The sequence below is a fragment of the Schistocerca cancellata genome, chromosome 1 (assembly GCF_023864275.1).
Source record: "Schistocerca cancellata isolate TAMUIC-IGC-003103 chromosome 1, iqSchCanc2.1, whole genome shotgun sequence".
NCBI classification, from domain to species: Eukaryota; Metazoa; Arthropoda; class Insecta; order Orthoptera; family Acrididae; genus Schistocerca; species Schistocerca cancellata.
The window spans coordinates 312406189-312528084 of NC_064626.1; the positions used below are offsets into that span (position 1 = coordinate 312406189).

The following is a 121896-nucleotide window of genomic DNA, read 5'->3' on the forward strand; positions in this document are numbered from 1 at the left end:
ATGTCTCGCTTAGGTAGTGTCCTGGGTACTGGAGCAAAGTTAAGTCCTCTCGACAGCACTGATATTGTGGTCTCGTCCAGTTATTTGCCTGCCAGATTGATGACAGTCTTGGCATTGGTTGTGTGGTCGGCATGTTGCCGGGCTCCAGACAGTCTGGTGAACTTGCCACATTGTTTTTCCGTGGCTTTTCTCTTGTGGATCTCACTGCTTGCATATGTGTTTCCGTCGATCCACTCCCATGTGTGTGGTGGGAGATAGGAGGCCAATCGAAGGTGTTGAGTAAGCAGCATCCTTGCGTTCTTATCTAACTCCTGCCTGGTGACCCGTATGTGTTCGCGCACCAGGGCCGCACCGGCCCCTTGTAGTATGCGTCTGGATCTTGTCGTGCTAACAGGGTGCCGCAAGTTGGCAAATTTCGGCAACACTTCTTTATCTCGACACCGTTGTAAGAAGGCCAGTCTGCTAAGCAGCTTGCCCGCCTTGAGTCGTAGTTTCTGTAGCATCTGGTAGCTGCGATGGATATCCTCCCTGTAGAGGTATGTTAAATGTGATTTGAGACTTTCTCGGCGTATTCCATTCGTGAAATCTTCTCGGGTGATCAGCCGAGTAAAGGCGTCGTCTTCTCGCAACGTTTCGAAGGGTTTCGTACCCATCATCTTCAAGCGAAGTGTCGAGATGCTGTGTTGCGCGGTCCTATAAAGGCTCCTGGACCAGTGACTGATTCCGGGCGCCAACCAATCAGGTACCTGCGGAATCGACCGCCGCGCCAGTGGTGGGGGGTTCGCGGCGCGGACCGGGCGTCGAGTCCCTGCCGGTTCCTATTACGTCTATGACCGCTACCGTCTTCGTGCCGGAGCGTTCTCTTCTAATTTTAGTTATTGCGGGATTCCAAGCTGTACTAAGTTGGAAACCAGTGTCTCGATTGATCAGGTTGCTGTTCAACCGAATTTCTACAGCCTCTTTGAAAACCGAATCCCAAAATCCTTTAGCGTCACATAGCTTCTTCGTACCCTCAAAGAGGAAGGTGTGTCCTTCCAAGACTGTCATCAATCTGGCAGGCAAAGAACTGGACGAGACCACAATATCAGTGCTGTCGAGAGGACTTAACTTTGCTCCAGTACCCAGGACACTACCTAAGCGAGACATTATCAGCAGCATCGAGCAAGCCGTGCGCGGCCTCCCTACGGAGGCAGCTGAGGAAGTTAGGAGAGAAACGTGCAGGGTCCTGGAGAAGGCAAAAATGCCTAAGAACAACATAACATCTGCTGAAAGGAAGGCTCTTAAGGCCCTACGTGAGGATGAGGACACTGTCGTTCTAGCTGCTGACAAAGGCAATGCCACGGTGATACTGAGGAAAGAAGATTATTGGCAGAAGATAAACTCACTGCTACAAGATACTGCCTACAAGCAACTGGACAAGGACACGACAGCTTCCGTGACTCGCAAGACCATCGCCTTGCTCAATGACTCTGGACTGGAAAAGGACGTCATCAGGAAGCTGTACCCCAGAGCACCGGCACCACCACGGCTATATGGGCTCCCTAAGATCCACAAAGACGGAGTTCCATTGCGACCCATAGAGAGCACCATCAACTCACCGACATATGGTTTAGCGAAGTACCTAGCACAACTGCTCAAACCGATCGTGGGTCACTGTGAGCACCATGTCAAGAACTCGGCGGAGTTTGTGAAGGTACTACAAGGCTTTCGCCTGGATAAAGAAGATCTTCTTGTCAGCTTTGACGTCACCTCACTCTTCACACGAGTACCGCTGGAAGACTCCCTAGCGCTGTTCGAAACACGCTTTAGTGAGGACACAATAAAGCTGTTCCGGCATGTGTTAACAAACACCCACTTCAAGTGTGGAGGCAAATTTTATGAACAAGTGGATGGTGTAGCCATGGGGTCCCCCTTAGCTCCAGGCATCGCCAATCTTTACATGGAGCATTTTGAAGACATAGCCCTGGACACCGCCCCATTGAAACCTAAAGCCTTCCACAGATATGTGGATGACACTTTTGTCGTGTGGCCACATGGCAGAGAGAACCTGCAAGACTTCCTGCGACATCTGAACAGCATACACAGCAACATACAATTCACCATGGAGGTGGAAGAAAACGGAAGCTTGCCCTTCCTTGACATTCTAATCAAGAAGCACCCTGATGGCACCTTGGGTCACGCTGTGTATAGGAAGAAGACACATACGGATTTATACCTTCATGCACAGAGTTGCCACCACCCGGCACAACGCAACTCAGTGCTTAACACACTTGTGCACAGGGCCAAGTCTATCTGTGATGATGACAGCCTACCTGCAGAGTTACAACACCTAAGGAAGACCTTCCGCAACAATGGTTATAATGAGACGCAAATCTCGCGCGCCCTACACAAGAGCAGGAAGGTAGACACACCGGAAGAAGAAGATGAGACCAGATGCCTGGCATTTCTACCATACGCGGGACCGCCAACAGCCAAGATTGCCCGCATTCTGGAGAAACACAACATCAAGACAATATTTCATGCCCCAAGTAAAATTAAGGACATACTTGGCTCAGTCAAAGACCACCTGGGACTGCAGACTCCGGGCGTATACAGTATTGAATGTGAATGTGGTACGAAATACATCGGACAAACGCAGCGCTGCATCACGCAGAGGCGCTCGGAGCACATCAGACATGTACGCCTTGGTCAGACAGAAAAATCGGCGGTAGCGGAACATAGCCTTAACGAAGGACACACCTTCCTCTTTGAGGGTACGAAGAAGCTATGTGACGCTAAAGGATTTTGGGATTCGGTTTTCAAAGAGGCTGTAGAAATTCGGTTGAACAGCAACCTGATCAATCGAGACACTGGTTTCCAACTTAGTACAGCTTGGAATCCCGCAATAACTAAAATTAGAAGAGAACGCTCCGGCACGAAGACGGTAGCGGTCATAGACGTAGTAGGAACCGGCAGGGACTCGACGCCCGGTCCGCGCCGCGAACCCCCCACCACTGGCGCGGCGGCCGATTCCGCAGGTACCTGATTGGTCGGCGCCCGGAATCAGTCACTGGTCCAGGAGCCTTTATAGGACCGCGCAACACAGCATCTCGACACTTCGCTTGAAGATGATGGGTACGAAACCCTTCGAAACGTTGCGAGAAGACGACGCCTTTACTCGGCTGATCACCCGAGAAGATTTCACGGACCGTTGTCACTATTTCACTGGGTTTGAACGAAGTCATGCACTAGGGCTAAAGGAAGCTAGATGTGCCTTCTGCTATACTGCAGGAAGGTAGCCAGCCGGCCGGAGTGGCCGTGCGGTTCTAGGCGCTACAGTCTAGAGCCGAGCGACCGCTCCTGTTGCAGGTTCGAATCCTGCCTCAGGCATGGATATGTGTGATGTCCTTAGGTTAGTTAGGTTTAATTAGTTCAAAGTTCAAGGCTACTGATGATCTCAGAAGTTAATTCGCATAGTGGAGCCATTTTGAACCATTTTTGAAGGTAGCCACTGTACATGACTGCTGGCAGCGCTGGTCACGGAATGTGCGGTCGCAAGAAGACTCGGTTCCGGACACCACGTGGCACAACCAAGAGCGAAAACCATTGTGTTCGGTGTATGGCTCTGACACATCGTACGGCATCTACAGCAACAGTTTGAGCAACAATTGGCACCACAGGGACACAACGAAATATTACGAATCGGTTACTTCAAGGAGATCTCCGAGCCAGACTCCCTGTCGTGTGGATTCACTGAGACCACACAAACACCAATTTCGACATCAGTGGTGCCAAAAGAGAGCTCATGGGAGGGCATAATCCAGGGCTTTTGTCTTTTCTGATGACAGATGGTCCTGCCTCGGTGTCAGTGATGGCCGTGTATTGGTTAGGAGGAAGCCAGTTGAGGGCCTGAAACAAACCTGTGGACCGACGTTTGGAACTATGGTTTGGGGGCGCGATTTCGTACGACAGTGGGAGCACTCAGTCTGGCGATTCGACCCATTGTGCTGCCATTCACGAACAGCATTCCATTAGGTATTTTCCAACAAGATGATTTTCGCTTACATACCACTGTTTTAACACAACATGCTCTAGAGAGTGTCGACATTTTGCTTCGTTCTGATCGATCACCAAATCTGTCTCTAATCTAGTACATATGGGACTTCATTGGACAACTCCAGAGTCATCCACAAACAGCAGTAACCGTCACAATATTGACCGACCACGTGTAACAGGCGTGGAACTCCATCCCACATACTGACAATGTGCACCTGTACAGCCAATGTATGCACATTAACATGCTTGCATTCAACCTTCTAGCAGTTACAGTGGTTATTAATGTACAAGAATTTCACATTTGCAATGTCTTACCTCACCCTTATGATACTGCAGTTGTAACCGATAACATACGTTACCTAGACAAACTTATTCCAGAATTTTCATTGCTATAATTAATTATTTTTTGGTGTTGCGTTTTTTTTTCGTCAGTGTATTTCGGATTATTAGATCTACCAATACGAAAATTTCATTCCTAGCAGTGAAAATGTGAGACTGAATGCACAAAGCTCAAGATGGCTGCACAATAAGCCTCAGAACCACACGTGTCGAGCAAAGTTGTGAGGGATGGGAAGGAGCCGCCACGATTCGACAGCCGTGTTAGAAAGCTACATCCTACATCTACATTTATACTCCGCAAGCCACTCAACAGTGTGTGGCGGAGGGCACTTTACGCCATTACCTCCCTTTCCAGTTCCAGTCGCGTATGGTTCGCGGGAAGAACGACTGCCGGAAAGCCTCCATGCGCTCTCGAATCTCTCTAATTTTACATTCGTGATCTCCTCGGGAGGAAGCAATATATTCCATACCTCATCAAGAAACGCACCCTCTCGAAACCTGGACAGCAAGCTACACCGCGATGCAGAGCGCCTTTCTTGCAGAGTCTGCCACTTGAGTTTGCTAAACATTTCCGTAACGCTATCACGCTTACCAAATAACCCTGTGACGAAACGCTCCGCTCTTCCTTGGAACTTCTCTATCTCCTCTGTCAACCCAACCTGGTACGGATCCCACACTGACGAGCAATACTCAAGTATAGGTCGAACGAGTGTTTTGTAAGCCACGACCTTTGTTGATATACTACACTTTCTAAGGACTCTCCCAATGAATCTCAACCTGGCGCCCACCTTAACACCAATTAATTTTAAATTTAAAAGCTGCTACGAAAGCAAAGATCGCTGCAAATTAAGACATAGTAAAAAGTCCGCAGAAGAACATAAAACTGAACGGAAATATAACTAACGAAAGTAGGGTACTACGTGAGGCATTCAACGACCGAAAGTAAAATTCTGCCTATCGAATTTCATGAAAATACTTGGGGGCTTTGGTCGTATTAAACCAGTAAACAGATTTTAGCCTTTTCTATAGACATTCTATTAACATAATGGCACCGAAACGGAGGATGACAGAGAAACAGCCAAAATACTGAACGTCTTTTTCCAAAACAATTTCACTGAGAAAAATCGTACTGTCGTTCTAATCGGCACACGAGCGTCACATTGACAGATATCTAAATAACTGATTACAGGATACAAATACAACTAAAATCCCGCAACAGAGAAAAGTCGCTGGACGCGGTGGAATGTTGTCGTTGTGATTCATTCCAAAGGCTGATTTGATGTAGCTCTCTTCATCTCTGCATAACTACAACAAACTTCATCTACTTGAACCTGCTTATCGTGTTAAAACCTTGGTCTTCCCCTACAATCCCATCCACCCTTCCACTTCCTGCCATTAACAAATTGACAGTTCCTTGATGCAACAGGATGTGCCCTATCAACCGAGCACCTCTTTTAGATGAGTTGTACCGTATAGTTCTGTTTCCCCCGTTTCAATTCAGTACTTCATTTGTTATTCGATCTACCTACCTGATCTTCAGAATTCTTCTATAGCACGACATTTTAAAAGATCTGCTCCCTTCCTGTCTGACCCGCATATCATCCACGTTTCACTGCCATACAGTGCATCCACGTTCCATTACCCTTGTTGTACTTTTGGTAACATTTATCTGCTATCTCTTTTTAAGACACTGTACGTTCCATTAAGCTGATCTTCCAAGTCTTTTACCGCATCTGATAGAATTACATTATCACTGAAAAACCTTGAGGTTTTTGTTTCTTCTCTCTCAGCTTTAATTTCTTTTCCAAAGTTCTCTTTGATTTCCTTGACAGCTTGTTCAATGTACATACATAATTACATCGGGAACGGACGACAACCCTGTCTCACTCCATTCTAAACTGGTCTCTTACAACTACAGTTTAGTTTCTGTGGCAGCTGAAATTATCTTTCGTTCCCTGTATTTTATTCGTGATAATTCCAAAATTACAAAGTGTGTAGTCCAGTAAATATTGTAAAAAGGATTTCTCTAATTCAGCAGATTTTGTAAACGTATGTTTACCTTTCTTAAACTTATCTTCTAGGGTAAGTCGTAGTGTCAGTATTGCCTCACGTGTTCCTTCGTTTCAGCGGAACCCAAGCTGATTTTCCCGGAGGTTGGCTTCTACAAGTTTCTCCATTGCTTTGTAAATCATTCATGACAACGTTTTGCAGCCATGGCTTATTAGAATTGGTTCGGAAGTATTCACATCTGTCAGCAACTGCCATATTTGAAATTCGAATCATTACATTGTTCCTCAAATCCTAGGATATTTCGCATGTCTCATGGATGTTGTACACCAGATGAAATAATTTTGTCTGTCTGGTTTTTCCAAAGACATCAATAATTCTGATGTATTGTCGTCTATTCCAAGGACCTTATATCGTCTAGTAGTAACGTGTAGTAGTATTATATCTCTCAACTGCACCTATTTTCCCTTCTGTTTATGTAATATTGCTCTCTCTTTATTTTTTCTGTCTCTGTAATATTGCTCTCTCTGTATTTCTTCCTGCAGTCAGCTTTCTCTTTTTTACTTAGTACTGGCTTGCCATCTGAACTCATGAATACATTCTTTTCTCCAATATTCTCTTTGATTGTCCTGGATGTGGTAGCTATCTCTCCCCAAGTTATGTGCATTTCTACAATCTTACATTTGACGTCTAGACATCCTTGCGCAGCTATTTTTCACTTTCTGTCAATTTCAGTTTTTTGTGTTTTCATGCTCTTTCATCTACTTCATTTGCAGCATTTTTATATTTTCTTATTTCTCAGTTAAGTTCAGTATCTCCTGTGATATCCAACGACTACTACTAGGTCTTGTCTTTTTATCTGTATGATTTTCTGCCGCCTTCCTTATTTCATTTTCCAAAGCTACCCATTTGTCTTGTGTTGCATTCCTCTCACATTTTTCAGTCAAATTTGTCGTACAGTTGCCTCTGACACTCTCAAAAACGTCTGGTTCCTTCAATTTATTCAGGTCTTACCTCCTTAATTTCCTATCCTTCCGCAGATCTCTCAATGTTAATTTGCAGTTCATAAACCATCGAAATGTCCTACAGTTTAAAATATGGTTTAGAAATCACTTACTATTGAGCAGATCTTCCAGTGTTTTTATGTCTCTTTCATGTGTAGAAACTTTTGTCATGACTATTAAAGCAGATTTCACCGATGATTATATAACGCTCTATTCAGAATTCTAATAGGCTGTTTCCTCTTTCACTTTACTCCCCTGTTCGCATTTTCCTACGATTTTTCATTTTCTTCCTTTTGTTACTAGCGAATTCCAGTCACCAATCACAGTTAAATATCCGTACTCGAAATACCTGAATAATTACTTTCTTCTCATCATGCATTCTTTCCATTTCTTCATTATCTGCGTGACTAACTGAAAAATAACTTCTAGGAATGTGGACGTTTTGGCTTCGTGTGTGTCTTGGCTACTATAATTCGTTCACTATGCTGTTCATAATAGCTTACCCTCTTACCCGTCCATAAATCCTTAAGAGTACGAGGGGGTGGAGATCTCTTCTGAACAACATGTTGCAAGGTATCCCAGATATGCTCAATAACGTTCATGTCTGGGGAATTTGGTGGCCAGCGGAAGTATTTAAACACAGAAGATTGTTTCTGGAGACATTCTGTAGCAATTCTGGACGTGTGGGATGTCGCATTGTCCTGCTGGAATTGCTCAAGTCGTTCGGAATGCACAATGGACATGAATGGATGCAGGTGATCAGTCAGCATGTTTACGTACGTGCCATCTGCCATAGTCGTATCTGGAGTCCCATATCACTGCAACTGCACACGCCCCACACCATTCACAGCCTCCACCAGCTTCAACAGTCCCCTGCTGACATGCAGGATCTATGGATTCATGAAGTCATCTCCATACTCGTACACATACACCCGCTCGATACAATTTGAAACGAAACTCGTCCGTCCAGTGAATATGTTTACAGTCATCAACAGTCCAGTGTTGGTGTTGACCGGCTCAGTCGTGGCGTAAAGCTCTGTGTCGTGAAGTCATCAAGGCTACACGAGTTGGCCTTCGGGTCCGAAAGACCATATCGATGGCATTTCGTTGAATGGTTCGCACGCTGACACTTGTTGATGGCCCAACACTGAAATCTGTAGCAATTTGCGGAAGTATTGCACTTCTGTCAGGTTGATCGATTCTCTTCAGTGTCGTTGGTCCCGCCCTTGCAGGATCTTTTTCCGACCGTAGCGATGTTGGAGATTTGATGTTTTACCAGATTCCTGATATTCATGGTACACTCGTGAAATGACCATACGGATAAATCACCACTTCATCGCTACCTGGGAGATGCTGTGTCCCATCGCTCCTGCGGCGACTGTAACACCACGTTCAAACTCACTTAAAGTTTGATAAACTGCCATTGTAGCAGCAGTAATCGATCTAACAACTGCGTCAGACACTTGTGGTCTCACGTAGGCGTTGCCGACCGCAGCACCGCATTCTGCCTGTTTACGTGTACCTGTATTTGAATACGCCTACCTATACCAGTTTCTTTGGCACTTCAGTGTATAATGGTACAAACTTCAAAGTCGGTGATTAAATACAATTAATAAACGGAATAGTGTAATCAACTATGGTAGTAATTCTTATGATAAATAAATAAATTTCGTGTGACCAGGGCCTCCCGTCGGGTAGACCATTCGCCGGGGGCAAGTCTTTCGATTTGACGCCACTTCGGTGACTTGCGCGTCGCTGGGGATGAAATGATGATGATTAGGACAACACAACAGACAGTCGGCCGGCCGAGGTGGTCTCGCGGTTCTAGGCGCTTCAGTCTGGAACCGCGCAACTGCTACGGTCGCAGGTTCGAATCCAGCCTTGGGCATGGATGTGTGTGATGTCCTTAGGTTAGTTAGGTTTAAGTAGTTCTAAGTTCTAGGGGACTGATGACCGCAGATGTTAAGTCCCATAGTGCTCAGAGCCATTTTTGAACAGCCAGTCCTAGAGCGAAGATAATCTCCGACCTAACCGGGAATCGAACCCTGGCCTTTCGGATTGACATGCTGTCTCGCTGACCACTCAGCTACCGGGGCGGTCCTTCTTATGATTATAATAATAATAGCATTGTATAATAATAGTAATAATTTAGCATTGTAAGTGGTGAATTTTAAAGAATGTTCAAAAGGCTCTGAGCACTATGGGACATTTGAGGTTATCAGTCCCCTAGAACTTAGAACTACTTAAACCTAACTAACCTAAGGACATCACACACATCCATGCCCGAGGCAGGATTCGAACCTGCTACTGTAGCGGTCGCGCAGTTCCAGACTGAAGCGCCTAGAACCGCACGGCCACCGCGGCCGGCTTTAGAGAATGTATTGTAATTTATGCTAATTGCGCATTTTCATTTATTGTATATAGTAACCTTCAAGCAGAAGTAAAAATAAGGTTTATTTTTCAAGGTTTTCAATACGCGGGATGAACAACAACATCGACCGAACAATCGACCATTATTGGCAGACATCGTGCGTAGGTATAGTTTCATTATAATTTCTTTGCGTTTCGACATCAATGGACACTTAAAAAGACCCGCAATCATAATTAGTATAGAAAAGAAAGTGTATCAATTAATTTATTTCATATTAAAGTAAAAACTATAAACTTTCAGTTCAGTATAGCACTGGCCGCTCGTGGGCAAAACAAAAATTATTTCGTTTAAAAAGGAAAAACTTTCTTTAATTCAAAGGTTTCTTTTAATTAATTTCGCTACGGTGAAGATATCCGGCAGCAATATTCCAATATCCCTGAGATTACTTCTACGTTTTTGTTTCTATGGACGCTTCAAGAAGACATCGATTTTGCAACAGATTCTAAAAGCGCCTCACGCAATCCTGTATTAACAGGGCGGTGAGTCACGTGCTGTTAAATAAACAGAGTTCAGAGAACTATTTTACGAAACAATAGATTCCTGTCCCTCATATTATCAACATTCTTTCTTGTTCAAATGGCTCTGAGCACTATGGGACTTAACTTCTGAGGTCATCAGACCCCTAGAACTTAGAAGTACTTACACCTAACTAAACTAAGGACATCACACACATCCATGCCCGAGTCAGGATTCGAACCTGGGACCGTAGCGGTCGCGCGGTTCCAGACTGAAGCGCCTAGAACCGCTCGGCCACTCTGGCCGGCATTCTTTCTTGTGTCCCCTCCGCCACATACGTGCTTATTCACGCTCTTGTTGGGCGTAAATATCAGTATAGTTAGGCCTTAAGATTTTCTTACACTCTTTTCGTCACATTCGTTGAGGACACCTTAAGTATACTTGAGACCTGGGCGGCAGCGGCTCAACGCCACCTTACCCTACTGCAGAGTTAAACCTAAGGTTACACATATGACGAAGATTTTCGACTCCATGTTGCACGGTAGTTTGAGCAGAAACCGTTGTACTTTGCAGCCTGTAGTCAGTTGCATCATGCGACATATATCTCACTTGTGTTCAACCACTGGTTCTAATCTGACCCCTAACAGGGCTCTCAATTACCATAAGAGTAGCATCTCCGAAAGGATGTGGTGGAGATAATGATTTAACCATAGCGCAAGAGGACATAAGAAAATGTGAATCGTCGTACACAGCGTATCAAATGATTTGAACAATTGTGACTGAATGAATAGGAAGGAATTGACTGTCATATAAATATGTAGATCAACGCTGAAGGGAACTGAAAACTACATTCGTGTCGCAGGTACTCTTCTTTATACTGAGATATCCCCGTAAGGGCTTCAGCAGTTCTGACGATTACATTAAATGCTGGAGATGACACAGCTTTATAGTTGTCGTTTAATGACTTCTAACCCACTCTTTTTTCCTATTCTGACCTCATTTTTCAGGTGCATAACCAGATTATACTAATTTCAGAGATTGGACATCGTTAGATAACGTGTTATGTTCATTTTAAGAATTCAGGTTTGTTTCTTTTGCAACAGGCTACAACAGGCCTCCATCAGGCAGTCTGCAGGTCACCAGACGGCCTTGGTGTGTCAGGAATGTCGTACCTGCGTCCAAGTGGGAATTAGGACTGAAGAACGATGTAGCTGTTTGGATGCTGGTTCTCTAGAGATCGAGCGGCCTTGCCGAAACACTGAAACGGTTCACAAAAGTTCCCTGTTGGTGACGAGCATCTACTGCTTTGTTAGCTCTTTCGCGGAACAAATCACTTCTGCCGAGGCGAAGATACTATCTCGGCACGGGTAGACGGCAACTGACAACTGTAAATAGATGTCATTAAAGACGACTAGATTTACTGCTGCAGTGGATTGCTACACATTTTCAATTACACGTGAAAGAGATAAATACAGTCCTCAACATCGAACTTAATCCTTTTCTGTAGCTGTAACAAATTGTAGTTCATCCAAATGAGGGCACACTTCTGCTGTGGCCTTCTCCACCAGACGTCACGGCACCTAGAGTATCAGCAACCAAACTGACAACCTGCAGCCGCTGGTTGCCCGCTTCGCAGGCAAACCGAAGTACTACTCAACCGACAGGCAATACTGATGAACGGCCACACCAACAACAACAGCAACACAGCAAAGACACCAGCGGCCACCAGGGGCCACTATCGGCCCACATAAACATAAGGAAGAGGTCGCTGCAGATCACAGAACTACGAGGGCTGTCCAGAAAGTAAGTTACGATCAATCGCGAAATGAAAATCACATTGAAAATCAGAAATGTTTCATTTGTAACGGTTAGCTACACCTTTCAGCTACTTCTCTACGTAGTCGTCGTAGCGTTGTACCAACTTTCCAATACCCTCATCATAGAAGGCAGCCGCCAGTGCTTTCCGCCAATTCTCTACGCTGGCCTAAAGCTCGTTGTCTGTGCCAAAATGTTGTCTTCATAGCCAGCGGTTCGTTTGAGCAGATATGAAACTTAGTGGGAGACAATAACGGGCTGTATTGTGGGTAAGCAAACATTTCCAATTGAAACGATGCAGAAACATCTTCATTGCCCCTGCAGAATGAGGCTGAGAATTGTCTTGAAGAAGAAACCGCACGACAGTTATGTAATGTTGGTTGCATAGCTTCAGGGGAAAATTCTCACCAGGCCCTCGTACTTGGCGGGAGACGCGATTTTCTATAACATCTTTACGCGCTCACTAAGAGCTCAGGAATGAAAAGAGCGACATAATTCTACCTAGAATCATACTAGAGACACTGCCCAACACATCTTTGCAAAGCTTTATCGGATTTTCATAGTCGTTTCCATTTCGCGACCGATCGTAACTTACTTTCTGGACAGCCCTCGTATATTCACACGTCAAACCACGTGATGGAAAATAGTTCCGAGGTACTCATCCGCCGAAGCGCTATAAAGGCCGGCGCTCGGTTGCACATCGGCAGTGCATCGAACGCCAGCAGACGTGGATAGCTGCCGCCCCAGCAGCGCGGCTTGGATCTTCTCACTGATCTCTGGAGTAAGCTTGGTATATTGGAGAAGTCTCTGGCGGTGACTAGTAGGAAATTATTTCAGTTGTTTTCTATATTATTCTTGTATGTAGTTGTGATTCGAAGACAGATCACTGTTTTGTGTTGGTGTTATACTTGGAGAATTTGTTTTGGTTAATTGAACAGTCCAATAAATTGTTTTCGGACTTTGATCGTTAGTTTCTTCTGCTTCGGCAGACATATTAACTTTATTTACGGAAATAGTGGATATGTTACTATGCGTTACGTGCCTTTAACGTATATGCAGTAGTCTAAATTATAACTGATTGAAGCAGAGTGTCAATTCTCCATTGTCATGGAACGATGCAGAATATTTTAAATATAAATGTAAATCAAGGTGCATGGACTAAATTATCGTTTTTAATAACCGTTCTGTTGTTTTTAATTTCATCTCTCATGAATTTATCGAGAATAAATACAAATATGCTGTGAAACACACACACACACACACACACACACACACACACACACACACACACACACGAAAACACTTGCGTGCACCGCAGTTCATGCGGTTGTATTTGGACAGGGAGTACGACCAGCAGTGATGGTTTCGGCGCCATCGGAGTGAGAAGTCAGCCGTCAGACGTCTTCAGGCGGCGGTTCGTTTCCCGCAATTATTCGGTAGAAACTGTACACCACGAGCAGGAAGTAAATGTCCAGACCTGAAAACGTAGCAAAGTGCAAGGATGAAAAATCAGTTTGTTAATATTATAGTACTTTAAATTGCAATGTTGTTGGGTGCGTTGCTTCTGTCGACTGCGTGAGATCTGTTAAGAACAAGATCTGACCCAGTCTTTCCATGTCGCACACACATCCACTTACAAGGGGAGGCCGCCAATTGTGAAATTCAAATTCGATTCATACTGCGCGTAATAAAAGCTCATGGCCAGAGGTGTAATGTGGCAAAGCACCAAGATGCACTTCTCAGCGGTTGTCGAGAAAATCGACAGTTAAAAGAAACCGTTGCGGTGAAATACTCTCTACGATTAATAGTTTTCTACAGCGTCGTGGCGCTGTGTGTGCGCGCGCGCGCGCGCTTGTGTGTGTGTGTGTGTGTGTGTGTGTGTGTATTTGAAATACAAAAAACAAATAATAAAAAAAAGTTGCATGGCGCGAGATATGTGTGTCTGTGTGTGTACATTTGAATTACAAAAAACAAATAGTAAAAAAAGTTGCATGGCGCGAGATTCGAGCCGGCGACCTTCAGATTACTAACCCGAGCGCTTACCGCTGTGCCACGACGCTGTAGAAAACCATTCATCGTAGATAGTATTTCACCGCAACGGTTTCTTTTAACTGTCGATTTTCTCGACAACGGCTGAGGAGTGCATCTTGGTGCTTTGCCACATTACACCTCTGGCCATGAGCTTTTATTATGCGCAGTATGAATCGAATCTGAATTTCACAATTGGCGGCCTCCCCTTGTTAATTAAATCCAGGTTGCAAAAGAATCCATCCATTGTATTCACTGAACAAAAGCTGTAAACAGTTCACAACATAAAGTTCTAACCACATGACATATATCTGCATCAGATACACCTTTTTAGCAAAAAGAAAAATATTCAGAATTTCGATAATTCAGAAGTACACTTCCGTCCACTTGTTAGCATCTATAATTCAGTAGACTGCTGATCAGAGTTGTCTTTACTGATAGAGCTGCACGAAATCCGCGAAAAAGTTTCAGATGCCAAAACTGTGATGTTGTGGATCAGCTGACGAAACTTGGTATGGGAGTTTAGAGAGTTAAAAAATTAATTTGTTTAGCAAGCACATAACAATAGCATACAGTACGTAACAACAAACATGGCAATTCACCATACCAACGACTTGTGAGATTTTGGGCAGGGTAAGGCGCATCAAAAACTGGCAAGATTAATTCAGACATGAGGGCAGTGCAAGGTAGCGGCACCTCGGCTGGCTTAGACAAAGAATAAGCAAAGAAACAAAATTGGAAGTCCATAACATACGTCAGTGAATTGGCCGATCACTTGAAATGTGCAGCGCTTAGTAAAGGCTTATGTATATGGCACACAGCTAGAGAAAAAAAAAATTAAAATGTGCGTGCCAAGTTCTTCTCTCCAATGCCAGAGCTGTGCGGAGCCTGTCACTAATCATGTAAATTGGTGGTAGAGGGGGGAGAAAGGAAAGGAGAGGGAAGAACATATCGATATCAGTTGCATTGGGACTTTACGCAGAATCAGAAATGTGAGGCAGAGCGAGATTCGAACGCGCTATCTCTCACTTACTAGGCAGTTGCGTTACGCACTGCATCAAGAGGACAAAGTGATCATTGCTCTGCAAAGAATGTCTCTGGACGCCTCTCGGCCGACCCACACTCCCACCTAGCGCCACAAACAGGCAATCCCAATCCATGTGACTCCCGCAGGAGGTCGAACGTTATTGTGCATCCGCAGTGAAGGTGGGAATTCATTGCCCATCGAGGCGGATCAGTTATATGAATACGCGGTGTCTGATCTTAGAACATCAGAAATTAATATAACTGACTCACAAAGTCATTTCTTTAGTCACTCTGTACGGAGAATCTACATGTAGATGGAGAGAATGTTCGAGAGTCTCCTAGTATGGAAACAAGTTTAATTACTTGTGGATCTGCTTTACGTTGTACACTTCATCAATGAATATGAAATTATGGCAATATCTGGAACGAATACATAAACTGGTTTACTATTTACAGAATAAGCATGTACCGATTTTTCTCAAGTCTTCTGTCTTCTGACTAATTTAAAGCACGCTGTCACGATTTTCTGTCCTGTGCTAACATTTTCATGTCGGGCTAGCACTTGGATCACACAACCTCAATTATTTGATGGGTGTATGCAGATCTCTGCCTTCCCTATATGTTTCACCCTCTACTACTACCTCTAGTACCGTACAGGTTATTCACCGATGTCTTAACACATGTCCTATTAACCTGTCACTCCTTCTTGTCAGTGATTTCCACATGTTCCTTTCTTCACTAATTCTGCAGGAAACTTCCTCATTCAGCATCTTATCAGTCCATGCCGTCTTCAACATTCTTCTGTATCACCACAGCTCAAAAGCTTCAATTCAGTTATGTTACCGTTTTCCCATTGTCCATCATTCACTATATTATATTGCTGTGTTACAAATTGACATTCTGATAAATTTCTTCCTCATGTTAAACCTGTAATTGATGCTAGTACACCTGGATAGTGGAGGAGGTGGATAGTAGTGTTTAACGTCCCGTCGACAACGAGGTCATTAGAGACGGAGCGCAAGCTCGGGTGAGGGAAGGATGGGGAAGGAAATCGGCCGTGCCCTTTCAAAGGAACCATCCCCGCATTTGCCTGAAGCGATCTAGGGAAATCACGGAAAACCTAAATCAGGATGGCTGGAGCCGGGATTGAACCGTCGTCCTCCCGAATGCGAGTCCAGTGTGCTAACCACTGCGCCACCTCGCTCGGTACTAGTACACCTCTTTTGAACAGGAATGCCCTCTTTAAACGTGCTGTCTGCTTTTTTATGATCTGCTTGCACCGTCCATAGAGGGTTTTTTGCTATCTAGGTAGCAGAATTCCGTAACTTTGTCCGCTTTATGATCCTCAATCCTCACTGTTCTCATTTCTTCGATTTACTCTCAATCCATATTCTACGCTCATTAGACTCTTTATTCCATTGAACAGACCTTGTAATTCTTCTTTACTTTTACTGAGGATACCAATGTCACCACCGAATCTTATCATTGATAACCTTTCGCCCTGCATTTTAATCTTGCGCTTGAAAGTTTCTTTCATTTCCGTTATTGCTGTCTTCGATGTATAGACAGAACAATAGTGACGAAAGCCTGTGTGTCTGTCTAACGCCTTTTATAATCCTAGCACTTCGTTCTTCGTCTCGCACTCTCATTATTCTTTTGTGATGGCATAATAAGCGTACATGCTGCGTATCACCCGCGTTTCCCTATTATTTATTCCTATTTTTCTCAAAATTTCAAACATCTTGAAGTCTTTTAAATAATCGAACGTTTTTTCTAGGCCGACATATCCTATGAACGCGTCCTGACTTTTCTATAGCCTTGCTTCCATTATCACGCGCAACATCAGCTCTGCCTCTGTGGTTTCTTTACCTTTCCTTAAGGCAAACTGATTGACGTCTAACGTTTCTCTTACGTTCTTCTGTTTATTATTCTTGTCAGCAGTTTGGCTATAGGAGCTGCTAAGTTGATTATGCGATAGTTCTCGCAGTTATCTGCTCTTGCTATCTTCAGAACTGGCTTTCTCGAAAGCCTGACGGTACACCGCTAATCATAGATTATACATAGCAGCCTGAATAGTCGTTTAGTTACCACTTCCCTCAATGATTTTAGCAAATCTGATACAACGGAAAAATTTGGAAATTTGGGGTTAGGTCTTATGGGACCAAACTGCTGAGGTCATCGATCCCTAAGCCTACTCATTACTTAATCTATCTTAAACTAACTTACGCTATGGACAACACACACACCCATGCCCGAGGGAGGAATCGAGCCTCCGACGGGAAGAGCGACACGGACCGTGAAAAGGTGCGTCAGACCGCGTGCCTACCCATTGCGGCGATACAATGTTATCTATCCCTTCTGTCGTATTTCAGCTCAAGGCTTCCGCAGCTGTTATAAATTAAACTCTAATACTAGATCCGTTGTGTCTTCCATATCAACTCCAATTTCTTTTTTTTTATCAGTTAGACAAGCCCCCCCCCCTTCAAAGAGGCCTTCGATTTACTCTTTCCACCTAACCGTACTCTTCTCTTTCCTTAACAGTGAATTCTCTTAATGTTACCACTCTTACTTATAGCTTCACCGAAGGTTGTTTCGATTTTTCTATATGCTGAATCTGTTATTTATTTTTAGATTTTATCAGACTTTTTCTGCAGCCATTTCACATTGGCTGCCCTGAGCTTTCTATTTATATCGTTTCTAAGTGATTTAGATTCCTGCATTCTTGACTTTCCCTAAACCTTTTTGTATTTACTTCCTTCGCCGATTAACTGAAGCATTTCTTTTGTTACCCAAGGTGTCTTCGCAGTTACATTCGTTGTACTTATGTTTGAAGGTCGCAAAACTGTGATCACCCTTTCCGGAGAAATCCACTTCACTTCAGCCGAACTGCCCACTCTGATATTCCTTATGGCAATATTCACAACTTTAGAGAATTTCGTACGTATCTTGTCACCTGGGAAGCCCTTAAATCCAACATCTGATTTCAGAATCTCTGTCTGCCCATGATGTAATCCAGCTGGAACCTTCCAGTGTCTCCTGGTATTTTCGAAGTACACCTCCTCCTCTTGTGATTCCTTAACAAAATATTCACCGTTACCATCTGAAATTTATTGCAGAACTGAATTAGCCTTTCTCTTCTCTCATTCTTACTGACAACCCCCTATTGTTCCGTAAACTTTCCTATTTTCCTTCCCATGCAACCACGTTCGAGTCCCACTCGACTGCCACATGTTCATCACCCTTTACATAGTAAATTATCCGTTGCATATCTTCGTATATTTTATCTATCTCTTCATCTTCTGATAGTGACACTGGAAAGTATACATGAAATATGCTTGCCAGAGTTGGTTTGTTGTCGAATCTGATGAGAACAATTCTATTACTGAACTGTTTGCAATAGCTCATCCTCTGCTCTACTTTCCTTTTCATAACGAATATTACACCCGTTATACCGTTTTCTGCTACTGTTGACGTCATCCTGTATTCGTCTGACCAGAAATCTTTACTTTCTTTCCATTTCGCTTCACTGACCTCCACTATTCTATACTGACTATTTTCATTCCCATTTCCAGTTTTTCTACCTTTCCTGCCTCGCTCACACTTCTGACATTCCATGCTCGGACGCGTAAAAGGTTATCTGTTCCTTGGCTATTGTATATTTTTCTCATGTTCACCTCCCCCTTGGCACTCAATCCACACCCGCAGATCCATTTTGGCCAATGGTGAGATCATCATGACATTTTTTCAGTTACAAGCCACGTGTACCGTGGATACAGATCATGTGTCTTTAATGCATTGGTTTCAATTGCCTTCTGCATCTTAATGTCGTTGATCAGTTTTGATTCTTCCGCCTTTTAGGAGCAGTTTCCGATCTCAACTGAAAGGGGCTGCTCTCAACCACTGTCCCTCTCTGAAAAGTCTACGGTGGCCATTAATGATGATTTTGTACTAAAAAATTTATGCACTGGCTGGATTCGAAACCGGAACGTAGAAGGTTTTTATTACTTGTAAGAGACGTCACCCCTAGACCACGGCCAGCCTGAGTGGCCGTGCGGTTCTAGGCGCTACAGTCTGGAGCCGAGCGACCGCTACGGTCGCAGGTTCGAATCCTGCCTCGGGCATGGATGTGTGTGATGTCCTTAGGTTAGCTAGGTTTAATTAGTTCTAAGTTCTAGGCGACTGATGACCTCAGAAGTTAAGTCGCATAGTGCTCAGAGCCATTTGAACCTAGACCACGGTTACCAAGGTAGGTATCGAATATGTAGAATATAAGTAAGTATATATATTTACTTTTACTTGGTGAAGAAGTCTTTTCCCCTCTCTCATCAATATTGCTGCGTCATTATTCCCCAGTAACGTCGCCTTCTATTCTGCCACCAACTACAGCATTCCAGTTCAAGCTGAGAAGATGTCGAAGTGGCCAGGAGACACACGAACTTAACAGTAGAATTAAGTCACGGTAAGAGAAAAATTACGATGTTAGATATGGATTTCATCATGTGAAGACGTACCCAAGGGAACATATAAATTCATTTGATAATTTTGTAATTTAATGGGTTTTCAGAACCGTTAGAAAGAAATACGTAATAGCACACCCATAGTTGAAATATGTCACTATCGAACCCCTAGACAAGAAAGTCACCCCTTACATAAGAAAGGTGCGGGAATCATTTACATTATTGTCGTCCAGTTTCCTTAATGACGTATTTTTCCAAAATATTGGAGGAAGTAATGTACTCAAGAGTAGTAACACTCTTTTTCTGCGAGTCACCACTGTTTGATGGGTGCGCAATGAGTTTATCTCTTGTGCCAATCTTTTCGTCTCAAAGAAGCACTTGCAACCTACTGTAAGTCGTCATCTGACGCAATTATGTAGAAAAAACACTTAGGGTACCACAATTTAGATGACTGACTGAAAATACGTTGATACATTTATTCATGACCTATTACATGTCTTAAATAACGAAATATCGTCCACTGGTATCTTTTATGATTAATCAAGGGTGCGTGCTTAAACGAACGTCACATTCTTACAAAGCATTTAATTATCGTATGGAACTGATGGGTTTCCAAAAGCACCGCTTTGAATTATATTAAAGAAAAACAATGCAAGAAGTGTTGAATAACTCAGACAATGAAACTTCCAATAAGGTTAAAACTGTGTGCTGAATCGAGTTCGAGCTCGGGACCTTTGCTTGGCATAACTGATGCTGTGAAGACGGGTCCTCAGTCGTGCTTGCATACCTCAGTCGGTATAGCACTTGCCCGAAAAAGGCAAAGGTCATGAGCTTGAGTATCGATCCGGCACTGTTTTAACCTGCGAGGAAGTTTCACATCAGTGCACACCCCGCTGCAGTATGAAAATTTCATTTTGGAAACTCAGACAAGGATGGAAGAAGAGAAAAGTTTGATGACTTGGCGAAAATTATGAAGATGGTTTCACAGGTTTCAGTTTGGATCCACTTCTATTCATGATGTCTATCTTTTACTTAAGATAGCCTATTTTTAACAAGCATAGTTTGTAGCCTTCTTTTCACAAATGCTACGAGCGTTATAATAAATCAAAACAGAGAGAAAGTAAGTAAAGAAATTGTTAACAATATTTTTCATTCAATTTGTAACTGCTACTCTACAGTGTATGGTTCCTGAAGATGACGGCAGCCTTTCCAGTAATTGCTGGGGTACTATTAATCAATACAGAGGAATATATAAAGAAATTGTTAACATTATTTTTCGAACAATTACACTCCTGGAAATTGAAATAAGAACACCGTGAATTCATTGTCCCAGGAAGGGGAAACTTTATTGACACATTCCTGGGGTCAGATACATCACATGATCACACTGACAGAACCACAGGCAGACCGCGTGAGACGACGCTTCATCCAGTCCCAAACATGCTCAATGGGGGACAGATCCGGAGATCTTGCTGGTCAGGGTAGTTGACTTACACCTTCTAGAGCACGTTGGGTAGCACGGGATACATGCGGACGTGCATTGTCCTGTTGGAACAGCAAGTTCCCTTGCCGGTCTAGGAATGGTAGAACGATGGGTTCGATGACGGTTTGGATGTACCGTGCACTATTCAGTGTCCCCTCGACGATCACCAGTGGTGTACGGCCAGTGTAGGAGATCGCTCCCCACACCATGATGCCGGGTGTTGGCCTTGTGTGCCTCGGTCGTATGCAGTCCTGATTATGGCGCTCACCTGCACGGCGCCAAACACGCATACGACCATCATTGGCACCAAGGCAGAAGCGACTCTCATCGCTGAAGACGACACGTCTCCATTCGTCCCTCCATTCACGCCTGTCGCGACACCACTGGAGGCGGGCTGCACGATGTTGGGGCGTGAGCGGAAGACGGCCTAACGGTGTGCGGGACCGTATCCCAGCTTCATGGAGACGGTTGCGAATGGTCCTCGCCGATACCCCAGGAGCAACAGTGTCCCTAATTTGCTGAGAAGTGGCGGTGTGGTCCCCTACGGCACTGCGTAGGATCCTACGGTCTTGGCGTGCATCCGTGCGTCGCTGCGGTCCGGTCCCAGGTCGACGGGCACGTGCACCTTCCGCCGACCACTGGCGACAACATCGATGTACTGTGGAGACCTCACGCCCCACGTGTTGAGCAATTCGGCGGTACGTCCACCCGGCCTCCCGCATGCCCACTATACGCCCTCGCTCAAAGTCCGTCAACTGCACATACGGTTCACGTCCACGCTGTCGCGGCATGCTACCAGTGTTAAAGACTGCGATGGAGCTCCGTATGCCACGGCAAACTGGCTGACACTGACGGCGGCGGTGCACAAATGCTGCGCAGCTAGCGCCATTCGACGGCCAACACCGCGGTTCCTGGTGTGTCCGCTGTGCCGTGCGTGTGATCATTGCTTGTACAGCCCTCTCGCAGTGTCCGGAGCAAGTATGGTGGGTCTGACACACCGGTGTCAATGTGTTCTTTTTTCCATTTCCAGGAGTGTAGTAAGAGCTACTCTAAAATGCGTGGCTCCTGAAGATGGCAGCAGCCTTTCCAGTAGTTGCAGGAGCAACAGTCGGACCTTGTAACATCAATTAAAACAGTCTAGCTGTGCTGGTACTGTGAACGGGCTGAAAGCTAGGGGAAACTGTAGCCGTAATTTTTCCTGAGGGTATGCAGCTCTACTGTATGTCTCAATGGTGTTGGAATCCTCTTGAGTAAAATATTCCGGAGGTAAAATAAAATTCGGATTTTTGGACAGGACTACTCAGAAGTACGTCGACACCAGGAGAAACAAACCTCACATTCTACGGATCGGAGAGTGGAATGTTATATCCCCTAATTGCGCAGTTAGGCTGGAAAGTCTAAAAATGAAAATGGATAAGCTGAAGTTAAATATAATGTGAATTAGTGAGGTTCAGTGGTAACAGAACAGAACGTTTGGTCAGATGAAAACAGGGCTATAAGTAAGAAATCACATAGGGGCATTGTAGGAGTAGGTTTAATAATTAATAATAAAATAGAAATGCGGTTAAGCTACTATTAAAAGCACAGTGAATGCATTATTATAACCAAGACACACCCAAAGCGAACACCCACCACAGTAGCACAAGTTTATATCCCAACTAACTCCACTTATCATGAAGAAACTGCAGAAATGTATGATGAGATAAAAGAAGTTATTCAGATAGTTAAGGGAGAAGAAACTTTAATTGTGAGAGGGGACTAGAATTGGACAGTAGGAAAAGCAAGAGAAGGAAAAATTTTAGATGAGTATGGGCTGGAGAAAGGAAAGGGAGAGGAAGCCACCTGGTAGAATTTAGCACAGCATAAATTAATCATCGCTAGCACTTGGTTCAAGAATGATGAAAGAAGACTGGATACGTGGAGGAGACCTGGAGACACCAGAAGGTTTCAGACATATATAGTGAGAAAGAGATTTTGGAATCTGATTTTAAATTGTAACAAATTTCCAATGGCCGATGCAGACTCTGACCACAATTTCTTGGTTATGAGTCGCAGATTGAAAAAAAAAGGTAGGAACTTAAGGATATGGGACCTTGATAATTTGAAAGAACCATAGTGTTGTTGAGAGTATCAGAGGGAGCATTAGGCAACGATTAACTAGAACAGGGAAACGGAGTGCAGTAGAAGACGAATAGGTAGCTTTGAGACACGAAATAGTGAAGGCAGCAGAGGATCAACTAGTTAAAAGACAATCTGTCGCAGAAATCCTTGAATAAGACAGCAGATGTTGAATTTAATTGATGAAAGGAAAAAATGTAAAAATGCAGCAAATGAAGGAGGCGTAAGAGAATACAAACGTCTCCTTTATTGTATGAATCCGTTATTGTATGATTATATGACAGCGGAACAAACACTGGAAGCAGTTACTTCTGTAAAATATCTGGGAGTATGCGTGCGGAACGATTTGAAGTGGAATAATCATATAAAATTAATTGTTGGTAAGGCGGGTACCAGGTTGAGATTCATTGGGAGAGTCCTTAGGAAATGTAATCCATCAACAAAGGAGGTGGCTTACAAAACAATCGTTCGACCTATACTTGAGTATTGCTCATCAGTGTGGGATCCGTACCAGTTCGGGTTGACGGAGGAGATAGAGAAGATCCAAAGAAGAGCGGAGCGTTTCGTCACAGGGTTATTTGGTAAGAGTGAAAGCGTTACAGAGATGTTTAGCAAACTCAAGTGGCAGACTCTGCAAGAAAGGCGCTCTGCGTCGAGGTGTAGCTTGCTCGCCAGGTTTCGAGGGTGCGTTTCTGGGTGAGGTATCGAATATATTGCTTCCACCTACTTATACCTCCCGAGGAGATCACGAATGTAAAATTAGAGATTCGTGCGCATACGGAGGCTTTCAGACAGTCGTTCTTCCCGCGAACCATACGCGACTGGAACAGAAAAGGGAGGTAATGACAGTGGCACGTAAAGTGCCCTCCACCACACACCGTTGGGTGGCTTGCGGAGTATAAATGTAGATGTAGATGTAGATGTCTCAAAAATGAGATTGACAGAAAGTGCAAAGTGGCTAAGCAGGACTGACTAGAGGGCAAATATAGGGATTTAGAAGAGTATTTCACTACGGGAGAGATAGATACCGCGTACAGGACAATTAATGAAGCCTTTGGAGAAAAGAGAAGCAGCTGTATTATTATCAAGAGCTCAGATGAAAAACCAGCGCTAAGCAGAGAAGGGATAGCTGAAATGTGGGAGAATTATATGGAGGGTCTATACAAGAGACATGAACATGGAGCTAGAGAAATGGAAGAGGAGGTCGATGAAGAGGCGTTGGGAGGCATGATACTGCGAGAAGAATTTGACACAGCACTGAAAGAACTAAGTCGAAACAAGACGGGGGAGTAGCTGACATTCTATCATCCATGACACAACTCTTCCATTTGGTGTGCAAGACGTATGAGACAGGCGAAATGCCCTCAGACTTCAAGAAGAATGTAATAATTCTAATGTCAAAGAAAGCAGGTGTGATTATTACCGAACTATCAGTTTAATAAGCCATGGTTGCAAAATTCTAACAGAGATTATTTAAAGAAGAATGGAAGAACTGGTACAAACCAATCTTTGGGAATATTAGTTTGGATTCTGGAGAAACGTAGGGACACGAAAGGCAATACTGACCCTAAGAGTTTTCTTACAAGATAAGTTATAGCATTTGTAGGCGTAGAGAAAGCTATTGACGATGTCGACTGGAATAGTCCCTTTGAAACTCTGATAGTAGCAGGTGTAAAATACAGGGAGCGAAAACCTATTCACAGCTTGTACACAAACCAGGCCGCAGTTATAAGAGACAATAAGTATGAAGGGGAAGCAGTGGTTAAGAATGTAGTAAGAGACAGTTGTAGCCTATCGCCAATTTTATTCAACCTGCCCATTGAGCTGTAAAGGAAATAAAAAAAATTGGAGTAGGACTTTAATTTCAGAGAGAAGAAATGAAGGGTTTGAAGTTTTCCGATGAGATTGTAATTCAATCAAGACAGCAAAGGACTTGGAAGTGCAGTTGAATGGAATGGACAGTGTCTTGAAAGGAATGTATAGGATGAAGGAAGAAGGCTAATGGAATGTAGCCGAATTAAATCAGGCGATGCTGAGGGAATTAGAGTAAGGTACGAGATGCATACAGAAGTAAATGAGTTTTCTTACTTGCACAGTAAAATAGCTGATGATGGACGAAGATGGTAGGATATAAATCGTAGACTAGCAATGGCAAGAAGACCGTTTCTGAAGAAGAGGAATTTATGAAAATCGAATATAGATGTAAGTGCCAAGAAGTCTTTCCTGAAAGTATTTGTATGGAATGTCACCATGCATGGATGTGAAAGACGGATAGCAAACAGCTTAGACAAGAAGAGAATAGAAGCTTTAGAAATGTTGTGTGCTGCTGAAGAAAGCTAGAGATCAGGTGGGTATAACTAATGAGGAGGTGCTGAACAGAACTGGGGAGAGAGGAAATCTGTGGCATAACCTGACTAGCAGAAGGAGTCGGTTGATATGACACACTGTGAGACATCAAGGGATTACTAATTTAGTATTGGAGGCAAGACTGGGGGCTAAAAATGGTATAAGGGGACCGAAAGGTGAAGACAGGAAGCAGATTCAGGAGGAGATGTGTTTTGTGGTCGATATTTCTAGATGCAGAGGGTTGCACAGGATAAAGCAACATGACGAGCTACATCAAACCGTTCTTCAGACTGAAGAACACAACAACAACAACAACAACAACAACAACAAGGACCACAACAATTACAACAAGAATTCTAAAAATGAAATATATCTTAACTTTAGTTTTATACAACGAACATAACGGTACCAAGAAATATAGGTAATAAAAAGGAGTCAGAATATCGTGAAGAATTTTTCAAGTTTATAGGTGAACATACTGATGAAATGTTAAAGTGTAACAAATACATTACTAAGCTGTTGACCAAGTTAAACAACTTTTTTTCTAGTTTTGGAAACACACAAATGAACATTTTGACATAATTTTGACGTATTTGCAGGGGAGCGTCCTACTTTCGTTGCAAACTGTACTCCCACTGCAGACACATGATTGATTATCTTCCTCTCATCCACCACAAAAGAATGATTTGTTACCACCTTTCTCCTCCCCTTCTTCTCTCCCCCTTACATCACCACCACCCCACTCCCACTCCCAAGGTCACATTTAAGATCACCCCAGGACTAACAGAACATTTCTCCCACTCCTACTGCCAGTTCTGTGATATCTCAATCCAAGGCAGCAGACTTGCTTTAAGTAGTTTTATGCATTTCTTTTAAGTTAAAAATGGCGGGGATATCCGATGTAGTTTGCTTTAAATGGCGATAAATTAAAAATATTAGTTGATATACTGGTGTAATCATTCAAACTGTTGAGGAATCGAAAAATGGTTCAAATGGCTCTGAGCACTATGGGACTTAACAGCTGTGGTCATCTGTCCCCTAGAACTTAGAACTACTTAAACCTAACTAACCTAAGGACATCACACACATCCATGCCCGAGGCAGGATTCGAACCTGCGACTGTAGCAGTCGCACTGTGGAATCGAAGATAGCTTGCTTGTTCTAAGAGGCGAAATTCAACACTCAGAATAGCCCACTCATGTGTGTGGTGCAATGTTTCATTACCACCATAACCGTCAGAATTGTGCAATGTTTTGAACAGAAAGCACGATTTATTTTCATTCATTTTAACTTTCGGTTTACATCGAAACATAGCCAGCAGCCGGTGTAGGGTGAGGAGTTACGCCAGACGTGTGTTAACATTATCGGAGTTTAGTATGCCTAGTTTAACGTGTAAACAATTACATGTGCGGTTTTGGAAGACATCGTCTGCCGCGTCTCTGGTTCGGGCATTGTGGTCGCCCTCCTAATGAGGCCCTGCATCAGCGCTCGCCCTGAGGGAAGACAACGCCCTCTCACCCCTCTCCTCGCCCTGAAGGGACGCTTGCACCAATCCTGTTCCACCCCCTGCTCGATGACGCACTGACCCGAGGCCTACGTGGAGGGGAGAGCTGGGACCACCTTTCGTGACGTCACGACCTGAGTGCTATGCACAGCACAGATGCGATGGCGCTACAGTTCGCCAAGCGAATTCTAGTATGGAATTTTGGTGGAAATGTCTAATCCATCATATATCGTACATATAAATCTCTATTTATTCAGAAAATTTAAAGAATTTATGTTCACTGCTTTTTACACTGTGGTCCTTATTTTATATTATTATTTTTGAAAATATTTCACAAGATGTGATTTGCATTTGAAGTGATATTTTTCACATACTTGCCTCTAGTCATGTCTCTCGAAAACGAGAGAACCGTCACTCTTCCCTATCATTTAGGGTCATCAGACAGGTATTTCAAACAGTTTCTGTCCTCCAACAACAGCCTGAAATATGAAAGGGATGGTGCTTCTAAGGTGCCTCTGTACCGGTTCGGAAAAAAATAAAAATGAAATGATCTTATTGCACTCTTGGCCGGGAGGCCCCGTCCTCGGAAGTTCGGGCGCCGAGTGCAAGTCTTATTTCAGTCGACGCCACATTGGGAAGCTTGCTCGCCAGTGATGAGAAATGATGATGAGGACAACACAACACTCAGTCCACGAGTGGAGAAAACCTCCAACCCGGCCAGGAATCGAACCCGGGCCCGCTGCATAGGAGGGAAGCATACCACCCAGCTAAGCAGGCGGATTACAGATTCGGTAATTATTATTAAAGTCACTGCTCATCCTGTTTACAGTGAGCTCTTCACCACTGCCCTGCGTTTATCAAATCCACTCACTAATATTACTAAACGTACCCGCCAATAATTTATTCCGAAAATTTACTCTGCCAAGTGGTTCTAGGCGCTTCAGTCTGGAACCGTGTGACTGATACGGTGGCAGGTTCGAATCCTGCCTCGGGAATGGATGTGTGTGCTGTCCTTAGGTTAGTTAGGTTTAAGTAGTTCTAAGTTCTACGGGACTGATGACCTCAGATGTTACGTCCCATAGTGCCCAGAACCATTTTGAAAATATCCTATTTTATTTGTATGTTCGTAAATAAAAATATTATTTACTTGTTCACCATGTGTTTCTGCAGAACTCAGTGTCAGTCATTTTGACATAGAAATCCCAAATTGTGCAGATCTCGTAAGTACATTCATTATTTTCAGTTTCTTTCAGAAGTACGAAATCTGAGAAACTGACACTTGGTAACATACACCACGTATTTGTCTGGAACCACTGTAGCTGCTCTCTAGAGGATTAGTGTGAAATTTATCCACAAAAAAAAAAAAAAAAACAAAATAAAAAAGAAAAAAAGTGGCATACAAGAGTGTGGAAAATGAATTCAGTTAAGTGAGTGACCGATTTTTTTGATGTTCTGTCTAAGGACTTATATCCAATATGCTACGTATAACCAGAGGCACGCAGTGAAAAACCTCCATCCATCCCCTATACGACTTGGGATTTTTATTTGCTTTATGTTAAATAACAGGAATGACTGCTTTTTACTTTCTGCATACTCACAATTTCAGCTTTTAAGTAAAGTGTGAAAACAGAAGCTTTTTTTAAAAAAATACGTTGTCAAGACATGCTGTGTAATTGTAGCTCACTGTACTTTGCGTTATAGCTATTTTGCTTTCACAGTTAGTCATCTCCAGCTATACAGAACACAATATAGAAAGCATATTTATATTGAAAATTTACAACTGGCAATGTTATAGTGGTATGATCCAACTTATTTTATTTTGTGTAGAAGACTGTGTGTGTGTTGCATACACAATATGTTTACACTTACTTTTACACGTTTATGCATTGTCTTGACTGTGAAAATACACTTTAAACTGGATTTTTTCATCACTTGCAATGTACAGATACATCCTATATGCCGAATACTTGACTGTGTCCATCGTGGGTGAATTGAATTTTTTAAAAGGACTTTGTGAGGTGTATCTCTCTTTGTGTGTGTGTGTGTGTGGGTGTGTGTGAATGTTTATAGGTTAGGACCATCTGATAATTCTTTGAGGGCAAAGAATAGAATTCCATTGCAGAGAGCTGCATAATCGTTTATTATTTCTTTTCCTTTTACTATGATTTGTCAATTTGGCAGTTTTCTTCCATTATTAGTTTCTGTGGCGGGCGTGGCTACATCTGGGAACTTTTAGGTCAGTGTTTATGTCGTTGGTCTTTGGTCGATAGCCGTAACTTGTACTGCGAATGACACTGCACAACACAAACAGAAGGTCACCTTCTTGGAAACACCGTAATTGTCACCCATTGCGACGCAAAGTTTGGAATTTGGCTCAAAGGCGCTTACCCTTTTCCTGAGTAGTGGTGCAAAAGCGTGGCGCCCTGAGATGTCATTCTCGCTCTCGGCGATGCTTCAGTCAGAAACGTGGGCCAGAACTGAGAAGGTCACATAAGGTGCAAGGTGAGTTAATGATGTCACATTGGAACCAAATTAGACCAAAAACCTGCCAAACAGCACTGTGGGCTTGTCACGCGGTGGGAAAGTCGTCACATATCCCCTTAGCCATATTTCACCCCTTATATTGTAGCCTCTGCGATTGAGTTCAGAACCGACGTGCCCAGAGTTGAATTCACGCGATTTTCCTACGGGTGGCCGAGAAAAACATTTCGGAAACATCGGCTCTCAGAATAGGCACGCAAAGGCCACAGGAGTGGGGTGCTTAAGGGCGTCAGTGAAACCATCCTTACCTGTGGGGCGTTGATTTCCACGCTTTTCACGGTCGAAAAAGACCGTACACGGTGCGATGAGCAATAGGACGTCATTTGTGACAAGCTGTGGCACTGGTGACAACACCCACACAATTCAACCATTCTCTAAGGATATCGTGAGTCTGCAACCCCACTGAATGTGATTGCACTCGTTTGAAGTGTAATACAACCTCAATTTTTCCGCTGGTGCACAGGACATTTAAAACCATTCGACGATATCTGGACGTGATCCTAAGCAGCAAAACGTGTTTGTGCTTTTTCAGGGTCTTGTTTCGCGCCCTCCTGTGGCGTGAACATGGGGGAAGTTACATGCGTGAATAAAACGGCAGTGGGTCGTTCTTAGACCCCCCAATTCGGCAACACCTTCGGTGACATCAGTGCATCTCCACTGAGCACTTCAGAAATGTACTCTACAGAGATGACCTGGCCGGCCGCTGTGGCCGAGCAGTTCTAGGCGCTTCAGTCCGGAACCGCGCTGCTGCTATGGTCGCAGGTTTTTAATCCTGCCTCGGGCATTGATGTGTGTGATGTCCTTCGGTTAGTTAGGTTTAAGTAGTTCTAAGTCTATCGGACCAATGACCTCAGATGTTAAGTCCCATAGTGCTTAGAGCTATTTGAACCATTTTAGAGATGACCTGTGATGGATTCCTAGGCTCCTGCAGTCAGGTAACCCCTCTGGCGTCTCATAGATACCACATATCCACATGCAGGCGTTAGAGCAGCACTTTAGCGCCACTCACCTGAGGGATGTTAAGGGGTTGCCTGCTAGCAGGCACCTATAAATCTGTCTCTATTTGCTCGACAGAGGACAGTAATTTTCTGCAATTGCATTGCTGAACTGGAGGGTCTTGGAGGGATCTCTTGCCATTTTATTCAACATCTGTCAATCTCCAAGCCCCCAACCATCCCCCATGATGACGCCATAGTAGAACGCAAAACAGTAGGTCTTAAAGAGCATAAACACCCTTTGCTTCTTTCGATCAAGTTCAGATTTCACCGAATGGTTTTGAACAATCCCTTGTGGTTCCAACCTGTACACCAGGGCAAATATTACTGTCCCCCTACAGTTCTAAGCGGTGTATTCATGTTCAATGGTGTTGCAGGCCCAAGATGTCCTTAGAGGGCTAAATTGTCTGTTGAGTACCATCAGTATCAAAGGTTGTCTGAACATCGTCCTGTTACTCACAGCACTGCGAACTATCTATTGCGAAATGTGTGGGATCCAAGGGATCAAGGAAAAGGTTGGTTTCACTGACGCCCTTTATGTCAACCCATGACGTCTTTTCGTGCCTATTCTGAGAGGCTGCGGTTCTAAAATTTTTTCCTCTGTCACCCATAAGAAACCTACGTGATTTCAGCACTCGGGGCCGCAGTTGTGATCTACATTGCAGAGACTAAAAAAGAAGAGGTGAAATGTGGGTAACAGCAGGTGTGACGAAGTTTCCATCGTGTGGTAGCGTTGGATAGAATTGTAATGGAATTTGGTACCAATATGACATCATTAACTCATATTAACCATCACATAAATTTCTGAGCTCTGCCTTTTTTTCACATTGGTTGACAAATTTCTGTCTAAGACGCCACTCAGTTGAAGAATGTCAAGAGGTTGCCTGCCTGCACTTGCCTAGGAACCTCTCACGGGCTGTCTATGTAAAGCTACAGGGCGCCACGATTTTGCACCGTTACAGAGGAAGATTATAGCCACCTTTGAGCAATATTTCAAACTTTTTCGTCGTAGAGGGAGATAATTACTGAGTAGCAAAAAAGGGACACTTCCTTTGTGTTGTGCAGTGTACAATGACAGTTATTACTTTTCACTGCTTCTCCATGTTTCATGTACCTAATATTGAAACTTTTACTTGTCTGTCCAACATAAATTGAATTGCAGTCTTGACATGTCAGTGAATAAATACAAGACGTGTGATGTTTGTCTGTGTTTGTAACGTTCTTTTTTTTTTTTTAACTATGGGACTTAACATCTGAAGTCGTCAGTCCCCTAGACTTAGAACTACTTAAATCTAACTAACCTAAGGACATCACACACACCCCTGCCCAAGGCAGGATTCGAATCTGCGACCGTAGCGGCCGCGCGGTTCCAGATTGAAGTGCCCAGAACCACTCGGCCACCCCGGCCGGCTTGTAATGATCGTCTTTAATTTTTTCTGTGTTTAGTCATCAATATTATAACTATTCTTGTTTTTTTTATTCAGTATACTACCTACTCTGTAAGCTGCTTTATTCTTTGTTTCAATTCTTTTTTTTGGTTGAGTGTAATAATATTTGTATCATATCTGTTTTCTACGGTTCTGTCTGATTATCCGTAGTCTGTTTTGTAGTAGTTTTCCACAAAAAATTTCTTTGAAAGCAAATACGTGTACAAGTGTGAGCTTAGCCTCAAGATGGCCAATAACGAGAAGAGGAAGTAGTATGTGGTGTTCAGCCATATTCATTTTGCAGACACCTTTTCAATCAGCTAGGGAATTTAAATGCTCCTTCACAATATGTGATGCTCCATTACAATTTGAGGATAGTTAAGTCAAGCACAGCGGTTAACAACTGCACAGGGGAATTTAATGAAGACTGGGGAGGCAGTGAGAATTTGGATCGAGGAGGGAGGCAAGCCAGGGTAATCCGCGCAGTTGTGTGAACCGCTGTGCCCAGATGGCTTAGCGGCTGACGCACCTGACTAATAAGTAGGAGACCTGGGTTCGATTCTCAGCCTTTGAGAGAATATCCACTTGCCTCTTCGGTATATACATAAAATTTAGGAGTGCATAGACGTGTTATATATTCGATTATTAAAGTTAATACAATACAACTAATGATAAAATTGGAAGTAACTGATTATTAAGCTACATGAGTGCAATATTGTATGAGATAAAAAGTAAATGAGAATTTTTTCCTTTCCTTTCAGAAGTTATGAGGCTGTCCTTTTCCTGTTAATCGAAACAACTAATTTTTTCGTGTAATGGAACCAAACTAGCGATTAGCACAAAGAAAAGCTTAACCTTGAAAAATGAGAACCATCCTAATGAGGATGAATTAACACGTCTCTACCTGTCACCCCAGAACGGCAGATTATAAGATACATCTTTCCCCGTCACCACACAAAAATAATTCTGAGTATGAACGTGCCACTGTATTCAATTAATACTCCATTACCTTCCTTCAATATCTCTGAGAATGCTGGAAATTTGCTTGCAAGGTGTATTACAAAACAACGCTGATCAGTATTTTACATATGAACCGTACCGGATTAGATGGTTTTTCATATTACACTGTTCGGTATTAAAATTGCAACACCATTAAAACGGTATCCTACACACACGGTATTGGCAAGGAGTGTAGAACTACATGGATGTATAAGCAACGCAGCCGTAAGAAGCTGGTAGGAGTAATGTCATCTATATCCTGTACACAGGGTGAATCACCCAACACTTGCACTGGAAATATTTCGGACATGGAAGGCGCTATCGATATGCGGGTTTCACAGATTGGAGTGGTAGGCAGGGCCCGCGTTTGTAGTTCATACGCAAAATGCCATCCGTTTCGAAGGTGTATTTATTTACAGAAGTGGCAATACCTATTGACAGTATCACAATCAAAGTAGAGTAAATTAGAATGTGAATAGTGCTTGCAGCAGGAAACTGGTGCAAGTAGTTTACGAGATATCATAGTTTGAACATTTTAAACAACGATAGTCGTTTGTTCCCTGTTGTAGCACAAACAAATGTGAATTAGACATGGGTGCGTATGTGCCACTCTACACTGATGTCAGTACGATGCCGGAGGTGTCGTGTCGTTAAATGGAACATTGCCTAGGACAAATGAAAGACAAACAAAGGTGAATAAAATTCTTCTGTGGCGCCTGGTACCTAAATAGCCAATGTACTCTCAAAGGCTGTGCGCAAATTGGCCACCGCCAGGATCATTATGTGCTTGCAGTCTGCCATTCTGCCATGCGAGAACTGCTGCACACGTCTCAGCATTGCAGGGGAAACTGCAGGGCAGGCAACAGTAGTACGCCGTTTCGTATCATCTGGTGTAATTTTATGTCCTTGTAGATAGTATCTTTCAGCTTCCCCCACAGAAAAAAATCCAATAATCTGGGGAAAAGGCAGGCTGAGGAACAGGTCCTCTTAGTCTAGTCCATCGATTTGGAAACAATCTCTGAACACACGCAGTCGTAATTCGTGCACTGTGGCCCAACAGGCATCTTGGTGATACCACAGCTTCCTCCAACTTTCAGGGGGATCGTCTTCTAACATCTGTGGAAGATCGTCGTTTAGGAGGTTGAGATACTTCTGCTAATTCAGTGTTCCCTCTACGAGTAACAGGCCTATGAGGTCATAGGTCACCAGACATTTAAACTATATGGTAGCTGACTTCCACCTGACGAAGCTAACGGGGACTGTCAACGGATCAGTAGTACATGTTTCTTCGTTTTATTTGACCATGATTAGTAAATGTTTCTTCATCTGTAAACAAGATATATGACACGTCCAGAGTATCTCGTCTTAAAACCCATACACAAAAGTTCAGACGACTTCCATAATCATTTCCAAGCAGCAATTGACCGAGAGAGATGCGATAGACATGGAACTTACGACGATGGAGAATGCGTAGTACACTTGCCTGATTCATGCCGCTCCATCGTGCGATTGTACGGAAACTAACTTGCGGATTTACTGCTACAGCAGCAAGAACATTAATTTGAGCCTCCTTTCCAGTCACACGATTCCTTCTCTTACACATTTTAGGCTTTATTCCATGTAATTGTTTGAAGAGGTTCGCAAATAACTGTCGCGATGGTTGGCGTGTATTAGGATATCATTCAGCGTACACGGTACACGAACGAACGGCCATATACCATGGGCATGTCCGCTTTTTCCGCATAGGGAAATATGAACTTCCAATGCACGTTCTACTGTGTGCTCTATTACACAATAACTGACAGGACCGTCGTAATGCAATCGCGGCGTACACACAACGCAGTGTAGACAAACATAACGTAAACTGCCTATTGGCTTCTGTCTCGGGTTCTTCGGCCGACGTTCATCTAATGATTTTACTGACGTTTCGCCAGCACGAGTGGCTGGCATTGCCAAAACTTCACCTTCCATTGCTGTCAAAACGTCAGTAAAATCATTAGATGAACGTCGGCCGAAGAAATGGGCTCTGAGCACTATGGGACTTAACATCTGTGGTCATCAGTCCTCTAGAACTTAGAACTACTTAAACCTAACTAACCTAAGTACATCACACACATCCATGCCCGAGGCAGGATTCGAACCTGTGACCGTAGCGGTCACGCGGTTCCAGACTGAAGCGCCTAGAACCGCACGGGCACACCGGCCGGCTCGCCCGAAGAACCCGAGACAGAAGCCAATAGGAAGTTTGTCAACAAGTGTCCACGAAAGCCTTAACAATTTTGTAAACATAACTTAGTCACCTAGCGCCTAAGCAAAAGGAAGGATCAAACAGCTGTCAGTGTTCGCAGTACGACAACTTATAAACTACTTGCACTATATTTCTGCAGTAAACACCGCCGACATTCTCATTTACACCACTTTTAGGATTTTACTGTCATTAGGCATTTCCACATTTAAAAGTTTGTAACAACTGTAATAATTCCGTAAAAATCTATAAATCTGAGGGTTGGCTGCAAATACGCGCTTTGACTAAAATTCACTTCTGTGGATACCGAGTGTCGACAGCGTCTTCCATGATCGAAATATTTGCGGAGCAAGTGGAAGATGATTCGCCCTGTGCAGCAGCTCATGAGCCAGGTGTGCTGGATACTTGCGGGCCATGCGCGCACTGGGGCTTGACGTCTCTCGGCTTTGCTCTGTCCTTCTCGGAAGAGCAAAATTTTATTTGGTACTGTCGTGTAGCATTTTCCAGTCGGTACAACTCTCTTCAGTTTTGCAGACTGGAGATGTCAGCGTTGTTTTCCCTTTGCTATTTGTTCGTGTTATGAAGGATGCTCGTAGGTCCAGTGGCTGTTTGCAGAAAAAGAGGCAGTCTAGCGATCTATCGTCACACACCTTTAAGACTGAATGGGAACGACAGAAGAGAAGGATAACAATTGTGAGTATATGTTATGCAGTCAAGTACTGCAGATTTGCTGTGAAACGACATTACAATACCCTGCAGAAAGAGTTAAAATATTTAGCTGACAGTGAACGAGCAAAACATTACAACATCGCTAGAAGGGATTCATTGTTCAGTTCATCAGGAAGTACTTTCCGCTAAATTTGCAGGCATGGAGCACGTAAAGAAATACACTAAGTGATCAAGTATCTGGACACCTGGCCGAAAATGACTTACAAGTTCGTGGCACCCTCCATCGATAATGGTGGAAGCCAATATGGTGTTGTCCCACCCTTAGCCTTGATGACAGCTTCCACTCTCTCAGGCATACGTTCAATCAGTGCTGGAAGGTTTCTTGGGGAATGGCAGCCCATTATTCACGGAGTGCTGCACTAAGGAGAGGTATCGATGTCAGTCGGTGAGGCCTGGCACGAAGTCGGCGGTCCAAAACATCCCAAAGGTGTTCTATAGGATTCAGATCACGACTCTGTGCAGGCCAATCCATTACAGGTATGTAATTATCGTGTAACCACGCTGCCACAGGCCGTGAATTACGAACAGGTGCGCGTTCGTGTTGAAAGATGCAACCGCCATCCCAGAGTTGCTCTTCAACAGTGGGAAGCAAGAAGGTGCTTGAAACATCAATGTCGGCCTGTGCTGTGATAGTGCTACGCAAAACAACAAGGGGTGCAAGCCCATTCCATGAAAAACATGACCATACCATAACAACACCGCCTCCGAATTTTACTGTTGGCTCTACACACGCTGGCAGATGACGTTCACAGGGCATTCGCCATACCCACACACTGCCATCGGATCCCCACATTGTGCACAGTCATTCGTTTCTCTACGCAACATTTTTTCACTGTTCAATCGTCCAATGATTACGCTTCTTACACCAAGCGAGGCAGCGTTTGGCATTTACGAGCGTGATGGATGGTTTATGAGCAGCTGCTCGACCATGAAATCCAGGTATTCCCACCTCCTGCCCAACTGTCATAGTACTTGCAGTGGATCCTGATGCCGTTGGAATTCCTGTGTGATGGTTTGTATAGATGACTGCCTATTACACATTACTACCCTCTTCAACAGTCGGCGCTCTCTGTCAGTCAACAGACGAGGTCGGCCTGTACGCTTTTGTGCTGTACATGTCCCTTCACGTCTCCACTTCACTGTAACATCAGAAACAGTGGACCTAGGGATGTTTAGGAGCGTGCAAATCTCGCGTACAGACGTATGACGCAAGTGTCACCCAATAACCTGACCACGTTCGAAATCCTTGAGTTACCTGGAGGGCCCCATTCTGCTGTCTCACGATCTCTAATGACTACTGAGGTCGCTGATATGGAGTACCTGGCATCAGGCGGCAGCACAGTGCACCTAATATGAAAAACGTATGTTTTTGTGGTGTCCGTACACTTTTGATCACATAGTATATGTGTCGCGAAAAGCAAAATTTGTGAAGCTCTACTCATTATTTCACTGTCAGTTACAACAGTTTCAAATTGCACTGAACGAAGAGTGTAGATACCTTATATATATTTCTGCAAAATAAGTTGGTTAAGGCAGATGGCTAGTCTGAGACATTTTTCGATTTAAAACCCGCTATAGTTGAATTTATGAAGGAAAGAGGAGTGCAGGAAGGAAATTTAGGACATCCGGAATGGACTGCAGACTTCGTTTTTTAAGTGGACTTAACTGCCCACTGCCCAAAGTAATACAACAACTGCTTTCTGTTTTCATGGTTTGTATTTAAAAAAAGATCGCATTGTAGATGGGATAAATGTCTGACAAAGTCCGGTTCCTTCAAGATTTGAAGAATTAATTGTGTCCCTGACAGAATTACAATGACAGTTTTCTAAACGTTTCGAGGGCTTTGTCAGTCTTATGTCTGTTTTCGATATCGTTTACCGCTTCAATTGAAAGTACCCCTGCGCATGTGGAGATGTATTTGATTAACCTGCAAAGTAACTCCAGTTTTAGTGACAAATATTTTTACGTAAAAACTGTGCAGGGCTTCTACATTGGTTGCCTCAGGTCTCCATTATGAGCATACAAAAATGCTGCATTATTTCAATCTACATATGTGTATGAAAGACCTCTTTTTGGGTTATCGAAGTCAGGATTACGTGGCAACCTGTGTGTGAAAATTTGTGAAATTGCTTGCGTCTGTCCGTATGCCGACAATTCGTACCAAATAACAATAATATATGTCTTCAGTGCGCCAAAAATAATTGAAGTATACTAAAAATTTGTTTTGTTTGTGATCTACGTTGTTGAGAAATGTTAACTACAGAACAAAGTCGAATGCAGTGCGACTGCATTGACATTTACAGGGTGTTTCAAAAATGACCGGTATATTTGAAACGGCAATAAAAACTAAACGAGCAGCGATAGAAATACACCGTTTGTTGCAATATCCTTGGGATAACAGTACATTTTCAGGCAGGCAAACTTTCGAAATTACAGTAGTTACAATTTTCAACAACAGATGGCGCTGCGGTATGGGAAACTCTATAGTACGATATTTTCCACATATCCACCATGCGTAGCAATAATATGGCGTAGTCTCTGAATGAAATTACCCGAAACCTTTGACAACGTGTCTGGCGGAATGGCTTCACATGCAGATGAGATGTACTGCTTCAGCTGTTCAATTGTTTCTGGATTCTGGCGGTACACCTGGTCTTTCAAGTGTCCCCACAGAAAGAAGTCACAGGGGTTCATGTCTGGCGAATAGGGAGGCCAATCCACGCCGCCTCCTGTATGTTTCGGATAGCCCAAAGCAATCACACGATCATCGAAATATTCATGCAGGAAATTAAAGACGTCGGCCGTGCGATGTGGCCGGGCACCATCTTGCATAAACCACGAGGTGTTCGCAGTGTCGTCTAAGGCAGTTTGTACCGCCACAAATTCACGAAGAATGTCCAGATAGCGTGATGCAGTAATCGTTTCGGATCTGAAAAATGGGCCAATGATTCCTTTGGAAGAAATGGCGGCCCAGACCAGTACTTTTTGAGGATGCAGGGACGATGGGACTGCAACATGGGGCTTTTCGGTTCCCCATATGTGCCAGTTCTGTTTATTGACGAAGCCATCCAGGTAAAAATGAGCTTCGTCAGTAAACCAAATGCTGCCCACATGCATATCGCCATCATCAATCCTGTGCACTATATCGTTAGCGAATGTCTCTCGTGCAGCAATGGTAGCGGCGCTGAGGGGTTGCCGCGTTTGAATTTTGTATGGATAGAGGTGTAAACTCTGGCGCATGAGACGATACGTGGACGTTGGCGTCATTTGGACCGCAGCTGCAACACGGCGAACGGAAACCCGAGGCCGCTGTTGGATCACCTGCTGCACTAGCTGCGCGTTGCCCTCTGTGGTTGCCGTATGCGGTCGCCCTACCTTTCCAGCACGTTCATCCGTCACGTTCCCAGTCCGTTGAAATTTTTCAAACAGATCCTTTATTGTATCGCTTTTCGGTCCTTTGGTTACATTAAACCTCCGTTGAAAACTTCGTCTTGTTGCAACAACACTGTGTTCTAGGCGGTGGAATTCCTACACCAGAAAAATCCTCTATTCTAAGGAATAAACCATGTTGTCTACAGCACACTTGCACGTTGTGAACAGCACACGCTTACAGCAGAAAGACGACGTACAGAATGGCGCACCCACAGACTGCGTTGTCTTCTATATCTTTCACATCACTTGCAGCGCCATCTGTTGTTGAAAATTGTAACTACTGTAATTTCGAAAGTTTGCCCGCCTGAAAATGTACTGTTGTCCCAAGCATATTGCAACAAACGGTGTATTTCTGTCGCTGCTCGTTTAGTTTTTATTGCCGTTTCAAATATACCGGTCATTTTTGAAACACCCTGTAAATGTGGTGCATTCGCAGTTCCCTCCTCCTCCCACTCACGCCGAGACAGCGCGCTGAGGCGATGGGAGAAGTGTGCAGCTATGCTAAGCGCCACGGCACTCGTGCTAGGGCACGGCTCGTAAATCGAATTCTTGGTCACCTCTGCTTTATAAGAAAAGGAAGGTAGGAGGAAATTCTACCAGCACTTGATAGAATTCCACAGCGGTAGGTCTGTGGCTTAAGGAAATCGCGATGTTGTTGGTTACGTTGGTCTGGTTCCCACGATTGCAATGCGCATTAGGAATCGATGGGTTAATGCCTGAACTCAAGGGCCCCACGCTGCAAGCGCCGGAACCGAGAGACGTATCTTAAGATCTTGCTGCCAAGTCACGTATCCTGAGCCAGGAAATAGACAAGTTTCCAGAAATGCAAGTATCCACACAGTTAGTGCACGACGTCTGGAGCTGAAAGGGCTGTCAGTACGATGACCTTTGTTGCGGACGTCCTTGGTGTAGCACCGGCGAGGGGGAGCCGAAAGTGGTGCGCTCAGAATCACTGGACAGAAGAGTGGCAACACGCCGTTTTCTCAGAGTCCCGGGTCGGCATACAGCATCACGACGGACGTCTCTCTCTGTGTGGACGTTTCAGAGGAGAACGGATGATGCGAGATTACATTTGATATCTGCACCTACACCTACGTCATACTCCGTGGTCAACCAAACGGTGTGTGGTGGAGGGTACTTCTGGTACTACTAACTAATCTCGCCTTCTCTGCTCCACTCGTAAATGGCGCATGGGAAGAATAATTGTCGGTAAACCTCTGTGTTAGCTCCAGTTTTACGAAGTTTCTCGTCTTAGTCATTTCGCGAGATGTTTGTGGAGGGAAGTAATATCCTCTTCAGCCGCGTCGTTCGTATGCGATACTTCCAGGTTTTACTTCCTTCTCCAGCATGGACGTAGCTTGAGCTGTTCTGGCCTGTGGCGTGATGCACGAGACGTATCGCTATGGCCACAGCTTAGTTGTTCATACTTCTGCCGAGCACCACTTGATGGCAGCACTCATTGCAAACTTTCGATTCTACAACTGCAGAAATAAAGGTAAGAACATATCTTTTTATAAGTACAAGTGTTTTCACATGCTTGAATAACTTTTTAACGCTACACGGAAGTTCCTTAATTACTAGCTAATTATAAATTAATTTTATAAAGGATTTATAACCTTAAAACTTTTTGATATGATATATGATACTTCAGGACTCAGTACTAACTTTGTTTACGTCAGTGGAAGTGGTATGAACATCTTTTAGTTTGATTACCAGGATTATCTTCCATGTTGAGGTCAAAATCCGAGGCAGGAGGCTGCAGAGATGTTGCCTTTGCACAGTGTGAGCAGTGCAAAGTGTTCCTCTGCTTCACTGCTAGTAAAAATTGCTATACACATTCCACAATTTTTTTTCTTTAGAATAAAGCACCATCAAGGTGCACGGTTGTGTTTCGTCCTGTTTAAGACCTGCGCTATCATGTATGAAACCATATATAAGAAATTCACTATGGTTTCAAAAATGTTTTTGGAGGCATTTATTGTTAATTAGCATTAACACAAGGCCGTTAACAGTAGCCCACTCGTACTTTTCATGTTTGCTCGGGACTGAAAAGGATATTCCGTCCGACTCTTTCTGGAAAATGCTCACTCGAAATTTAGATAATAAACCTCTCTGTGAGTCACAGCACCTCTCTCGTAGCGTCTGACACTGGAGTTTGTTGATCATATCTGTAACAATCGCACGGGCTAAATGATCTTGTGGTGATTCGTGCCGCTCTTCGCTGGATCTTCTTTGTCTCTTTCATTACTCCTATCTGGTAACGATCCCAGATCTATGAACAATACTTAAGACTCGGACGAAGAAGCGCCTAGTAAGCCACTTTCTACGTGGATGAGTTGCGTTTCTTTAAGGTTCTTCATATGAATCTCATTCTCGCACCTGCTTTTCCTACAATTTGTTTCATACGGCCATTCTACTTAATTTCGCTCTGGATAGTTACTCCTTATATTTTATGGCATACACTTTTTCCAGCATTTTATTATCAACAGTACAGTTGTGCAGTAGCGGATTTCTTTTCCTATGTATGTGCAACGCATTCCATTTAGTTACGTTGAGAGTCGACTGCCATAGCCTGCACCATTCATCAGTCCTCTGGAGCTCATTCTGCAAATCTATACTCTGTTGTAGCACTGCTGCTTTCTTATAGATAACCGCATCTTCTTCGAACAGTCTTAAACAGCTTTCGACGCTTTCTACTAGATCATTTATATATACTGCAAACAGTAAGGGTCCTAGCATACTGGGACGATGACCAAGCAGTTTGGTCCCTTCACATCCCCTTTAAACCAAGCAACCTATCCTAGCACACTTCCTTGGGATACCCCGGAAATTACCTTTACATCTGTCGATTTTGTTCCATTAAGAGCGACGTGCTGCGTTCTGTCTGTAAGCTAATCTTGTATCCAGTCGCGGATGTGGTCCGATAGTCGGTGAATTCGTATTTACTTTTACTGCACGGCAATGAGTGGCGTCAAGAATCACAGCATTAACGTCTGCGCCTTTGTTTGTATCGATATCGATGCCTTGGAGCAACTGAGCGAGCTGAGTTTTGCTTGTGGAACCCATATTTTGTTTGTAGAGGAGATTTTCGTTGTCCAAAAACGACTCAATATGTAAGCCCAAAACATGTTCCATAGTTCTACAACAGATTGCTGCCAACCATATAGGCCTACGATTACGTGAATCTAGTGAAGGCAGCAGAGGATCAAGTAGGTAAAAAGACGGGGGCTAGTAGAAATCCTTGGGTAACAGAAGAAATATTGAATTTAAATGATGAAAGGAGGAAACATAAAAACGCAGTAAATGAATCAGACAAAGAGGAATACAAACGTCTCAAAAATGAGATCGACAGGAAGTGCAAAATGGCTAAGTAGGGATGGATAGAGGACAAATGTAAGGATGTAGAGGCTTATCTCACTGGGGGTAAGATAGATACTGCCTACAGGAAAATTAAAGAGACCTTTGGAGAAAAGAGAACCACTTGTATGAATATCAAGAGCTCAGATGGAAACCCAATCCTAACCACAGAAGGGAAAGCAGAAAGGTGGAAGGAGTATATAGAGGGTCTGTACAAGGGCGATGTACTTGAGGACAATATTATAGAAATGGAAGAGAATGTAGATGAAGATGAAATGGGAGATACGATACTGCGTGAAGAGTTTGACAGACCACTGAAAGACCTGAGCCGAAACAAGGCCCCGGGAGTAGACAACATTCCATTAGAACTACCGACGGCCTTGGGAGAGCCAGTTCTGACAAAACTCTACCATCTGGTAAGCAAGATATATGAGACAGGCGAAGTACCCTCAGACTTCAAGAAGAATATAATAATTCCTATCCCAAAGAAAGCAGGTGTTGACAGATGTGAAAATTACCGAACTATCAGTTTAATAAGTCACAGCTGGAAAACACTACCGCGAATTCTTTACAGACGAATGGAAAAACTGGTAGAAGCCGACCTCGGGGAAGATCAGTTTGGATTCCGTAGAGATATTGGAACAATACTGACCTTACGACTTACCTGAGAAGGAAGATTAAGGAAAGGCAAACCTATGTTTCTAGCATTTGTAGACTTAGAGAAAGCCTTTGACAATGTTGACTGGAATATTCTCTTTCAAATTCTAAAGGTGGCAGGGGTAAAATACAGGGAGCGAAAGACTATTTACAATTTGTACAGAAACCAGATGGCAGTTATAAGAGTCAAGGGGCATGAAAGGGAAGCAGTGGTTGGGAAGGGAGTGAGACAGGGTTGTAGCCTCTCCCCAATGTTATTCAATCTGTATATTGAGCAAGCAGTAAAGGAAACAAATAGCCTCTCCCCAATGTTATTCAATCTGTATATTGAGCAAGCAGTAAAGGAAACAAAAGAAAAATTCGGAGTAGGTATTAAAATCCATGGAGAAGAAATAAAAACTTTGCGGTTCGCCGATGTCATTGTAATTCTGTCAGAGACTGCAAAGGACTTGGAAGAGCAGTTGAACGGAATGTACAGTGTCTTCAAAGGAGGATATAAGATGAACATCAACAAAAGCAAAACGAGGATAATGGAATGTAGTCGAATTAAGTCGGGTGATGCTGAGGGAATTAGATTAGGAAATGAGACACTTAAAGTAGTAAAGGCGTTTTGCTATTTGGGGAGCAAAATAACTGATGGTAGTCGAAGTAGAGTAGATATAAAATGTAGACTGGCAATGGCAAGGAAAGCGTTTCTGAAGAAGAGAAATTTGTTAACATGAGTATAGATTTAAGTGTCAGGAAGCCGTTTCTGAAAGTATTTGTATGGAGAGTAACCATGTTGGAAGTGAAACATGGACAATAAATATTTTGGACAAGAAGAGAATAGAAGCTTTTGAAATGTGGTGCTACAGAAGAATTCTGAAGATTAGATGGGTAGATGACATAACTAATGAGTAGGTATTGAAGAGAATTTGGGGAGAAGAGGAGTTTGTGGCACAACTTGACGAGAAGAAGGGAGCGGTTGGTAGGACATGTTCTGAGGCATCAAGGGATCACAAATTTAGCATCGGAGGGCAGCGTGGAGGGTAAAAATCGTAGAGGGAGACCAAGAGATGAATACACTAAGCAGATTCAGAAGGATGTAGGTCGCAGTAGGTACTGGGAGATGAAGAAACTTGCACAGGATAGGGTAGCATGGAGAGCTGCACCAAACCAGTCTCAGGACTGAAGACCACAACAACAACAACATGCTACTAACATTCTCGAAAACGAGAATGACCTGCGCTATTTTCCATGCGCTAGGTACCTTCGTTGCTCTATTAATCTGCGACAAATTGTTGCTGCCAGAAGAGTAACTTCTTTTGCATAATCTTTGCAGAATCTTACAGTTATCTCATATGGACCTGATACCTTTCCACCACTAAGAGACTGTAGTTGCTTTCCTATTCGCATTTGGTTACCTCAGTATCTGCCATTTCGTAATTCGGATAATGACTGAAAGGAGAGATCGTGCTACGATCTTTCGCGGTGAAACGGTTTCGGAATACCGAATTCACTATTACGGCCCTCTCTCTTTTATCTTCAGTTTTGGTGCCAGTATGGTCACTGAGTGAATGGAGGATTTCGAACCACTTACTGATGTTACGTACAGCCAAAACCTGTTGCGGTTTTAGTCAGATCGGTTGACAAAATTTTTCTTTCAAAGTTAATGAACGCTTCTCTCACTGCCCTCCTTACGCTCATTTTCGCTTAGTTCAGCTTTCGTTTGTCAGATTTTGACTTCTCAAAACTCTGAGAGGAATCTCTCTTTGTTTACGTAGCTGTTTTCTAACACGGTGGGTATACTCCCCAGGAAGAGTTAACAGTTGTACAGCTAACAATGGCATGTTTCTTTCATTATTGTTTTGTATATATATAATACTATTTTTTAAGTGCGCCGGAGATGGCTCTCACTTTGACTTTAGTGTTATTTCCTGCTGCATGTTAGGACGGCAGCTTGGTGGGTCCTTCTTATCTCTTAAGACCTTGGTCTGAAGATACTTGTCTAAGGCATAATGAAGATGTTTTTGAATTCTTTCGATTTATGCTCACATCTTCACCCTCAGCTCTGAATGTTTGATGCTGACTTTTCATGTACTCTGCCATTTCTGTCCTGTCACTCTTGCTGGGCTAAAATATTTTCCGGCCTTTCTTAACATTCCTTGAAAAGTCCATGGTCCTAGTTGCTATAGGCATGAAAGTGCTGCACCTGGCATGATGCTATGGAATGGTGTTGAGTACCCAATACCATTACGTCTTACGAATGAAATTTTCACTTTGCAGCGGAATGTGCGCTGATATGAAACTTCCTGGCAGATTAAAACTGTGTGCTGGACCGAGACAAAACTGTGTGCCAGACCGAGACTCGAACTCGGGACTTTTGCCCCTCGCGGACAAGTGCTCTACCAAACTTTTATTTATTTTTTTATTTTTTTAAAGAAAGGTAGGAGAAATAGAAACCTTTATTATTCACAGAACCATAGTATGTCCTTATAACTTTATAACTGTCCTGGAAGGAACGTCGTTGCCGCCCTGCCACCAGCAGGAAATGACACTAAAGTCAAAGTGATTCCACCTCCGGCAAATCACTTTACTTGGTCGGTTCCACAAACGACAGCAACGCCGCTCATCTTTGCGCACCCGGCACACCCCAACTATCAGGAGGGTCCTCATAAACCGTTCCTAGGAACTTTGGATATCAGTCCTTGTACTTTCGCAGCCGTAACAGTTTTGTGTGTCGGTCTTGCAGGTATTGCCAGTAATCCAGTACGTTCATATGTGTATCTTTATATATGTAAGGGACCGTCATACTTGTGATCTACGACAATGCGTTCGTCTTATGACGCGGAAAATATGTTTGCTCTGGAAAAAAAATTATATAGGAAGATATTGCTGTATGCATAGTTAGCCACATGAACGCTATGATCTTCCTTGCCAGAGTCCGGACAGCCAACGTTTCGCCGCAGACCAGCTTGTGGTCGTCTGTATCCAGCATGGCGCATTGCTGACACATAGTCGAATCCACCAAATGTATTGCGTAGTTTTTGTCATTAGTTTGGGTATTTCCGGTTCAGTACAACGTACCATATTGACCTGGCAGTTGTAGGTAGGTGGAGATGGTGTACCGTGATCTACACCAACTGTCAATTAACGGCAGTATGATTCTGTTCCACCTTGTTCCGGGCGATCTGTCGAAGAAGCAGATGGTACATGTCCTTCGATATCGGCTGTCGGAACGTCGGTGAATGCGCTCGAACGTTAGTGTGTTCATAGATGAACGTGCGCACATACGTTAAGAGAGGCAACATACGGCCGACACTAACCGGGGGAAGATGCAATGTTGGTACTAATTCTTCAAATAAATGGCTCTGAGCACTATGGGACTTAACAGCTATGGTCATCAGTCCCCTAGAACTTAGAACTACTTAAACCTAACTAACCTAAGGACATCACACAACAACCAGTCATCATGAGGCAGAGAAAATCCCTAACCCGCCGAGAATCGAACCCGCGAACCCGGGCGCGGGAAGCGAGAACCCTACCACACGACCACGAGCTGCGGACACTAATTCTTCGATGATGTACCCCGTAAGGGAGTGATTCCTGTTGCGCCACCGTTTTAGCATGGTACTAGTATACATGGCACGCGCCTTCTCGTATACGTTGACTAAACCAACGTCCCCTTCTAGTGTTGGGAAGGTAAGCGTGTGGTACTGTACCTTAAAGAGCTGTCCTAAGCTTACATAGTACTCAAAAGTCGCCTGACTCCTCTTAGCCATCATGCTCGTCAAGGGAAGAACGTGTGTCAGGTGGCACGTCATGGGTGCGAGATAAAGGCTGACGAGTGATACTCGCTGCAGCATATCCGTCGAGCAGAGGGCGTTTAGTCGTACTAACGCGCGAACTCTGAGGAATAGCCTTCGGTAGCTGTCCGCAGCCGCACCTGCCTTACGAAAGGTGGGACCTCAACATCGGAGGGCTTGCACCACAGATAAGGTCCTTCCGTTCCTAGTTGTAGTCCACATCCCACTTGGATGAATTGTAATTTTCGGAAGTTGACCTCACTGCCTGCTGCCATCCCATGCGTCTGTAGCCAGTCGAGTGCTGATTGAGTCTCTGCTCATTCCGGATGAAGAACACAATGTCATCTGTGTATCCCCTACATTTGAATGATAGAAGCCATAGGGAGATCCCGGTAAGTCGGCGGCGAAGGTCTACGAGGCACGGTTTTAAGGCGATCGCGTATGGGAAGATCGACAAGGGGCCACACTGTCTGATAGATCTTAAGATCTTAAAATAATCTGTTCTCCCTCCGTTGATCACCGTCTCTGGTCTGGAGCCGTGTAAAAGACGCATCACTGCTGTAGTCAGTACTGGCGAGACACCCATCCTGCTCACCATCGCAGCGAGATGCACATTTTTCACCCGACCAAAGTCACGATCGAAATCTACAGCAACTAATGCCCCCCAGAGGCGGCATTCAGCCGCGAGGGCGACGACGTCACGATAGTCTCCCAAGGCTAAGTGGATGTTACTGATGCCGTCATGGAAGTCTGATCGGCGTGTATTTGATCCGTCAGCGACGTTTTGCTGCGATATGACTGCCCACTATGCGCATAAAGATCTTGTAGTCACTATTAAGGAGGGTCAAGGGATGATAACACAAGGTCATTAGCCACCACGTGGCTTAGGTATCGGGATCATGAGCCCTTTCGTGACTTCAACGGGAAGAGGGATTTTTTGCCGCAAAAGCTCAAGTCAAGTGTGTGAAATCTTACGGGACTTAACTGCTAAGGTCATCAGTCCCTAAGCTTACACACTACTTAACCTAAATTATTCTAAGGACAAACACACACACCCATTCCCGAGGGAGGACTCGAACCTCCGCCGGGACCAGCCGCACGGTCCATGACTGCAGCGCCTTAGAACGCTCGGCTAATCCCACGCTGCGCAAAAGCTCATTAGAAGGTAAAATTCCAACGGGAATCCATCAGGGCCTGGGGCTTTGTTGGAGGCATCTCATGTAATCGCTTCCTCCAGCTCCTCCTAACACATCCACTTCCCCCTTTCTGGGGTCTCGTCCAGGAGCTCCCTGTGGCCCATCCCGTTGCTCGCATAGAATCTGCTAAAATGATCCGTGAACGCCTGTGCTGTGTCCATTTGTGTTGGAAAACGACGGCCATCGCCGAGATCTAGCTCATGAATTAACGTCCTTCGTCTCCTTCTTCTTTCCTTTATCACATAAAGCATCGAGGGAACTTCATTGGGAAGGCAGTCCTGCGACCTCGCGCGTATCATCGTACCCGCCATCCTTAGCGTCGCAAGTTATATCAGCTTCGCCTTGACTCGGTGAACGGCTGTTTGGCGTTCTAGTGAAGGTGATTGAGCGAACAGTTACCAGAGGTCCGTAAAGTAAAAGTCAGAGGTCGTGTGCTGCCGTCGAGATACCTCCTTCCCATAACCTATTAACGTCCTCCGTAAAGCTGGCTTCGTGCACTCGATCCACCACTGTAGGACAAAATCATAAGAATTTCGTCGACAGAGGCAGCCATGCCACGTGTCCTCCACCATGACTCGGCGTTCTGCATCACACAGGTGGGAGACGTTCATCTTCCAATTACCCTCCGCCTCCGTATCTGCTGTCTAGCAAGGGTAACCGTACAACTATATACCTCAACGTTTATTAACGCGGTCGACCAGATTTCTGCGTCCACCGTCGGCACCGCCAACTCCCTTGAAACATAGATACGATCCAAACGGCTCGCGGAGTGGCTAGAAAAAAATTTATATCCCAGTTATTATGTGTAATTAATCCTTAATTTCTAGGAAACCCATATAATTTTATACCTGCCAATCCAGTACCAATGTACCGACTAATTCCATCCCTTTGACCAGCTCCGGAAGTTCCCGGCTAGGAGTACAGTTAGGATGTTTGTCCTTCCTCTCAAACGCACAATTAAAATGTCCGCCGAGTATGCAGGCATCATATTGTCCACCAAACAACGGTGTCACCTCATGCGGGTAAAATCTGCTTCTTCCCTTCTCTTATCAGAACCTAAGGGTGCATATATTGATCAAACGTATTCTACATATGGTAACGGCCATACCACGGGCCGAAGGCAAATACTCCACTTCGTTTGCACGTATCCCTTCCTTCAACAGTATTGCAGTGTCAATGCCTCTCTCGTCACACGGGAAACAGTAAACATACTAACCGTAAAAGTCCGAGAGGCGAGGGTAGGGGGGTGGGGGGAGGAAGCACCTGAACTGCCTATAACAGCGCTATGTCCAAGTCTGCAGCCATTATCATGTCACTGAACATCTTGGTCTTTACAGGAGTCCCAATGGTACTGATGTTAACAGACGCTATCCGATAAGCTTGTTGCATAGCTGTCAGCAGAGATAGGGCACCTTACAGAGTGCTTTCTTTCTACCGTCCCCTGCTGTCCCCTCACGTGGTCTGCCGTTATTCCGGGCTCACTTCGGGTCCTAAATCTCCAGCATCATCTGTTACCCACGGGGGTGGGTCTTGTGATCAGTTCGCCAGCGTTCCATCGTTGTCGTGCATTTTAGGCACTGTAGCCTTCCCAGTATCCTGTTGCCGTCGATCGGACTCCTCTGCTGTTTCTGGAGCATCGTCACGGGAAGGTGGTGTCGCCGTCCCGGTGGCCATGCCTACATCCACCCTAGGCAGTTCTTCTGTATCCGTGGTCGTCTGCTCTCTAACCGAAAACACCTCAGCATTGTTTAGTGGACCTGGTTGGTCGTTCTCCACCGTAAGGCGGCAATTTTTCCCGCGTTTTGGTGATCGCTGTTTCCGTTGCTGAGCCTCGGAATCAGAGGTCAGCATGCCCGATAGCGGTACTGAAGAGAGGGCGTCCTGTGACTGTTGCAGGTGGACCAGCGCAACGTCTTCCTTCCAGGGTTCGCCAAGATGTGCCTCTATGTACGTTACAGTCCTTTTCTGTAGCGCGGCCTACGTCATCGCGTACTGCCGCGACATAGGTCACAGGGACCATAGTCGGATGTGGTGTGAGTGGTGGATCATCTCGTGGCACCTGTAACAACATTCTTTGGATACACTGAGAACGTATGTGTGTCCCCTTCCCACACCCAGAGCATGTTCTTGGTTGTCCATCATAGATGACAATCGCCCCGCAACCAGCGATGTACAGGTATGACGAAACATGTTTTCGTAGTCCTATCCATATTTGTCTGCTGCCATTGAGGACGAGATACGTTTTGAAACTCTCCCATTTATCAGCCACATGGTATGGAACCACTCGTAGGGTGCAAGGCGTCTGTCACCATTTCTTCTGGCACTTCGAAAGCAAGCTCAAAGACGCGGATCGTTCGTAGTCCAATGCTGGCGCTCAAACATTCCTGTCCGAATGATACAAACGGAGTCCTAGTCGGTGACGGAGTAGTAGTTCGTCACATGTCGCTTTACTGACTACCTTGACATAGACAGCGTTGCTGACTATAGGTAACTGTATTCCAACTAGAATGTCAGGTTCGATTTTTGTCTCGTCCCGTAAATAACGTTCCATCTCGTAAGTCTTCGGTCGAGCATACTGGTTAACAAACCTAAATTTCAGTGTCGATCTGCGGAACGACAAGACCACATGATTCGTTGCACGTATTACCGCGGTATACCGCTACACACTTAACGTAAATACCTCTCGCGTACACGTGCGGCAAGGACGTAAATACCGTCCGAACCGCAGCGCCGCTGAAGACTGACTGAGCGACCCAAGCACCGCTTACGACCCGTCCTCACATCCTGGAAACATCACCCAGACTGTGGGTAAGATACGTCTCCACAATATACTTTCTTCCAGAAGTGCTAGTCTTGCAAGGCTCGCAGGAGAGCTTGTGTGAAGTTTGGGAGGTATCGGCGGAAGTAAGGCTGTGAGGACAGATCGTGAGTCGTGCTTGAGTAGCTCAGATGGTAGAGCACTTGCCCTCGAAAGGCAAAGGTTCGAGTCTCTGTCCGCCACACAGTTTTAATCTGCCAGGAACCTTCACCATAACATCTGTTTCGCGTAGCCGGTAATTTGGCTTCAGGTCTTACATGTATGACGTGATTAGGCTGCTGGCTGTGCCGTACCTTCAGTGTCTTTGTAGTGTCAGCTTTCAAAAATAGAAAGCAAGACTGCGTGTTGTCCATCTTGCCACAACCTAGCTCGATACCTGTGGTGTTCAACAGTTCCCCTATAGCAAGTTATTCAGGTCTCTCACGCACTGAAAACATCTGGTCGTTCATTGCCAAGACACTGGCGCGAAAGCACTAGATATTAACTCCGACTGATGAACATTGTCTAAGAGTTGAAGGAGCTTGGAAGAGAGTGTCACCCAAACTCATTTCGTCTCGACGTGCAGCCAGTTCAGAGCCATTGTTGCTGTCAAAGTGGCAGCTTGGTGTGCACCTTCAAATCAGCGACAAATATAATGAAGCATACTTACTACTATTTTGAATATACACAATGTGTAAAATTGCATTCGGTATGTTTCCTGGTATTGCAGTTTTAATGACATGGCGTCTATTTTATCCAATGTGCACCCCTGTGAGCATACACATACAGGGTGTTACAGAAAGGTACGGCCAAACTTTCAGTAAACATTCCCCACACACAAATAAAGAAAAGATGTTATGTGGACATGTGTCCGGAAACGCTTACTTTCCATGTTAGAGCTCATTTTAGTTTCGTCAGTATGTACTGTACTTCCTCGATTCACCGCCAGTTGGCCCAATTGAGGGAAGGTAATGTTGACTTCGGTGCTTGTGTTGACATGCGACTCATTGCTCTACAGTACTAACATCAAGCACATCAGTACGTAGCATGAACAGGTTAGTGTTCATCAGGACGTGGTTTTGCAGTCAGTGCAATGTTTACAAATGCAGAGTTGGCAGATGCCCATTTGATGTATTGATTAGCACGGGGAAATAGCCGTGGCGCGGTACGTTTGTATCGAGACAGATTTCCAGCACGAAGGTGTCCCGACAGGACGACGTTCGAAGCAACTGATCGGCGTCTTAGGGAGCACGGAACATTCCAGCCTATGACTCGCGACTGGGGAAGACCTAGACGACGAGGACACCTGCAATGGACGAGGCAATTCTTCGTGCAGTTGACGATAACCCTAATGTCAGCGTCAGAGAAGTTGCTGCTGTACAAGGTAACGTTGACCACGTCACTGTATGGAGAGTGCTACGGGAGAACCAGTTGTTTCCGTACCATGTACAGCGTGTGCAGGCACTATCAGCAGCTGATTGGCCTCCACGGGTACACTTCTGCGAATGGTTCATCCAACAATGTGTCAATCCTCATTTCAGTGCATATGTTATCTTTACGGATGAGGCTTCATTCCAACATGATCAAATTTTCACAATCAACATGTGTAGGCTGACGAGAATCCGCACACAATTGCGCAATCACGTTTGGGCAGACATTGTTGGTGATGTCTTGATTGGGCCCCATTTTCTTCCACCTACGCTCAATGGAGCACGTTATCATGATTTCATACGGGATACTCTACCTCTGCTGCTTGAACATGTGCCTTTACAAGTACGACACAACATGTGCTTCATGCACGATGGAGCTCCTGCACATTTCAGTCGACGTGTTCGTACGCTTCTCAACAACAGATTCGGTGACCGATGGATTGGTAGAGGCGGACCAATTCCATGGCCTGCACGCTCTCCTGACCTCAACCCTCTTGACTCTCATTTATAGGGGCATTTGAAAGCTCTTGTCTACGTAACCCCGGTACCAAATGTAGAGACTCTTAGTGCTCGTATTGTGGACGGCTGTGATACAATACACCATTCTCCAGGGCTGCATCAGCGCATCAGGGATTCCATGCGACGGAGGTTAGATTAGATTAGATTAGATTAGATTAATACTAGTTCCATGGATCATGAATACGATATTTCGTAATGATGTGGAACGAGTCAAATTTTCCAATACATGACATAATTAAGTTAATTTAACAACATACTTAAGTTAATATAACAACTTTTTCATTTTTTGTGTTTTTTATTTTTATTTTTTTATTTTTTTTAAATTTTTTTAAAATTTATATCTAAAAATTCCTCTATGGAGTAGAAGGAGTTGTCATTCAGAAATTCTTTTAATTTCTTCTTAAATACTTGTTGGTTATCTGTCAGACTTTTGATACTATTTGGTAAGTGACCAAAGACTTTAGTGCCAGTATAATTCACCCCTTTCTGTGCCAAAGTTAGATTTAATCTTGAATAGTGAAGATCATCCTTTCTCCTAGTATTGTAGTTACGCACACTGCTATTACTTTTGAATTGGGTTTGGTTGTTAATTACAAATTTCATAAGAGAGTATATATACTGAGAAGCTACTGTGAATATCCCTAGATCCTTAAATAAATGTCTGCAGGATGATCTTGGGTGGACTCCAGCTATTATTTTGACTACACGCTTTTGTGCAATAAATACTTTATTCTCCTCGCTAACGGAGGACATTTTGAACATTTCCTGTAACAAAGTGTTTGAAGTCACGCTGGTACGTTCTGTTGCTGTGTGTTTCCATTCCACGATTAATGTGATTTGAAGAGAAGTAATAAAATGAGCTCTAACATGGAAAGTAAGCGCTTCCGGACACATGTCCACATAACATATTTTCTTTCTTTGTGTGTGAGGAATGTTTCCTGAAAGTTTGGCCGTACCTTTTTGTAACACCCTGTATATTGCAGCACGTAGTTGCGCGGCTTACCTATCTCGGGGACGCCGAAGACGAGTAAAGCGTGAGCGGCGAAGAGGTGGCTGACGCCGCCCTCCGCCACCTTCAGCCCGATGCTGATGGGCACCAGGAAGACGGTGAGCAGCGCGACCAGGCCGCGCGCCACCACCCACGCCAGCACCACGCGCGGCACCTCCTGCACACCACACACAGCCTGCCGTCAGGCTATCAGAGGACTCTCCGCATTTTCACACAACGTTACGACAGGTGCAGGAATTTCAGATACGATAACTGTAAACGAGGTGTCAGACAAAGGTACAGTTTATCATCGACGTTATTTAATGAATACACTGACGACGTCTTAAGAAGATGGAAACATAGGATTACAGATACAATGGTACGGAACCATAAGCACATAAATTTTTGCAGACCACCAGTTTATTGTACATGACAGTGAAAAGAAATTGCAACGTGCACCTCCTGAAAAAGATTACCATATGGAAATCTCTGTTAGTAAAATTAAAAGAATGGCTTCTAATGAAGTTGAAACCAATGACATCAAAAATTGTTATCAAAAACAGAACAAAAGAACAAGTTAAGAGTTTTAATTACACTCCTGGAAATTGAAATAAGAACACCGTGAATTCATTGTCCCAGGAAGGGGAAACTTTATTGACACATTCCTGGGGTCAGATACATCACATGATCACACTGACAGAACCACAGGCACATAGACACAGGCAACAGAGCATGCACAATGTCGGCACTAGTACAGTGTATATCCACCTTTCGCAGCAATGCAGGCTGCTATTCTCCCATGGAGACGATCGTAGAGATGCTGGATGTAGTCCTGTGGAACGGCTTGCCATGCCATTTCCACCTGGCGCCTCAGTTGGACCAGCGTTCGTGCTGGACGTGCAGACCGCGTGAGACGACGCTTCATCCAGTCCCAAACACGCTCAATGGGGGACAGATCCGGAGATCTTGCTGGCCAGGGTAGTTGACTTACACCTTCTAGAGCACGTTGGGTGGCACGGGATACATGCGGACGTGCATTGTCCTGTTGGAACAGCAAGTTCCCTTGCCGGTCTAGGAATGGTAGAACGATGGGTTCGATGACGGTTTGGATGTACCGTGCACTATTCAGTGTCCCCTCGACGATCACCAGTGGTGTACGGCCAGTGTAGGAGATCGCTCCCCACACCATGATGCCGGGTGTTGGCCCTGTGTGCCTCGGTCGTATGCAGTCCTGATTGTGGCGCTCACCTGCACGGCGCCAAACACGCATACGACCATCATTGGCACCAAGGCAGAAGCGACTCTCATCGCTGAAGACGACACGTCTCCATTCGTCCCTCCATTCACGCCTGTCGCGACACCACTGGAGGCGGGCTGCACGATGTTGGGGCGTGAGCGGAAGACGGCCTAACGGTGTGCGGGACCGTAGCCCAGCTTCATGGAGACGGCTGCGAATGGTCCTCGCCGATACCCCAGGAGCAACAGTGTCCCTAATTTGCTGGGAAGTGGCGGTGCGGTCCCCTACGGCACTGCGTAGGATCCTACGGTCTTGGCGTGCATCCGTGCGTCGCTGCGGTCCGGTCCCAGGTCGACGGGCACGTGCACCTTCCGCCGACCACTGGCGACAACATCGATGTACTGTGGAGACCTCACGCCCCACGTGTTGAGCAATTCGGCGGTACGTCCACCCGGCCTCCCGCATGCCCACTATACGCCCTCGCTCAAAGTCCGTCAACTGCACATACGGTTCACGTCCACGCTGTCGCGGCATGCTACCAGTGTTAAAGACTGCGATGGAGCTCCGTATGCCACGGCAAACTGGCTGACACTGACGGCGGCGGTGCACAAATGCTGCGCAGCTAGCGCCATTCGACGGCCAACACCGCGGTTCCTGGTGTGTCCGCTGTGCCGTGCGTGTGATCATTGCTTGTACAGCCCTCTCGCAGTGTCCGGAGCAAGTATGGTGGGTCTGACACACCGGTGTCAATGTGTTCTTTTTTCCATTTCCAGGAGTGTATTTATGAAACCAAATAATTTTCCAGTATACAGGGTGAGTCACCTAACGTTACCGCTGGATATATTTCGTAAACCACATCAAATGCTGACGAACCGATTCCACAGACCGAACGTGAGGTGAATGGCTAGTGTAATTGTTTAATACAAACCATACAAAAATGCACGGAAGTATGTTTTTTTAACACAAATCTACATTTTTTTTAAAATGGAACCACGTTAGTTTTGTTAGCACATCTGAACATATACACAAATACGTAATCAGTGCCGTTTGTTGCATTGTAAAATGTTAATTACATCCGTAGATATTGTAACCTAAATTTGACGCTTGAAACCTCCGACGTTCAGTTGCGTTTTGTAACAAAAACACGGGCCACGGTCGGCGAGCAGCATCTGCGGGGACATGATTACGATGACGACCGTGTTTACGTGTGTGGCTGTAGTGCACTGTTGTGGTTTGGTCTAGCTGTCGCAGTGTTCGCATGTAGCGCTTGCTGCTATTGTTATTCTGCATTCGTCTCCGCACGCAGACCAACTGTAGTACACCGTGTTACCAGACGTCTGTGATAGTGTAGTGTTGTAGGAACTGTGATACTCATCTATGGCGAGTGTCAACGAAATGCAGCTGAAGCCTGCAGGGTGTATGCAGAACGGTACCCGGACGGAGAGCATCCAACGTGCCGCACAATGCAAAACATCTACCGCCAACTGTATGCAACAGGTATGGTACGTGTGGAGTGCACATGGGTGTTTTTTAGGTTAGAGAATTCCCTCCCTAGGCCCGACAAGACGCCTCCTGAGACGCGGCAAGGTAGGAGTAGGCAAAATGCAACAGGGAATAACAATATTAATGTGCTAATAGTAAACTGCAGGAGCGTCCATAGAAAGGTCCCAGAACTGCTCTCATTAATAAACGGTCACAATGCCCATATAGTACTAGGGACAGAACGTTGGCTGAAACCAGACGTAAACAGTAATGAAATCCTAAACTCAGATTGGAATGTATACCGCTGAGACAGGCTGGACAGTGAAGGGGGAGGCGTGTTTATAGCGATAAGAAGTGCAATAGTATCGAAGGAAATTGACGGAGATCCGAAATGTGAAACAATTTGGGTCAAGGTCACGATTAAAGCAGGCTCAGACGTGGTAATTGGATGTCTCTATAGGCCCCCTGGCTCAGCAGCTGCTGTGGCTGATCACCTGAAGGATAATTTGGAAAATATTTCGAGTAGATTTCCCCACCATGTTATAGTTCTGGGTGGAGATTTTAATTTGCCGGATATAGACTGGGAGACTCAAACGTTCATAACGGGTGGCAGGGACAAAGAATCCAGTGAAATTTTTTAAAGTGCTTTATCTGAAAACCACCTTGAGCAGTTAAACAGAGAACCGACTCGTGGCGATAACATATTAGACCTTCTGGTGACAAACAGACCCGAACTATTTGAAACAGTTAACGCAGAACAGGGAATCAGCGATCATAAAGCGGTTACTGCATCGATGATTTCAGCCGTAAATATAAGTATTAAATAAGATAAGAAGATTTTTCTGTTTAGCAAAAATGACAAAAAGCAGATTTCAGAGTACCTGACGGCTCAACACAAAAGTTTTGTCTCAAGTACAGATAATGTTGAATATCAGTGGACAAAGTTCAAAACCATCGTACAATATGCGTTAGATGAGTATGCGCCAAACAAGATCGTAAGAGATGGAAAAATGCCACCGTGGTACAACAACCGAGTTAGAAAACTGCTGCGGAAGCAAAGGGAACTTCACAGCAAACATAAACATAGCCAAAGCCTTGCAGACAAACAAAAATTACGCGAAGGGAAATGTAGTGTGAGGAGGGCTATGCGAGAGGCGTTCAATGAATTCGAAAGTAAAGTTCTATGTACTGACCTGGCAGAAAATCCTAAGAAATTTTGGTCTTATGTCAAAGCGGTAGGTGGATCAAAACAAAATGTCCAGGCACTCTGTGACCAAAATGGTACTGAAACAGAGGATGACAGACTAAAGGCCGAAATACTAAATGTCTTTTTCCAAAGCTGTTTCACAGAGGAAGATTGCACTGTAGTTCCTTCTCTAGATTGTCGCAAAGATGACAAAATGGTATATATCGAAATTGATGACAGAGGGATAGAGAAACAATTAAAATCGCTCAAAAGAGGAAAGGCCGCTGGACCTGATGGGATACCAGTTCGATTTTACCCAGAGTACGCGAAGGAAATTGCCCTCCTCCTTGCAGCGGTGTACCGTAGGTCTCTAGAAGAGCGTAGCGTTCCAAAGGATTGGAAAAGAGCACAGATCATCCCCGTTTTCAAGAAAGGACGTCGAACAGATGTGTAGAACTATAGACCTATATCTCTAACGTCGATCAGTTGTAGAATTTTGGAACACGTATTATGTTCGTGTATAATGACTTTTCTGGAGACTAGAAATCTACTCTGTAGGAATCAGCATGGGTTTCGAGAAAGACGGTCGTATGAAACCCAGCTCGCGCTATTCGTCCACGAGACTCGGAGACTTCCGCAAGGCGTTCGATACAGTTCCCCACAGTCGTTTAATGAACAAAGTAAGAGCATATGGACTATTAGACCAATTGTGTGATTGGGTTGAAGAGTTCCTAGATAAGAGAACGCAGCATGTCATTCTCAATGGAGAAAAGTCTTCCGAGGTAAGAGTGATTTCAGGTGTGCCGCAGATGAGTGTCATAGGACCGCTGCTATTCACAATATACATAAATTACCTTGTGGATGACATCGGAAGTTTACTGAGGCTTTTTGCAGATGATGCTGTGGTGTATCGAGAGGTTGTAACAATGGAAAATTGTACTGAAATGCAGGAGGGTCTGCGGCGAATTGACGCATGGTGCAGGGAATAGCAATTGAATCTCAATGTAGACAAGTGTAATGTGCTGCGAATACATAGAAAGGTAGACCCCTTATCATTTAGCTACAGAATAGCAGGTCAGGAACTGGAAGCAGTTAATTCCATAAATTATCTGGGAGTACGCATTAGGAGTGATTTAAAATGGAATGATCATATAAAGTTGATAGTCGGTAAAGCAGATGCCAGACTGAGATTCAAAGGAAGAATGCTAAGGAAATGCAATCCGAAAACAAAGGAAGTTGGTTACAGTACGCTTGTTCGCCCACTGCTTGAATACTGCTCAGCAGTGTGGGATCCGTACCAGATAGGGTTGATAGAAGCGATAGAGAAGATCCAACGGAGAGCAGCGCGCTTCGTTACAGGATCATTTAGTAATCGCGAAAGCGTTACGGAGATGATAGATAAACTCCAGTGGAAGACTCTGCAGGACAGACGCTCAGTAACTCGGTACGGGCTTTTGTTAAAGTTTCGAGAACACACCTTCACCGAAGAGTCAAGCAGTATATTGCTCCCTCCTACGTATATCTCACGAAGAGATCATGAGGATAAAATCAGAGAGATTAGAGCCCACACAGAAGCATACAGACAATCCTTCTTTCCACGAACAATACGAGACTGGAATAGAAGGGAGAACCGATAGAGGTACTCAGGGTACCCTCCGCCACACACCGTCAGGTGGCTTGCGGAGTATGGATGTAGATGTAGATGTATGGTCGTAGCACGCAAACGGGTCCGTAACAGGCCCGTCACACGAGAAGTGGGTGCAGTTGGTGTGTTAGCTGCGCTGCCATGAACCCACACATTGAGTACACGGGACAATGCGAGAGCCGGTGGACTGAGTCAAAGTAGTGTCATGCGCATACTGCATCGTCACCGCTTTCACCCGTTTCATGTGTCGTTACATCAGCTATTACATGGTGATGACTTTAATCATCGAGTGCAATTCTGTCAATGGGCATTAACAGAGAATGCGTTGCAGTTCTACCTGTTTACCGATGAAACGGGTTTCACAAACCACGGGGCAGTGAATTTACGGAACATGCATTACTGGTCCGTGGACAATCCTCGCTGGCTCAGACAGGTAGAGCGACAGCTAACGTGGACTGTAAATGTATGGTGCGGAATCATTGGCGACCTCCTCATTGGTCCTCACTTCATTGCAGGGGCCCAAACAGCTGCAAAATACATCGCGTTTCTACAGAATGATCTGCCAACGTTGCTCGAAAATGTCCCACTGGAAACGCGTCGACGTATGTGGTATCAGCATGATAGTGCACCTGCACATTACGCAATTAACACTAGGCTGACCCTTGACAGGATGTTCGACGGGCGTTTCATAGGACGTGGAGGACGCATAAATTGGCCAGCCCGTTCTCCTGATCTTACACCTCTGGACTTCTTTCTGTGGGGTACGTTAAAGGAGAATGTGTACCGTGATGTGCCTACAACCCCAGAGGATATGAAGCAACGTATTGTGGCAGCCTGCGGCGACATTACGCCAGATGTACTGCGGCGTGTACGACATTTATTACGCCAGAGATTGCAATTGTATGCAGCAAATGATGGCCACCACATTGAACATCTATTGGCCTGACAAGTCGGGACACACTCTATTCCACTCCGTAATTGAAAACGGAAACCACGTGTGTACGTGTACCTCACCCCTCATGGTAATGTACATGTGCGTCAGTGAAAAAGACCAATAAAAAGGTGTTAGTATGTGGACGTAATGTGCTGTTCCAGTCTCTTCTGTACCTAAGGTCCATATCACCGTTCCCTTTGAATCCCTACGTAATTCGGTGCTCTCCGATACACACGATCGAACAGCGGAGGAGTGGTACTCAAGCGTCAACTTTAGGTTACAATATCTCCGGATGTAATTAACATTTTACAAAGCAACAAACGGCACTGGTTACGTATTTGTTTATATGTTCAGATGTGCTAACAAAACTAACGGGGTTCCATTTAAAAAAACGTTGGTTTTTGTTAAAAAACATACTTCCGTGCATTTTTTTATGGTTTGTACTAACCAATTACACTAGCCCCTCTCCTCACGTTCGGTCTGTGGAATCGATTCGTCAGTATTTGATGTGGTTTACGAAATATATCCAGCGGTAATGTTAGGTGACTCACCCTGTATAAGAAACATCGGGCAGGTTCCGTCAGTCTCGGCGTTTATGTATGACGCTATTAATAGAATCTTGAAGGGGGAAGTTAGAAAGGAAATAAGTAGTAGATGAATTCATTGGGCTACTTACCATAATTTTGAAGTTTAACTACTTTAAATTTAATGGTGACATTTATTCCCAACAAGATGGTCTCAGTATGGGGAGCTCAATATCGACAATGCTTGCAGACATCTTTATTAATTATCTAGAAAACAGATTCTTCTCTTCAAATCCTTAGTTAGCGAACAAAATTGTGTACTACCTTAGGTACGTAGGTGACACACTGCTGCTAATACAGGGTAACGATGATGTCATCAACACGATAGCAGCCAAAATCAATAATTTGCATCAAACAATTAAATCTGCTTGTGAGAGTGAAATAAGTAAATCTGTTACTTTTCTAGATCTATCAGTTCGAAATGAAAATGGCAGGCACAAATGGTTCAAATGGCTCTGAGCACTATGGGACTTAACATCTGTGGTCATCAGTACTCTAGAACTTAGAACTACTTAAACGTAACTAACTTAAAGACATCACACACATACATGTCCGAGGCAGGATTCGAACCTGCGACCGTAGCGGTCACGCGGTTCCAGACTGAAGCGCCTAGAACCGCACGGCCACACCGGCCGGCTGGCAGGCGCACATTTGGTATATTTCGTAAAGAGACTTGTACCGATGGGATTGTGGATTTTACTTCAGACCACCCAGTTCAACATAAAAAGGCGTTTCCCAATTTTGCTATCAATCGGCTGTTTAAAATTCCGCTCTCAAAAGACGAACACGATGAGGAAATGGGAACAATAAGGCACATTGCAAAAGTAAATAACTATCCACGTGAGTTTGCAGGTACTATATGTAAGAACATAGCTAATAAATACAAAATTAGGATGACGCTTTACAATAGTAATACGGCTTCTAAACAACATACTACGTTTGTCAGCTTAACTTACTACGGAAAGTGAGCTCTAGGATTGCAACTATCTTTCGAAAGAAAATATGATAGTGTCTTTTGGTACCAAAAATAACTTAGGATGTATTTTGCAACACTCTGTAGACGTAAAAAACATATTTCATGCCTCTGTAGTTTATAAAATTGATTGCCCATATTGTAGGGCCTGTTACGTTGGCCAAACGGGAAAGTGGCTGGAAATCAGATTTGGGGAACACGTCGCATTGGGAGGAAAACATGGAGATATCGAGTATGTCTGCATATTTATTCACTACGAAACATAAGGTGCCGACTTTGACATCCAATGTGAGTTGCTGCATAACAGCGAGAAGCTCGAGACTTTCTGCCATCACAAAGATACCGACAGCAACCTGATTAATGGTAAGGTTGTTATTAAAAATGCACGGTTCTGGGAAACAGCGTAGGATTTGATCCAGGGTGAACTATGTAACACCTGCCCTCTTGCCAACATGTAGCAGCCATTTGCATAATACTGTACGCGTACGATGATTATAATTCTGAACCAACAGAACTTCTCCCATGATACGTTAGGTCAGATGCATATATAATATTACTAACTGCAGTTCAGTATATTGGTTGTTCTGCATTTACAAGGAAAATCGGTTTTAAGGGCTAATGAGTTTAGTACCCTCTATATCTATAGCGGAATATCTAAATTGCACCAACCATGCATCTGACTGACATTCGGCGCCATCTATGAACTATTTAGTAAATATTATGAACAATATACTTATTATGTTTCAATAAAGGGAGATATAATATAAAGATAAACATATTTAAGCCATATCAACTAATAGGTGTATACAGCACGTGTCTTCTTGCGTCTTATAAATTTTTTAAAAAATTAAAATGTTTCCTATCTTATGTAATTTATATGCTTTAATAATAAGGAGTGAACATGGAAATTTTATTACTTGCCGGCAAATATGAAATAAGTCGGACTACAATGTAAAGAATTTTGCTTATATTTCATTTTATGTAATTCTCATGCAAATTTGAAGTGGTTTACTTCCCTTGAATTTTATATATGTTGTTCCTGTAGATGGCGCCATGTAACCAACCGATGTGTTCTCCATACAGCCTGCCTTCCGCAAACAGTAGTATTCAATGAACTGTGGGTGAAGCCCCATTAACGGGGACTTACATGCTTTGAGCGAAAATAGTGGTATGTAATATACAAACCATATGAGTTACTTGTAACTTTTTGTGACATCATCTAACGATGTACTTCTTGTATTCTGATAGAGTCTCCCCCGCCCCCCCCTCCCACGCCCTTGGCTGTGGGGTTTCATCTTCGTGCCGACTTTTTAGTGCAGTGTTTCCAGTGATTGTTAAGTGTTGTGCGTCTTTTCCGAAGTGTTGCGAACGGACATCATGCTGTGGCAGGGTGGGATTTTTATATCTCTTGCGAACAGAATCCAGATTGTCGCCGTGTTTTTTAATTGTCTGTCTACTATTTTCCCTCTCTGCTTCCTGTATATTTTATTATCATCGCCCACCCTTTATTTTATGTTTTAACTTTCCACAATTTTCCGCTGTTTTACATCTTACGTCACCCTTTTACCGCCTGCTTTTATTGTTTCTTATCTTCTTATGTTTTAAAAATTCTGTATGCTGAAGAGCGGCGTACTAAGCTGCTGCTAGCCCATCTCCTTAGGGGGGAATCGAAATCCAATAAAGGAAAAAAAGACTGATTGCTGGAATCTATAATTTACAAGAAAATATGAAAATTGAAGCTAAAGATAGACTACCTTGGAAAATCCAGATGTTGGGTAAAACAAGGGCACCCGAAGGCTGAAAGTTACAGGCTGAAAGTTACACTCGTTTGGAAGTCACCGAACCCCGGATGTGTGTCAGTCATCTCTAGTGGAAGTTCTCACAGCTGAATGCACTTTAGAGGCTCATTACGACGGACTCTAAAAAATTTACAATATTGCTTTCAAGCCAGCTAGAAATTTTTCGTATATCAACCACTGTGAGGACTTGAATTTATTCATGCATTGATGAAAGTTGATATACTCAGTGCACCGTTGCTCGCAGTTTAGGAATTTTATGTTTTCCTGCAATATATGGGAGCTTACAAGTCAGTCTGCTTACGATGTTTCAGCTACACTCATTGCGATATTTTGAGCTTAACAGTCGAATTTGTATAGAGCTGCAGTTTTGATAAACTCTGTCCAATCACCTAAGGTTTCGTACAGCGACACTAGTTCTTCTTACTGATAGTTTTGAGCGGCCTGGTTTCAGTTCCGGGAATGGTATAATTTTCTATAATTTCTCTAAATTTCTTCAAGCTTATGACCATACGGTTACTCACGAAAATGAAGTGAAGATATTATGTGGCGTTATTGCCCGAGGGCTGCTCGTCCGCCATGCATAAATCTTTGTGTTAGACGCGACTTGACCGACTTGCGCGTGTGATGGAGATAAATAATGACAACATACGCGCCCCCTGCCACGAACGGATAAAATCCCCGACCCGGCCGGAAATCAAGACCATAACGCCGCTATCTGGACGCAGAAACGCTGACCTCTATGATCTGTTGACGTGGTTACTCACGAAAGCATGTGATCAATTGCTTCCTCCATCTTTGTCCAAATCTATGAAATTCGTTATCAACAGGACAGGAAAATGAGTTTCTCGCTGCAGAGCTGAGTGTGCGCTGATACGAAGCTTCCTGGAAACAATTCCCCATTCTGTAGCTAAGTAATATCTCCGCAATTTCCTTTCTTCGAGAAGTGCTAGTCCTGCAAGTTTCGCAGGAAAACTTCTGTGAAGTTTGAAAGACAGAAAAATGTTGTCCTATAGAACTAAAACTGTTAGGAGGGTAGCTCAGTCGGTGTTCATGATGTGCAAAATTTTGCTCGTACAGTATGTGTCCATTTTTTTGGGTCTCTATAAGGAATACATTATTCTTTATTTGAAGAGAAAAAGGTCAGTAGTGCAAGTCAGTAGAGCAAACAAAAAAAACAAGATTGTTAGAGCACTTGCCCGCGAAAGGCAAAATAAAAGGTCGGCAGAGCAAAATGGTTCAAATGACTCTGAGCACAATGGGACTTAACTTCTGAGGTCATCAGTCGACTAGAACTCAGAACTACTTAAACCTAACTAACCTAAGGACATCAGACACATCCGAGGCAGGATTGGAACCTGCGACCGTAGCGGTCGCGCGGTTCCAGACTGTAGCGCCTAGAACCGCTCGGCCACCCCGGCCGGCTCTGGGGAGCACTTTCCTGAGAAAGGCGTAGGTCCTGGGCCCGAGTCCCTGCATGGTACATAGTTTCAGTCTGCTAGGGAGTTTCAGGATAGTGCAAGATGGCAAACACGAACAGGTAATGCACAATACGAGAAGCCCTCTACGTTGGGCTGGCGGTACTCACCATAATGCTACCAACTATGAGGACGATGCCGAGAGCGATGAGTAGCGAGCCCAACACGCTTCCCGTCACCACCGTCACCTCATCATCTGTAACAGAAAGGCAGGTAAAATATGTGATGGCGTGAGATGTGCGTTCCCGGTCAAGTGAAACTGCACCTTTGGAGCACTTACAACGCAATATTCTAATTAAATGACTGCCGCGCGGGATTAGCCGAGCGGTCTAAGGCTGGACTGTGCGGCTGATCCCGGCGGAGGTTCGAGTCCTCCCTCGGGCATCGGTGTGTGTGTTTGTCCTTGGGATAATTTAGGTTAAGTAGTGTGTAAGCTTAGGGACTGATGACCTTAGCAGTTAAGTCCCATAAGATTTCACACCCATTTGAACATTTGAATTAAATGACTGTATTAGTACCTCTCTTGAGACAGGAGCAACAACATTACTGAGATACATGCATTCTACCTTTCTGACGTACACAGAGTGAATGACCTGAAACTTCACCGCAAATATAGCGAAAATGGAAAGTGCTACTGATGTGCGAGTTTCACATAATGGATTGGTAGTCAGGAGCTCGTCCTGTTAGCCACTCAACCGATTGTAATAACACTTATAAAATGTATTTTTTGTCCAAACATACACGTTTATAAATGAAACAATTCCTATTGACATCAACAAACTAAAAGTAGAGTAAATTAGAATGTCAGTTGTGTTTGTTGCAGGATTTTACACTACCGGCCATTAAAATTGCTACACCAAGAATAAATGGAGATGACAAACGGATATTCATTGAAAAACTATATTTTACTAGAACTAACATGTGATTACATTTTCAAGCAATTTGGCTGCATAGATCCTGAGAAATCAGTACCCAGAACAGCCACCTCAGGCCGTAATAACGGCCTTGATACGCCTGGGCATTGAGTCAAACCGAACTTGGATCGTGTGTACAGGTACAGCTGTCCATGCAGCTTCAACACGATACCACAGTTCATCAAGAGTAGTAACTGGTGTATTGTGACGAGCCAGTTGCTCGGCCATCATTGAGCAGACATTTTCAGTTGGTGAGTGATCTGGAGGATGTGCTGGCCAGGACAGCAGTCGAACATTTTCTGTATCCAGAAAGGCCCGTACAGGATCTGCAACATGCGGTCGTGCATTATCCTGCTGAAATGTAGGGTTTCGCAGGGATCGAATGAAGGGTAGAGCCACGGGTCGTAACACATCTGAAATGTAACGTCCACTGTTCAAAGTGCCGCCAATGCGAACAAGAGGTGACAGAGACGTGTAACCAATGGCACCCCATACCATCACGCCTGGTGATAGGCCAGTATGGCGATGACGAATACATGCTTCCAATGTGCGTTCACCGCGATGTCGCCAAACACGGATGCGACCATCATGCGGCTGTAAACAGAACCTGGATTCATCCGAAAAAATGACGTTTTGCCATTCGTGCACCCCGGTGCGTCGTTGAGTACACCATCGCGGGCGCTCCTGTCTGTGATGCAGCGTCAAGGGTAACCGCAGCCAAGGTCTCCGAGCTGCTAGTCCATGCTGCTGCAAACGTCGTCGAACTGTTCGTGCAGATGGTTGTTGTCTTGCAAACGTCCCCATCTGTTAACTCAGGGATCGAGACGTGGCTGCACGATCAGTTACAGCCATGCTGATAAGATGCCTGTCATCTCGACTGCTAGTGATACGAGGCCGTTGGGATCCAGCACGGCGTTCCGTATTACCCTCCTGAACCCACCGATTCCAAATTCTGCTAACAGACATTGGATCTCGACCAATGCGAGCAGCAATGTCGAGATACGATAAACCGCAATCGCGATAGGCCTCAATGCGACCTTTATCAAAGTCGGAAACGTGATGGTACGCATTTCTCCTCCTTACAAGAGGCATCACAACGACGTTTCACCAGGCAACGCCGGTCAACTGCTGTTTGTGTATGAGAAATCGGTTGGAAACTTTCCTCGTGTCAGCACGTTGTAGGTGTCGCCACCGGCGCCAACCTTGTGTGAATGCTCTGAAAAGCTAATCATTTGCATATCACAGCATCTTCCTCCTGTCGGTTAAATTTCGCGTCTGTAGCACGTCATCTTCGTGGTGCAGCAATTTTAATGGCCAGTAGTGTTGTTAGAATCGTTTAAAAGATATCTTATCTTGAAATTCTCCCACACCGACACTTATACAATATCTGTGGTGACACACACTAAAGAACAACATAGGTGCATACACTATTTCTAGGTATGTGGATTATCGCCAGAAACGAGACCAAAGGCACTGGCAGTACACGCTTCCAGTCCGGTGTGGAACGACTTCTGCACACGTGGTAGCATTTCAGCGGGTATGTCCGAGCCGGCTGAAGTAATACGTTGTTGCATGTCATCGGGTGTAGTTATTATATCCTCGTAGACACTGCCTTTCAGCTGTCCCCACAGAAAAAAGTCTACAGACATCAGATCTGGGGAATTGGCTGGCCAAGGTACAGGTCCTCTGCATCCAATTCAACGATTTGGAAACAGTTCGCGAAGAAATGTTATTGTACTTCGTGCACTATGGGCTGGATAGTAATCACATCCTAGTCTGCGGAGAAACGTCTTCCTGCATCAGTGGAACCTGGTCTGTTAGAAGACTGCGATACTTGCAGGCGTTCAGTGTTCCGTCTTGAAAAACTGGCCTATGAGCCGATGGTTCTCTACCCCACATCATACGTTTACACTGCATGGACGATGATGCTCCACATGACGAAGCCAAGACCACTAGCACATGTTTCGCTGGTTTACTTGTCCATGATTGGTTACTGGGGCTTTATCACTAAACAAGATACATGATTCATATCGAGTATCCTGTCTTAATTAGGCGTCTACAGAAGTTAACACAACTCTAATAAGCGTTCCATACAGCTCTTGATGGAGAGAGAGGTGATGGCGATGGGACCTTTGTCGTTGGAGAATGTGGAGGACGTGAGGTCGTAACTTTTCCCGGCGAATTGAATGTTCAAATAACTTACGGGTTTCCTGCCGGGTGATGTCGTCGACCACCGCAGATATTTCTGCAGGAGCACACCCTGCCATTCTCAAGTCACAACTGCAAGAAGGAAGCAACGTGCAAGGGAATTTAATACCTCGGTTCACAGAGGAGAAACAAGGAAGACATTACACACAGAACAAGTAACCGCAGAATCAACACACAACCAAAGACAACCAACATCAGAAATATCGATTGTGACTATTAATCAACAGGTGAGGTAGTACTAATTCTGTCCCTCTGTTTTTTGATGAGAGACAGAGCCGGATTCAAAGCAGCATTTAAACAAAATCCACCATCTCTGTTTATAAGGTTGCTTGATAGTTTGATTTCAACAGCTTCCTTAATAGCACTATCACAGTAGCTGGACGTACAAGCCAGAATCTCCATGTTGTTGTATTCCATAGGATGACCGGTGTCAAGGCAATGTTCTGCAATAGCGGATTTCCTCGGCTGTTGCAAGCGTGTGTGACGCTTATGTTCGATACACCGGTCTTCCACAGTCCTGACTGTCTGACCAATATATGACATGCCACAACTGCAAGGAGTATGATTGACACCAGCCTTACGCAAACCAAGATCATCTTTTACGGACTCCAAGAGGGCCTTAATCTTAGAAGGTGGTCGAGAAACACATTTCACATCATATTTCCGCAAAATACGGCCAATCCTGTTGGAAATGCTTCCTGCGTAAGGCAAAAGGCCGTAGACTTAGGTGTCACTTCGTGTAGGACACATGCCTGATTCATGCCACTTCCTCTTGCGATTACGAGGGAGCTAACGTGCCAATCAACTGCAACAGCAGCAAGAATATTAATTTCCTTCTCTTTTGTTTCCACTTGTTTTCCTTCTGTTATGTTGTTCAGGTGTTACATTACCTTTTACGCGTAACTGGTTGAAGAGATTGGTAAATAACTGCCGAGATGGTTGACATCTATTGGGATATCCTGTCGCATGCACCTTACAGGAACGAACGGCATTCTTCCTATACTCTCCGTACATTCTGAGCATGTCGGCTTTTTCTGGATTGGTAAATTCCGTTGTCCACTCACGTCCTACTGCTTGGTCTGTAAAATACTAACTGACTAGTGAAAGATGTGCATCTCCCTTTCATTTCTTTCATTTATTAACGATTTACGATATTGTAGTCATATTATTAATATTACTAATATGGCAATAGCATGCCAGCTATCCTTCAGATTTTTCCAGTATCGACAGCATAATGTAACTGGAGAGAGGACTGGAGCAAGGTACTTTTATTTTATTTTCATATTCAATAGTATCCATCAACTGGCCATGTCTCCATCATCTAGCCATGTTGGCTTTTCTTTTCCCGCGCTGACCTTTGAGCTTGGAAGCACGGGCCGGTACTCTGAATGACTTGGAGAATCCAAAGTGGTGCTTCTTCTTATTCTTCTAAGTAGTAGTACTAACCTAAAATTCAGTTTCTCCTGCACGTTTGGCTCTCTCAAGAGGCCTCCCTGACGACTCCCTGACTAAATTCTATCCAATCACGGGTCACTCAGCCAAGCGGGAATGTCTGCTTGAACGGCAGCTAGTTCGGCTACAGATCCGTGCCCCCTGACTGGCCGGAGAAGAGTTCGCCAGTTGCCACCCCCACAAGGCCCGGCTCCGCTGGAGAAATGGTCAGTAGGCGGTTAGCGGTCGTGGAGAGTCAGTGGCGAGATCCAGAAGGAGACGATTGCAAGCTGGTAAGCGTGCGTGCTCTTGCTAGGTTCAGAAGTGGATTGAGTCGCGAATATATATTAAAGTGTTAGGTGATCTTTAATTTCAGGAGGATTTGCGCCTCATTGATTTGATTTCTTCCTCATTTTGCAGTTTTGTTCTTGGACTTGGCGTCAGAGCCTGGTCAGTTGCAGTGTGTAAAATATACGTAGAACTCTCAGTCATCACGTTCGGTATAATTCAACCGCCCTTGTATCCTCTTCGACTTCAGAGAATGCCTTTCCTTCTCCAATACTCCGTGATTTAGTGAACATTTCATAACGGCAGTTTGTGTGTTACATTTAACTTTCTCTGTCGCCCACGTGGGAACACTTGATGAGTAGTTCTGCACACGATATCTAAATTGAACCAGAAGTAGCATGACCCGCGTATCTTGTTATTCCGTAGATCTAGGTGTTGCAGAATGAGTTTTATGAATTTTATTAGTTTACGGACGGGAGGCCGCTTTAATAACATGCACCAACAAGTAGTTCATAGTTTGTCTTTTCAATACAATTACGTATTAGCTATTGGATCCAGTCTCTTACCTTTCACTAATTATTAGAGTAATTTCTTTTCTGGATGTTCAGCTCCCACCTTTCCTTGTACATTTCGAACGCTGGTATTGTGAGTGACTGCTGAATTTAGGCAATATCCCCCAATGCCCACCAATCTTGTGTTAACATTCATATGTAACAAAATATCTATGCTCAGTAATTATACTTCGGTTGTACAAGCGTAATTTCGATTTACAATAAATTGTTGTGATTTTAATCCGATTTTCAATGAAGAGTGTCAACCCCATTCATAGAGATATCAAGGAAATGCTAGCATTGCGAAGCCCCCAATTGAAAATGTTCCCCTTAAGAAGATAAAATTAATTGTAAATTCAATAATTAGTTTTTGTTTGATTGTGGTGTATACTTTCTTTTATTTAGTGAGATAGAAGGTCGTTGCGCCAGGCCCTAATCCTTTCTGATGAGCCGACGACGTATATGGTTATCTGTATGAAATACACGCCAGTCCTCCCTTCTGGATAAGGGAAAGTCACACTGATGGGGCAGTTGTAAGCAAAAATCCACGTTATGTGTTGAAAGGGGAGGACCTGCCATTCCAAATAGCCGCGCGGGGTAGCCGTTCGGTCTCAGGCGCCTTGCCACGGTTCGCGCGGCTGCCTCCGTCGGAGGTTCGAGTCCTCCCTGGGGCATGGGTGTGTGTGTTTTGTTCCTAGCGTAGGTTAGTTTAAGTTACATTAAGTAGTGTGTAAGCCTAGGGACCGATGGCCTTAGCAGTTTGGTCCCATAGGTACTTACCACAAATTTCCAAAAGTTTTCCATTCCCTATCCCTTTTATTGTGCGAGGCATCTCTTTTACTAGCAAGTAGAAATGCAGTCAAGGGACACACAAGCACGCTGTAAACAAACACAACAATATCGTACCTAGCAACTACGCAAAGTAAACAGTACAAACAAGCATCAGTGTGGAAACTTTTCGAAGTACGATATATCGTAAACGACTCGCACTAGAATCCTGCAAATCCTTCTAATTTACCCTACTTTTAGTTTGTTAATGTCAATAGGCATTGTTCTATTTAAAAACTCTATGTTTGTACATAAAAACACTTTCTAAATATAAGTACGATCTATTGATTGGTTAACAATATGAGCCCCTGACTATCAACCCATTCTGTGAAAACTGCACATCAACAGCCCTCTCCATTTCCTCAATATCTACGGTAAAAGTTTTAAGTGATTCACACCGTACAACCAGCACTCTATTGATTGAAAGTGCCAAGTTAAGACTGTTTGTTGTACGTTAGACTGAGGATCGATCTCTACACCTACTTGCATTGATTTTCAGTAGTTGAAACTGTACTGCCCAATAGAAAACGCATAATAAGAATATTCCTGACACATCAAAACTATGTTGCACCGATATGATTGTGAATCAGAAACCTTGAATTTATAGGGTATAATTTACACCAATTTTGCTATCCAGGACCGACTTGTAATGTGCCTTCACAGATTAAATTTTATCAGTAAGTCTTATTTACATTCAAAATATGGAGGATTAGACAAGACAACTAGTTACATGTCAGGAAGAATGCTGTGATTGGGATAATTTAAATTTGAAGAGTTCGGAAGGGAGAAGGGGGAGCGGAAGAGAGGAAGATTCGGTCACGGAGCAAGGTACAGGGAAGAAAGAATCTAGCTTTACATTAACATCCCAGCCGAGATGTTCCGTTCCCCTCCCCCTCCCCCTTCTCTCGCACATCTCCTTAACCCTCACCGAGCCTTCGCAGTTTCGAGTCGGATGGGCGAGTTAGGCCGAGATGCAGAAAACTTGAAACACGATAGAGAAAGCAAGATAATAAGCATTATTCTGCAACGATTTTAGGAAAAACATTTTTTGGATAGATGTACTTTCTTTAAGCGTGGGAAGGAAACGAACTGCTCAACTGCAATAAAAGTTGCTAGCAAATTATTCATATGGTAAGATGAAGAGTTCTGGTAGGTCAACCAAATATAACGAATTAATTATACGGAGTGTCAGAGGAGAAATGAAGATTACAGTTTAACGGCCTGTCATCAAGAACAGATTTCCAGACCGAGGACAAGATAGAATAATGGGAACGTTGGGAAGGAAATCTATCCTGTCTTTTCAAATGAACGGTAGTGACATTTGCCTTTGGCGATTTGTGGGAGCCAACTTAAATTAAGATCGATGGATGGAAATCAAGTGCTGATGCGAGTCCAGTGTGTTGGCAACGTGCGACCTCTCTAGGTGTTAGGTAGACTCCTACCGTGAAACACAGTTGTTACATGCCAGAGGTGCAGTCCCACATGGTCGCAGACTACGAAGTGCATTCAAGTTCTAAGGCCTCCGATTTTTTTTCTCCGGACTGGAAAGAGATAGAAACATGCGCATTGTTTTAAAATGAGGCCGCGTTCATTGTCAATACGTCCCAGAGATGGCAGCACCGTACGGCAGATGGAATTTTACCGCCAGCGGCGAGAATGAGAACTCTTTTAAATACTTAAAATGGCGACGTTTTCCTTACTTGAACAGCGTGCAATCATTCGTTTTATGAATTTGCGTGGCGTGAAACCAATTGAAATTCATCGACAGTTGAAGGAGACATGTGATGGAGTTATGGATGTGTCGAAAGTGCGTTCGTGGGTGCGACAGTTTAATGAAGGCAGAACATCGTGTGACAACAAACCGAAACAACCTCGGGCTCGCTCTGACGACATGATCGAGAAAGTGGAGAGAATTGTTTTGGGGGATCGCCGAATGACTGTTGAACAGATCGCCTCCAGAGTTGGCATTTCTGTGGGTTCTGTGCACACAATCCTGCATGACGACCTGAAAATGCGAAAAGTGTCATCCAGGTGGGTGCCACGAATGCTGACGGACGACCACATGGCTGCCCGTGTGGCATGTTGCCAAGCAATGTTGACGCGCTACGACAGCATGAATGGGACTTTCTTCTCGTCGGTTGTGACACTGGATGAGACGTGGGTGCCATTTTTCAATCCAGAAACAGAGCGCCAGTCAGCTCAATGGAAGCACACACATTCACAGCCACCAAAAAAATTTCGGGTAACCGCCAGTGCTGAAAAAATGATGGTGTCCATGTTCTGGGACAGCGAGGGCGTAATCCTTACCCATTGCGTTCCAAAAAGCACTACGGTAACAGGTGCATCCTACGAAAATGTTTTGAAGAACAAATTCCTTCCTGCACTGCAACAAAAACGTCCGGGAAGGGCTGCGCGTGTGCTGTTTCACCAAGACAACGCACCCGCACATCGAGCTAACGTTACGCAACAGTTTCTTCGTGATAACAACTTTGAAGTGATTCCTCATGCTCTCTACTCATCTGACCTGGCTCCTAGTGACTTTTGGCTTTTTCCAACAATGAAAGACACTCTCCGTGGCCGCACATTCACCAGCCGTGCTGCTATTGCCTCAGCGATTTTCCAGTGGTCAAAACAGACTCCTAAAGAAGCCTTCGCCGCTGCCATGGAATCATGGCATCAGCGTTGTGAAAAATGTGAACGTCTGCAGGGCGATTACGTCGAGAAGTAACGCCAGTTTCATCGATTTCGGGTGAGTATTTGATTAGAAAAAAAATCGGAGGCCTTAGAACTTGAATGCACCTCGTACAGCCGCTGACTTCTATCACAACGACGCAGTGTGAAATCCGTGAGTGCTTAGATACCACCACGCCGGTCACACACCACCTGATAATGATCCACAGTGAACTACACCAGTGAATGCCGGCCTCTTCCATTCGTCTTAGAGTAACAACTAACAGAAAAGACAGCAACAGATTATAATTAATAGAATACGCATTTTTAAATCTCAGTGTGTGAGAAAAAGACTTCTATTCTTTTGGTACACTTCAAGGTAGATTACTGAGTACCTTCATGAAACATAACGATCGTAAATTTAGTGGTACTCCAAAAACAGGTGAAATTCATGGAAACAGAAGTAACTACCATACACTTTAACTACACTGCAACAGACTATGCACCTAATCTATTTTTATTGCTTTATTTGTTTTTATTTATTGCATATGAAAGTTCACAAATGGGAATAAATGAGGAAGGATTACCAGCTCCGGCATCTGCCTTATCAGCAAGAAAAATCTCCCGAAAACCTTGGTCGGAACCGTGGAGCTGGTACTATTGTGAACGTCTTTCTGGGATAATGGATCAAGAGAAACCTTCGTAAAATCATTGGTCTTGACGGGGGTGATTAGAACTGTTTTTAATGAGTAGGAATGCATTTTTAATCTGCCTCTGTGTTAATGAACTAAGGGAAACTTCCCGAAACCTTAGTCAGAGCCGGATGATTGGGACAACGGACAATATTGTCCATGGTCCTGGAATTACATTAAAAACGATTCCAAGCTCTTCGGTTCTGTCCGCGGTTTTCGGAAGGTTTCCCTTGGCGGTGAGGCAAATGTAGGAGCTAATACCCCCATCCTATGACCTTTCAACTGGGGACTCCTCTACCACATTACCAGCAAGCCTGGTATTTGGCTGACCTCAAACAACCCGCAGTCCACCTTCTTGTTATTGAGAGTTCAGTTAGATTACTACTCTGACACACATATCAACGCTAGTCTATTTTGTGCAAGCCTATTCACCTCTGCATTGCTGCTGCAGTCTACAAATGTTTGGACCTGCTTACATGAGCCAAAACTTGGTCTTCCTTTACAGTTTATACACAACACACTTTACTCAGGATATTTCATTTCCGTTTTTGCTATTACAATTTATATCACCTACACTTTACTCAAGTTGTGCCATAAAGTTTTTTCTCCCCTGTGAATTCAGTACTTATTCAATAATTATCAGATTTACCCGTCTAATCTATAGCACTCCTCTGCTGCACCACGTTCTGATATTCCCTATTGTCTCCTTGTATGTAATATTTATTGACCACGCCTCTCTCCCGTACAGACCACACTCTAGTCAAATGCTTTCAGAAAATTCCTACCATTCGCTAAGATATTTCTCTTGTTCAAGAAATCTTTTGCTGCCATTGCAGTTATGCATTTCATGTCCCCAATAATTTGGCCATCATCCGTTATTTTGCTGCCCCTATGGCAAAACGCATCTACTACTTTTAGTGTCTCTTTTTCTAATCTAATTTCTGGACATCGTCTGGTTTAATTTGACTGTATTCCATTACCCTAATTATACTTTTGTTGATATTCATCTTGCATCTTTAAAGACCCTATATGGGGAAGCATTTAAACGGTTTCTCCCAACCGTCACTACTTTTTGCACCACAGACAACTGATTAGTCCGACATGTTCACCGAGCCCTTAGCAGTGACGTTTCAACCAGTTGGTGGTATCACTTTACAGCCGCTAAACAAAGCTTGCAGAGTAAATTTGGGTGAAAAAAGTCATGGGATACCTCCTGATATCGTGTCTAACCTCCTTTTTTCCGGTGTAGCGCAACAAGTCGACGTGATGTGAACTCAACAGGTCATTGGAAGCCCACTGCAGTAACAAAGAGTTATGCTGCCTTTACAGTCGTCCATAATTGTGCAGAATTTTATGCACGAACTGACCTCGAGATGGTGTCCCATAAATGTTCTATGGGATACATATCGGGCAATCTGGGTAGTCAAACCATTTGATCGAATTGTCGAGAATGTTCTCGAAACCAATCGCGAACAACTACGGCCCGGTAACATTGTGCATTCTCATCCATAAAAATACAATCCTCATTTGAGAACATGAAGTCTATGAATGACAGCAAATCGTTTCCAAGTAACCGAACATAACCATTTGCTGTCAACGACCGGTTCAGTTGGATCAGAGGATCCAGTACGTTCTATGTAAGCACAGCCCACACGATCCAACAGCCTGTACAGTGCCTTGTTGACAAGCGGGTCCATGGCTTCGTGGGGTCTGCGCCAGACTCGAACCCTACCATCAGCTCTTACCAGGAGAAATCGGGTTTCACCTGACTGGACCACGGCTTACCAGTTGTCTATGATGCAACCGATATGGTCAGCCCAGGAAAGTCGCTGCAGGCAATGTCGTGCTATTAGCAACGGCACTCGCGTCGGTCGTCTGCTGGAAAAAGGAAATTTGTCGTAATGTGTTATGGGTCCAAACTGCTGAGGCCATCGGTCCCTAAGCTTACACATTACTTAATCTAAGTTAAACTAACTGACGCTAAGGACACACACACATCCATCCCCTAGGGAGGACTCGAACCTCCGACGGGGGGAACCGCTCGGACCGTGACAAGGCGCCTCAGACCGCCAGGCACCGTCTGCTGCCATTGCCCATTCGCGCCAAATTTCGCAGCACTGTCCTAACGGATACATTCGTCGTACGTCCCACATTGATTTCTGCAGTTATTTCACGCAGTGTTACTTGTCTGCTAGTAGTGACAACTCTATGCAAACGCCGCTGCTCTTGATCGTTAAGTGATGGCAGTCGGCGACTGCGTTATTCGTGGTGAGAGGCAATGCCTGAAATCTGGTATTCTCGACACACTCTTGACACCATGGATCTGTGAATATGGAATTCCCTAACGATTTCCAAACTACACTACTGGCCATTAAAATTGCTACACCAAGGAGAAATGCGGATGATAAACGGGCATTCATTGGACAAATATATCATACTAGAACGGACATGTGATTATATTTTCACGCAATTTGGGTGCATAGATCCTGAGAAATCAGTACCCAGAACAACCACCTCTGGCCGTAATAACGGCCTTGATACGCCTGGGCATTAAGTCAGATAGATCTTGGATGGCGTGTACAGGTACAGCTGCCCATGCAGCTTCAACACTATACCACACTTCATCAAGAGTAGTGACTGGTGTATTGTGACGAGCCAGTTGCTCGACCACCATTGACCGGATGTTTTCAGTTGGTGAGAGATCTGGAGAATGTGCTGGCCAGGGCAACAGTCGAACATTTTCTGTATCCAGAAAGGCCGGTGCAGGACCTGCAACATACGGTCGTGCATTATCCTGCTGAAATGTAGGGTTTCGCAGGGATCGAATGAAGGGCAGAGCCACGGATCGTAACACATCTGAAATGTAACGTCCACTGTTCAAAGTGCCGTCAATGCGAAGAAGAGGTGACAGAGACGTGTAACCAATGGCACACCATACCATCACGCCGGGTGATACGCCAGTATGATGAATACACGCTTCCAATGCGCGGTCACGGCGATGTCGCCAAACACGGATGCGACCATCATGATGCTGTAAACAGAACCTGGGTTCACCCGAAAAAATGACGTTTTGCCATTCGAGCACCCAGGTTCGTCACTGAGTACAGCATCGCAGGCGCTCCTGTCTGTGATGCAGCGTCAAGGGTAACCGCAGCCATGGTCTCCGAGCTGATCGTCCATGCTGCTGCAAACGCCGTCCAACTGTTCGTGCAGATGGTTGTTGTCTTGCATAGGTCCCCATCTGTTGACTCAGGGATCGAGACGTGGCTGCACGATGCTTTACAGCCACGCGGATAAGATGCTTGTCATCTCGACTGATAGTGATACGAGGCCGTTGGGATCCAGCACGGCGTTCCGAATTACCCTCCTGAACCCACCGATTCCATATTCTCCTAACAGTCATCGATCTCTACCAACACGAGCAGCAATGTCGCGATACGAAAAACCGCAATCGCGGTTGGCTACAATCCGACCTTTACCAAAGTCGGAAACTTGATGGGACGCATTTCTCCTCCTTACACGCGGCATCACAACAACGTTTCGCCAGGTAACGCCGGTCAACTGCTGTTTTTGTATCAGAAATCGGTTGGAAGCTTTCCTCATGTCAGCACGTTGTAGGTGTCGCCACCGGCGCCAACCTTGTGTGAATGCTCTGGAAAGCTAATCATTTGCATATCACAGCATCTTCTTCCTGTCGGTTAAATTTCGCGTCTGTAGTACGTCATCTTCGTGGTGTAGCAATTTCAATGGCCAGTAGTGTAGAATATACCATGCCTCTAGTTGCAATTACCCTTCACGTCGTTCAGCCACCCGGGGCACCTGTTCACCTGAGTACAAATGATATCTCTGACAATGCACCACCCTTTTATACCTTATGTACGCGATACTACAGCCAACTGACTTTGGCACCTCAGTGCAATATTATTATCGCATAGAAAGTTGTCAGAAAACATGTCGCCCAAAGTAACCTTCAAATTAAACGAATGAAGAGTGCAAATGTCAAACGTTGTAAGTGCCAAATCGCACAATTGTATGAGAGTCAAGAAACAGTGTATTCTTTTGGTAGATAATTTATTAATATCGTAAAAAATTAGAAGGTATTTTGATACCACAGAAAATAATGAGAGAAATTAGAAAATAAATAACTTATTAAGGAAATTCTTGGTGTCAACAAGGGAACTGATTAGTTGTAAGCGCCACAGTTTTGTTACTAACACGGAGGCACTACGTGTTGTTTGTGATAATAAAAGCACAGAATACAGCAATAACGTTATGACTAGTGGAATTACAGCCAACGAAAACTATTTTTCTCTTTTCATTATTTTACAATATAGTGATAAAATTAAATTCAAGAAAAGAAATCGCAGTGCTGATTTCTATTTCTCACGCAACTCCATTCTTACACTCGAGCTCGTTTCTCCAAATTTTTAAACCCAAATTATTTGCTTCCACTACGAAGTTGTTTTATTGATACAAAGTAAAGCTTATGTATACTCTTATTACCACAGAAACTGTGTATCAACTAACTACGGGAGACCTTATCACATCACCTGATTTCTTCACACTAGTAGAGACCTATCTGATCTCTCGTCTGCATTTAACAACAGAATTCCTTCTGCACTCTTAGTATTGACTCCTTTGTTTCTAATTTCACCGGTGCTCTTTGAAATTTGTAGGTGCTGAATCTGTCTTCTGACGACTATTTCCCTATCTATTTCCTCACTTTTTCCTGTAACCATTTCACTTTAACTTCCTTAAAATTTCTGTTTATTTTATTTCTACGTGACTTATACTGCTGTTTTCCTGTCGTTTACTGAGTATTGTTGTACCTATTTCTTTTGTCCATCAGTTGATGCATTTCTCCTGTTATCTACGGTTTTTTCTCCGTTACCTTCCTTACATCCGTATTTCTCTGTCCTGGTTTCACCCTTTTCAGACGTGTCCATTGCTCGTTTCCTATTATGGAACTTTAATTTAGGTTTTCGAGGATGCACTTCAGGGCAAGATTTTAAATGCAATTTGTCGACACAATTTGCAACGAATATGGGCTCTGAATGTCTACAGTGATGGGAGAACCTGAGGTATTATTGTATAGACAGTGGCAGTAAAGTACTTCAACGAATTATATGGTTCTGAAGAGTTTTTATTGTTCTATCTGTTGTCTAGGATGTGTGGTTTTCTTCCACGTTGTCAGTGCTACTATTAAATGCGGCAAGCATGTCGTGTGCTAGTTTCATTAATAATTAGAATATATTTATCATTCTGATGCTGAGAACAGGGAAATTCGGTATGGGAAGTGTTACTGATATCGTAAAAATCAGTGACTGACAGTGCTGTGCCATGTGAAATTTGCAAGTCGCTCCCTAACACCTTAACTCGATGACGGTTTTCAATAGTTTATTAATGTCTGACATCCGTGCATATTTGGAAATGATTCGAAGCAGAGCGGTATGAAACGCTTTGGTCGAGCAGGTCAGTGGCGGATGTACTAGACCGCAGCCTGGATGGCGTAAGGTTCTGGGAAGTGAGGTCAAGCCCGAACCTACTCAGGGTGGCAAGCATTGTCCTCCTGATAGTATGGCATAAACTGTACCTAATGTTCCAAATGATTCAATTTTCCCTTTTTCTTGGCGTACAATATGTGAGATAATACCAACTCCTGGTAGAATTAAAATGTAGACCTCTGGGCGTCCAAAGAATCAAAATAAGTGTTGATTTAGAATTTGGACTCCCCCTGCTGGGGAGCAGCCCATTCACGGACCAACCAGTCGGCCAGTCCCACTTGCCGAGCTGGTCTGCCCCGACACGTTCACCATTGTGGTGTACAATTTTATAGCGGTGAGGACTCGGGTCTGGGTGCGCCGATTCCACCGGATCACTGCTACCTGCTAGCCCCAACTTCTGCCTGCGCCCTTTTCCCTTTTGGCATGGTGACTCTGGCGGTACGGCTCTGCGTGCAGGACTGGGGGCGACTTTTCCATGTTTTTCTGACTTCTTTTGAAGTTTGGTGCTCCTCTCTGAATTTTTCGAACCGGTTTGTGAGGCTATGGGCATTGGTAGGAGAACGTACAGTTGACGTAAAGTAGTGTGATGCTAGGTCCCAGTGTTGGAATGAATATCTTTTGTTACTAGAGGAGACTTTCACGTTGTCACTGTAGACCGAAAAAGACGCACTATTCTTGGCAGGGTTTACTATTGGAAAGAACTGTCGTGGATGGACTGCAATGATTCGTAATTTTGACATTAGCAATTGACATTGTTTCGGCAGCAAGGAATACACGGGTTGTAAGTGAGCACTGCATGAGAATGACTGGTCCGTAGGATGCAAACGTCCTGACCTACTCGTTGTAGCAGTGCGGCAGTGGGCGGCACGTCTTGGAGTACCGCTCAGTTCATGACGCTTCCCTTTTGTGGAGGAGCCTAAACTTCTGCACTGCGCAGCTCGGTGCATCCCAGTCTATCTTTTGGCGAACATGACTGGCATCACCAGCAGAATAGTTAAATCAAGTACACAGTAGTGGAATCTAGGACGATCATCTGTCTCATGTCCTTTGAATGTGTGGTTTTCCGGTTTTTTTTATCTCCAGCTTCCAATAACTTTTCTGATCAAGCATTACAGGATTTAGTGATTGTCATCGGGAGAGAGTAAATTCTTAGGAAGGCAAGAAGTAATAACTGATAGTGGAGTCACACTGCTTTCCATTTAAACTTTATATAAATTTGGATAGCTGTAATTCATTTTGGAGGGTTATGGGAAATTCATCACGATGGGCTTTCGCAGCTCCACTAAAACTATTTCATGGCTGCAACAGAAGAGTTGTGTTTCAGGGAAAACACCTGAAAGAGGCTAAAGATAGGGAGACAGTCACTGCCATTCCCATTGCTTTACAGACGACAATGCAATCCACCTGAACTGCTCTTGTAGAGTGGAAGAAAAGTTTACGTTGTCACAAATAAGACTACGGCGACAGAACCATCCTCGCAATTTCCTTTCCTTTCAACTGATCTTCCAACTCCGATTGCTGTCTCTTACACTGTACCGGAAGAGAATGAAAAGTTAAAAACATGCAGTGTTTCTACTTCATAAATGTGATTAAAGGGAAGTTAATTTGTCGAACTGGATAATATAAAAAGAGCAGACGACATAATAATATCTTCCTAAGTGCAATTAATGGAGTTCACTCTGTAAATTGGTTGCTCAGCATAGAGCTGACCAGTGTTTGCTCTGACGTAAGATTTAGTGGTCTATCTTTCCTGATTTTGACCAGTTGTACACTACTGGACATTAAAATTGCTAAACCACGAAGATGAAGTGCTACAGACGCGAAATTTAACCGACAGGAAGAAGATGCTGTGATATGCAAATGATTAGTTTTTCACAGCATTCACACAAGGTTGGCGCCGGTGGCGACACCTACAACGTGCTGACATGAGGAAAGTTTCCAACTGATTTCTCGTACACAAACAGCAGTTGAGCGGCGTTGCCTGGTGAAACATTGTTATGATACCTCATGTAAGGAGGAGAAATGCGTCCCATCACGTTTGCGATTTTGATAAAGGTCGGATTGTAGCCTATCGCGATTGTGGTTTATCGTATCGCGACGTTTCTGCTCACTTTGGTCGAGATCCATGACTGTTAGCAGAATATGGAATAGGTGGGCTCAGGAGGGTAATACGGAAAGCCGTGCTGGATCCCAACGGCCTCGTATCATTTGCAGTCGAGATGACAGGCATCTTATCCGCATGTCTGTAACGGATCGTTCAGCCACGTCTCGATCCCTGAGTCAACGTATGGGGACGTTTCTAAGATAACAACCATCTGCACGAACAGTTCGACGACGTTTGCAGAAGCATGGACTATCAGGTCGGAGACCATGGCTGCGGTTACCCTTGACGCTGCGTTACAGACAGGAGCGCCTACGATGGTGTACTCAACGACGAACCTGGGTGCACGAATGGCAAAACGTCATTTTTTCGGATGAATCCAGGTTCTGTTTACAGCATCATGATGGTCGCATCCGTGTTTGGCGACATCGTGGTGAACGCACATTGGAAGCGTGTATTCATCATCGCCATACAAGCGTATCACCCTTCATTCGATCCCTGCGAAACCCTACATTTCAGCAGGATAATGCATGACCGCATGTTGCAGGTCCTGTACGGGCCTTTCTGGATACAGAAAATGTTCGACTGCTGCCCTGGCCATCACATTCTCCAAATCTCTCGCCAACTGAAAACGTCTGGTCGATGGTGGCCGAGCAACTGTCTCGTCACAATACGCCAGTCACTACTCTTGATGAACTGTGGTATCGTGTTGAAGCTGCATGGGCAGCTGTACCTGTACACGCCATCCAAACTCTGTTTGACTCAATGACCAGGCGTATCAAGGCCGTTATTACTGCCAGAGATGGTTGCTCTGGGTACTGATTTCTCAGGATCTATGCACCCAAACTGCGTGAACATGTAATCACATGTCAGTTCTAGTATAATATATTAGTCCAATGAATACCCGTTTATTATCTGCATTTCTTCTTGGTGTAGCAATTTTAATGACCAGTAGCGTATGATACACTGAAGAACCAAAACAACTGGTACACCTGCCTAACTATGAATCCTGCAGGGCTGTCTATCAATCCATGAGTACGAGGCGCTGGAGGGCACGTTGAAAGGCATCCCAGATATGCTCGATAACGTTGTCTGGCAAGTTTGGTGGACAGCAGAAGTGTTTAAAGCCAGAACACTGTTCCTGCAGCCACGATGTAGCAATTCTGGGCGTTTGGTGTGTCTCATTGTGCTGTTGTTCTGCTGGAATTGCCCAAGTCCGTTGGAATGCACAATGGCCATCAATGGATGCAGGTGATCAGACAGGATGCTTTCGTAGGTGTCACCTGTCAGAGTCGTATCTAGATGTATCAGGGGTTCCATATTACTCCAACTGCACACGCCTCACACCATTACAGAGCCTCCACCAGCTTGAACAGTCCCCTGCCGACATGCACGGGCCATGGATCGTGAGATTGTCTCCATACCCGTACACGTCCATCCGCTCGATACAATTTGAAACGAGCCTCGTCCGACCAGGCAACATGTTTCCAGTCATCAACAGTCAGTGTCGGTGTTGACGGGCCCAGGCAGGGCGTAAAGCTTTGTGCCGTGCAGTCATCAAGGGTACAAGAGTGGGCCTTCGGCTTCCAAAGCCCATATCGATGATGTTTCGTTGAATGGTTCGCACGCTGAACTTGTTGATGGCCCAGCTTTGAAATCTGCAGCAATTTTCGGAAGGGTTGCACTTCTGTCACGTTGAACGATTCTCTTCAGTCGTCGTTGGTCCCATTCTTGCAGGGTCTTTTTCCGGTCGCTGCAATGTCAGACATTTGATGTTTTACCGGATTTCTAATATTCACGGTACAATGGTCAAATGATCGTACGGGAAAATCCCCATTTCGTCGCTATCTCGGAGATGCAGTGTCCCACAACACCACGTTCAAATTCACTTAATTCTGTATACCGTGCCATTGTAGCAGCAGTGCCCGATCTAACAACTGCTCCAGACACTTATCGTCGTATGAAGGCGTTGGGGGACCGCAGTGCCGTATTCTACCTGTTTACATATCACTGCATGTGAATTCGCATGCCAACAGCAGTTACTTTGGTGCTTCAGTGTACCTTGAGATGGTAGACACAGATTATATGATTAAATTAATTCGGCGTATACGTTAGCCGGTGGTGCAGATAGTAGGTGACCTTCGTGCAGTTGTTGCTGAGCTCAGCGCCGTACAGGATGCGCAGCGCGAGTCGAGAGCGGGCTCTCGCAGGCTGCGTGGGCGGCGACGCGATGGCGCAGCGCTGCGTGGCCGGGGCCTTGGCTTGCTGCCGCGCGCCTCATTGGTCGCTTCCAGAGCGCGGGCGCTGCGTGAGGATGCTGCGAGCCACTGCAGCGCCGCGAGCCCATGGGCGATCTCTGCTACTCACCTGATCCGAGGCTCGTCTTGAACGTCGTCGGGCATGTCCCGCAGACTGAAACAAGGAGAGAATGCGAGCATTAACTTCGCTGCAAAGACTCTGAAGAAATTCTGGGATTTAATGGTGTGTATGTTATTAAGCAGGGAGATGCCCCGTCTCCGCTAGTTTTTAATTTAGTCCTAGAAAATATATTCGAATGGCAGCAGATAATTCAGAGGGTGTGGCGTTAAATGGAAATGTTAAGATATTAGGGTATGCAGATGATCTAAACATCATTAGCGATAGGAAAGAATCTGTAACAGAAAATGCGAATGCGTTAATCAAGGATAGTGAAGATGTAAGTCTAAGGATACGTGAACACAAAACTAAATACCTGGTTACTACTAGAATGCCAACAACAGCAGATCAGGAAATGTTAAGGGTTGGAGACATGCAGTTTGAAAAAGTGAACACATTTAAGTATCTAGGCGTGGACATCACTTCGAGAAATCAGACTGAATCCGAACTGAAGAAGAGATTACGGGCGGGAAATGCGTGCTACTTCTCACTGAATAGATAACTTTCGTCACGGATATTATTTAGGAATTTAAAGATTAGACTATACAAAACTATTATTCTACCAGTTATGCTGTATGGGTGTGAGATTTGGTCTCTCACTGTGCAAAATGAAAAGCAGTTTCGAGTATTTGAAAACAAAATTTTGAGGAAAATTTTCGAAGCAAGAAGGGATGACATGAGCGGAAAGTGGCGAAAACTGCATAACGAAGAGGTTCACGAACTCTATTCAAGCCCTGACATAATCAGTATTATTAAATCACGCAGGCTGCGATGGGCGGGTCACGTAGCTCAAATGGATGAGGGCAGGGCAGCGCGCAGAGTGCTGGTAGGGCACTTAGAGGGAAAACGTCCTGTCTGTTCATATGCCCTGCCGGTCGCATAAGAGTGGCACTAGTAGTGCCATTACGAGGATTCAAATCAGGTTTCCTTAACATACACGCTGTGACGGCTGTGAGCGGTAGTTACCTTTGGGTTTTGTCGTGTGAGCTGATGTTAGTCCAGAATGCCTTTAAGGCGACAAAGACACCACTATAGAAGCCTCACTGAGTTTCAACAAGGCCATTTAATAGTACTACGAGAAGCCGGATGTTCTTTCTGCGATACTACAGAAAGAGTTGGCAGCAATGTAGCCACTGTACATGGCTGCTGACAGCGGTGTTTACGAGAATATATAGCAGCGACAAGACCGGGTTCCTGATGGCCTCGTGGCACAACTGAGAGGGAAGACCATCAACTTCGGCGCATGTGTCTGGCGCAAAGTACTGCACACTACTGGCCATTAAAATTGCTGCACCAAGAAGAAATGCAGATGATAAACACATATTCATTGGACAAATGTATTATACTAGAACTGACATGTAATTACATTTTCACGCAATTTCGGTGCATAGATCCTGAGAAATCAGTACCCAGAACAACCACCTCGGGCCGTAATAACGGCCTTGATACGCCTGGGCATTGAGTCAAACAGAGCTTTGATGTTATTCAATTTGTATATTGAGCAAGCAGCAAAGGAAACAAAAGAAAAATTCGGAGTAGGTATTAAAATCCATGGAGAAGAAATAAAAACTTGGAGGTTCGCCGATGACATTGTAATTCTGTCAGAGACAGCAAAGGACTTGGAAGAGCAGTTGAACGGAATGGATGGTGTCTTGAAGGGAGGATATAAGATGAACATCAAAAAAAGCAAAACGAGGATAATGGAATGTAGTCGAATTAAGTCGGGTGATGTTGAGGGTATTAGATTAGGAAATGAGACACTTAAAGCAGTAAAGGAGTTTTGCTATTTGGGGAGCAAAATAACTGATGATGGTCGAAGTAGAGAGGATATAAAATGTAGACTGGCAATGGCAAGGAAAGCGTTTCTGAAAAAGAGAAATTTGTTAACATCGAGTATAGATTTAAGTGTCAAGAAGTCATTTCTGAAAATATTTGTATGGAGTGTAGCCATGTATGGATGTGAAACATGGACGGTAAATAGTTTGGATAAGAAGAGAATAGAAGCTTTCGAAACGTGGTGCTACAGAAGAATGCTGAAGATTAGATAGGTAGATCACATAACTAAAGAGGAAGTATTGAATAGGATTGGGGAGAAGAGAAGTTTGTGGCACAACTTGAGTAGAAGAAGGGATCGGTTGGTAGGACATGCTCTGAGGCATCAAGGGATCACCAATTTAGTATTGGATGGCAGCGTGGAGGGTAAAAATCGTAGGGGGAGACCAAGAGATGAATACACTAAGCAGATTCAGAAGGATGTAGGTTGCAGTAGGTACTGGGAGATGAAGAAGCTTGCACAGGATAGAGTAGCATGGAGAGCTGCATGAAACCAGTCGCTGGACTGAAGACCACAACAACAACAACAACAACTTTCGATTTATTGTGCTGGAGTCTCTGCGATTCGCCCTATACTCTCTATAACCGGATCGTATGGACGGAGAGTGATCTGTGCACTACAGTACTGTAACACGGGTTATTAATGTTCATAAAAGTGATGAGTTTGAAACATGTACCTTACACCACTTCTAGAAAAGCAGAGAATTGCGTGTAGTAATATGGGGAGCGATACTGATCTTTACACATTACTGAGGACATAATTGTTACAGTTGTGTGCAGAGTAAACAGACACCCACACAAAAAAGAACATTTGTTTCTCAATAGTGATGTCAATTATATGGTTCAGCTCATGAAGAAGTGCAGTGCATAATATTTGCAAAATATTTTCGGAGAATAGTATCGACCATCCTACAGACTTTCGTAGAGAACCAATATGTGAACTAAAAATACAGAGGCCATTTAATGGTTGATCTCGCACGAACTGAGAAAGCAGATCTGATACTTACGAAGATGAACTGCCTCGACGATGGTCGCTATCCCGTGTACCTGTGAAATAAGAAAACGTTTTCAGAATTTTAAACTATGGAAATCTGACGAATGTTAACTCAATGCAGCTACTGAGAATTAATCTATAACATCGTGAACAAGCGCCAAATATTCATCGATAAATTGAATTAAATTTTACGACTTTTGACAAAAACATAAAACTTGTGTGATTTGGTGCGAATTACACATGCTAGAAAACGATGTACAGTCAGCGTGGTGCAATGATATTTCTACTATATCCACATAGACACACTGGGAAGAATCATGTCGTGTTTGATACTGCCTAACTAACTGAACTGTGTGCCAGACTGGAACTGAAACCAGGACTATAGCCTTCCACGATCAAACAGTCAACTGAATGAACTATATAAGCATGATTCAGGACCCGTCCTTATATCTTTATTTCCACCACTACAATTTCTCATATCTTCCAAACTTCTCAGACTCTCTCCTCCGACCCCTGTGGGACTAGCGCTCCGAGAAGAAAATATTTGCAGAGAAACGCTTTAACGATAGCTTAGAGGATTGTTTCCAGAATGTATTTTCATTTTACAGAGCACTGAGCGCTGATCTGATACTTCCCGTTCGGTTAGGTAAGTGTCGAGACAACGATCATAAAAGATGGAGTTACAGCTACAATCAGACAAGGATGGAACAGCGTATTTCACCTTACAAATTTAAGGAAACCCGTAATTGGGTTGGCAGGAAAGGGATCTGATTCCTGCTTCTTCCGCAAGCGGGTCCCGTGACTTGTAAATTTGGAAATTTGTGGTAAGTTCCATGGGACCAACTGCTGCGGTCATCCGTCCCTAAGCTTACACACTAATTAATGTAACTGAAACTATCTTACGCTAAGGACAAGACACACACCCATTCCCGAGGGAGGACTCGAACCTCCGCCGGGGGGGGGGGGGGGGGGGGGTTAGCCGCGAACCGTGACAAGGCGCCCTAAGACCGCAGACCGCACGGCTACCCCGCGCGGCGTTGTGACTTAATAATTAGGTTATTCGGATAATAATTATTCTTTCATTCGTAGTCTACAAGTATAATAAACTTTTTCTTACTGTTACATCTATGGGGAGAGGATATTTCAACTTTCTGTGCAAAATATCGAAAGAATTAAGATACTGTTGGCGAACTGTTAAAATTCTAAAGAAGAAAACCGGTTGCTTAACAACAGTGAATAGGGCGCCCCACCACATTCTTATGCGTTCCTCTACCACATGTAACATGACGTATATCCTCGCGAGCTGTCAGCCGTCTAAGGTTATTGGAATCAGGAAGTTCTGTTTTGGCACGGCTAAGCACTAGGGCAAGGGCAAGCGGCTGGTTGGGGCTATTTTGGTAGGTGCGAGGCTGACGACGAGCAAGCGACCAGCCACAGTAATTCGGTGGTTTTTCCCAGACAAGGAAGGTGTGACGTGAGCGTTGGTTGCAGTACCAGCACTCCGAGGGAGATGCAAGTACTGAATGCAGCGTCTGCCGTAACACGGCACACTGCGGCTGCTGAGAAATAATATAAAATTAAACAATAATTCACAGTTTAGATGTGTAGCTAGACGAATCAAATCAACCATGGAAGTGAGGTATACCTGTTGAGTTATTAATATTACTTATATCACAAAAACGGACCCGCAAAGTTACGGACCAATATCCTTAACAATGGTTTGGTACAGAATTGTAGAACTTGTTCTGAGTTCGAATGTAAGCTTATGTCCGTGAATGAGCAAGGTTTTAGGAAGAATTGGTCCTGAGAAAGTCAGCTTGCCCTTTCCTCACAAGATATACCGCGAGCTATGGATGAAGCACAACAGGCAGTTTCTGTATTTCTAGATTTCCGGAAAGCATTTGGCACAGCACCGCAATTGAGACTGTTAATGAAGATACGAACATAAGGAATAGTTCCCAGATATGTGAGTGGCTTGAAGGCTTCTTAGCTAATAAAACCCAGTGTGTTGCCCTCGACGGCGTATGATCGTTAGGGACAGGAGCGTTACTGGGAAATGTGATAGGACCGCTATTATTTTAGATGTAGATAAATGATCTGGCGAACAGAATGAGCAGCGATATGCTGTTGTTTACTGGTAATGCCGTGGTGTACGGGAAGGTGTCGAAGATTAATGACACAAGGTAACTTAGAAAAAATTTCTAGTTGATGTGATGAACTGTATCTGGCATTAAATATAGAAAAATGTAAACTGATGCAGATGAGTAAAGAAAAGAAACCTTTAATGTTCAGATATAGCATTAGTTGCATCCTGCTTGACACATTCATGTCGTTTAAATATTTGGGCATAATGTTGCAAAGCACTATGAAATAGAACGAACGTATGAGGAATAAGGCAGGGAAGGAATTTTAGGGGAGTGTGATTCATCAGTAAAGGAGAGCGCATATAGATCGCTATATGCGGATCGAGTGACTAAGATCTACATCAAGCTGGATTAAAGGAAGAAATAGAAACAGTTCAGAAGCGGGCTGCTAGATTTGTTGCCTGCAGGTTCGAACAACGTGCAAGTGTTGCGATAGAGGTTAGGGAAATTAAATGGGAATCCCTGGAGAGAAGACGACGCTCTTTTCCGGAAACACTACTGAGAAAATTTAGCGAATCGACCCTTGAAGCTGACTGCAGAACGATCCTTTTGCCGTCAACATACATTTCACATAAGGATCGTGAAGATAAGGTACGAGAAATCAGGGCTCATATGGAGTCATATAGAAAGTCGTTTTCCCCCTCTCTATCTGTAGTAGAACAAAAATGGTTCAAATGGCTCTGAGCACTATGGGACTTAACACCTGTGGCCATCAGTCCCCTAGAACATAGAACTACTTAAACCTAACTAATCTAAGGACAACACACGCATCCATGCCCGAGGCAGGATTCGAACCTGCGACCGTAGCGGTCGCGCCTTAACCGCTTGGCCACCCCGGGCGGCCGAGTGAAACAGGAAAGTAAACGACTAGTAATGGTATAGGGTACCCTCCACCACGCAACTTTCGGTAGCTTGCGGAGTATAGATGTAACAGCAATGGAATACCGCTATAATAATCGTTAACGGTTAATAACAGTTGATCGCTTCATGCAATCTGAACAAACAAGGTATACAATATAGCGGAGGGTACTAGGTAACATCAGTAGCCCCCCCCCCACCTCCCCCCCCCCCCACTTACCCACTCTTCCACCACCAACAAACACACACCAGTATTATGTCTTTATATCATTATATTAGTATAAATGTGCCTGGTCATTGTATTTTCGTCGCTTAAACAGAACGTGAATGCATCAAGGCATTCTTTATGCGTTAACCTTACTCTGTATATCATGTGTATAACTTATTCCATGAATTCTATCATATTTAATGAAATATTCAATTCTTCCCCTATTAAAGGCTCTCGTCACTTGAAAGAGGCAATTTAAATGTAATAATTGTTACTACCGTTGAACAGAGCGCAAAGAGACACTTCTGTTGAATGGGGCACTTTTATATTTTACCCAGTTTAGCAACAATTTATTTGTCATTTATCAGAAATGGTTCAAATGGCTCTGAGCACTATGGGACTTAACAGCTGAGGTCATCAGCCCCAAGAACTTAGAACTACTTAAACCTAACTAACCTAAGGACATCACACACATCCATACCCGAGGCAGGATTCGAACCTGCGACCGTAGCGGTCGCGCCTTAACCGCTTGGCCACCCCGGGCGGCCGAGTGAAACAGGAAAGTAAACGACTAGTAATGGTATAGGGTACCCTCCACCACGCAACTTTCGGTAGCTTGCGGAGTATAGATGTAACAGCAATGGAATACCGCTATAATAATCGTTAACGGTTAATAACAGTTGATCGCTTCATGCAATCTGAACAAACAAGGTATACAATATAGCGGAGGGTACTAGGTAACATCAGTAGCCCCCCCCCACCTCCCCCCCCCCACTTACCCACTCTTCCACCACCAACAAACACACACCAGTATTATGTCTTTATATCATTATATTAGTATAAATGTGCCTGGTCATTGTATTTTCGTCGCTTAAACAGAACGTGAATGCATCAAGGCATTCTTTATGCGTTAACCTTACTCTGTATATCATGTGTATAACTTATTCCATGAATTCTATCATATTTAATGAAATATTCAATTCTTCCCCTATTAAAGGCTCTCGTCACTTGAAAGAGGCAATTTAAATGTAATAATTGTTACTACCGTTGAACAGAGCGCAAAGAGACACTTCTGTTGAATGGGGCACTTTTATATTTTACCCAGTTTAGCAACAATTTATTTGTCATTTATCAGAAATGGTTCAAATGGCTCTGAGCACTATGGGACTTAACAGCTGAGGTCATCAGCCCCAAGAACTTAGAACTACTTAAACCTAACTAACCTAAGGACATCACACACATCCATACCCGAGGCAGGATTCGAACCTGCGATCGGAGCGGTCACGCGGTTCCAGACTGTAGCGCCTAGAACCGCTCGGCCACCACGGCCGACTGTAATTTATCATCAGAGAGGGTGCTTAATATCTTGTTTTATTTCATTGTACGGAAGCCTTCAGACATAGGAAAACATGCATGAATGACTGGGAAAGAAACAACTTTCATTTAACATATATAATTGTAACTTGCATGTATTTTGAGTGGTGGTCGCGGACTGTATTTTATGTTCCTTGTTAATTTTGGCAGGGAAACCGAAGATTACAAGCTCGAACGGCTTCTACCTCCTGGTCATTCTGAGGCCCACAGGAACTCTGTGGCACGCCGTTACGGTGTGCAGATCGATCTCGGCCATAACAAATTTTTGGCGGAAAGCGGCCTCTGGAATACTAAACTTTTAAAAATTTCTTATCAAATCGGACTTAGAATCAGCAAGCCAGTTAGAACTACAAAATTTCGCAAAGGCTAATTATTTTCGGCTGCAGTCTAGAATTATTATCGAACAGACTGCGGGAATCTAATCACGATTACGTGATTTCCGATATATTGATCGCCAAGGTGAAGCTCATTTACTTATTAACTGGCAAATATTTTATATTTGTTTGAACGGAACGGGGTCAGTGCTGTGTAAATAGTAGGTGGGGAATCTGCTACGACTTAAAATACACAATCATGCCACCTTTTATGCTCTGATAATTTTTGTGATTTTTTTCATGGTTGCACAGATTTTGAAGTATCATCATTTTGACTGGTGTGTGCTTTACTCGATCGAATAAATAATCAGTTGATTAGAATACAAACGCTTTAGAGTTGGCTACATCAATTATTCAGGGGTATTTAAACTTTTTAACATTTTATACTGTATATTGTATATTGAGCAAGCTGTAAAGGAAACAAAGGAAAAATTCAGAGTAATAATTGAAGTCCATGGAGAAGAAATAAAAACTTTGAGGTTCGCCGATGACATTGTAATTCTACCAGAGACAGCAAAGGATCTGGAAGAGTAGCTGAACGGAATGGACAGTGTCTTGAAAAGAGGATGTAAGGTGAACATCAACAAAAGCAAAACGAAGATAATGGAATGTAGTCGAAATAAATCAGGTGATGCTGAGGGTATAAGATTATAAAATGAGACGCTTGAAGTAGTAAATGATTTTTGCTATTTGAGGAGCAAAATAACTGATGATGGTCGAAGTAGAGAGGATATACACTCCTGGAAATGGAAAAAAGAACACATTGACACCGGTGTGTCAGACCCACCATACTTGCTCCGGACACTGCGAGAGGGCTGTACAAGCAATGATCACACGCACGGCACAGCGGACACACCAGGAACCGCGGTGTTGGCCGTCGAATGGCGCTAGCTGCGCAGCATTTGTGCACCGCCGCCGTCAGTGTCAGCCAGTTTGCCGTGGCATACGGAGCTCCATCGCAGTCTTTAACACTGGTAGCATGCCGCGACAGCGTGGACGTGAACCGTATGTGCAGTTGACGGACTTTGAGCGAGGGCGTATAGTGGGCATGCGGGAGGCCGGGTGGACGTACCGCCGAATTGCTCAACACGTGGGGCGTGAGGTCTCCACAGTACATCGATGTTGTCGCCAGAGGTCGGCGGAAGGTGCACGTGCCCGTCGACCTGGGACCGGACCGCAGCGACGCACGGATGCACGCCAAGACCGTAGGATCCTACGCAATGCCGTAGGGGACCGCACCGCCACTTCCCAGCAAATTAGGGACACTGTTGCTCCTGGGGTATCGGCGAGGACCATTCGCAACCGTCTCCATGAAGCTGGGCTACGGTCCCGCACACCGTTAGGCCGTCTTCCACTCACGCCCCAACATCGTGCAGCCCGCCTCCAGTGGTGTCGCGACAGGCGTGAATGGAGGGACGAATGGAGACGTGTCGTCTTCAGCGATGAGAGTCGCTTCTGCCTTGGTGCCAATGATGGTCGTATGCGTGTTTGGCGCCGTGCAGGTGAGCGCCACAATCAGGACTGCATACGACCGAGGCAGACAGGGCCAACACCCGGCATCATGGTGTGGGGAGCGATCTCCTACACTGGCCGTACACCACTGGTGATCGTCGAGGGGACGCTGAATAGTGCACGGTACATCCAAACCGTCATCGAACCCATCGTTCTACCATTCCTAGACCGGCAAGGGAACTTGCTGTTCCAACAGGACAATGCACGTCCGCATGTATCCCGTGCCACCCAACGTGCTCTAGAAGGTGTAAGTCAACTACCCTGGCCAGCAAGATCTCCGGATCTGTCCCCCATTGAGCATGTTTGGGACTGGATGAAGCGTCGTCTCACGCGGTCTGCACGTCCAGCACGAACGCTGGTCCAACTGAGGCGCCAGGTGGAAATGGCATGGCAAGCCGTTCCACAGGACTACATCCAGCATCTCTACGATCGTCTCCATGGGAGAATAGCAGCCTGCATTGCTGCGAAAGGTGGATATACACTGTACTAGTGCCGACATTGTGCATGCTCTGTTGCCTGTGTCTATGTGCCTGTGGTTCTGTCAGTGTGATCATGTGATGTATCTGACCCCAGGAATGTGTCAATAAAGTTTCCCCTTCCTGGGACAATGAATTCACGGTGTTCTTATTTCAATTTCCAGGAGTGTAAAATGTAGACTGGCAATGGCAAGGAAAACTTTTCTGAAGAAGAGAAATTTGTTAACATCGAGTATAGATTTAAGTGTCAGGAAGTCGTTTCTGTAAGCACCGTATTTGCGTGGAGTGTGGACATGAATGGAAGTGAAACGTGGACGATAATTAGATTGGACAAGAAGAGAATAGAAGCTTTCGAAATGTGGTGCTACAGAAGAATGCTGAAGATTTGATGGTTAGATCACATAACTAATGACGAATGAAGAACCTTGCACAGAACAGAGTAGCACGAAGCTGCATCAAACCAGTCTCTGGAACTGAAGACCATAATAACAACAACAACATAGTGATACTGACTTTAACACTGAATTTAACGGCTGATGGTTAGATAAATTTGACCAAACAGACACAGGATAATACTATTCTATTAGAGAGTTTAGCTATTGGACAAGAAAACAGACAACTACCTCTCGACCCTACAATAATGTCGAGTTTATGTTCCAAATAGCGCCGTGTACCGCCCAACTTCACAATTGCTGGTCAGACATTTCTGTCGTGTCCAGGCCAAAAGCTGCACTTACAAGTCGTGAAGAAAAGTACACATCTCAAGGGCAATCCTTTCCAAAAATGTTTCTAAAGAAGAAGTCTTCGATACGTTGATACATCATTTAGTACAACAATAATGTTGTAAGGGGTTCACCACCCTGCTGGAGCAAATGTAATATTGATGTATTGCTCCCTTTCTGGAACGAAGATTCACGGGCGTTGCCTGAGACATAGAATATCTTTGCTCCTGTTAAAAGAGAGCTGCAATAGAGTCGCAGGTGAGAGCAGTCTCTGCGGCAGTTGCAGTCGCCCGTTGCTACAGTGTTGTTGTAGTCTGTCGCTGGCACAGCCCAGTTTATAGTTAGTAGTTGTTAAAGTCACAGTGCAGAACAAATTGTAAGATTTTATTGTATAGAACTGAATAATAATTGTGATCAGCCGCAGAGCTAAATCATACCATGGAATGAGATGATGATGAACAAATGAATAATTGTTAATATAATGAAAAATCAACAGTTCAATTAGGTCAAATATACACTCCTGGAAATTGAAATAAGAACACCGTGAATTCATTGTCCCAGGAAGGGGAAACTTTATTGACACATTCCTGGGGTCAGATACATCACATGATCAAACTGACAGAACCACAGGCACATAGACACAGGCAACAGAGCATGCACAATGTCGGCACTAGTACAGTGTATATCCACCTTTCGCAGCAATGCAGGCTGCTATTCTCCCATGGAGACGATCGTAGAGATGCTGGATGTAGTCCTGTGGAACGGCTTGCCATGCCATTTCCACCTGGCGCCTCAGTTGGACCAGCGTTCGTGCTGGACGTGCAGACCGCGTGAGACGACGCTTCATCCAGTCCCAAACATGCTCAATGGGGGACATATCCGGAGATCTTGCTGGCCAGGGTAGTTGAATTACACCTTCTAGAGCACGTTGGGTGGCACGGGATACATGCGGACGTGCATTGTCCTGTTGGAACAGCAAGTTCTCTTGCCGGTCTAGGAATGGTAGAGCGATGGGTTCGATGATGGTTTGGATGTACCGTGCACTATTCAGTGTCCCCTCGACGATCACCAGTGGTGTACGGCCAGTGTAGGAGATCGCTCCCCACACCATGATGCCGGGTGTTGGCCCTGTGTGCCTCGGTCGTATGCAGTCCTGATTGTGGCGCTCACCTGCACGGCGCCAAACACGCATACGACCATCATTGGCACCAAGGCAGAAGCGACTCTCATTGCTGAAGACGACACGTCTCCATTCGTCCCTCCATTCACGCCTGTCGCGACACCACTGGAGGCGGGCTGCACGATGTTGGGGCGTGAGCGGAAGACGGCCTAACGGTGTGCGGGACCGTAGCCCAGCTTCATGGAGACGGTTGCGAATGGTCCTCGCCGATACCCCAGGAGCAACAGTGTCCCTAATTTGCTGGGAAGTGGCGGTGCGGTCCCCTACGGCATTGCGTAGGATCCTACGGTCTTGGCGTGCATCCGTGCGTCGCTGCGGTCCGGTCCCAGGTCGACGGGCACGTGCACCTTCCGCCGACCTCTGGCGACAACATCGATGTACTGTGGAGACCTCACGCCCCACGTGTTGAGCAATTCGGCGGTACGTCCACCCGGCCTCCCGCATGCCCACTATACGCCCTCGCTCAAAGTCCGTCAACTGCACATACGGTTCACGTCCACGCTGTCGCGGCATGCTACCAGTGTTAAAGACTGCGATGGAGCTCCGTATGCCACGGCAAACTGGCTGACACTGACGGCGGCGGTGCACAAATGCTGCGCAGCTAGCGCCATTCGACGGCCAACACCGCGGTTCCTGGTGTGTCCGCTGTGCCGTGCGTGTGATCATTGCTTGTACAGCCCTCTCGCAGTGTCCGGAGCAAGTATGGTGGGTCTGACACACCGGTGTCAATGTGTTCTTTTTTCCATTTCCAGGAGTGTATATTGTAAGGTACATTTTATTATTTTTATTGGTATGCGCGTAGTTAAATGATTCAAAATGGCTCTGAGCACTATGGGACTCAACTTCTGTGGTCATTACTCCCCTAGAACTTAGAACTAGTTAAACCTAACTAACCTAAGGACACCACACACATCCATGCCCGAGGCAGGATTCGAACATGCCCGTAGTTAAGTCACTTGTCTGTGATGTTTATACGAATTTGTTTCAATCTTTTCTTTTGTGACTTGTCAGCACCAGTTGACCCAGATTTGTAATATACTCAGTTTTCCCGTGTAATGGATTGTAGATCTTTATCAGTAACGTAAAAATATTTCAGAATATAATTGCTTTTACCAGTCAACTATAAAAGTATAATTTCCCCTTAAGTTAGCCGGCCGCGGTGGCCGTGCGGCGCTTCAGTCTGGAACCGCGGGACTGCTACGGTCGCAGGTTCGAATCCTGCCTCGGGCGTGGATATGTGTGATGTCCTTAGGTTAGTTAGGTTTAAGTAGTTCTAAGTTCGAGGGGACTGATGACCTAAGATGTTGAGTCCCATAGTGCTCAGAGCCATTTGAACCACTTTTTGAACACTTAAGTTATTGCCAGTCCCGATCCAGTCATTTATCTAAATTAAAATATTTCACAATTTTTGTCAGATCATAGTCATGTGCTCTTTAGTAATCAGACGAGCAGCTGTGTTGCTGTGTCACTAAGTAAAGTCAGTTTTTCTAGTATATCACATCTAAGACAAATGTTATCCACTATTAGAAGATAGGCCAGCATTGCGCTAAGCTGTGCCATTTACGAGCAGATATATAAACAGCGTTATCCGGCGACCCCGTCATGAGGTAAGAATTTTTCAGTTTATTTCTCACGGACAGATTCAGATTGATTTCACAGGGCCATGGCGAAGCGCTGCGTACGTCAAAATTTATCATTTTTTCATGATTTAAGATTTATCAGTTTTCATACGTCAGAATTAAATTATCCAAATTTAATTATTTTTTATTTTCTATTCGGGAAGGTTACACATCATTATTCAAATATTTTATTTTTTATTTATACGGGAAGGTTACTGTGTTCGTTCACATAATGCGCTCCACCAACGGGCTTGGAAACGGTAACTGTCGTATGTAGCTGTCAGCTAAGACACTGAGCAAAACAGAGCAGTTACTGCGTGGCCGGCAGTTTTGATAAGATTTCAGTGATTACACTATGTAACTTTAGGCCAAGTTCGGTCCCATATTCTTTGCTTAGTGCGTTGTGTCATGTGAGGTTATAAGTACGGGATGGAAGATGGAACGGTGAAACCTGGTAGCAATACCGAACGACATCAAGGAGTATAACTCACTTGGTGGTAGACTCTCGGTCATGTTAGCTGTGGAATCAATCAACCAGGCTGAACTAGATTACGAAAGTCTGTAGATGCGAGAACTGTAACGCTCTTCAGTGGCATTGGACTCGGCACAGAGAAAACTTAGGAAGAGTGCCTTCTCGGTATTGGGCGATTTCCCTATATTTTTTGCGAAGTTACTCCGTTTGCACAATAAATATTTTAACATTAACGGCGTAAGTTTCGTTGATACTGAGGCGATGAATGGCATGTTCAGAAATAGTTAACAGTAAACGTTATGATGGCGGAGAAGCAGCGATGTTAAACGTTCGCCCAGCAGTTTTAATTCGGACGTTCCAAGAGTTTCCCGTTTACGTTCCACTTTTTGTACACGAAATGCATCTGAATTGAACAACTGGTCTTGACTTGGAGGTCAGTTCGTTAAAAAAAGGCATGTAATGATAATCAAGTAACTATACTTCTGAAGGCTGGAAATGCGATTGCCTCCTGTACGCAATTTACCGACTCTGACATTGGCGTCTCCTCCAGGTGCTTTGGCCTGTAGTCTTGTGTGCTCTCAAACTGGACAGCAGCTAGAAACCAGGGAGCGAGCATACGTAGGAATTCTTCTGGAAGGAGACACCTATTTCATAGTCGATGTACTATACACAAAATGGAATCATCATCAGGGTAAGGAGTCTCAAATCATATTATCTTCGCCGGCCGCTGTGACCGAGCGATTCTATGCGCTTCAGTCCGGAACCGCACTGCTGCTACGGTCGCAGTTTCCAATCTTGCCTCGGGCATGGATGTGTGTGATGTCCTTATGTTAGTTAGGTTTAAGTAGTTCTACGTCTAGGGGACTGATGACCTTAGATGTTAAGTCCCATAGTGCTTAGAGCCATTTGAACCGTCTGAAAATTATCTTCCATTGCCACTCAATGTTGTGAAATAGCATAGGAAACTTTGCAGAAGGTAGGAGACGAGGTACTGGCAGAAGTAAAGCTGTGAGGACGGAGCGTGAGTGTTGCTTGGGTAGCTCAGTTAGTTTAGCCGGCAGGGTAGCTCAGCGTGTTCGGTCAGAGAGCTGGTTAGCCTCTGTAATTAAAAAAAAAAAACTGAGTGGAAGGATCAAGAAGCGAACTTGAACGGATGTCAGGTGACGTCCGAAAAAAAAAAGAGTTGGTAGAGCACTTGCCTGCGAAAGGAAAAGGTCCCGAGTTCGAGTCTCGGTCCGGCACACAGTTTTAATCTGCCAGGAAGTTTCACATGAGTTATTACTTTGTTAACACAACTGATGAAAATATTTTTCATCAAGTAGTCATGAACCTGTACGTATCTGTATATTTAGTTCCTTTTTTCTTGGATTAGATATATAGTCTGTATTTGCGCTACTTACTATTCCCAGAGCTCCAATGATAATGCTCCCCCTCTTGAGAGAACAACCACAGCAGCACTGCTTCAACATAGGTAACTTCCACATAACTGCCGAGACCAACCTGAAAATATGACCAGAGTTTGTACTCATAAGATGACGTATGAATTGCATCGAGTACAGATAAGTATAGACAATAATAGCAGATTAGGCGGTTAGCGATAGCTACTCGTATTGTGAGCGGTGAAGCGGTTTTTTTCCGTTCACTGGTGTAAATTTTCTTTGTTCCATTTCTGCATGCAAATTGTGTGGCAATGTCTGACTACAATGTATCACAAAATACAGCAGAATTGTTTTGAAGTGATTGTAATTTAAATGATAATTATATTTTAGATAGGAAGATATGTCAGAAACGTTCACACATCTTTCTGTTAAATCAATAGCGTCAAGAAGCACCATGAAGATCACTAGAACTGACACCCATGATGAGACATGAGAAGAGAATGGATGATACTCTGCTTTTTTGAATAGGTGTCTTTCATAGTATTTTTTTTCTCCTATTGAAAACCTACTGAAATTTAAGGGAGCTTTAAGGATGACGCGTTTAGCTTTTACTGACGTAGCATTCTCAGAAGCGCATGGCATTTATTACTCGTTTTCAGATGTTTTGAAGTGTCTACTTTTCTTCGTTGCCAGCAGTAAGTGCTTAACAAGTTTCTATGAAGGTAACTTGCGTGAAGCATTGCGGAAATAAAGTGAAGTGCAAATAATGCAAATGATTCAACAGATTTAGCGGGTTCGTAAAAATTATCCGCACAAGGTGACAGTAGGGTCCAAGTTGGTAGATTAGAACCTCTAATGGCATTGAGGAAAAACTGTCAGTTTTAAAATATGTAAAAAAGAGTAATAAGTCCCCAGCTATGACACTTCGTCAATAAAAGCGAAAGGTTTCTGGACAGTACAATTTTTACTCTTTAAAACGGGGAAAAAAAGCAATACCTGACAATGAAAGGTGGTGTGGCCTGCATTTCAGTGAATTCAACTACGTCCCAAGAATCTATGGTTAAGTTAAATAATTATTTCTGCTTAAATACTGAAGGTGATAATGCGTCAGGAATAAAATGTTAGGAATTTCTAACTATGATTTGATAATGCCATCACTAACATGGCTGTAAGGGTTGAGAACTCTTGTCACGAGCACGAGGAAGAAATTCCACATATCCTCTTTCTTCCATTCTCTGTAGATGTGACTATTGTTTAGCAACAGATTTATGTACTGAAAAAAGTCCATGTGCATATGCTCCTGGGAATACTTTAAATAAAATTGTACTGTGCGTATGAAGACGTTCTTGTTTGAAACAACCAAACGTTTCGGCGACTGCTTCCAGTAGTATGCACCAAACTGCAAGAAAGTTTGGAACGGATTTAATTTTTGGCGTAAAAGCGGCGTCAACGCACTAACTACATTGACAGCCTGAACTAACAATGTAAACAAAATAAAATTTGCATTCGACCAGTCACTTGTCAACGGGCAGTGTTAAGTAGTAGGCTTGCGATTGCAGTGTGTCAACTTTGCTGTGTCACAGAGCACAATGGAGCAAAATCGAATGTTCAAGACATGTTTTGTGGAAAAGTGGTGAGAGGTTTATCCTGTACACTTTGACTGCCGGGCAACTGACATTCAAGGCACTGTGATGCTCGAAATGAACAACATTCTATAGAAGGAATATACTGAAAATTTCACATGCTTGTATGAAGGTTCTGTTCGTCGTATTCAAATTTGTGTGTGTGTGTGTGTGTGTGTGTGTGTGTGTGTGTGTGTGTGTGTGAGAGAGAGAGAGAGAGAGAGAGAGAGAGGGGAGATTATTTAGAACATCTGCAGCATTAAATACACCTCTTAACGTCTGTCTACTTTTTATTAATACAGGGTTGTAGCTTTTTGGAGTGACGGGGCGCACTATTATGCTGATGATAGCAACTTTCAGCAGCAGCCTAAGACGTTCGTATTAATTAATGATGCAATCAAACATAATGTTGTGGAAATTAAAAGCTCGATACCCTGCAATAAATGGAACAGCTAATGCAGGGCATCCCAAATCTTTAGGTTGAGAATTGTACGAATGGTGTCAATGCTAAAGTGAGCACCCTGAGTTAAGGAAATTGTTTTCTTTGACACAAACAACTCGTACTTATACCAACAGCTTCAGTTCTTAGCAGCTGCTCAAATCGACGACCGTCCAGCGTGCATTTCACTGGCAAGTTCACGGCTGTTGTACTGACGAGTCTTCTGTAACCTGATCCAGCATTTCAAATTCTATAGTTGCAACAAGCCTTTGCCGAGAACCGTTGTTGGCCCACCCTCTGCTACCTGGAAGTTACAGTTTCTCGTAAGTTTCTATCCATGTAGATAAAGTTCTTTGAATCAGAATGAAGGCTGTTTCCAATCATTTCTCTGTAAATTTATTTGACTGTCTGTCACTGTATCATGTAATTAGCAACGTTACGGCAACCAGCCATGAAGTGTAAATATTAGCAGACTGGACACACCAATGAAGGAGTGAATTGTTTTTCAAAGGAGCACCAACATCAGTTCAATAAGACGGCTGTTTATTACGAATGATAAACAGTAACAATCACGTCCTTCTCACGCATTACTCATTCAAGACCATTTACATACAGAAAAATTAATTACGACCCGTTGGCTCCCGGACAGTATTTAATTAAGTTATATCGTCTGTAAATGCTTCACCCTATTCGTAGCATCCTGATCCGAGGAACGGTGTTTAATCCGATGGCATACTGTTCATGGTATACAAGTACATAAATACATCGAATGATTCAAACTGAGTTGATGTAAAACACAACCCTACACCCCACGTTAGGAGCAAGTACAAATTACTTTGTAAAATAACTTTAAAGTGTGGTGTGAACTAAATAATAAAGATACATAGAAACTCTCAGCGACTTCAGATCAATTGTATCATCAGTTGGACTTCAAAATTTCGTTCTAGATTGTTTCTCCGTGTGTCTCGTGACAGTGTGTGTCTCATGACAGTACAATTTTGTAAGGTCCGTGTTGAACAAGTAAGTAGAACAGGTAAGAAGGGCAGCGACGTCTCTAGAAGTAAGGAAGGAAGGTTAAGATTTGACGTCCGGTCGACAACGATGTCATTAGAGACAGAGTACAAGCTCGGAATGATTCAAGGATGGGGAAGCAAATTAGTCGTGCCTTTTGAAAAGATCGATCCCGGACTTTGCCTGGAATGATTAGGAAAATCGACGGAAATTCTAAATCTGATAGACTGGACACAGATGTGAGCCGTCGTTCTCCCGAATGCGACTCCGCTGAGCTAACCACTGCGCCACCTCTCTCGGTAGCGATTTTCTGTCGATCCGCTTTAATTAACACTGGGCCGTTGCAACGGTGCTCGATGTACTAAGTGGGACACGCTACACTCAAGACAATCTTAATAACGCAATCTCTTTGAGAGTGGTCAGAGGAGAGTCTGTCATCAAGTATGTTTCGAAAATATGTCTTCCTGGAGAAAGCTGGAACTGCTTTCGTTCAATTTATTCCCACCACTTTGTGTAATGGCGCGATTAAACAGTGCGTTGAATCAGCAGTTTAACGAGAGAGTATTCCTACAAAATTCTGTAACTATGAGCGATATGCCAATATAATTTATCACTCTGGAAATCTATCGGTAACATAATGGGGAGGCGAACAGTTCCCTCGTTTTAAATACAGAATCCTGAATTACTGACATATATTTGCATCTCATTCATACAACAGGTGCTGATAACACGTTCAGTATTTCCGTTTGCAAAACGACGTAACGATCGTTTAATAACATGACGCACACATGGATTTAAACGTAGATGTAGTGAGTTGTTAAACATATAGGTAATCAGACAAATGCAAGGAGAGACACAAAGAGGTAGAGAGAATTTTATATGCCCTTATCATCAATTTGTATAGCGTCTACTGCGCAAAATATATTGCTGTTTCTGGTCTATTATTTCCTTTTCTTAAGCAACGATTTCTCCCAACTGTTCCCATTAAGACCGTTTGTACCTTATATTGAGCAAATTGGTTCTATCTACCAAGTGTGTTCTTTACCATACATACTTTCCTGCTTTTCTTTGCAGATGGACTATTATTGTATTATTATTATGATTATTTCTTTCTTTCCTTTCTCAGACCTTAGGTCTGGTTAAAAATGGAAAGTGACGCGGACCTTGATCAAGCGTGACTTCCCTTTAACTGTACGGTATATGTTACATTGCATTTAGGAACTTTCGGGTAATTGAACATGTATCAATAATTACAGATTTCTGTAGTTGTATATATACGTTTGGATGTAGCTGTATTGCGTTGATGTACTGGTGGATATATTGTGGTATGACTCCTGTAGTTGATAGTATAATTGGTATAATGTCAACTTTATCCTGATGCCACATGTCCTTGACTTCCTCAGCCAGTTGGATGTATTTTTCAATTTTTTATCCTGCTTTCTTCTTTATATTTGTTGTAATGGGTATGGATATTTCGATTAGTTGTGTTAATTTCTTCTTTTTATTGGTGAGTATGATGTCAGGTTTGTTATGTGGTGTTGTTTTATCTGTTATAATGGTTCTGTTCCAGTATAATTTGTATTCATCATTCTCCAGTACATTTTGTGGTGCATACTTGTATGTGGGAACGTGTTGTTTTATTAGTTTATGTTGTATGGCAAGTTGTTGATGTATTATTTTTGCTACATTGTCATGTCTTCTGTGGTATTCTGTATTTGCTAGTATTGTACATCCGCTTGTGATGTGATCTACTGTTTCTATTTGTTGTTTGCAAAGTCTGCATTTATCTGTTGTGGTATTGGGATCTTTAATAATATGCTTGCTGTAATATCTAGTGTTTATTGTTTGATCCTGTATTGCAATCATGAATCCTTCCATCTCACTGTATATATTGCCTTTTCTTAGCCATGCGTTGGATGTGTCTTGATCGATGTGTGGCTGTGTTAGATGATACAGGTGCTTTCCATGTAGCATTTTCTTTTTCCAATTTACTTTCTTTGTATCTGTTGATGTTATGTGATCTAAAGCGTTGTAGAAGTGGTTATGAAATTGCAGTGGTGTAGCCGATGTATTTATATGAGTGATTGCTTTGTGTATTTTGATCGTTTCTGCTCGTTCTAGAAAGAATTTTCTTAAATTGTCTACCTGTCCATAATGTAGGTTTTTTATGTCTATAAATCCCCTTCCTCCTTCCTTTCTGCTTAATGTGAATCTTTCTGTTGCTGAATGTATGTGTTGTATTCTATATTTGTGGCATTGTGATCGTGTGAGTGTATTGAGTGCTTCTAGGTCTGTGTTACTCCATTTCACTACTCCAAATGAGTAGGTCAATATTGGTAGAGCATAAGTATTTATAGCTTTTTTCTTGTTTCTTGCTGTCAATTCTGTTTTCAGTATTTTTGTTAGTCTTTGTCTATATTTTTCTTTTAGTTCTTCTTTAATATTTGTATTATCTATTCCTATTTTTTGTCTGTATCCTAGATATTTATAGGCATCTGTTTTTCCATCGCTTCTATGCAGTCGCTGTGGTTATTCAATATGTAATCTTCTTGTTTAGTGTGTTTTCCCTTGACTATGCTATTTTTCTTACATTTGTCTGTTCTAAAAGCCATATTTATATCATTGCTGAATACTTCTGTTATCTTTAGTAATTGGTCGAGTTATTGATTTGTTGCTGCCAGTAGTTTTAGATCATCCATGTATAGCAAATGTGTGATTTTGTGTTGGTATGTTCCAGTAATATTGTATCCATAATTTGTATTATTTAGCATGTTGGATAGTGGGTTCAGAGCAAGGCAGAACCAGAAAGGACTTAATGAGTCTCCTTGGTATATTCCACGCTTAATCAGCATTGGCTGTGATGTGATATTATTTGAATTTGTTTGTATATTAAGTGTGGTTTTCCAATTTTTCATTACTATGTTTAGGAATTGTATCAATTTAGGATCTACTTTGTATATTTCCAATATTTGTAGTAACCATGAGTGGGGTACACTATCAAAAGCTTTTTGGTAATCAATGTATGCATAGTGTAGCGACCTTTATTTATTTTTAGCTTGATATGTCACCTCTGCATCTATTATCAGTTGCTCTTTACATCTTCGTGCTCCTTTGCAACAGCCTTTTTGTTCTTCATTTATAATTTTGTTCTGTGTTGTATGTGTTATTAATTTCTGTGTAATGACTGAAGTTAATATTTTGTATATTGTTGGTAGGCATGTTATGGGGCGATATTTAGCTGGGTTTGCTGTGTCTGCTTGATCTTTAGGTTTCAGATAAGTTATTCCATGTGTAAGTGTATCAGGGAATGTGTATGTGTCTGCAATGTAACTGTTAAATAATTTAGTTAGATGTGAATGTGTTGAGGTGAACTTCTTTACCCAAAAAATTTGGTATTTTATCTTTTGCAGGGGTTTTCCAATTGTGAGTAGAATTAATTGCTTGGGTGACTTCATGTTGAAAAATTATCACTTCAGGCATCCGCAGTATCATCTTGTATGTGTCTGTTTCTGCTTGTATCCACCGCGCATGCCTGTTATGTTGTACCGGGTTTGACCATATGTTGCTCCAGAAGTGTTCCATGTCTGTTATGCTTGGTGGATTGTCTACTTTAATGTGTGTGTTATCTATTGTCTGGTAAAATTTCTTTTGGTTTGTGTTGAATGTTTGGTTTTGTTTCCTTCTATTTTCACTTTTTTTGTATCTTCTAAGTCGTTTGGCCAATGCTTGTAATTTCTGCTTCTTTTCATCTAATTGCTCTATCGCTTCTTGTTGTGAGATTTTACCTAACCTTTTTCGTTTTTTCTGACATTTCATTTCTTATAAATTGTGTTAGCTGTCCGATGTCTTTTCTCAGTTTTTCTATTCTGATCTGTAGCCTGTGTTGCCATGCTGGTTTTGTGGGTTTCTTCTGCGTGTTGGTTGGTTCTGATCTCTGCCTAGTGTGTATATTTAGTGTAGTGAGTGCTCCTATATAAACCAGTAGTTGTAACTCTTCCATTGTTGTGTTTTTATTTATTTTGTTGTGTATGATTGTGTTGATAGTTTTTATTGTTGTTTCGACTTGTGGGTTATTTGGCGGTCTATGCAAGAATGGTCTAATGTCTGTATTTGTGTCTTTGTATTCTATATATGTCAGCTGAAATTTCTCTTCTATATCTAACATGTGTGTCACTTTGTGTTCTATTTGTGCTTGTTCTGGTGGCTGTCTTAAGATTTCGTTTTCCTCTGATTGTTTAATTGATGCGTGTTGGTCTTTCTTTCTTTGCTCTGGGATGTTTGAGTCCATTACTGTATTTTCTTCTTCTTGTGATTGCACATTATTTTGTTCCAGTATTTGTTATTTGTTGTACTTGTTGTTTGATATTTTCTAATTCTGACTGGGGTATCCTGCTATTTTTTATTATTACACGGATCTGATCAGCTAGTCGTTGTTCTGTTAAAAATTTTAATTCTGGGTATCTGGTAATAAATGTTGTGTATACTTGTGATCTGTATCCAGTTGTGTTGGTTCCTAGGTTTGTTGCTTGGTAATAACAGAACATGAGGTGTCGATTAACTTCATCTGACCATCTCATCCTCTGTCTTTGTTTTCCTTCTAGGGTGGTTGCAGGAAGCATATCCTGCAAAACACCTCTATTTGGATTTAAATCATTTTCCAGTTGGCTAGCAGTGTCGTTACCATTGTGGGCGGGCATAGGGTTCAAGCGTCGTCCCTGACCATGACGGCGCTTGTCCGAGGCTTCTCTAGTTCTGTCCTGAACCAAGTAATCACACTAAAGGGGGGGTTAGCCCTATTAGTGATTTGTTCTTTTCGTTGCCTGTTACGACTGGCAGAACATACCGGAGACCTATTCTTTTCCCGGGCCTCCACGGGGTGTATTATTATTATTATTATTTTCCCCCTATGTAGCTCCTTTAACAGTAAAATGTTTCATTCAGTCCACATTCTTCTGTGTATATTATGGAAACCGGGATATCAATACTGCAATTTGTAGACAAGGCAGTGTAAGTATGTATGACATTACATGAAACTCCATCAGCAAGTTTTCCCAGTCATCGCTTTATTTTATATAACGTATGTTATAGATATGTGTAGATAGTGAAGAAAAGGCGTTATTTTAAATAAACAACGCCAATTTAGGCAAAGATGTGTCAAGTTCGTACTCAAAATTAAGGATGGGGGTCTGCAAATGCTATTGAAATTTAGCACACAATGTTTACGTCGATGATATGACGTCATCTAGCGAGATACAGTTATAAAATTCTTAGAAGAAAGTTCTTAATCAGCGTATTGCATTAAGAGCTAGATCAAAAGAAGCTTTGAAGTCGGATGTATTTAGATAGACTTTTGTAATAAGTGTATAACATTTGCGGGTTTTTGGTAAAATATGTTAATTTTCGTTGTTATGCCTTTAATATAAGCCAGTAGGGTCTGAGATCATTACCCCTGAGTGCAATCAAATATTAGCTAGTACCCCTCTATACTCTTCGCATTACTATAATTAACATTTGAACTTAATTAAATTGTACAATGAAAAGATTTTTACTTTTAAAATGATACATTTTGTTTTGTAGGTGTTTCATTAAACCAAGAAGTCAGTGAGACGATTGGTACAGCTTATTTCTGACGATTATACTTCTGACTGACAGGGACTGGAAGATTTCAGGCCGTCAGTGCTTTGTGTTTGACCACTGCCAGTAATAACGATAAATAATAATAGTGAGAACACAATAATAATAATCCTGTGTGGAGCGCTATAGTAGCCATTATGCAGTTACAGTTATCCTGTACTGTCAATTAGATCGTTTATCTGTTTCAATATAAGTGATGAAGCCATTTCTGATAGATAATAGAAATTATTTACAACTCTGAAGAGAAATTTTATGGTATATTTAGCATGTGTAATGTATATGTCTTACCGTACAAAGTACATGTGTGATGTGTGGACTGTGTGACAAAGATGTTGTTCATATATTCAGTTTACAAGATGTAACCTATACCGCATTGTGTCACTCCTCAATGATAGTATTTAACAAAAAGTAATTACTGATAAATTATGTAGTAAATATTAGAGTCTTGCAAAATTATGATAATAGTAACGATCTTTTAAAATTAATTTAGTTTAATGACTGAGACAAAATCATAAAATTTCATTGTGCCCTCAGGAGGTACTTCTCTCCAGGTTGGAAGCCACTGATCTAAACAATGGTTTTGAGGAGAAACGAATCTGCACAGGGTTCATTTGATTTATGCTCAGTCCATTGGGTTCTTAAAAACAAATAATACTGAAAATATATTAAAAAACAGCTTACACAAGAAAATGCTATAGAATTGCCATTTATGTGATAATAACACTGAGTTGAAGGTTTTTCCATTTCACTGGTAACTTAGCTTATTGTTGACCACATATTTTTCCTTGTATTCAGCACATCTTCCTTATTCGATTAAGAAGAAAGTAAAAACCAACAAACATTGCAATTTTCTGTCAGAAAAGTTGATATTCTTGAGTCAGTTGCTTTGGGCTTTGAACGAAGTCCACCATTATCAACACTACGGATAATTTGCTGTGAAGAATCTTGTCGCAGAACACTCTGTTGACGTCCCACCAAGCAACCTGCTTTGACGCTGTCTCGATCATCATTACTGATTCTGCCATCATTTTGTCAACATAACGTAGAGTACTGGAATACATTCAGCTTCAGTTGATTTTATTCTCCGGTTTGAAGCGTGCCAAGATAGGACTTGTTTCCAAATTATTAATTGTTTTTATGTTCAGTCGGAGGCAGTCAGTGAAAATTCATTTATACGTTTATTCATTTAAAGATGATAATTTCGAGTGAGGTTGTTCATGACCCAAATAAACAACCACGATGACGGGGTAGGTAGCAGATCTATCGGGGTCAAGTTCCTTGAGAGGTGGGCATTCGCTGAACCTTGTCGTACTGACAATCCGAGTTTCTCGATTCGAGACCCCAAGCGATTTTTAAGTAAGTAGAAAGCAAAGAGTAATTTGGGTGAGAGTGAGCAAGTACGTAGCTTCGCGAGGGGACGAAGGAAGAATCTTTAGAAGATAACAGTGGTGTTGGAAACTGGCAAAAAAGGTAAGAAGTGATTGTGCGATGAGAAGAAGCATTCAGAGGAAAATACAGGAAGGAAGTTTCGTTCGAATTTACGTAGCTGAAGTGTTCAAGATTTACAATCGCATGTGCAGGATGAGGATCGGTAAATGTTGTATACGATGTTTCAAATAGAACGTAAGGGATTTTCAGGGGACAATTTCCAGAACGGCTCTAGCCTGCCGAATTAGTAGTACACTGTATAGGTTCGAGTATCATTGTCAGTCCGAACCGAAATTTGTTAGGTTCAAAATGCTTTGCACTACACCTATATCAGAATAACTGTCAGTTGTCTACGGGAAACTTGCAACAACCCCACGAAGAGCGAGCTAGGTCGCACCTTCTGTTTCCTTCGCCGTTGTCAAATCTTATTATGGCCGAGCGAGATGGAGCAGTGGTTAGCACACTAGACTCGCATTCAGGAGGACGACGGTTCAAACCAACGTCCGGCTGTCCTGATTTAGGTTTTCCGTGATTTTTCTAAACCGTTTCAGGCAAAATGCTGCTATGGTTCGCTTGACAGAGCTCGGCCGACTTCATTCCCCGTTCTTCCCTAATCCGATGGAATTGATGATCTCGCCGTTTGGTCCATTATCCCAAATCAACAAGTATCTTATAGTGGATTACTATTACGGCAGATAATACAGCTACTGTGATTCGTTTTCGTCATATGCTCCATTTTTGTCAGCAATTTGTTTTTCTAATACATAAAAGATTGCCTCCTGAATTCTCAGTGCTGTCCAACACAACCATCGCACTTCTTCTCGGTTCAGAGTTGTAAATTTTGAATTTATTCCTTGGTCAAGCGGCTGTAATTTCGAGAGGGTCCTCGAAAGCAAAAAATGAAATTATCGGTATCCAGAAGTAGTGGATTACTTTGAAATGAGCAACCGTCTAGCAACTTGTTTCATGCGTTGCAGAGGCTAAACAGGCACTCGTTGAATTATGCTGTTGTCATCCAGGACTTTTTGTAAGAAATGATTCGATACCCTTGAAACATCTGTGGCCATTAGTTGGTTGGGTTGTTTTGGGGGAAGAGACCAAACTACGAGGTCATCGGTCTCATCGGATTAGGGAAGGATGGGGAAGGAAGTCGGCCGTGCCCTTTCAATGGAACCATCCTGGCATTTACCTGGAGCGACTTAGGGAAATCACGGAAAACCCAAATCAGGATGGCCAGACGTGGGATTGAACCATCGTCCTCCCGAAGGCGAGTCCAGTGTGCTAGCCACTGCGCCACCTCACTCGGTTGACCACTAGTCTTCGCTATCAATGTTGTTTTAGTTTCTGAGAATCATCCATTTTCACGTTAGCCTTTCTTTGCTATGTTCTCTCCCATGAGAGTTTTCTTCTTTATAATTCCATGTTTGGTAGCGAAGACACTCGACAACGAAATCCCCTTTTATCGGCACTGAACAGTTAAAAACGATTTTCAAAAGAATCTAGTAATCCATCCCTCAGCAGTGGCGAAGAATTCTTCAAGAAACGAAAACTCAGCATGCCTGGTTGGCTATCTTCCTCCATGCGGCACTTTTTTTCTTCAATCCTATCTTCCTGTTTCAACAACGTGGACGACGGAATCACGATAACAGTCACTACATCCTTTTATTTACTTATTCGACAACTTGCTATTTTTCTGTGACAGTCAACCAGGTGCAGTTATCATTTTTACAGCTGATTTACGAGATCTAGTTTTTTATGCACCTATGAGTAAACAGAGTAATGTCACGAGGAGTTAAATAACGAAATAGTTACCGAAAGAACTGACGAAGCGATTAGAATTACCGAGTATTAGAGAGCCATTGAGTTAGACTTATGTAATCTGTGGGCATTTTTCCGAGGTACAGTATAACTACTTGATTTATCGAGAAATTCGACTTACCGAATTTCGATTTATACAATTGACTTTATACGCAAATGCCTTCAGTAAACTCTTCCCTCCCTAGAGCCTGTGTAAGAAACATGTGATGTAAATATAGTCACATATGCTCTTAACAGAAATCACTGGGACACTTGTAGGAAGCTTTCTACGATGAACAGAGTCTGAAAATTACTGAAAAATCAGAGTATTATCACTTTGTGACAACAATTGGGTCTTGTACAGTAAATGGGGTGACTGGAGGTCAAACACGCGGTCTGTTTGTGCGGTCGGCGCGCAAGAGCGGGCACTGCTGATAACCTTTGACCTCGGGTGCCACCACTGATGTTATCCGTTGGAAAACCCAAGCGATCCCGCTCCAGTCCTCATACGTAATAGTACTCAGAATTTGTAAAACCCATTAGTGTAATTTGTGACAAATTTTGACATAAATTAGTACAAAATTTGTTTATATAATTTCGCCTTCAGTCCCACCCACAGATTTACTGCTATCGACTTACACTGATGGACAAAAAAGGCAAAACACCAAGAAGGAGTTGTACGATGAAGCTGAAAGGAGTCCACTGGGACACACTTGTATGTAGCACCCGAATACGACAATAATATTAATGTAAATTAAAATGAAACTAGTATGTTACAAACGATGTCTGTCTCTGACAGGCTTTATGAAGCGGATCACTGGCTGTACACGACAGCAGAGCCAAAGATACGGTTCCTGGTCTGCGACTGTAGTGTTGGAGCACAGTTGTAGGTAGCTCTCTGGTAGCGAAAGAGGATGGTGTAGGCACTTTTTGTGGTGTGCTTTGTGGAGTCACCAAGTGTCATATTAATGTAGGAATTACGAGCAAAATGTAAGCAAAAGTCTTCTCGCAAGCAAGGACGTCATCAATTCCATACTAAATGTCTCCACCATGCTTTCATCGTATCCTGTGTCGAAAAATACGGATCCACTTAACAAAATTCGTTAATTTCTTTTTTTTTCGTACTACAAAAAGATTACGTCACTATGAAATTATAGACAATGCAGTTAACAACATAAACCATGCAGCATAGCGCCGAAAACGTCAACAAAAACTGGTAAGTAACCTCCAGGAATTTCGCATAGGACAAAAAGTGTTGGTGCGCACTCACTACCTATCCAATAGAGGAAAACGTCGTTGCAGTAAATTTGAACTTTTATGTTCTGGACCTTTTAAGATACGTAACCTTCCCCATACCAATGTGATTCATATTGAAACTTTACGGACGAGAAAATCGCGAGGCAATCATCACGTCAGCAACGTCAAGCACCTTATAGAATAACTTTTGCATTGGTTCATTTCACGATGCTAGATAGAATTTTGATGATCACATACCACAACTATTTATTTTCCGCCTTTCAGCCTGGTATATAAAATATTTTGGTACTTTTGAGGAACTACGATATTTGGCATTTGTCTTGCACAAGTCGTTATTTGCAATACCAGTTAATCTCAGTTTGTGCTTATTTTTAGTTCTACATGCGAATCCACATAACTATAAAGCACACCAGACCTTTTAATTGACACATACCCCATGCTTACACAAATTATATAAGTATATTGTTTTCACGTTTCCTTGGTTATTCAGCATTTTATTAGGCGGCGACGTGCCCGGTAGGGAGAATCTCGCAGGTCGGTTCTCTTACCGTAAGTTTACGCCTTGCACATTTCTCTGTATCCATACACATGTGCTTGAAAGCAACAATTGAAAGCGACACCATTTATTTTGACATGTGTCAATTGGATCACATCCCTTGGGTGGTCTGACTACTACAAACTATAGCTCAAGCATTTTTTTTCGTAATAAGAATTTATGTCCTTTTTGTACACAGCCTCTATAAATCTTATATTCGTTTATTTCTGATGCTATTTTGTCTTTGCTGATACCATATAACGTGCTATTTTTTATGATGCTGTGCTACTCCTGTTTGCCATTATTGCACATCCTATAGTATTATTACTGAAATTTACGCTATTGAGTGATGAATTACTATTACATTTTTTCTTAGGTAAGTCTCTCTTTGTATTTTATAATATTGTCATGTGTCATTTATCTCCAGTCTTGAACTCTAATTTGCTATATATCTCTTGCACTTGATGATATCAATAGTTTACTTGTTTTCACCTATTTAAATTTAAGAAATCAATGTACCATGTAAGTCTTGTCCATTGCATACACTCATCTGTTTCGTATATTTTGCACAACCAATGTACCAAAGTCTCATTGTATCCGAACAAGCCATTATGCTCATAAATAGAAACACATGAAAATGTGAAATGTGCTACCCGTAAAGGTGTGTGGGAAATGCATTACAGCGAAAGCATGACATAAACAACTTATATGGTTCAAATGGCTCTGAGCACTATGGGACTTAACTTCTAAGGTCATCAGTCCCCTAGAACTTAGAACTACTTAAACCTAACTAACCTAAGGACATCACACACATCCATGTCCGTGGCAGGATTCGAAACTGCGACAGTAGCGGCCGCGCGGTTCCAGACTGTAGCGCCTTTAACCGCTCGGCCACCACGGCCGGCCAACTTATATGGAATACCAAACACCACTGACACTTCTCACATTGTTCCTGGCAGGCTTTTGTAAATATTTTGCCGTCAATGTAGCGGTACCAGGTAAATTGGGCAGATTGTCTACAAAGGTGTAGGATTAAGGCTATTTTTTCTCTGCATTTTGTGTTAGGTATAAGAGTATTATTGCAATATTTAATGATTGTTCATGACCTGAGGTGCACCAGCTTTTTGGAATAATGGTGGACCGTTGATGTCTATTGACTGTTAATGCCCTGAGCTGCACTACCGTAATGAGGATTATATTGGTATATTGATGATTCTTCTATAATGATACTGTATGATGTTAATATTTATTTTGTGTATGTTTCGTCCTTTCTAGGAATATCTATCTTACCTTGTGACACATGATTGGAGATGTTTGTGGAAGACTGTCACAGAAGCTTTACAGCTAAAAACATCTTTTCACCATTCCTTATGAGGTTGGATATGATACTGCCTTCTTATGTAAGCATGCATGACTGCATTTTTCAGGTTAATAATCACATTTCCAGTTTCCAATATTTCTGCAGTTCACCCTCATCTTTGCATATTTATCTCATGATTTACTGTGACGTGTTACATTTATCTACTCAGTAAGCTTGCATATACTATAATCACATTTTTCTTTGCTTTGGCCATAGCAGTTCTTGACTTACAATGAATGACAATTGACTGTTAATAATTTCTTTGCAGATAAAGTGTACTGTCCTTATCAAATGTAGATATGCACATTTTTAGAGATGTAGATCATTTAATAGATAGTTTTATGAAACCCCAAAGGTGCTATACAACCTATAAATGTTGTGCCTTTACTCATACAATGGCATACTTTGATTTTATGATGCTATTTGTCTAATATGTACTTACAAAAACGTACTCTTTTATAATACTGGTATTTATGCACTTTGTTCTTCTTAAAGCCATATCGAGCTACATAGTCCCATTATGAATTTTGCATAGGCTTCTGAGCGCCATATACAGTTATAAGTAAATAATAGTTTATGATACTTTCTCAGCTTTGATGTTTATCTCATGAAAAACCAGGTCGCTTGGAGCCTCAAGCATTTTAGCTACTAAGGCCAGCATTTATTTCATGTTAAACTAGGCCATTGTGTGCTACAAAGAATATTTCTGTCACATGTCAGCTGTTAAGGTCAGCATTTATTACATTTTAAAACTTGACCACTTTGAGCCACAAAGATGATTTCTGTCACATTTTATAGCTACTAAGATCAACATTTATGTTTGTAGGAAGGCAACTTTGAGCCTCTGGTTGATACTTTCTATACAATTGTTTTAAATATTAAAATTTGCATGTATACCAATGTCACCTGGAGCCATTCCAGTCTTGATTTGATATTAGGTTTTCTTAAGTAATTATGTCACGTTATTGCATGTACAAGGCCACTTAGAGCCACAGTATAATGTTATGGATCAGTGATGTTCTCTGTCATGTTAGGTTATTCTAGTGCATAATTGGCAGCCTGATGCCACACTTATTGATGTTGGCTTATTCAGAGTTCACTTCCAATTTTGCCTATTCACTCTGATGTAACGCGCTGTTGTGTCATCCAGTCTACAATTTAATTAGGATACTGAACTTTCTCTGATCAGATAGATTACTCGATGTTGAAATAGGTAGAAATGGCCATGTTCCACTACCTTATCTTTGTTACCTTTTCATACCTTCTATTATCCTGTCTCTTACCTCTGTTCATGGTATTGGAGCAATTTATTAGTGGTATTAGTGACTGTATATGTTTTTTGTATCTCAGAAGAATCTGCACTATGAGGACCAGTGATGATACAAATCATCACATTACTGACACTATGATAATCGACAACAACGGCTGTTAGTAATTTGTTGCCGAGTACCTATTGTATCTCTGCACATAACTGAAGCAAATAATATGGAGTTCGGTTGTCTTCGTACGTTGAACGCAATCCACATTTATCACTACTCATTTGTTGAACCTGAACAATACAAAAAAATAGAATTTATGACGCAGTCACTTCAATATGCTTGTAGGTTTCAGTCATAACTCTCCCTTTCCCTTGTCCAATCTTATACCATTATCTTCACGATTAGGATTGTATACTGACATCGCTTTATATGATTTAATTGTCAGCAACCTTGCTTACGAGACAATTTACTCATAATATAACCAGATTATGATTAATACTACTGCACGTGAGCACTACTAATTCTTTCACGTTTACTTATGTTATACAGTTACATTTTTGTACAATCATTGTTACTTTGTAATGATCCTTAGGACTACACCGTAATGGTCTTACACTACTCAAGATTTCTATTTATCAGTAATGAGATAAATTTACCACACATTTGTTGTACAGGGTACTTTCAAATATGTATCAAATTTGTTAAACCCCGCTGGAGGGTTGTGAAAGGAGTCTACTGGGGTACACTTGTACTTGTGGCACCCGAATACGACAATGTAAATTAAAATGAAACTAGTATTTCATGAACGATGTATGTCTCTGACAGGCTTTATAAAGCGGATCGCTGACTGTGTACGACCGCAGAGCCAAAGATACTGTTTCTGGTCTGAGATTGTAGTGTTGGGGTAAGAGAGCGCTTGGCGCACAGGTAGCTGTCTGTAGGTAGCTGTCTGTGAATGGAAGAGGATGGTGTAGGCAGTTTTTGAGGTTTGCTTTGTGAAGCCACCTGGTGTCAGATTAATGTAGGAACTATGAGAGCGTGTAAGCAGAAGTCTTTTCACAAGCAAGGTAAATGTGTTAAATAACTATGATTTTCGTTTTGCCAGCGCGTTAGTATAGATGAGTTGGCTGATAATTTGTAATTGTTGAGTAAAAAGGCTAATTAGATATTTCACTTTTATAATGTTTCTAAGATTTATTAGCAGAACTATATGTAATTTGCTGATTTGCATTTGTGCTGGTTTAATGAGGTTAGGTAATACTTGCTGTACAAATCCCATTGTTCGTAAACATTTAGGAAATATGATTTATTTTTCTGACTAATGTAACTTCAATTGTCAGATGTTTTCGAGAAGACAAACTTAACTTGCAATATAACTTTTTTTTAAAAAACTGAGTGTTAATAACTCGACACAATCACATGTTTTTTCAAAGAAGTGGGATTTTTCTTAAAAATTTTCATTTATCAGCAAAAAGAGTTTCATGTACATTTCAAAGTATTATGGCCAGCATTGCAACAGCTGAGCCTGTACCTAGCATGTTATTTTTTTTCGTTAGAGACCAGAATATATCGCGTTCCACTGTTGCTGCTTCAGAGGTAAGTCAAAATAAATATTTGTACGCATTCGCCATCGTTCAGTGTATTCCATACAAAGCAGAATAATTTTACTGAGTGTCCAAACGATTTCTTAATTTAAAAGACCGTTACAATGCAAATCAGGTTTGCTTTAAATACACGCTGTAGCGGTCGTGAGCGTTAGTTACCTTAGAAATTGTACCTGGTGACTTCTTATTAGTCAAGAATGCCTTAAGGTGACGAAGACGCCATTATCAAATCAAATGGCTCTGAGCACTATGGGACTTAACATCTGAGATCATCAGTCCCTTAGGACTTAGAACTTCGTAAACCTAACTAACATAAGGACATCACACACATCAATGTCCGAGGCAGGATTCGAACCTGTGACCGTAGGGGCCGCGCGGTTTCAGACTCAAGCGCCTAGAACCGCTCGACCACTGCGACCGGCACGCCATGATCAACATCTCACTAAGTTTGAAAGAAGTCGATCAATAGGGCTACGAGAAGCTGGATGTTTCCTTATGCGATACTACAGAAAGACTTGACAGGAATGTAGCCACTGTGCATGATTGCTAGGCCGGAAGGTCACGAAAACGTACAGTCGCAAGCAGACTGGATTCCAGACGGCCACGTGGCACTACCAAGAGCGAAAACCATTGTGCTGGGCGTGTGGGTCTGTCGCATCGTACCGCATCTACAGCAGCAATGTTAGCAACAGATGGCAGCACAGTGACACAGCGAACTTTTAGAAATGGGTTACTTCAAGGATAGCTCCGAGTCAGACGCCTTGTAGCGGGCTTTTCACTGACCCCAAACCACCGCCATTTGCGACTCCAATGGTGTCAAGCGAGAGTTCTTCGGAGTGCGGCGTGGAGGTCTGTTGTGTTTTCCGACGAAAGCTGGTTCCGCCTCGGTGCCAATGATGGGCGTGTTGTTTGCAAGAAGGCCAGTTGGGTGCCAGAAATCAACCTGTCTGCGTGCTAGACACATTGAACCAACACCTGGAGTTATGGACTGAGGTGCTATTTCTTATAACAGCAGGACACTGACTGCAAATTTGTACGTCAGTCTGGTGATTCTACTTGTTGTGATGCCATTCGTGAGCAGCACTTCAGGGGGTATTTTTTGGGTTGCACGCCGCTGTTGTAACCCAACAATCTCTACAAAGTGTCGACATATTGCCTAGGCCTACTCGATCAGCAGATCTGTCTGCAATCGAGCACATACGGGACATCATCGGACGACAACTCCGGAGTCATCGACAAACAGAATTAACCGTCCCTTTGTTGGCCGACCAAGTTCAGCAGGCATCTGACATCCGCACCTGTACAACACAATTTATGCACATTTGCGTGCTTGCATTCAACATTCTGGCGGTTACGCCGGTTGTTAAGGTACCAGTATTTTACCTTTACAATGGCTTCTCTCCCGCTTACATTAACCTGTGACCTTGGAATGGTAACCTCTTAAATACGTTACCTAAAGTAATTACATCACTCTACGTCAATTAGTGTTTAGTGTTGCGATTTTTTTGCGTCAATGTAGTTCTCATAGAGCTATTGCCCTATATTCCACTAAACACTCACAGGGATAAATATAATTCGAAATCTTGCACGTAAGTGAATTGCATTATCAGGTCACGAAGAAGCACATTATACAGGACTGGATAGTGCAGAGAGTGTAAGTAAACCACAGTTGACTGAAAAAATGTTGTGCTTCACTGTTTTCATAACGGGAAAATATTGTTGATCGGCATAATTTTCAGATTGGCTGATGGAACAGACGAAAAAAAAAAAAATCTGACAAGTGCCGGTAGAACTTGCCCTCTTACGGTTACCTAAAAACTTAAGAACGTGCATAGCTCCACTACAGGTTTTTATGAATGAGTTTATAAGTATAAAAATATGTGACGTAAGTGGTCGTAACGTCTGAGTGCATTGACGCGGAAAGTAAAATTTTTCACGCCGCCAAGGCACCGTAGACGTCAGTATGTAACATAAATTTCAACTTGATACCTCTACTAGTTCCCGAGAAATAGGGCTTAACACTCGGATGGCGACAGGAATAGCATCCGGCCACCCCTTAAAAAATTAACACGCCAAATCCGGTTAATCATAACAGCAGACCCCGCAAGTCGGGATACATGCTTGGAAAGAGAGAAAAGGGCTTAACAGTCTGACAGGCAGACCGACAACATGTGATCCTATATGGGTTCCGTTGTAACCGATTGAGTTACGGAGCCATAAAAACGTTTAAAGAACGCACAAAGGCTACTTGTTCGTGTTTAGCATCATTAGAAGAAAGTTATGTTTACATTCCTTGAGTTCCGATGACGTAAACAAAAATAAGCAGTGCGAACTTAATATATCAAACTCACGACAGCTGAAAATGCTCAAAATTTACTTTCGGTGACACTGAATAGCTGAGAGCAGTTAAAAAAATTGCGATCAACATAGATTTACGAGATTTGTGAGTTTGAATTGAGATGTAACCTACTTACGTACATGTTTCACACATAATTTGAACGATTTTCTTATCGAAATGGTGTGATACGAGTCAGTTTATAGATTCAATCCCGACGCAACCTGTCCTTCGCTTTATATATATAGAGCTCAGGGTGCGGCAGATCAAAATATCGCGAAATAAAATTTTTGACATGGGACGATATTGAACGTCTTTTCGCTATCGTGTTCAGATCCTAACAACCATTTCATGTGAGAGTGACAATATGGTTGACGGCAAACACAGAGGTGTGGTAGAAAGCGGGACGAATACATTCGCGCGTGCACTTGCACGTTGCTCTTGTAGCTTCAAAGACAACAACTGATCCTATCTGACGACCTACCAACAATGTTGCTGGATTTCACAGAGAATATCTCGTTGTCGGGTGAGACGTTAGTAGAGAAGATGAGCGTTACCTTGGTCCGCGTCGCTACTGCAGCTGTGATGGAGACTGCCGCCGGTCTGCGACTGTGTGCGGCCACTTCGCTGCCCCTCAGCTGGGTCGCTGTGAGTCACGAGCCCAGCCTCCAGCTGCGGTACGGCGCCTGGCGGTCGCTGCAGCCGCCAGCATTTGCGTCCAACTCCCCGAAACGCTGACAATTTTCCTGCAGCTGCATCTGGGCCCACAGGGATTTCTTCCTAGAAAACAGCCGTGGCTCCGATAGCTTCCTGCCGCGTAACTTCAGAATTGTTTAGTGCTGCGAGGTTGTTACTTGTGGTGAAACATTTTACTGTACCGTCTACCTCGGAATAATGAAATAGAAAGTTCACATTGTGACATCGTTACACATTGCTTCAGGTGATTTTTATAAATCGAGGTATCTCGTATTCGCCACACAATGTGGTACTAGCAATCCCAGTATTTCGCCAATATTCAGTCCTGATACTCCGCGGTGAAGCACCAGAACATGCCTACAACTTTAAACGCACACTGTTTCCACACCAGATTTCCTACAGCATCTTGGAACCCTTAAAATCAATGAAAATACACATTTACCTCCTTATATCTTTAACAAAATCGGTTCATGAAACTTCCTGCCAGATTAAAACTCCGCAATATCCTTTCTTTCAGGAGTGCTATCCTGCATGGTTCGCAGGAGAGCTTCTGTAAAGTTTGGAAGGTAGGAGACTAGGTACTGGCGGAAGTAAAGCTGTGAGGAGGGGGCGGGAGTCGTGCTTGGGTAGCTCAGTGGTAGAGCACTTGCCTGCGAAACGCAAAGGTCCCGAGTTCGAGTCTCGGTTCAGCACACAGTTTTAATCTGCCAG

General features: G+C 43.4%; 1 protein-coding gene across 1 annotated transcript; it reads right to left on the reverse strand.

Moving 5' to 3' along the window:
• Nucleotides 1-13250: 13250 nt before the first annotated feature.
• On the reverse strand, nt 13251-121180 carry LOC126172791 (uncharacterized). Its single transcript, XM_049920908.1, has 7 exons — nt 121047-121180; nt 100230-100329; nt 87904-87943; nt 85016-85060; nt 65572-65657; nt 54162-54324; nt 13251-13564 (listed from the first exon to the last, which is right to left on the reverse strand). The coding sequence occupies exons 2-7, from the start codon at nt 100311-100313 to the stop codon at nt 13482-13484; spliced, it is 501 nt and encodes a 166-aa protein (XP_049776865.1). The 5' UTR covers nt 100314-100329; nt 121047-121180; the 3' UTR covers nt 13251-13481.
• Nucleotides 121181-121896: the final 716 nt, after the last annotated feature.

Excerpts from the sequence above, each read along its gene's own strand:
- LOC126172791 (XM_049920908.1), bottom strand. The coding sequence starts at position 100,313 with ATGTGGAAGTTACCTATGTTGAAGCAGTGCTGCTGTGGTTGTTCTCTC. Across the intron at positions 85,061-87,903 it reads CGTCGAGGCAGTTCATCTTC|TCTGCGGGACATGCCCGACG; the intron begins GTAAGTATCAGA and ends TCCTTGTTTCAG. Across the intron at positions 54,325-65,571 it reads TCATAGTTGGTAGCATTATG|GAGGTGCCGCGCGTGGTGCT; the intron begins GTGAGTACCGCC and ends TGTGGTGTGCAG.